This window comes from Lycium barbarum, chromosome 3 (genome assembly GCF_019175385.1).
Source record: "Lycium barbarum isolate Lr01 chromosome 3, ASM1917538v2, whole genome shotgun sequence".
NCBI lineage: Eukaryota > Viridiplantae > Streptophyta > Magnoliopsida > Solanales > Solanaceae > Lycium > Lycium barbarum.
In genome coordinates this window covers 863,210-1,007,388 of record NC_083339.1, presented here as the reverse complement: position 1 = coordinate 1,007,388, position 144,179 = coordinate 863,210, and the positions used below count along the sequence as shown (strand labels likewise).

General features: G+C 34.1%; 10 protein-coding genes, 1 long non-coding RNA gene and 1 pseudogene across 14 annotated transcripts; 10 read left to right on the top strand and 2 right to left on the bottom strand.

Annotated features, from left to right (window-relative positions):
- The first annotated feature begins 18,553 nt into the window (after window positions 1–18,553).
- On the top strand, window positions 18,554–19,159 carry LOC132633629 (uncharacterized). Its single transcript, XM_060350157.1, has 2 exons — window positions 18,554–18,778; window positions 18,917–19,159. The coding sequence occupies exons 1-2, from the start codon at window positions 18,590–18,592 to the stop codon at window positions 19,157–19,159; spliced, it is 432 nt and encodes a 143-aa protein (XP_060206140.1). The 5' UTR covers window positions 18,554–18,589.
- A 13,088-nt stretch (window positions 19,160–32,247) lies between these two features.
- On the top strand, window positions 32,248–38,005 carry LOC132629848 (uncharacterized). The gene is made up of 11 exons (XM_060345238.1): window positions 32,248–32,641; window positions 33,093–33,187; window positions 33,434–33,491; window positions 34,660–34,854; window positions 35,184–35,260; window positions 35,396–35,478; window positions 35,562–35,613; window positions 36,227–36,295; window positions 36,383–36,469; window positions 36,617–36,681; window positions 37,775–38,005. Exons 1-11 carry the CDS (start codon window positions 32,497–32,499, stop codon window positions 37,893–37,895), a joined length of 1,047 nt encoding a protein of 348 aa, XP_060201221.1. The 5' UTR covers window positions 32,248–32,496; the 3' UTR covers window positions 37,896–38,005.
- Window positions 38,006–41,970: 3,965 nt separating this feature from the next.
- LOC132629847 (transcription initiation factor TFIID subunit 12) lies at window positions 41,971–50,949 on the top strand. The gene is made up of 8 exons (XM_060345237.1): window positions 41,971–42,562; window positions 46,192–46,356; window positions 46,958–47,479; window positions 48,989–49,063; window positions 49,619–49,697; window positions 49,774–49,838; window positions 49,972–50,007; window positions 50,386–50,949. Exons 1-8 carry the CDS (start codon window positions 42,065–42,067, stop codon window positions 50,515–50,517), a joined length of 1,572 nt encoding a protein of 523 aa, XP_060201220.1. The 5' UTR covers window positions 41,971–42,064; the 3' UTR covers window positions 50,518–50,949.
- Window positions 50,950–55,071: 4,122 nt separating this feature from the next.
- On the top strand, window positions 55,072–61,763 carry LOC132629844 (probable uridine nucleosidase 1). Its single transcript, XM_060345235.1, has 9 exons — window positions 55,072–55,397; window positions 58,128–58,243; window positions 58,401–58,460; window positions 59,437–59,619; window positions 59,705–59,809; window positions 60,519–60,615; window positions 60,722–60,829; window positions 61,086–61,221; window positions 61,401–61,763. The coding sequence occupies exons 1-9, from the start codon at window positions 55,295–55,297 to the stop codon at window positions 61,507–61,509; spliced, it is 1,017 nt and encodes a 338-aa protein (XP_060201218.1). The 5' UTR covers window positions 55,072–55,294; the 3' UTR covers window positions 61,510–61,763.
- A 2,694-nt stretch (window positions 61,764–64,457) lies between these two features.
- LOC132629845 (uncharacterized) lies at window positions 64,458–65,413 on the top strand. Its single transcript, XM_060345236.1, has one exon. The coding sequence runs from the start codon at window positions 64,571–64,573 to the stop codon at window positions 64,943–64,945; it is 375 nt and encodes a 124-aa protein (XP_060201219.1). The 5' UTR covers window positions 64,458–64,570; the 3' UTR covers window positions 64,946–65,413.
- A 1,752-nt stretch (window positions 65,414–67,165) lies between these two features.
- On the top strand, window positions 67,166–78,476 carry LOC132629843 (GDSL esterase/lipase At5g03610-like). Its single transcript, XM_060345234.1, has 5 exons — window positions 67,166–67,321; window positions 67,919–68,194; window positions 71,832–72,103; window positions 76,743–77,046; window positions 78,044–78,476. The coding sequence occupies exons 1-5, from the start codon at window positions 67,276–67,278 to the stop codon at window positions 78,256–78,258; spliced, it is 1,113 nt and encodes a 370-aa protein (XP_060201217.1). The 5' UTR covers window positions 67,166–67,275; the 3' UTR covers window positions 78,259–78,476.
- A 22,852-nt stretch (window positions 78,477–101,328) lies between these two features.
- LOC132633628 (cytochrome P450 94C1-like) lies at window positions 101,329–103,358 on the top strand. The gene has a single exon (XM_060350156.1). It carries the CDS (start codon window positions 101,507–101,509, stop codon window positions 103,088–103,090), a length of 1,584 nt encoding a protein of 527 aa, XP_060206139.1. The 5' UTR covers window positions 101,329–101,506; the 3' UTR covers window positions 103,091–103,358.
- A 3,831-nt stretch (window positions 103,359–107,189) lies between these two features.
- On the top strand, window positions 107,190–120,924 carry LOC132629841 (uncharacterized). 4 transcript variants are annotated; one of them, XM_060345229.1, is made up of 15 exons: window positions 107,197–107,586; window positions 108,940–109,066; window positions 109,189–109,229; window positions 110,746–110,839; window positions 112,502–113,664; window positions 114,346–114,477; window positions 115,115–115,187; window positions 115,537–115,576; window positions 115,827–115,914; window positions 116,301–116,366; window positions 117,177–117,257; window positions 117,343–117,515; window positions 118,180–118,226; window positions 120,009–120,225; window positions 120,333–120,924. In XM_060345229.1, exons 1-15 carry the CDS (start codon window positions 107,327–107,329, stop codon window positions 120,620–120,622), a joined length of 2,892 nt encoding a protein of 963 aa, XP_060201212.1. In that variant the 5' UTR covers window positions 107,197–107,326; the 3' UTR covers window positions 120,623–120,924. The 4 variants fall into 4 exon arrangements, with proteins under 4 accessions (XP_060201215.1, XP_060201212.1, XP_060201213.1 ...); XM_060345230.1 differs by having other exon boundaries at window positions 107,198–107,586; window positions 115,842–115,914; XM_060345231.1 differs by lacking the exon at window positions 107,197–107,586 and adding an exon at window positions 108,807–108,833 and having other exon boundaries at window positions 110,746–110,834.
- Window positions 120,925–121,812: 888 nt separating this feature from the next.
- LOC132629842 (ubiquitin-conjugating enzyme E2 7-like) lies at window positions 121,813–122,632 on the top strand. The gene has a single exon (XM_060345233.1). The coding sequence runs from the start codon at window positions 121,869–121,871 to the stop codon at window positions 122,370–122,372; it is 504 nt and encodes a 167-aa protein (XP_060201216.1). The 5' UTR covers window positions 121,813–121,868; the 3' UTR covers window positions 122,373–122,632.
- A 1,485-nt stretch (window positions 122,633–124,117) lies between these two features.
- Window positions 124,118–126,347, bottom strand: LOC132633865 (photosystem I P700 chlorophyll a apoprotein A1-like; annotated as a pseudogene).
- Window positions 126,348–128,578: 2,231 nt separating this feature from the next.
- On the top strand, window positions 128,579–136,223 carry LOC132633627 (subtilisin-like protease SBT4.15). The gene is made up of 11 exons (XM_060350155.1): window positions 128,579–128,679; window positions 129,110–129,201; window positions 129,325–129,422; window positions 130,308–130,451; window positions 130,574–130,679; window positions 131,434–131,941; window positions 132,039–132,139; window positions 132,645–132,866; window positions 133,596–133,704; window positions 134,257–134,434; window positions 135,598–136,223. Exons 1-11 carry the CDS (start codon window positions 128,590–128,592, stop codon window positions 136,143–136,145), a joined length of 2,196 nt encoding a protein of 731 aa, XP_060206138.1. The 5' UTR covers window positions 128,579–128,589; the 3' UTR covers window positions 136,146–136,223.
- Window positions 136,224–137,314: 1,091 nt separating this feature from the next.
- LOC132633626 (uncharacterized) lies at window positions 137,315–138,126 on the bottom strand. The gene is made up of 2 exons (XR_009579715.1): window positions 137,934–138,126; window positions 137,315–137,594 (listed from the first exon to the last, which is right to left on the bottom strand). It is a non-coding gene; the product is annotated as an uncharacterized LOC132633626 (long non-coding RNA).
- Window positions 138,127–144,179: the final 6,053 nt, after the last annotated feature.

The following is a 144,179-nucleotide window of genomic DNA, read 5'->3' as shown; positions in this document are numbered from 1 at the left end:
GTGTTGATTGGTCCTGTTGAATTCATTATGGATTTTCAAGTACTGGATATTTCCACGACATACAACATGCTGTTAGGAAGACCGTGGATACATCTGGCTGGGGCTGTACCATCTACTTTGCACCAAACTGTCAAATTCGAGTGGGATCAGCAACAAATATGTATACATGGAGAAGGGGATACGTCTTTCTATCGAGAGCAATCCATCCCATTCATTGAGGCAGAAGGAGGGTTCGACGGAGCAGCTTACCACGCTTGGGAGGTTGTGAATGTCACTAAAGTGGGTGAAGTCTGTCAAACTCAAGAGTTTAAAAGGTCATGCGCCGCGATTATGGTTGCAAAAGAAATGCTGAGAAATGGGTACCAACCTGGATTTGGGCTAGGGAAGACATTAAATGGGCGGGTTGAGCCAGTCGTTCTCCCTACGCAACAGTTTACATTCGGTTTGGGATATGAGCCAACTGAGGAAGAAGTGAAGAAAGCACGAAAGAATAAAAAGAAAGAGGTTCCATTGCCAAAACCTATTCCTACCATTGATCAAACTTTCTCAAAACCTTCAGATCTAATTATTGAGGTTGCCTATGATGATATCGTGGAGGGAATCAAGAACCTGTTCGTGGAAGATGAAGATGATCATGCTGTGATAATCAAAGACTTTGCTGAAATATTGACTTTATAGGCTGTTGAGCCAGGACTTGAGTTGCAGAATTGAACTTCTATCTTAGCCCCAGCCCGCCGGGAGTTTCAGTAATTTAAGTTTAAATTTCCTTTGTAATAGGCCGGAGGCATCAACTAGAACATTTAGTTCCTTTTGTCATGTTGCCTCTATGTTTTGTTACGGCCTTTTTTTTTAAAATTAAGAGTCTGTCATTTTGTTTGTAACGAACTACGTTTGGCCTGACTTCCTGTTGGATACGTAGGCAGCCCGCATCGGGTTCGGCCACTCTTTTCAAATCATTTCAGTATCTTTGTTTGTGGTTGGAACTACGTTTGGCCTGACTTCCTGTTGGATACGTAGGCAGCCCACATCGGGTTCGGCCACTTTTTCAAAATATTTCAGTGTTTTGTTGTATGGGTGGAACTACGTGTGGCCTGATTTCCTTTTGGATACGTAGGCAACCCATATCGGGTTCGGCCCCCCCTTTATTAAAAAAAAAAATTTCAAAAGTCTTTATTTTTATCACGAACTACGTCTGGCCTGATTCCTTTGGGATACGTAGGCAACCCGAGGCGGGTTCGGCCCTTCTATTTTAAAGTTTTTCAGTTTGTCCAAACATTTTAATTCCTATAACATACATAAGGATTTTTTATATAAGATTTTGGTCTTCCCACCGTTTAAATTCATGTGTCTTAGTATCTTGAAACTGGGACAAATTTTTGAAATCGGCCAAATATTACAACTTTCTCACTTTTCGATTTGTTTAGAATCAAGTGCCTCCAGGACTGGAAACTGGGACAAAATCTTGAAGTCGGTCAAATCACTTTCAAAAGCTTTCATTATAAGTTCTTACTTTTCAATTGTCCAGAATCAAGCGTCTCCAGGACTTAAACTGGGACAAAATTTTAGAAATAGCATAAAAGTTGTCTTAAATATTTAACCGTTTTTTAATAAAAGTCCATCTATATTTCTAATAAATTCAAAAAAATCAAGTCTTCACAATCATTTTTTAGATATTGCCCCTCAGAGTCATACAAATCTCGTTACTCATGTTTTGCAAAATATGTTTTATAACTGAAACTCCCCGGCAAAGCAAGATATGTGGTGAGACATCGAAGAACGTGGACGCGACCGAGACAAAAATCAAGTCAAGGGCCAAGTTCCCCAACATGCACAAGTCAACCAATTTTCTTTTAAACTCACAATTTTTCTTTGATGAGACAGGTTCAACTAACATGAACGTGGTGCATATTTTAAATTATAGACATGATCCAAGAGTTAGCTTCCTTTAAAATGCAAATATTGTTCAACTTGGATGCAAAGGTAGCTTATGATGAACGGTGGACGTCGTACCACTCGTTATGAAATCCCGATCGCAGCAGTGGACACGAATTTATCTTCTCAACAAAGGGTTGTGAGTATAATTCTTTCAAACCCAGCTATTTACATATCCTTATCACTAACAGTTGCTTTAGCTCGTGGCATTTCTCGATGGATCAAATACACATAATCGTGGACTTAACTTTCTTCAAAAGGGACTGACTGTGGTCACCCGTTATTGGTTGTGGGTATAAGCGTGGATACCTTTCTACAATACCATTTTAAGTGGACGTGGATTTACATTTACATTGTGGATGTGAGCAAGGAGGCAGAAGTAGATTTATATTACAAAAGAAAATGCACATATAATTATAGAAAGTGGATACAGATTTATTTTTCGAAAGTAGAAGTGGATTTATTTGCACCGTATAATACGGATGTGGAAGTAGAAGTGGATTTATTCTTTACACCGTATAATACGGATGTGAAAGTAGAGGTGGATTTATTTCAAACAACCGTATAATACGGACGTGGAACTAGAAGTGGATTTATTCTTTACACCGTATAATACGGACGTGAAAGTAGAAGTGGATTTATTCTTTACACCGTATAATACGGACGTGAAAGTAGAAGTGGATTTATTTCAAACAACCGTATAATACGGACGTGGAAGTAGAAGTGGATTTATTCTTTACACCGTATAATACGGATGTGAAAATGAATGTTGGATTTATTTTTGTACCATGAAATGCGGACGTGGATTTATATTTTGCACCGTGGAAGTGAACATGGATTTAAAATTTCAGTTCAGGCGCCCACCTCCGAATGCGGGTATCTTATATTTAAGTTCAGGCACCCACCTCCGAATGCGGGTATTTTATATTCAAGTTCAGGCACCCACCTCCGAATGCGGGAATCTTATATTTCAAGTTCAGGCACCCACCTCCGAATGCGGGAATCTAATATTTAAGTTCAGGCACCCACCTCCGAATGCGGGTATTTTATATTCAAGTTCAGGCACCCACCTCCGAATGCGGGAATCTTATATTTCAGTTCAGGCACCCACCTCCGAATGCGGGAATTTTATATTTCAGTGCAGGCACCCACCTCCGAATGCGGGTATTTTATATTTCAGTTCAGGCACCCACCTCCGAATGCGGGTATTTTATATTCAAAGTTCAGGCACCCACCTCCGAATGCGGGAATCTTATATTTCAGTTCAGGCACCCACCTCCGAATGCGGGAATTTTATATTTCAGTGCAGGCACCCACCTCCGAATGCGGGTATTTTATATTTCAGTTCAGGCACCCACCTCCGAATGCGGGTATTTTATATTCAAGTCCAGGCACCCACCTCCGAATGCGGGAATTTTATATTTAAGTTCAGGCACCCACCTCCGAATGCGGGTATTTTATATTCAAGTTCAGGCGCCCACCTCCGAATGCGGGTATTTTATATTTCAGTTCAGGCACCCACCTCCGAATGCGGGTATTTTATATTTCAGTTCAGGCACCCACCTCCGAATGTGGATTCAACTTTCAAAACAGGGGTTGCAAGTGTAACTTCTCCAACCTCGTCTTATTTACACATATATTTCTTTATTGCTAACAATTGTTTTTAGCTGTTGGCTTTTTGGCAATATCGAAGTTGGCATCACACATCAACTCGTGGAACTATTTCTTCGGCAGCGAACTGGGGCAATTTGTCGGGAAGGATAATCAGACTTTCCGACACGGGTCAAAGATCTACCTCGAACACTCGTCTCTAATTACAAGTATTCTCTTGCATTCTATCAATTCAAATTTTTTAAGAATTCTCAAGTTTCTATCATAATACCCAGTGTTATCATAATTCAACACTGGGACAATATTTTGCAAGCTTCGCGCCAATCGGGGTTCAAGTGTCGTAAGTATCCCAGAACTACACTCGACCTGATTCTCGTACAGCCCGAGATATGTAGGCAACTCAGAGGCCGGAGTTCGGTCATAATCCTCTCAAGTTTCTTTTAGCCGGGACAAAATAGGCTACTGAGTCAACGTCTTTGCCCGACAACTCTTTCATCATTACCGGGCAAAGAGGGACAAGTTGTTGACACCCAATTTTGTCCCGCCTCTCTTCCAAAATACCTATTTACGCCTCTAATATTTTTAGAAAAATTAAAATATATATATAGTCATTTTTTACTAAATTATCAACTTCTCATCAATACCGGCACTTTATTATTCTGTTGCAGTTACTCTTATTATTATTATTATTATTATTATTATTATTATTATTATTATTATTACAGTTCACAATTTTTATCATTTCAGTACTTTACCAGCTTACGCACACGCATCACATTTATCTTTGCATAATTAAATAATAGTATTTATCTTACTGTGGATTTTTGAAATATTATTGCACGACTATTACGACGCCATTTTTTATCTGAGCATTAATGTTTGCATATTTCATGTTGAGCAATATTTTAACACAAGTTATTTAAATAGGTCTCTTATTCAAATTTAGAAGCCAAACTATTTCTTGCACTCGGTCCGTATTTTGACTTACCGGACCCCAAATCAAAGTCCGATTAATTCCTAATGTTTTTTTTAGACTAAACCATATTTCTTATCTCAATTTTTTGATCAATCCATGTTTAATTCACTAACCCATTCTTTTAATATCCGGTCTAAAAAATCAACCCAGTCCATTTATGGACTGGGTCCGACCCATTTTCAGACGAAATAAGGGAAACCCTAAAAGGGTTCCCCTTCATTTTTTTTCCTCCGCCGCTCCCTTCCTCTCTCTCTCTTCTCATTCATCATCTTCATCATCTTCATCATCTCCATCCCCCACCCCGCCGTTCCCTTTACCCCACCACCGCCGCTCCTTTTCATCACCTCGTCCCCACCTCGCCGACGACCCCCACACCGCTACCCCACCACGCTCCTCTTCCTTTTTCCCCCGCTCCTCTCCCCCTGTTTTTTCTTCAACACAAAAGAACCCCCCAAATCCCCATAAATAGCAGGGTTAGAATCGCAGAAAGGGGAAGAAAAAAGAAACCTCCCCCCTTCCCCGGAAATACGAAGTCTCTGGAACCTCAGAAAATTCTTTGAACAAGAGCCTGTTTAGCCGTGAAATTGCTAATCAAATAAGAGTTCCTCCCTAGCTTGACACCCCTGAAAAATAGAGCTCTCTGAGTCGTCCAAAATCCCCCCCTAAAAATAACAAGTTTGCAGTGGCTGTGACAATTCGAAATATCGAGTCAAAAATGTTAACACAATTGTTTGTCTGTTTATTCGTCTGTTCGTTGCTGTGAATCCGAGCCTGTCGAGCTCCGTTTTGCAATCGTCGAGGTAAATCTGAAAACCCCCGTACCCACTTCGCTGCACCCGAAGAAGGTAATTTTCCTATCGTCGGCGTTTTTCTATGTTCGTTCCAGTTCTACATTAATTTGGCATTGGCTGTTGTTCGTTTTTTCTTGTTTATATGATACATCATGTCTATAGGGACTGATTTCCTTGATTCCATTCAGCTTATGATGTTTAGATTATGGTGTTTGGTTTCCTGTTTTGTTAAGTTTATTATGTGCAAGTTATGGTAGTTACTTCCCTGTTTTGTTTCGATCTATTATGATAAGTTTCTGGTAGTTGCCTTCTTATTTGGCTTATTTTAACATGCTTTGGCTTGGTTGTACCATTCGTGGCTCAATAGACTTTAAGGGATTAGTTGATGTTAAGGTTTGACTGGTTGATGTTAAGGCTCGATTGGTTGGTGTTAATCTCTATGTCGGATCAAATATAAATGGCTATAAGGCTTGTTTTAAAAGTGGTGTCGTATATTGTTGATTAAGTAAACTCAAGGCCATCACCCGAGTTTGAACATCCTGAGATTATTATTTTAATCCCAATATGTGGAGTGGATTATTAATTTGCTAATAACTAGACTGGGATGGTTGATTATGCATCTAGGTCTATATAATTCCACTTAGACATACCCATAGGCTTGGTTGACTGCCTAAGTGACAGTACGCTTGGTTGCATGCTCTTGTGTTACCTTCTGCAGAATCTGAAGCTATTCTGCCTTCTTGCATATAGTCGTTACCCTTAAAAGTATCACATGAATGCGCTTAATGTATATTTTCCTCCAGATATCCTGTCTAATACTAAGCTTTGGTTCTGTTAGTCTATTATTAAAGTGGATATAATGCTGTGATTGGACTAATTGAAACCTAGAAGTTGATGTTTATTATGGTCTGATGTGTTCTTAACCCAAGATTATCCTTATGTTTTCGAATAAGTCTATTATCATCCAAATATATACTCGCATACTTCTCATCCCTCAAGTTCGCTAGAATTGAGCAGCTCTGCTCTATCCCTTTGTTTACAATGGTTTGTTCCCTTTGCTTACTCTGGTCAGTTTTAGCTATTCTGTGTTAAGGTCATTGTTTGGTTCGATTAACAGGGGTGTTGGCTTCTGTTTGAAATGATGCTAATATACAGTCGAATTTCCTTTTCCAGTATTAATCAAGTAAGGTATGTTTAGCATGTTCTTTTGGTTTTACCAACCACCACTGTGATGTTTACCAAGCAGACATTAGAGATCAGTCCCTATCCTAGGACAATCTCGATGCAAATATTAAACTCAGTCCTTGAAAATATTCTATTGTGACTAAAAGGTTTGAGGTTTCTTTAATGCCATGGATTAAAGGAACCCCTGCAGATTTCTCTTTGTTCTCTCTACAGTTTTGCTAAGTTCTTTTTTTCAAATGTGTTGCATCTGGCCGACTTAAGAGATTGTCTTTGTTTGTCTGTGCTATTGGTTAGCATGTTTGCCCTGTTGAATTACCTAGATCTCCTTGCAGCCCTTGAGTTTTGTCCCCATATCTCTGTGCAAATTTTGTGTCCTGTATGAACCTTTCCTTATCCCTAAATAATTTTGGCCTCTTGTGATACTTGCATGATTATTTTGAGACTGAGTTTTAAGTCCTAAAAGCATAAAAGAAGCATGAGTCAATATCTTAGAATAGGAACTGATTTCCATACCCCAGCATGCCTAAAATGAATTAAATGCAACATGCGTATGTTCAGTTTTGAGTGTTTTAAGCATTTTTATTTCAACTGTGGATGTTGCACTATCACTGTTTATATTTGGTTCGGTCCTCTTCTTGTTTTGTTGGTCTTGTTTCTAATTTCTGAATCCTTTATCTCGCTAGCATTAAATTTTAGATTTGTTCCTTCTATACATTCTTGTAAATATGTATACATGAAATATACCTAAATATACATAGTATATATATAACCTACAGAGTTGTTTTGAATTTGTATTTTATATGTGTTACCTTATTGATTATATACTAATCTCTTGTCCTTTCTTTTTTTTTTTTTTTTTTTTTTTTTTTTTTTTTTGCATGAACCTCGCGTACGAGTCCGAGGGACTCGTCTCCCTCCGCATTTGGTGTTGGGCTAAATCCCAACGAAATAATCTTCTCGAGTCATCCCTCATTCAATCCATCCGCGGCAAATAAAATTCCGGGCCGAGGTCCATATAGCAAAAACAGAACCACATTCCATTTGAGGCAGTGTTAAAAAAAATTCTGGGCCAAAGCCCAGAGACAGAAAAAGATTGCAGCAGTGGTCCAAACGAACCAGATCCATTTATTTGGCATCCATCCCTTCTATTTTTTTGTTAAGTATTTGATTTCCATTACGCATGACTGACACTTTCATTTTTAGTTTAGAAGAATACTAATGAATTAGTAGGTTAGTTTTAGTAATGGGTAGTTAATTTAAAGGGAGATCAACAATTAATTCCATAAATTCCATTTTTTCTTCTTTTTTATATTAAAGTTATTTCCATAATATTTACTTCTAGAATAGGTGATAGAATTTATTTTCAAAAAAAAAGGTGATAGTATAAAATTCATATTTTTTTTTTTGTTAAAGGAGTCATAATTTTATTATCTTAATTACAAAACATCATTAATATGCAACCATAAATTCAAACATATTTTAAATAACTCCTCAAGTTTGAATCAATCACGTCTATTTCTAGTCGAGTATAATTAAATAAATCAGTAAAAAGAGGAAGAGATTCATCGTCTTGTATTCTATTTTTAAAACAAATTTAAATTTCTTACACTATTATACTGATATAACATCATATTGGCTAGGTTTTCTCTTTAAAGCTTCTATTTCTATACAAATCATTATACTTTGTAGTCTCACTTTTATAACAAAATTATTATTTTTCGCTTAACAAACATTTATAAATTTTATTTTTTAAGTGGACTACTATGCATTTCTTCAAGTCAGTTTAAATAGCATCATTATGTTTTCCCTTAAAATCTCAATAATATTTATAACCTATTTTTTTTTAAGAATTAAGTATTATATTCAACCTTAATTAATTAACCTAAGTTTGGTCGGATAACCGTAAGTTAACGGATTCTAAAGGATGCCTAACCCCTTCCCTTTAGGATAATATAGAGCCCTTACCTAGAATCACATTGGTTAAGCAGACTATCAACGAAGGTTTAGTTTCAACTTTACCTTAGTTAGTATTTAGGTGTCCTAATTCACCGTTAAATTAATTAGGTGGCGACTCCTTAAAACAAAATAAACAGGAATCACCAATACGTCATACTCCTAATTTTGACTCCGGGTTAAAATGGGGGTGTGACAGCTCACAAGCATGTAGATGCTACTATAACACCTATATCCCTATGGTCGTCAGAGGTAACATGAACTCATTTACTTCTCCGTATTCAACTAAGCAAGGCTAAAGGGTATATTCCTATCCTCATTAGCAAAACGATTATATCGAACAAGCCCTATTTATTCTTATTGCGCATGCAAATTCCCTATCCCTAATTCAATTCACACGCCACATATAGTGTCTAACTATTGGCCAGATAATCAAACAATTAAGATCAAGAATAAATAAGCAACCCAAAACATGGAAAATCAATAGATAATAATTGTTATCAAACCAACTTTCAAGTCTTATGCCACAATCCTAGAATTAAGAGATTAGCTACTCATGATTCGATCATAGACAAAAGAATTCGTGATTAGCTTAGGGTTTATGAAGATAAAAGTAAAAACGGGGAAGGAGGGGTTAATGACGGCTGACAATTGTCTCAAAGTATCTCAGCATGCCGTTCTCAACACTTAAAATACATATTTATAGTCTAGGAATTTAATGACTCAAGAATAGACAAAATCCTAATTAAATTCGGACAAGTTGAGCCCATCCGTGTTGGCCCCGCGTCGCGGGTTCAGCACGGACCCTTCAATGATTTTCAGATTGTAAATGTGCCCAGTCCGCGACGTGCGTGCAGCGCTGGCCTTCACTTTCCCGCAGCTTGAACTTCACGTGCTGGACCCGTGCTACAGGTCTGGCACATATGCATCCTTCAGTTCAGTTTTTCACGTGCTGGACCTGTGCTACGGGTCTGCCACATATGCCTCCTTCAGTCCAGTTTTTCTTCTCTTTTAGTTTATCACTTGTGGTCTTCGCCTACTCACCTCGTATAATCATCATATGCTCCAAAATCAACCACTTTTAGACCGATTTTCCATCGCTTGTCTTCGTCGTGCCTATACACATGAAATATAACAACATAAGCCCTAAATACGACGATTTCATCATAGATTAAGCGATAAAATCATAAGAATAGGATGTAAAAATGACACGAAACATGATGTTTGTGCCAAATATCACTAGTCTGTATATATACTGAGAAATCCATTAAATATCTACATATAATAAGCTGCAAACCAATAGCATAAATGGATTAGGGGTTCGACGACAAATGAGGAGTCGCCAAAATTCACAAACTTCAAATTTTGGATATGCCTATGTCGAGCAAGATAATGGGCGACGACGGTGAGACTCTAGGATGTCCACTTGCTCGGAAAAGTGAGTAATCATCTCATCGAAATAGTAAAATTATTAGAAAGAACACACATTTAATTACTTAAATAATGTCTGCAAGGCGCCACTTCATATGCGAGCTTGATTCTTCGTAATACATCAAGATAATAGGTGACAGTGAGACTCAAATCTAGAACATTCGCGTGCTCCGATATAACTGCGTGTAATCATCTCATCTAAAAATTTAAACAATTAAAGATAACGCATATTTAATGAAATTGCACTCACTAGAGACAATAACTCAGATAGGCTCGTTTTAGACCCTATGCTAAAATCTAGAAAAGTGGTAGACGGTTGTATGTTGGCCTACTTGGACTCTATAAGCAATTAACGGTGTGAAAAAGAATTTAGTGCATTTATGGTTCGAATGGTCATTCAACTATTAAAGTTATGTAGTAAAATCATTTTCTTCTTCTTTTTGTTTGTCACGTAAGTTATTTTTATAGCTATTTACTCCAAAAATCATTCTGGCCGTTTTATGAATTTTTTGACACCTAACTTTTAATTTGACATTTATAGCTGTAGATAAATTCATATGGCAATTTAGATTTAAGCTCTGTGTGTTCATCATTTAATATTGAACTAAGTATATTTTTTAGGTTTTGGATTTATATCTTTCTTACAATTTTAATGAATTTTTACACATAAAATTTATACTCCGCACTAAAACAATTTGGTTCATATGATCCTGGTATATTGAGTTCATATGAACTGGTACCAAGACATAGTGAATTTCAAGACGCCGTAAATAATTGCAGAGACTAAAGAATTGTGAATAGTACGTCTACCTATGTATTACCCGTAAACAATTTTGGAAAGAAAATAAATGCTAGTAGAGAACTCTTCTAGGCAAATTAAATGAAACCAACCCTGTAGAAACCGTGACAATAAATTCAAAGGCAAATTTATGATTTAAAGTTTGTGAATTTTTACGGTAACTTTAAAATAATACTATAATTGTTTTCCTGTAAAAATTGATTTTAGGAATACTAGTTAAATTTGTTGTTTTGTAGTGTTTAAAGACAAGTGGGCTGTATTCGATCTAAAATTTCCAGGAATATAGAAATTCAGCAGTATAGGCTTACAGATCAAGAAAATTTGGATGTGAGCTATGTAAAATAATATAAACAAAGATTGAAAATTCTATTCAAGAGTTTTCTGAATACACAAGCTTGAGAGCATAAGTGGCTAGGGTTACAAGTCTCAAAGATGAAATGATCCTTCTTTCCCCCTATGTTATTCTTATACAAGCTAAAATTAGACTGTTCAACCCAGCCTAAAGTACAAGTGATGTGACGTTTTTATGGTGCCAATGTTCCCCTATGCTGCAGAACACAAATCGAAGCTGATAGACATGAGTTGGTCGGAATGGAAGCCAGTCGTAATGAGATACCCGGGTCCTCACGCGTCCTTCTGGGAGCCTCTACCCAGAGGCATAAATTCCCCAATACAATAATAATTGGATTATATATATATATATATATATATATATATATATATATATAAGCAAAATTACTGAGTTCACGTGAACTCATAATCAACCACCTAAATCTGCTACTGAATAAAGTTATTTCCTTAGAAAAGAAACTCCAAAATACCTATACCATTACTTAGTTGCTAGGTCTCGAAGCTAGAATGAACCCCTCTTTTTCTCCTCCATGGTTAAGACTTAAGACTACGTACAAAATTTGAACGATTCAAACTGAATAAAACTAGTTGGTTATAAAAAATAAAAAAAATTGCATTTAATGGACTGAAATTCGAGTAAATACTCAGACCACCGTTAGTTGAAAAAAACAAAATCAAACTCTGAATGCCTTTCTTAAAATGCGTACAAAGATCTTAAAGACAAATAAATTTGACTAGTAAACGAAAATTCTAAAAAAACTTGTAGTTTTGATATATTGGTTAAGGCACCCTTTTATCCGTATGTGCATAATACTGGCATGAGGCGAGTTTAAAAGGAATAACATAATGGGTGAGGACTTTTATAGCTTACCCCAACTTATTTAGAACTGAGACGTAATTATTGCTTTTTTATAAATGCGATGTAGATTTTTGAAGGTTAATTACAAAATTCTACCTTTTGTACAATCTCTATTCCCCAGCATAAATAGGCTGTGGGATATGATCTAATATTAGTCTTCTCCATTTATATTGGAGAAATTAAGTTCATTTTGATGGAGGAGCGTTTTACTTCCATAGTGAATTTATTTGACACTAGCGGCGGAACACAACCTTTGAAGAGAGTTCAAGTGAATCTTCTTCATTTGAAAAGCGTTTTTGGTAAATAGGGCAAAGATAATACTTTGCACATATACAAAAACATTTGAATCCCTCAACATAAGGAAGTTTTCATTGTAGTGGAAAAGGTAGTTTCAGAAATTGCTTTATGTCACATGTTCTAATTTTTTAGTACCTCCCTTGATAAAATTCACGGTTCTGCCATTGCTCAACGCGAATCCGAGTAATAGGATTAGAGAGTTGTTGGGATTCACTAAACAATATAAATTCATCGCTAATCTTATTTAATGACGAATTAGTGATGAATTATCATAGTCTTTTTAGCTACGAGCTATTTAACAATATATTAGTGATGAATTTCATAACCAATTCCTAGTTTTCTTATTGTAACTACCAAAGCACATTGTGAATCAAAAAAAAGTAGTAAATGCTTGTAGAGACCGAAGAAATTTGAATAGTAGGTCTACCTAATAAGGAATAGTCGTAAACAGTTTTGGAAAGAAAATAAATGCGAGTATAGAACTTTTGCGCACGCGTGAAAAGAAGGTTATTTAATTTTCTTCCAAAAACAAGTCTACTTAATGGACGAAAATCCGAATTATTTAGATTGATTCAGACTTTAAAATAAACAGAACCTAATCAGATCAGCAACCTTTTAGTAAGACGGAGATCTTGAGTTTTCAGAGATTTATACGTGTAGAAAATATATTAAAATTTTGATACTCTTTATTATCTGCATAATATTGGTATGAGACATAATATTGGTATGGAGTAACGTGATATGTGATGATTCATATATTTGACTCCAGTTTATTTGGATAAGAGGTATAGTTGTTTGTTTGTAATTCGACATAGATTCAAAGGCTAATTAAATGAAACAATCCGGAGTCACATCTTTTGGAGGGAGTTCAATTGAATCTCCTTCATTTGGAAAATTGTATTTTGTAATTAAGATTACAAAAAATCACACATATATAAACTTTTGAATCTCGTTAACATAAGAGAAGTTATCATAATAGTGGAAAATATAGTTTGAAAGTTGCTTTAGGTCGTACTTTTTAAATCCCCTTGATAAAATTCATGGCGAGTCAGAGAGCTTTTGGAGTCACATGTCATGTCATTCAAATTGTATTCAATACACAACTCTATACATGAATGAAATCTCTGAAATAATGGTTATTACCAAACAGGTAGTACAAACAAATATTAATTGTTTCAGTACTAAGAAAGTATCCTTCTCCCTTTTAGTGCATGGTCTTGTACACCAGGAATGTGGGTCTTTACAAAGTAATTTCTCCAATTAATTTTGGTCACGTCAATTTCAAAGCTTGTTGTCTCTTCTTCAGACATTTCTCCAATTAGTTCTCGTACGTTGCCATTGTGAAACCTCGCAAAAAAGAGTCATTTATAAGTACATATGTATAATGTTAAGAATATTGCCTACTCCTAAAGAATCAAACGACAAATTGATCAATTACATGTACTATGTGCTAAAGTTTTAGCAATTATTTCAGACCAGAAAAAAAAAAGTTTTAGCAATTATTTATAGATCTATTTATCATGTTTCAGTAATTACGTACACACTCCCTCCGTCTCAATTTATGTGACGTGATTGATTGGATGCAAAATTTTAAAAATTAAAAAAAGATTTTTGAAATATTTGGTATAAAATAAGTCATAGATATTTATATGGCTATATATCATTTCATTAAATTAAAGATAAAATGGAGAAAGTCTAAAGTAAAGTTATTTCTAAATATAAAAAAGTATCATTCTTTTCGGGATAGATTAAAAAAAAAACGAGCTATATAAAATTGGGCATAAAGTGCATATATATAGTTTCTAGTAGGAATAACTAATTCTAACTAAGTGAAATCCATAAAAATCTAAAACTCACTCGTTTTTTGCCTCTTATCTTTGTTTTCCTTTTTGGCGAATTATGTCTTTCCTACTAAGATTACGTCTTTTAAGGTTACGGAAATGCTTAAATAGAAAGTGATAATCTTTATCTATACTACAATTGAACACTAATGTTAGTCTAAACCTTTGATAACTACCATCCTCATTTTATTTTATGTTTCTAATTAGTTTAACTTGACACAAAGTTTGAGAATATAAGGGAGATTTTTGAATTTTTTGATTTTAAACTAATGATATATAATGTACCAAAATGTCTTTTATATTTTGTGGTCTTCAGCATGTCATGCGATGAGATGTTGAAATTAAAAATTACTAAATATATATATATATATATATATATATCTATCACACATACCAGCCTTTATAGAAAGTGTATGGTTCATAGAGCTTGCTGAAGTGCTTCAAATATTCAACCTTTCTTTTAAAACGTATTTGAATCTGTCTAAGTTCTTCTTCACTTAAATATTGTACTTCATGCTGCCTGAATATCACCTCCCAAATATAATTTGAAAAATCCGACATTTTGTCAAAATATTTCATCTTACTGACCTCAACTTTATCTCCTTTTGAATTAACAAAAGGAAATAAATGGAAGAAATCGTAAGAATAGTCGAAAATCTGAGATTATGATACAGGATTCAGAGATGTTGATGCCACATGATAGACATTAATTAGTTCTGGATTTTGCAAGTATCCATGCTTTGCAATAGCAGCCATTGTTGCATTTACAACCATATCAACGGGAACCTATATCAAGTGAAGAAGACAGAAAAAATGGCGCAAGTTGACTGGATACAAAATAAAAGTAAATGAAGATTTTTTAAATTTATGGTCTTAAATATGTCATGATTTTTGTGTGGACATAAAACTTGTCATTAAAAGTGAAATATAAAGTTTAAGTTAAAATCGTCAATGCCCAAGCCTATGACACATATTTTTCACTTTGGCCCAACCGGCCTCACGTATTTGTCTCTTGGGCTACATAATCATCGAGCCGAAAAGCATGTGTTCCATATGAATTTGTTGATATGTCTTATAAAACTCTTCATTTTCCTTTCCCATTCCGATGTAGGATTTGTCTGAGGTATCATGTGCCCCCGTTATAATGAGTGATAGTGATACTCAAACCCAAAATAAATACTCAAACCCAAAATATTTAGTTACTTTGGTACCATATTAAAGTATATTACCATCTCATCTAAAATCTTAAATTGTTAGATAGGGCAAATTTTTAATTATTTAATAGTATAATGTCTCAATACGCTTCCTAATTAAACCTTTTTGTTCTCTCTGTTTTTTCTTTTGGTGGAGTGATTGTTGTAGCGTGAGGCGATCTCGTTTAAAAGTTGAAACTATTAAGACGAACATTCCTTTATTTACTTAACAATATCTTCAACATGTTCTCAGGTGGGGGTTTGATTCTTTTTTATGGGTCAAGATAATATGTGACAATAAGACTCGAACCTAGGATGTTTGTCTGCGCATATATCATATCAAAGTATATAACACCATCTCATTTAAAAATTAAATTATTAAAGAGAGTACAATTTTAATGACTGAGTAGTGTCTTAAACACTACGCTCCTCGCGTTTATGGACCTCGAGAACTAAAATTTAATGTTCAAAGTCAAGGCTACTAGCAGAAAGATAATTTTTAGAAAATAACTTAGTTTGTTCCCTTTTATAAAGGAAAAAAACGATTTTCAAAGAGAAAAACCGACATTTTGGAATAAAGAGAAGAAGATAGGAGCCAAAATGGTCCTCTCCATTTATAGAGGGAGTTTAATGGAGAAGCACCCCTCTATTTATGTGGCAACATTATTAGTTAGGAAGTAAAAAACGTTCTTCTTTAATCACATTTCTCTCAAATATTTTTAAATATTTGAATATATAAATATCCTTTTCAGTGATTTCTATGAAAGAATCTTGAAAACGACGGATTCCGCGTGAAAAACTTTGAAAAAGTTTGATCAAGCATAAGAAATTTTTAATTGGAAACCTATTTGAATTGGATTCTTTCGAATTTTATATCCAAGATACATTTACAAAATTGTTTCAGTTTTTTTATTGATTGGAATTAACTCTAGCCCCTTGCATGTAGTATTTTACCTGTTTTATTTTACATGATGTTATTTAACTGGACATAGAATTTTTTATTTTTATTTTAAATTAACCTTACAATCTAAAGTAAGCCATAAATATTTTTCTCCCCATATTAAGAAAAAACTCTTGATATTAACCTTTATATTTGATATCAATATTCAGAAAGTGACTACACAAAAGGAGAAGGATATAAAATCAAACCTCCTCAGAGACTATATGTGAGTTGAATATGGCCAACTCAATATAATTTAATAGAAGTACATGCATGTCTCTTTTTTCCTTATGTCATTACGCATTTTATTACTTCAAAACAAACACTACAAGAGAGCATTGGGGCCGTATGTACAGAGGTGAATCAACTATTTCAAGAGGATGGGTTCACAATTGCTTTTAAGATAAGATATATAAAACGTTAAAGGCTGCTTAGAATTTTTTATTTATTTAAAAGGCGCAAAAGTGCATTTAGTTGGGTTCAATCCAGCAACCTTAAGGGTTAAAACCCAACACTTAATCAGTGGTCCACTCGGTCCAGTTTGATTATGTGTTCCTTTAGTTAATATTACATATATTTTAAGTATAATATACATAATATACCGAGTTTAGTCGGGTGACCATAGGTTCACGTGACCCATTTTTCATACATAGATTCTCCCCTACATATGTTGCATTCAATGTGGGGGTTCAATTGAAACCCTAACATTCGAGGCGGAGCATAAATTTATGTATAAAAATTTATTAAATTGCAATAAATAGTAGGCTTTCTATGGACACATTGGGTCTGTTTCGAGGGGTTATGATGATGTGCATGGCGGTTTTGGCTTCGGAGATAGGAACGGAGGAGGAGTCTCACTTCTGAATTTTGCTAAGGCTTTTGGTTTGGTGGTAGCCAACTCGAGTTTCCCTAAGAAGGAGGAGCACTTAGTAACATTCCGTAGCTCGGTGGCTGCAACGCAAATAAACCTTTTGCTCCTTAGAAAGGATGATAAATGTCTCTGTAAAGACTGCAACGTCATTCCGAGTGAGAACCTTACGACCCAACATAAGCTATTGGTGATGAATTTGAAGATTAAGAGGAAGAAGAAGAAGAAGAGGGTCGCCGATGACAGCCGAGGATCAAATGGGGGAGTTTGACTCTATCTAATGCCCAAGAAGTAGGGGAGAAGTTGATAGCTTTGGGGGCGTAGGAGAGTAAGGGAGATGCGAGCAGTATGTGGGATAAGACGGCTAGTTGCATTAGAGAAGCAGCTAGAAAAGTTCTGGGAGTCTTTAGAGGTCGCCGTGGTGGGAATCCAGGGGATTGGTGGTGGAACGGGGAAGTCCAAGGTAAAGTGGAAGCAAAGAAGCAGGCATATGCGAAGCTGGTAGACAGCAAGGATGACGAAGAGAGGCGGGCGAATCAGGAGAAGTATAAGATGGCGAGAAAGGAGGTGAAGTTGGCAGTGTCGGCAGTGAAAACGACAGCTTTTGAACGCGTTTATGTAGAACTAGAGGACAGAGGCGAGGATAAAAAATTGTTCAGGCTTACTAAGAAGAGAGAAAGGAAGGCACGCGACCTGGATCAAGTGAAGTGCATCAAGGACAAGGATGGCAAAGTGTTGGTAGAAGAATCTCTCATTGGACGGAGATGGCAGTCATACTTCCATAAACTCTTGAACGAAGAAGGGGACAGAGACATTGTGTTGGGAGATTTGGAATACTCTGAGAGGCATCCCGGTTGTGGTTATTGTAGAAATATAAAGGTCGATGAGGTTAATAGTGTTGTTCGTAGGATGTGCAGGGGAAGAGCGACGGACCTGACGAGATTCCTAGGGAATTTTGGAAGAGTGCAGGTAGGGCAGGCTTGGAGTGGTTGATTGGGTTGTTTAATGTCATTTTCAAGACGGCGAAGATGCCCGAAGAATGGAGGTGGAGTACAATAATTCCTTTGTATAAGAACAAGGGTGACATTCAAAGCTGCAACAACTATAGAGGTATCAAGCTGCTAAGGCACACTATGAAAGTGTGGGAAAGAGTGGTAGAGATAAGGGTGAGGAGAGGCGTGTCTATTTCAGAGAACCAGTTTAGATTCATACCGGGGCGTTCTACTACTGAAGCCATTCATATTGTTAGGAGATTGGTGGAGCAATATAGAGAGCGGAAAAGGGACTTGCACATGGTATTCATCGACCTAGAGAAAGCTTACGACAAAGTGCCAAGAGAGGTTCTGTGGAGATGCTTGGAGGCTAAAGGTGTACCTGTGGCGTACATTAGACCGATCAAGGACATGTATGATGGAGCCAAGACCAGGGTAAGGACTATAGGAGGAGACTCGGAGCACTTTCCAGTTCTAATAGGTTTGCATCAGGGATCAGCTCTTAGCCCATTTTTTGCCTTGGTGATGGATGGATTGACGCGACAAATTCAAGGTAAGGTGCCATGGTGTATGTTGTTCGCAGATGACATAGTCTTGATTGACGAGACTCGTAGCGGAGTTAACTCTAAGCTAGAGGATTGGAGACGGACGTTAGAGTCTAAAGGATTCAAGTTGAGTAGGACCAAGACAGAGTACTTGGAGTGCAGGTTCAGTGTCGTACCTCAGGAGGCCGACGTGGAAGTGAAGCTTGGTACCCAGGTCATCCAAAATAAAAGAAGTTTCATGTATCTTGGGTCTATTTTATAAGCAAATGGGGATATTGACGATGATGTCACACATCGTATTGGTGCAAGATGGTTGAAATGGAGGCTCGCTTCCATAGTGCTGTGTGACAAGAAAGTGCCACCAAAACTTAAGGGCAATTTCTATAAAGTGGTGGTTAGACCGACTCTATTGTATGGGGCAGAGTGTTGGCCAGTCAAGAACTCTCACGTGCAGAAGATGAAAGTCGCAGAAATGAGAATGCTGCAGTGGATGTGTGAGCACACTAGGAGAGATAAGATCAGGAATGAGGACATCCGGGACAAGGTGGGAGTGGCATCGGTGGAGGACAAGATGCGGGAAGCGAGGCTGAAATAGTTTGGGCACGTGAAGAGGAGAGACATAGATGCCCCAGTGCGGAGGTGTGAGAGGTTGGCTATGGACGGTTTTAGGAGAGGCAGAGGAAGGTCAAAGAAATATTGGGGAGAGGTGATTAGGCAGTACATGGTGTAGTTTCAGATTACCGAGGACATGACCTTAGATAGGAGGTTGTGGAGGACTCAGATTAAGATAGAAGGCTAGTAGGTAGTCTCAATTTTCTTTCGCACTAGTGGGCATAGTTTTGCTCTACTGTTTATTGCCCTTTGATTCATGCGTTTTTGTGTTGGGTCTTGTCGTTCCATGCTGTTTTATCATGACTTCTTTGCTCTTGTTATTTCTCATTTTCACATTGCTTTGATTTGCTTGTCTGTATCTGACTTTTTTTCCTTGTTTTCTTTTGAACCGAAGGTCTTTCGGAAACAACCTCCCTACCTTCCAAGGTGAGGGTAAGGTCTGCGTACACTTAACCCTCCCTAGACCCCACACTATGGGATTCAACTGGATATGTTGTTGTTGTTGTTGTTGCAATAAATAGTAGGCATGAACTCATAATTTTTAAAAAATGAGTTCAACTAAAAATCCTAAAAGGATTAAACCCATAAAGTTTATATCCTGAATCCGCCTCTGACGTGCCTCACATTATATTAAATCGTTCATTTATATACGTAGTGGCATTGAAGTCATATTTGTGGGGTTAGAGGGATACAAAACCTGATTGCCATTAATAGGTGGTGCCATATAACAAAACTGGAAGTAAAAGTACTACTCCCTCCATTTCAATTTATATGAACCCATTTGACTGGGCACAACATTTAAGAAAGAGGGAAGACTTTTGAAACTTGTAGTTCAAAATAAGCCTTGAAAATTTGTGTGGCTGTAAATCATTCATAAAGTGAATTTGTTTCCAAATTAGGAAAGAGGTCATTTATTTTGGCACGGACTAAAAAGGAAATAGGTTCAAACAAATTGAAACAGAGGGAGTATTAGTAGTATTGTTAACTAAAATCATCCCTTGTGCTTCATGCTTGCTTGTAGTTGCATGCAGTAGTCAAACGACGAGATGAAGAACCTTCGTGACCTCTGATTAACATCTCCTAGACCCAGCATGCACTCCATTAGCCTCACGGTAGATGTGTATAATGAGCAGGTGGTTCAGAGCCCTTAGTAGGAACCTGCAGTCATTTAGAAGATTCAGATAAACTTTGTTGGGGGGGAAAAAAAAAATGAAGAACCATTCATTTATTACTATCATGATCACTAGAAATAACAAAGTCATGTGCTAGCAATTAAAGTCATCACTATGCCACTGCCATCTGAGCCAAAGTGCAACCGACTATTATCACTAGAGATATGGTTCTGCAGTAGAGAGTTTTTTCAATTTTTCTTTTTATGTTGGAATATAATTTTATTTTGAATATATACATATCGGGAATATCTTTAATGTCATGTATTTGTGGATACTGTACATAGAGATTTGTTGTTGAAAGTGACTTAACTGTAGAAGTTGCTGAGGAGTCTTTGAAGTATATTTACTTTTATTTAAAGAATATGCCATTAACTCAAGACGTTAATATTATCAATAGTCACTCGATTTTTGCTTAATGCATCAAAATCGCTAAACGAATAATGGATGCTCGCAGGCGTAGGATTTACTTGTTCAAACAATCTAGAATCAATCGATATCAATAAGACAATAACTATCTTACTTAGATCGAACTATAGTCAATCTTTTATGATACTTATTAGAAATTCGAGATTTCTATGATCAGAGCTCGGTTATGAGGATGGTAACCTATTTCATATTGAGCTATATGTTAAGCCTTTTCACTGCCCGAACTACCAATTGCCCCACTATCTATTAATCTGGCTCAACTCAAACTTCTATCGTGTAAAAAATGCTCAATTGTTCAAACTTTTATAGATGTGTATTGCTAACTACACATGGGTGCTCAAACTTAGGTATTTATTCACCGTTGCTTAATCTTATATATCCTTATTTCATTCAAATAGAAGAATTTCCATGAGTTCCATACTAATTTCATCAATCTTAGTTCTCAAAATATTCAGTCGAACTCATTATCAACCAATTCAATCCATAATTTTGTTTACGCATATCAGGAAAATATCGAAACAAGTTTTGATATTTGAATTTACGTCTTGATACTAAAGACCTATAAAAGGAAAAAAAAAAACAATTGTTATGGTGGAGCAGTAAGTATATTTCTTTATTTTTAACCAGAGGTCTCGGGCTCTAGTTTGGATATGGAGTCGCCTTTTCTAAATGTGCAATTTTCTTGGCACGAATTTAAATTTAATTGGGTGCCAATTATGCCTGTCAACCGGTTCCAACCGGAACCGGACCGGTAACCGGTTAGGAAACCGGCCGGTTCCGGTTCCAAAACCGGAACCGCCTAACCGGTTCCGGTTAACCGGTTTGAAGGTCCAAACCGGAACCGGTCCGGTTTGGACTCGTTAAATTTTTTTTTTTTTTTTTTTTTTGTATTATATATATATATTATAGTATTTATTTGTATATTGTAGGTATATTTAAAATATACTAAGAATATACTATATATACTATATACTATATATACTTACTTATATACTATATATACTATTTTTTCTATATATACTTAAAATATACTAAGAATATACTATATATACTATATCTACTATTTTTTCTATATATACTTATATACTATATATACTATTTTTTCTGTATATACTATATATACTTATATATGTTTAAGTATACTATATAACTTAAGTATATTCTTAGTATATTTTAGGTATATTCCTAACTTAATAAAAGTAAAAATATAAACACAAATAAATAGAAGAAAGCTCAATGAGCCATATATTTTATTCATTCTTGGATAACATTTATTTGCAAGTTGTATTTTTTTTAACTTGCAAATAATACATGAGTTATACAAAAATAGTAGAATAATAAAATCACCAATTTTGAACCATTTCGTTAATTTCCCCCACATCATATTCGGTCATGGAAATATCTTCAAAGTCTTCCATTTGGTCCGGTCCACTAGCTATCAAATCTTCAATTTCTTCGTCTTCGCCTTGCTCCGCTTCTGAGTTTTGGTTGCGTCGCTCCGATCTAATCCAATCTCGAATGCACACTAGTACTTGCAAGCTAAAGCCGGATAATGAATGTCTATGGTCTCCAATTTGCTGTCTTCCTTGGCTAAATGCGCTCTCCGAAGCCACGGTTGATACTTGAACCGTAAGGATATCTCGAGCCATTCTTGAAAGTATCGGATAGCTTGCCTTGTACTTCTTCCACCATGCTAAGACGTCCACCTCATCCAGTTGGCTGATATCCACATTTGGCTGCATCAAATAAAAGTTAAATTCATCAAAGTTTGCAGTAGAAGAAGATATAGGCTGTGAATGTAAAACTTTTAAACCCGACAAGCCCTTTTTGCTACTATGAGAAGTAGTAGGGCGTGGAGCAACTGGTGTAGCACGTTCTTCCAAACTAGAATAATGAGTAAAAACTCTTCTAAACTCATCATCAATAGCGAGATCGGCTTCAGCTAAAGATGGTTGAACTCCCTCTTCAATTTCTAAAAATGTATAAATTTGACTAACCAAATTTTTAGTATAAGACACTTTTAAACAAGGATTTAAAAGAGAACCCAATATAAATAAAGTTGGGATGGGAAAAAAATACTTCTTAAATTTGATTATCATTTCAAAAATAGCCACTTGATAATCGGGTTTATATTTATACTCTTGTAAAACTCTAGCTATTTCCGCTAAGTAGGCTAAAATTCCGGTTACCGTGGGATAGAATTGTCTAGAAAAAGCAAGAGTTGCATTATAAAAATTTTCTAAGAGTTCAATACATTCTTTAACATCTTCCCAATGCCTATAAGTTAACCAATCCTCACTATCAATATTATATTTGTTGTGAACTTGTTGTATGGGAATCCTATACTCATATGCTTGTTGTAGCATAATGTAAGTGTAGTTCCACCTAGTCTCAATTTCTACTTGAATTTTCCTAGGTCTAAGGTTATTTTCCACACAAGCATTCTTAAAATCTCTAATTCTTCCCCTATTAGCATTACAAAAAAGAAACGCAACAGCATTTCTAACTTTTTGAACAGAATCATCAAAATGCATAAGACCATCTTTAACAATTAAATTTAAAATGTGACAACTACATCTTACATGAAAAATATTTCTTAGAGGAGGGTTTATTTCTCTTTTTAAAAGACCAATTGCCTTTGTATTATTAGAAGCATTATCTAAAGCAATACAAAGTGTTTTTCTATAAATGTTAAAAAATCTCATTATAGTAGACATTGAATCGGCTAAAAATTTTCCATCGTGACGACCTTTTCCTTCGTCGTATAAAAAAGCTATAATTCTTTTTTGCATAACCCAGTTGTCATCAACCCAATGACATGTAATAGCAAAGAAATCTAAATGGTTAATACTAAGACCCAAATCAGCGGTAAGACAAACATTACAATTTAAAGAATTAAATACATGACGCAAATAAAATCTATATTTTTTAAACAAATCTATAACATCGGCTCTACAAGTACTTCTAGGAATACCCTCAAATAACGGGTTATAACAACGTTGAATGTAAGTAACAAACCCTAAACCCGAGGGAAAGGAAAATGGTAAACAATCATAAGCTACCATTTTAGCTACTTCTACGCGTTCTTTTTTCTTGTCATACTTAAAATTTCTACCAGTTCGTGGGTCTATCGTCATTTGAATCCCCCCCACATTTGAACCCGTTTGCTCTCCCCAAACATCCATATGTTTGGTTCTCATATGAGCATTTAGTGTACCCGTTCCACCATCCTTACCAGTTCCTTGCTTAAAACTAAATACTTGTCCACATAGGGTACATGTAACTGATTGATTTTCCCTATCCTTAGTCATAAATTTCCAAACTTTAGCTGTTGGCCTACGAGTTCTAGGCGGTTTGTCTTGTGTATGTGATTGTGCAGGACCTGTATCTCCTATAGGATTTTCGGGGGGTTGTGTTTCATCATCATCATCATCATCTAAGTCTTCATTAAAAGTGTCGGTAAAATGTTGTTGCATTGCCTCATGACCTAAAAGTGGATTATTTCCACCAACATCAATACCTAAATTAGGTGTTTCTTCCACAAATGTTTCCTCATTAAGCGCACCCCTAACAGTACGACTACTACTACCGGCACCACGTCTTAATCTCTTTGACATTATTAAATAGAAATAATTTAAATCACAATAAAATAAATTACAACAAATTAAATTGCTAGAATTAAATTGCGTAAATTAAATTTCAAAAAATAAATTGCTAGAATTAAATTGCGTAAATTAAATTTCGAAAAATAAATTGCTAGAATTAAATTGCAAAAATTAAAGATAGAGTTGGAACGAAGGTACCAAATTGCCGGAATAATTTCCAACAAAGCGAAGGCGGCTAGAATTGCAAATCCACCAAAGCTACTTCGGATTGTTGCAAAATCACCAACTCCACCAACAATATTATAATTGCAAAATTAATAATTGAAAGTTCAAACTATAATAAGACTTTGTGGCTAATTATTGCAAAGTAACTATAATTGAGAGATTGAGATTTGAGAGAAAGATGAAGAAGAGTGAATTGAAATGAAAATGAAGAAGGGTTTATATAGGGGTGGGGGAGGGGTTAAAGTGTTAAAAAAAAAAATTTGGGGGCCAAAAATTAAGAAAATGACCGTTTGGCAACGGCCATTTTTGCAAATGGACCGTTGCCAACGGTCCATTACCGAGGCCCAAGTCCAACGGCTCTTTTTTTTTTTTTTTTAATTTTTTATTTTAACCGGTTTAACCGGTCCGGTTCCGGTTAAACCGGTTTAACCGGTTCCGGTTAAGAAAAATTTGGAACCGGACCGGTTAACTAATATCCGGTTAACCGGAACCGGTTAACCGGTTATACCGGTTCCGGTTCCGGTTCCGGTTCCGGTTTAACCGGTCCGGTTACCGGTTAAAACCGGTTACACGGAACCGGTTGACAGGCATAGTGCCAATGCATCTACAAGACTTAGTTGTCTTCTCCCCAAAGGTTTTTTGAAACTAATTAATGAAGAGAAATAGGATATCTGATGGTGGAACTCTCTTTCTCCTTTTTGTTTTGTTTGGTAGCTAAGTGGGCTATCTAATGGGCTAAAAGCCCTTTGGAGTTGGGTTATAAACATTGGGCCCTGATCAAAGTCTGCCGTGGATAAATTTTTTTTTGCGTGGATTGCCCTATATTTGGAGTGGTCTTTAATTTTTGTCCTTCAAATTGGTGGTCTTTAAATTTTATCTCTCGCCTAACACCCCAAGGTTGTGGGTTCGAACCCCAGCTCAGTTAAAAAAAAAAATCCGCAAGGCAGAATTTTGCAAATCTACCCAGCCAAAATCTGCCTTAAGGCAGAATTTGGGCTGCACAGACAAAATTTCTGCCCATGCAAATTCTGCCTGAAGGTAGAATTTATGCCTTAAGGCAGAATTTGCACGGGCAGAAATCCTGCCTGTGCAAGCCAAATTCTGCTTGTTTAAAGACCACCATTTTGAGGGGTAAAAATTAAAGACCACCCCCAGCGAAGGGCAATCCTGCAAATTGCCAATAATGGGAAATTTGCAGGATTGTCTTTTGCTGGAGATGGTCTTTAATCTTTATCTCACAAATTGGTGATCTTTAACTTTTAGGGAAAGTCACACAAATACAACTTTTTCAAATGGTAATTAAAAAGATTACAACTAATTTTAAAAAATTACATAAATACAACTTATTCAAAATTTTAACTTCTTAATTACAAAAATACAACTTTTTACATTCCTAAAATACTAATAATACTTAATTTTAGGAGTTACTACCATTAATGCATATCCACTTTTTGCTTTCGCTTTCTTTCAAATCATTAGAATGTAACTTTCCAAATAAACATAACAAATCAACTTCAAATTCCATATTCCATCTACCGTTTTAAAAAGTCTTTTTTTCTTTCATTTCCTCCTTTTTATTCTTCATTTTTTAATTTCACTTGATGATGATTCAATTATTTTTTTGTGACTAAAAGAAATTGTTTGAATATATTAATATTAAGAAAAGTACATGAAAAGATATGGTATAAGAAATGTACATGAAATTATAACTTAAAAAGTATATTTATATTCAAATTGGTATATTTTACTGAAAAGATAATAACAAAATATTTGTGAATATAATGGTAGAAATTAGTATATTTAAGTTTGTATATTATATATAGTATATAATATAATATTATTATTTGTGTATATAGTATATAATACTACGATATTCCTAATATATGGATATATTACTGTATGTGTCAACCAATTGTACTCTACAATAACATATAAAATATACAATATATAGAAAGAATAAAATAATTACTTATGGATTGCCACTAAAATAGGGTCTTAATTAATAATTGTTACCCCATCCCATAAAACTTGGCTTCCTTTCTGCCATCACATATTAATTATTCAATTTTTTTCTTTCTCTTCCATTAAAATAGGAAAATTAACTCAATTAAATTTATATTTGTATATATTTAATATAACAAACAATATGTGCTTAATATATACAATAATGTATGTGATATGTGTGTGTGTGTCTATATATATATATAAACTTTTTGTTTACTGTACATAAGAAATTATTTTATATATAGTATTTACTAGTTAATATATATATATATATATATATATATATATATATATATATATATATATATATATATATACTTTTTGTTTACTGTACATAAGAAATTATATTATATATAGTATTTACTAGTTAATATATATATATATATATATATATATATACTTTTTGTTTACTGTACATAAGAAATTATATTATATATAGTATTTACTAGTTAATATATATATATATATATATATATATATATATAAATAATATTATATAATAGTGAAATACACGTAATATATAAGTACAAGAATATATATACTTGTTCAAGGAATTGTATAATATATATCGTATAAACAGTAGTATACTATTTTATGGATTAAAATCCTAGCTGAGTATATTGAGATGTTTAGAAAAGTAATTAATGTGTTCTCATATGTATTTAATTTGGTTATCACTAATATATGAAACTTCTTATTATTAGTCTTTTATTCATAGCAACATAATTTTATTTATGGTATAAAATCATATGTATACCCTAACTATAGAGTATATATTGTAGATTATGTCATTTAGTTAATAATTGTAGATTACGAAATATTTTACTTATTTATTTGTATTTATGTAACTTCCCCTAACTTTTATCCTTAAGGCCCAAATTCTGCCTCTACCTATGCAAGGCAGAATTTGGGCCTTAAGGCAGAATTTGCATGGGCAGAATTCTGCCTTGTGATCTTTTTTTTTTTCCTGAACTGGGATTCAAACCCACAACCTCGGGTATTAGACGAAGGGAAAAACTTAAAGACCACCAATTTGAAGGACAAAAATTAAAGACCACCTCAAATGAAGGACAATCTGTGAAAAAATACTTTTTTTGTGCGGAGTGCCCTTCAAATGAATTGGTCTTTAAATTTTTGTCCCTCATTGTTGGTCTTTAATTTTGGCCATTCGCCTAAAATTTCTAGGTTCTGGGTTTGAACCCCCGCTCAATAAAAAAATTTAAAAAAATTCGCTAAGTAGAACTTGAATTCACAAGACAAAGTTTTGCCTGCGAAACTCTGCCTTAAAGCAGAATTTTGAGACAGAATTCTACCTGAAGGTAAAATTTTGCCTTAAGGCAGAGTTTCGCAGGCAAAGTTTTGCAAGGTACCTTAAGTAGAGTTTGCTAAGGAATAGTTTGACTGCAAAACTCTGTCTTAAGGTAGAATGTTGCAGGCAAACTATGCCCAATGGGGCAGAGTTTGTAGTTACCTCTGCCTAACGATTTTTTTTTTTTTTTGCCTGAGCAGGGGTTCGAACCTAGAACCTTGAGGTTTTAGGTGAAGGGTAAAAGTTAAACACTTTCATTTTGATGGCAAAAAATTTAAGACCACTCCAAAACAAGGGCATTACTGCGAATTGCCCGATAATAATTGCATGGTTTGTCCTTCAAATGGACTAGTCTTTAATTTTTGCCCTTCAAATGGGCTAGTATTTAATTTTGTCCTTCAAAATCGAACTTATGCCTAGCGGGACATAAGTTCTTTTAAAGACGTTGACATGATTTGTAAATATTATGATGCGTAACTTATGCCTCTCTAGGCATAAGTTCGATTTTGAAGTGCAAAAATTAAGGACCAACCCATTTGAAGGACAAAAATTAAAACCAACACAAGATAGGGACAAAAGGCAATTGACCCATCAATAAACTTGTGACAGATCTGAAAAGAAAAAGGTAAGAAAAGAAGAAACAAAAAACGGGAAAGTCACACAAATACAACTTTTGAAATAGTAATTAAAAAGATTACAATTACTTTCAAAAATTTACATAAATACAACTTATTCAAAATTTTAACTTTTTAATTACAAAAATACAACTTTTTACATCCCTAAAATATCAATAATACTTAATTTTAGGAGTTACTCACATTAATGCATCCACTTTTTACTGCCTCGCCCCCACCCCCACCCCACGCCCAACCAAAAATAAAATTATGAAAAGGACATAAGAGAGAATGTAATTTTCCAAATAAATAAAATCAACTTCAAATCCCATATTCCCTCCTCTTTATTTTTTTTATTTTTTTATTTTTATTTGATGACTGATGCAATTAAATTTTTGTGATTAAAAAATTATTTGAATATATTAATATTAAGAAAAGTACATGAAAAGATATGATGTATGGTATAAGAAAAGTACATGAAAATATACCTAAAAAATATATGGTATATTCAAATTGACAAATTTAACTGAAAAGATGATAACCAAATATTTTTGGATATAATAGTAGAAATTAGTATATTTAAGTTTGTATATTATATATATAGTATATAATATAATGATACCTTTTGTGTATATAGTATATAATATTACAATATACCTAATATATGAATATATTATTTTACGTGTCAACCAATTCTACTCTACAAGAACATATATAGTAAATAATATACAATCTACAATCTACAATATATAGATGGAATAATACAGTCAAACCTATCTATAGTGACAGCGTTTGTCCGGAAATTTCATGGCTACTATAATGAAGTGCTGTTATGCATGTATATTGACATTTGATATTTAGATCTCATTTAGCTGTTATAAATAAAAGTACGCAAACAATTAACTTTTTGTACTTTTTATGTTATAAACGAAAACAATATACTTGTAAATTTTAAAATCTCAATTGATTTTCATATCTCATAAATTAAAAATTGAAAAGACTAATAAATTACTACTAAATCCATAACTAGTTGTACCACACAGATAAAGAATTAAAATATATGGAACATATGCATTTTAAAATAATTGAGAGTTTAGATATTTCAAATTTGACATAAGAACTCTAAAATTATAGGCTGTTTCATAAATTCTAGTCTCTTAGTGATAATATAACGCTTGAACTGACGAAAAATTTGTCCAAACTTTCAGCAAAAGGAAATTGAATAGCTTTCCCTTGAAGGCTGTCTAAGTGCTTAACATTTGACTCTTCTATCTCCGAGTAGCAGTAGGTTGAGGCTCTTCATCGACACTTTTGTTGTCTCATAATATATTTCTTACAAAATATTATTACACGCTATTTGACTATGGCTGTTATAGAGAGGTAATTTTACAAAGAGTGTACTGCTATAATGGATGTCATTGTTGTTATAGGCAGAATGTTGTTATAGAGAAGTAAAATATAACATGAAAAATCGGTTCCGGAGAAAATCAGGTCGTTATAGTGAAATGTTGTTATAACGAATGGAAACTATAGAGAATTTTGACTGTATATATGTATGTGTGTGTGTGTGTATATACTTGTTCATGAATTAACCATTTTTTTGTTAGACTGACTATGTTGTATAGGACGGAATGCTGGCCAGTTAAGAAAGCTCACGTCCAGAAGATGAAGGTAGCTGAGATGCGGATGCTGAGATGGATGTGCGGGCATACCAAGAGAGATAGGATTCGGAATGAAGCGATTCGGGATAAGGTGGGTATGACCGCTATGGTGGATAAGATGCGGGAAGGGAGGTTGAGGTGGTTCGGCCATGTGCAGCGGAGATGCGCTGATGTGCCAGTGAGGAGGTGTGAGAGGATGGCAGTGGTGGGCCTGAAGAGAAGGAGGGATAGGCCAAATAAGTTCTGGGGAGAGGTGATTCGGCAGGACATGACGCTAATTCAGCTTACCGAGGACATGACCAGTGATAGGAGGGGGTGGAGGTTGAGTATCAGGGTGGAGGGCTAGTAGGGCGCCGCGAGGTTTCCTATCTCGTATTAGGAGTATTTTTACCCTGCTTCTATATATTGGGTCTTGTCTATTTTTGCTATTTTATCATGACTTCCTTGCTCTTGCTATTTCTCATTTTCGCATTGTTTTGATATGCTTGTCCGTATCTGACTCTTTTCCCTTGTTTTCCTTGTTTTTTTTTTGAGCCGAGGGTCTTTCGAAAATAGCCTCCCCACCTTTCAAGGTGGGAGTAAGGTCTGCGTACACTTTACCCTCTCCAAACCCCACATTGTGGGATTCAACCAGGTATGTTGTTGTTGTTGTTGTTAAAATTCATGAATTAGCTTGTAAATAGATTGTGCTGGAACTTTTTTAGGTAAGCAATTATTGTGTTTTTATATGCATTTAATTACGTTATCACTAATATAGGGTATCTCCTTATTTTTAGCTTTTGATTCATAACAATAATCTCCTTATTTTTAGCATTAAGTTGCATAATTTGTAATATCTAAATTAGTTGTATATTATATAATTAACTCTCACATATCATATATTTATGAAAGTTCCCCAAAAAGGAGGACAGATAGGCCATGAATACCCTAAAATTTAGTAATGTGTAGTCATATTCTTTTCAAAGTGCAAATTAGGTAATAAAAATGTTTTTTTTTTTGGCCTGAGCATTAATACAGATTGCTATATGAGTTAAATCTTCGGTAATTGTATACACCCGCGTGCTTACATAAATCTTGAACCCGACAATCTCACATAATTTTTTATATAAAAACGCATACTTAAATGCGCAAAACAAGTTGAAGAGGGATAAGCAATTAGCCTTGTTGATTAATTGATTTTTATCTTGTGTTTTGCTGATCGTAAGAAAAGGCAGCCCGGTACACAAAACATTTCTAGTTATCAGGGTTTGGAGAAAAGATGCACCCTATGGGGTGTGATGTAGACAATTTATTTTAATGCAAGCATTTAGTGACTGCTTTCACGACTCGAACCCCTAACCTGTATATATCACAGGGAGACTTTACCATTGCTCCAACCACTTTGACAATATAAAAATATACGGAGATAGTAAGACAGTAACTCTAACGCACACGAAAAGATCCAATTTATAAATATAGTAACTTTAAACCAATACATTCATCAACTTAGAGCCCGTTTGGATTGGCTTATAAGTTGGTCAAATCATCTTATAAGCCATTTTTAATTTATTTAGGTGTTTGGTAAAAATAGAAAACAACTTAAATTAAGTTAAAAAGTGCTTAAAATAAGCCAAAATTAAGAAGTTACTCAATCCCAACTTATCTTTTTTTGATTTAAAAGCTATTTTGATTTGACCAACAACTTTACTCTTCTATTTCTTATATTTTATATTAATTCCAATATTACATTTACTTCTAAAAACCCATTAAACACTTTTAACTAAATACGTAACTGCTTATTTATAAAATAACTTTCAGTACTTATCTTATCTAAGGCTCGAATTTTATCTTATCTAAGGCTCGAATCCGAGATAGATAAACATGCATGCAACCCGACATATGTAAGCACTGATAATTAGGAAAGTCTTTTTAACAATATGAACCTGCTCTGACCGTTAGGTAGAATGGTGGATAACTCCCGCCATTGGTATGCCATTTCTCTCTTTCTTTCTTATATAATAGTAATATCCACTTCTTAGTACTAACTCTGTTACTAATATTATTTTTATATATTTTATGAAATAGTATTATTTTCTGGTCAGTACCCACAAAAAGGAGACTTTTTTTTTTCTTCAAACATCAGCTGAGATCTGTGATAAGACAGTAACTCCGATAATATTATAGACTAAAAAAAGACTCCATTTTTACATCAAAGATCTTTCTTTAGTGCTTTTTTCATCTGTTTTATCCATTGTAGAAGTTCTTTTTAACTCTAGCTTCTATTAATTAATTTTTTTCTGTCAATTCTGGAAAGTTTACATTTTTATGGTAGTTTTAGCTATGGATAGCAGTAGCTGGTGGAGTAGTTATGAAAGCGTAGTGAAGACTTTTTACCCTTTGTTTTTGGGTCAAGTAGTGTCTTTTGTTATGGCCCTTATGAGTTTCACTTCTTCTCTAGTGGCAAATCTTGGTAAGTTTTAATTTTTTTGACTTGAAGGGGTTGTGGGAGGGGGGGGGGGGGGGAGGGGTTGTAATTTGCTTGTTTTCTGTTGGAGAATTTGAATTATTGTGATTGATTTTGTTAAGCTAAATGGGGTTTTGTTTATTAAAGAATCTTGATAGATTAGAACTTAGAAGCATTTTGATTGTTGGTTTGTATTGTGTAAGTGCATTTACTTGTTTTTGGTTGTAGGATTTGAATTGTTGTGGTTAAATGGGGTTTTCTTTTTTAAAGAATCTTGATAGATTAGAAGCAGTTTGGTTATTGGTTTGTACTGTGTAAGTGCATTTACTTGTTTTTGGTTGGAGGATTTGAATTGTTGTGATTTATGATGTTAGGCTAAATGGGGATTTGTTTATTAAAGAATCTTGATAGCTGAGAAACATTTTGATAATTGGTAGTTTTTTGTATGAACTTGTAGGTGCAAATACTCCACTTTCCCTGTCATTCTTATCTTACACAGCTATAGCTTTGGTGTATGGAGGCATCATGATTTACCGGAGGCAGAAATTACAGGTATTGTCTTACTATTCAAGAATCATTTTGACATAGCTACCTAACTAAGAAAACAAATTTGTGAACAACTCATTAAAATTTGTTCATTCTTATGCTTATAGTTATGGATTTTGTTGAATGTTGTTTTGAGTATTTCCTCAAACAATGTACCGATAACGAATAGTTTATGAGTATGATTTTGTTTAGGGAAATTGGTTTTAAATTTTACATTATGGTTACCAATTGAATGTTGTCTTGAGCTTGCAGGTTCCTTGGTATTGGTATGCCCTTTTAGGTTTAGCTGATGTCCAGGGAAATTTTCTTGGTAAGGCAGTTATCCACTCAATGAACATTTTCTCTGCTTTGCACATATTAATCTAAAGCTAGCCGTGCACTAAATGAACTCTTGAACCATTAGGGGATGTTTGGTTTCTGGTTAGAGTTATACAGGTATTAGAAATATAGGGATTAGTTTCATGTATTAGTTATTCCATCCTCTACCGTGCATAATTATACATGAACTGAATTTTATGTATAGCAACTAAAATGTTACCAAACTAGGTACTAGTTATGCTAGTCTAATACATGAATAATTCACTTCCTAAGTCCTAACCAACAAGCAAAACGACCCCTTAATCCCGTTTGCAACGTTGAAAATTTCCATAACCCGTTGGACGTTGAAGTGAAGTGCCATCTATTTATGCAATAGATATCCTCAAATTTCCTTTTGTTTATGAAATTTGAGGTTTGGAACTTAGTTTTGGAGAAACTTCAGCTTTTTCAGTGCATGTCAGCTAACTGATGCTAATACTCTACTTAACTGCAAATTAAGTGTTAGATCAAAGTTTTGTAGTAAGAACTTTGAGAATAGGCAAGTTCCAGCTTATTCAGGTGTTCCCTTTTATATATTTCCCAAAGCCTACCTTTTTTAATCCATTCGTAGATAATTTACCAGATACATTAGTTCGAAGTAATAGCATACTTGAGAACAGGACATCGTGTAAATAAAAAAAGACAAGAATTCATGATGCAAAGACATTTGGATGATTGGGGCTAAGAGGAGTTTTATGAGTAAATAACCTATTTTTACTTGGGAACTAAGAGGAGTTCTACGAGCTTTGGCCAGTTCGAATAGGAACTAGAAAATAAGAACAAAAAGAAAAAGAAAAAAGCGAAATAACAGTAGATCTAGTCACCCTCTTAAGCTAAGATCTAGCATCTGGAATTTCATATCTTTGGTGCAAAGTCCAACTGATACAGAAGTTTGACCTCTACCTATTACATTCATGTCTCTTAAAACGCTTGTCAAGATTTATAATACATGCCTCTTTGTTTTTCTCTTTCCCTCTCTAAAGAACCTTAATTTACGTAGTTTGCAATCTTCTGTTCAATATGTTTAATTTGTGTACATAATGAGAACTAGGACGTCTAGAACTTTAATGTAGTCATAATTATCCAGGATATGAAATTAACTTCCGTTGAATATATTGCAGTAAATAAAGCATATCAGTATTCATCGATCACCAGTGTCACCATACTGGATTGCTGGACAATAGCTTGGGTGATAATTTTGACGTGGCTATTTTTGGGCACACGATATTCTTCATGGCAATTCTTTGGTGCAGCAGTATGTTTAGGTGGTCTTGGACTTGTGCTTTTATCAGATGCTAAGGCGGGTGGTGGAAGCGGTACTTTCTGTTTCCTAAAACGGTTTATTTAAGTCCTAAATGAAAAAGGTTTCTCATCTTTGATAAATTTTTTCAACTTCCCATCTTTCCTTGAGTTCTCTAAAAGACTTCTATGTTGAGAGGAACAGAAAGGGTGGGAGGCAGAGAGAAGCTAATTGCCACTCCTAGGCAGGAAGCAAGCCTCCAGTCGGCCTGTGTCCAGCCCGATCCGGTTAATACCTGGCCCAAGGGGGGGTGGGTTGGGGGGAACAGGGAGGGGACTGGGCCGGACGAGGCCTAATTAAGGAAATTGCTTAGTTTCCTTATGTTTCGACCATTTTCAATTGCAGGTGGTTCCAAGCCTCTTCTTGGTGATATATTTGTCATAATAGGGACATTTTTCTTCTCAATGAGCAATGTTGGTGAGGTTGGTATTATATTGTTTCTTCATATTTTTCCAAATGTCTCCCTTCTATCGGGTAGCTACCCTAAATATAGCATGAGTATCTTTGGTTATAGATAAACTTATGATATGTTTTAACTTTGATTAGCTTTGGTGCAGGAGTTTTGTGTGAAAAAGAAAGATCGTATCGAAGTGGTTTCCATGATTGGTCTTTTCGGCTTGCTTGTTACTATAATTGAGATGTATCCTTTCTACCTAAAACTGTTTTTGTCATTTCCAACACAGAGGAATATTGACGTGGATTAACGACTTAACTTTCTCTCAGACCAATCTTGGAAAGGAAGAGTTTGGAATCAGTCGAGTGGTCTCCTGAGCTTGTAAGTGACTTAAGAGTCATTTTCTTATTTCGCTCCTCTAAAATAGTTTTTGGTCCCTTTTTATGTTTCTTCTATAGAAGAGTATCTTCATGAAGACCAGAGCTATTATTGTCAAGTTTATATCCTTTAACCTTTTAGTTAATTCTGTTCTTCTGTCCAAGCCTTTACCTACAGAAACATACGATAAGTGTTTTTCTAGTTTTCATATTCCTCCCACACATACTTCTCATGCTGTATTCGGTCTGAAATAGTGATTCAAGACTTAAACAATCAAAAAATGAAAATTAATTTATCAAAAAGACATACGTAAACAGAGTTATGCAGTTTTCATAAGTTTCAATCAACTCAATTTAGCTTGATAGTTTTCATAAGTTTACATTTTGTGCTACTTATTAAACATTAAGTGTGCACAATTTGCGAAGGCATAAGTGTTCATACATAACCAAATCCGGTAATAGGTAGAATGGGGAATACTGGAAATTATTTGGGTCATATTTCTTGATCTCCTTATCTATTAAGTTAAGCAGTGTAAAGAAATGCCTTAATTCTTCAACATAAAAGATAAAGAATCATATTAGTCAATCTGACATTGTTCCTTTTCTTTTTCTTTCAGATTTTAGCTTTCTGTGGCTATGCAGTGGCAAGCTTTATGTTCTACACCTTTGTTCCCTTTCTTCTCAAAGTAAAGCTTACTTTTCATAGCTCCATCAAATACTAATTCTATTGCAATAGATTTGATTACCATAACAGAAGGGTAATTCAAATGCAGATGAGCGGATCAACGTTGTTTAATCTATCTCTTCTCACATCTGATGTGTGGGCAGTTGTAATTAGAACCTTTTTCTACAAGCAAAAGGTACTTTTATCCATTTTTTTCCCTATTCAATGAATGTTGACGGCTTCCGCCATTCAAGAGCGTGTCTCTATTTTACTTGATCCATATTGTAGACGTGCCAATTTTCATCATGCATCCTGTGCTGATACTTATAATTGAAAATTGCAGGTTGAATGGCTGTACTTTGTAGCCTTTGCACTTGTGGTTACTGGGTTGATCATATACTCGAAAATGTAAGTCATTCTCTTTGAATCTGTTATCTCATGAATTACTATACACTCTGGTGCTATCATATTAAACAGGGATGATGTTAATGACACACTGATCGCAAAATTCATACGAAAGCGATTATACTCCAAGTTAACTTTTTGTAGAACACGTTTGCCCAATTCAGAATTAGAACATGGACAAAGAAGCCATCAAGTTCACTGATCAAACTAATTTTCATGAAGAACAAATTAGAACATCGCACCCAAGGGTGTGACCGAGCAATGAAACCTCAGAGATCAAGGTCCAGATCCCAAGAAAGACAAATATGCTAGTTGATTTTTTTCCATATATCTAAGCCTTGGTGGGTATAGTTACCTGCTGCCTTTCTGGCAGGAGGTAGCAAGTACCCGTGGAGTAGTCAAGGTGTGCGGAAACTAGTCTGACTACCATTGTTACCTTTAAAAAAAAAAAAAACAATTAGAGAATGTTAGTTTATTTAAGACAAAAGTAGTTTACGAGTTCTGGACTTTATCACAGTAGCCTTTACCTGCTATTGTTGGAGGCTGGAGAGTGCACGGAAACACGTCGTCCGATCATTCTACTGGCCAATCTAAACTATCTTTTGTAACTAAAAGAAATTATTGGGTTGCTATAAATGGCGGTACCAGAAATTTCACTAAGAGGATAAGTAAACATACGAAGAAGCCAAGCGAATTCGACGTATATATACACATAACAATAAATTTGACCTTCTATATATAGTGTAATTTTCTAGCGGATGGATATTTGGTAAATGCGCCCCCTAGCTCTGTCTTTGGTTGTTAGTCATTGTTGAAAAGTTTCATGAGTGCATCATAATTGGTCAAAAGCATTGGAGAAAGTGAAACATTGTACTCTAACAATCTATGTCTGCTCAGACTCGTCAAAAATGATGACGGGTGCATGTCGGATCCTCGGAAAAGTAGTGCATTTTTGGAAGATCCCAAACGGATGCAGCAAGATTTTTGGAGAGTTTGAGCAACTTATCTAACAATAGTAGCTTTGGATTTTTGATCTATTAATAGTTTTTTTATTTTATGAGTAGCTATACAATACTACTTGTTTGTTCATCAACAGGGAGAAAGAGCCTGTTAGTGCATCTGCTATTGAAGAAGCAAATGCTGATGATCAAAGATACAAACTTCTTAATGAAGATGAAGAGCAGGCTGATCATAGACATGATGTTACTGCTTCATGAGTAGTTGTATAAATCAAGATTCAGTTGTATTACATGTATCAACACATTATTTAACCATACAAGAGAAACTCTGGAATTATAGAACTTCTATACAATTGGAGCTTCTTTTTCCCCATATCTCCTTGAAACTCCAGAAAGACATTCACTTTATTTATATGAAGGGATTGATTGAGCCCATAATTTAAGAAATTAACGGACACTACTTTTGGCATGTAAGTAATATGCAAATTAAGTGCCAAAATAATTCCACCAAATGTTGTGGTGGGATGGATAGGACCATTCAATCCTTACGAGATTCTATTGTTTGGTACTAATTCAAATTGTGTCGCTCCGTCGTAAGAAAGATATATCAACTATCTCTCAAATTAAAATGTCGTTTCATTGAATTTTCATTCTATATGAATCAATCCTTTTTCAATATATATAGTGAAGCTCAACATATCTCGAAACACATTTTAATGATGATATTGGATCATTCATAGCATTCCTATATATTCTTTATTCATTATGAGTTGGTTATACCTTGTCAACTTTGATGTAGCTTAATGTTTTTGGAAATCTTTGGCCAAAGAATTGGTTATTTTGATCCCTTGGAACAATTATGAACTAGTGTGTCGTTTTAGGAGGTCCAAAAAAGTAAAAACCACTTGAATAAACTTATCTAATTCTATAGTACGATGTTGGTCGTTCATGGCATAGTTATACCCACCATCGTATTTTAGGATCAATGTCATATTGTTAGTAATGTAAAATATGTGAAGAAATAAAGTTTATTTTTTGGAGGTACAAAAAAATCCTAGATTTTTAGTAAAGGATCTAGAATAGTTTAGTATAATTATCTTAAAGAAAAATCTAAATATTCTAGAGTAGTGGTAGAAGATAAAGTTTACTAGATTTTTCTTGCAGATGTATCTAGAATAATTTCTAGAATCATCCCTACACAAGTATAAATAGGGGTGACCTTAGTCATTTATAATCAAGCCAAGTTAACCTAACACAACCCACTTCAAAGCAATTCAAGTAAACACTTCCTTTCCAAAGCTTCCTCTTCTTTAGTTGAATCTTCCGATCTTAGTTAACAATCTTGGGCTAGCAGAAGGTTTTCCTCATTTACTTTTCTTCTGCTATATTTCTCTACATGGTATCAGAGCCATATTCATATGTTGGCTTCTGGATTTTATTTTAAGATCGGGTTAGTGGTAGATTCAACTGGTTTCTCTAAATGGATTTGAGCGGCCTTATTAATGGACTGGGGATGGAGTTGTTGAATCAGTCCAATTACAAGGTATGGAAGACATGTATAGAGTCATACCTTGTGGGAGAGGATTTGTGGGATGTTGTTAATGGTAGTTACACAAGTCCTCCTATTGACGGACCGGAAAATAGCAGCGCATACAAGAAGTGGAAGCAAATTAATGCGAAGGCGGAGTTCATCCTGAAGAGGTCTATCTCTCATAACTTGTTTGATCATATTATAAGGTGCAAATCAACTCATGAAATTTGGAGGACCCTTGATCGTTTGTTCAATAAGAAGGATGAAGCGCGGCTACAGATTTTGGAGAATGAATTGGCTAACACTATTCAAGGTAATCTTTCTATTGCCGAGAACTTCTTAAAGATTAAAAACTTATGTTCTGAAATATCTCTATTAAATCTGGATGAGGCTATTTCTGAAGCACGAATGAGAAGAATTGTAATTTGTGGTTTGAAGTCAGAATATATTCCTTTTGTTACATCAATTCAAGGATGGGCTCAACAACCATCCTCGGAGGAATTTGAAAATTTGTTATCATCATAGGAGTTATTAGCCAAACAGTTGGCTGGTGCATCTGTCAAAGAAGGTGAAGGAAATGCTCTTGTAGCCGATAAGAGGAATTTTAAAGGAAAAGCAAGAGATAGGCTGCACTCTTGCTCCTCAGGTGGTTCAAGCTCACCAGGAAAGAAGAAATCACGGTAAGAAGCCTCCCAAATGCTATCGGTGCAGCAAAATAGGACACATAAAAAGCTATTGTCGAGCCAAAGAGAGCAACATGGCTCAAGTTGAGAAAGCTGCTGAAGAAGAAGAGGACTGGGGAGGGTGCTTCGTAGCTGAGGCTCGAGTAGTAAATGCCCTAGCTTCCTTTCAATTTCGGAAGAGACTGGATCATGGATTCCAGAGATAATACGGTCTATCACGTGGAGAAAGAAGGCATTGGTGTCATCAACAAAAAGCAAGAAGATTCCAAAGACGTTCAGACTAGTGACGTGGTAGCTGCTACCGAGGAAATCAACGAAGCAGAACCTGAAACTGGTAATAAAAGTATGGACGTCGAGGGTATTGAAGTAAAACCTAAGAATAAAGTGTCTGAAACTATATATGGCAACGGTGACCATTCCGGAGAAAGCATTGAGGGAGTTGTAGTGGAAGTTGAAGTCTCTGGTCAATTATCTGCCATATCAGAGTCAATCACTAACTCAGATCAAATACTGGAAGCAGATAGAGAAGCTGACAGTCAAATAAATGAAGAGGTTGACCTTGAAGGCTCAATTTCATATGGAGAGACAGATAATGTGGTTCTCGAATGCTCTGTAGCTGACAAACAGTTCATTGAGGAGCTGAAAAGGGAATCTGGTGGTGGATCCTACAGTAATGCTGAGTCTTCGCAGGAAATTAATGGTTAGATCATCACCGACTCAGGTGCTTCTCCAAATAATGCAATTGTCAAGGAGCTAAGAGAAAGGGGGAGTCTGGAAACTCAAGAATGTGAAACTCAACATGAAGATGATTCATGTGGTTCGCAAAGGCCAAAAAGAAATATTATCAAGTCTGGCCGTAACAGAGATGAAAATTTTATCAAGACGTATTCATGCTTCTTTGCAGGCCCAATTAATGGCGGAAAACCTTCGTCATTTGAAGAAGCAAGAGGAGACAGGAAAGTATGTCTGAGATCTTCACCAAGACACACCTAAAAGCTTCGTCTGAGTTCTTCTGCAATAAGCTCGGGGTAGTTTCCAAAAAATCACTTTAAGGGGGAGTATGAAGAAATAAAGTTGATTTTTTGGAGGTGCAAAAAATCCTAGATATTTAGTAAGAGATCTAGAATAGTCTAGTATAATTATCTTAAAGAAAAATCTAGATATTCTAGAGTAGTGGTAGAAGATAAAGTTTACTAGATTTTTCTTGTAGATGTATCTAGAATAATTTCTAGAACCATCCCTACACAAGTATAAATAGGGGTGGCCTTAGTCATTTGTAATCAAGCCGAGTTAACCCAACACAACCCACTTTAAAGCAATTCAAGGAAACACTTCCTTTCCAAAGCTTCCTCTTCTTTAGTTGAACCTTCCGATCTTAGTTAACGATCTTGGGCTAGCAGAAGGTTTCCCCGATTTACTTTTCTTCTGCTATATTGCTCTACAAAATATCAATGCTTGTACCGGTGAAAAAGAATAAGTAGTCAACGAAGTAATTGAGATTCTAATTATTCGGCAATTGTGCTGACAGGAGGTAGTAAGTATCGAGTAACGAACGAGTATTCAATAAAATAGTTGAGATACTTGTATTAGTCTGTGTACACTCTACTTTCTCTAGACTTCACTTGTGAAATTATACCGGATATGTTGGTGTTGTTGTAGTTGTATTGGTGAGAACATTAAAAAGCAAAAATAATGATAATTTTTTCTCATATGTAAATTTTGATGGACAAAATTACTCAAATATGTTCTAGTTGAAAATAACAAATAGGTGTACTAAGGACACGTTTGGCCATGAAGTTTTCTCACCTTTTTTCTTTTCGGAAATTATTTTACTTTATTTGAAAATCATCATTTGATCCTGAATTTGAATAACACTAAAAACTTATTTTCAATTTTTTCAATACATTCAAACAATCAAATATTCTTTGCAAAATCTATAACCACACACAACTCCATCGTCAACTCCAACTTTAAAATTTCAAAAAAAAAAAATTAAAATATTTAATTTTCAAAAAAAAAAAAAAAAAAAATTTAATTTTCATGGCCAAATGGGAGATACACAGAACGCAGATACCACGGTTAATAAAGCAAAACTTAATGACAAAGAGTGTATAATATCGCCCACCATATAGTATAAATCATTCCCCCAAAAACCTCTCAACTAATCAATCATAAGTATAGTAAATCTAGAAATCATTTTTATTCCAATTCCAATGGAGCAACAGAGTCAACCACCACCCACAAATTCAACACCATCCACTCCACAACCACCTGAACAACAACAACAACAACCTCAACCACCACCATCTTCTACAACAACCACTACATCATCACAACCAGTAACCCTAAACCCTACTAAACCCACTACTACAGCTCAACAACAAAACCCCACTTTACAAAACCCTCAACAAACAACAACAAGACAACCTCAAACATTTAATAACAACAACAGACCATGGCAACAACAACAACAACAGCAACAACAACAACAACCTTCACCATTTCAACACTTCTCTTTACCCCCACCCCCACCACCACCCCCACCTCACTCTTCATCATCATCTTCTTCTTCTTCTACCTCGGTTTCTGTGCAGAACCCTAGAGGTGGTGGTGGTATGGCTATGGGTGTGCCAGCTCATCATCCATCTAGTTCTTTTTCGTCGTTAACGCAGCCTTCTTTTGGGCAGCCCACCTCAACTACTACCTCGCAGGTATTAAAGCTTAAGCATTTTTTTCTTCAGTTTCTTGAATTTGGGTGTTTAGTTTAAAGCTGAGTTTATTTTAGTAAATTTAAACTACCTCACAGGTATTAAATGGCAATTTTCTGTGTTAATTCTTGCCTACTAGATTGTTTTTGGTTCTTGAACAGCAAAAAGTTTGCAATTTTAGCCTACTTTACAGTAAAAGATTAGAGGAGCACGCAGCGTAGTAGCCTAAAGGGTGTGTTTGGTTTTCTAGAAAATGTTTTCTTGGAAAACAAGTGGAATTTTTTAAACTTATTTTCTAGTGTTTGGCAAGTAAGCAAACGAATATTATCCCAGAAACATTTACTATAATGTAATCTAGCAAAACAATATGGAGGTGGGATGGGGTGGGGAGTGGGGGTACGGGGGTGGTGGGTGGGGGCATTGGGTGGGTTGTGCCATCACCGCCGCCGCCACGTCAGCTCAACAGCAAAATCCTTTAGGACTTCACAAAACCCTCAAACAACAAGACAACCCCAAACCTTTAATAATAACAGGCCATGGCAACAACCTTCACCATTTCAACACTTTTCCTTACCTCCTCCACCACCACCACCTCCCCCTCACTCATCTTCATCTTCTTCGTCGTCGTCTTCGATTTCGAGTTCTTCTACGGTTACTATGCAAAACCCTAGAGCTGGTATGGCTAAGTTACTTGGGTGCGGATCTAGGGGTCGGATCCTTCATGATCTAAGTTTTATGATTCGGGGATACGGATCCAGGTATGGATACGGGGGCTGGGATTCGGGTAAAAGTAATTCAAATATCTAAAAGTAGAGTTATAAAAATATGCCCAGAGTGGATTATTTATAAGGAAAAGAATGCACAAATTTTTTAGAGCAAGTTTGAACCTGTAATTATTTTTAAGTATAGATGCATCTACTTACTATTTTTTGGTGTAACATGGCTATTGAAAATGATATAGAGGTGTAACATGGCTATTGAAAATGATATAGAGGTGTAGCATGGCTATTGCAATAGCCCTAGCTTTGTTGTGATTTCAGAAATCATCGTCTGTCTCAAATTTCCCTATCAATTTTGGTCATAGTACCTAAAATCGTTTGACCAAATTGGGTACGGATCCCACACCCACACCCACGTCGTGTCGACACGGGTGCCCACCGAAACTGATGAGTGTGAATAGCTTAGTGGTATGGCCATGAGTGTGCCAGCTCATCACCCTAGTAGTTCATTTTCCTCATTGAAACTGCCTCCTTTTGGGCACCAATTTGGTGGGCCCAGTTCAACTATTTCACAGGTATAAAGTTACAATTTTCTGTGCCAATTCTTGCATGCTAGATTGTTTTTGGTTCTTGAACAAGTAAAAAGTTTGCAATTTTATCCTAATTTATAAACTAATCTGCTAGGGGTAGGTTTCTGAAGATCATTTAATATTTAAACTTGAAAGCTGAAGGCTGTAAATTTACTGAAAGAAGATTAGAGGAGCATCCAGGGTAGTATCCTAGCAGTAGATAAGCAGATATGAAGACCATGGAATGCTGTTCCGAATCCCCAGCAAAAGCAGAAAAGCTCTTAAATAGTTGAGGTGTGTGTCTCAGGTTCATGACAAAAGAAACAGCAGGTGATTTCGTCCCATCTATACTAGCCTAGGTGGACATAGTTACCTCATACTGTTGCCGATGTTGGTGGGAGGTGGCAGGTATCTGTTTACTGGAAATCGGTTTAGTTGAATTTGTGTTCGTGGTCAAGGACACGTGGACCAAAGTGACCAAAAAAAGCAATGTAATATGCAGTTAAGATTAATATAAACGGAAAAGAAAAGAGTTAAGAAGAGCCTGGGCCGTGTTTAAGATTTGAGCTGGTGTCTCCGGGCTGACTATGAGTTGCGGTGCCAATTCAGCCAGATGTAAATGAAAAGTAATAACAAAGTGATTATTGAGTATTTCAGCTGTATATATCTCTTGAATATCGTGTCCTTTAAAATGAAATGATAAGTCCTATTTATACTTTGGATAAGGGGTACACATTCCATGAATTGTGCCTGGTAATAATACGAATTAATGCCACCATAATGATAAATAATAAAGAGGACAATAAAGCTCATTAATGTCCCGTGGAAGGTGCAAGGTCTATTTTTAACCATTGACCGTTGCCTACCAACCGGTGTCAACTTATTTCAACGAGTATCCGGGTCCTTTAATGTCTTCGGATCTGTTAGGTCTCCTCCGGAGGCCTTGTATGCTGACCTGTGTCTGAGTCACACCTGCTGACACGTGTTACCACGGCATTCGTCTGTTGTTCTACGAATTTTACCCAATATAGTATCCCGTGGAATGAGTCCAAGTGCTCGCAAGCTGGTAAACACTACGGTTATAGGAGAAAAAAATAGTTGAGGTGCGTGCAAGCTTAGCTCGAATGTTGCTGTTAAAAAATAAGATAGATGAGTACCATGCGACGGCTAGAATTCAAACAATTTGCTTTCACCATATTATTAATATTTCCATATTATTGGGTAATAGAGAATCAATATCGAGTCTTTAACATGTGTAGGACGTAAGGGCGGATGTAGACCAATTAGTTCAAGGCAATGGATTGTGATTCTAGTATTCTACCGTTGAGGGTTCAATCTCTGTTGTTCACCTACTTTTAATTTCAGAAGCATAATACAAAGTACCGCAGTCAGTACCAGGGCAAAGAGCTTAACATAACTGCGATGGGGATAATTGCCATGATATTTGAAAATTATGTATATATATATTGAGTTGGGATTGAGGAATTTGTTTTTCACAGTCTGGTCCTTTCTATGTGTCACTTTAACCATCACTTTAGAAAATTAAGAAGGCATTACGGAGCTGTTTGGACATCACAATATTTGGAATATTTGAAAAAATATTTGCAGATACGTGTTTTTGGTTTACAAATTGTAATAGTTTCTCAACTTCAAGTTGAACTTGGCTATTTGAAGTCGAAAAAGTAAGCATTAACATTATTTGAGTAAAATCTTAACTGTTGGGGAACTCTCAAGGTTTCAAGCTTGGCCCAAAATGTTTTGTTTTCCCCCACATTCATTTCAAATGATATCTAAACACAAGTTCATCTTCAAATTAAACTCCACTCAAATCAATATTTGCAAGTAATGGCCAAACAGTACAATTTTTTTTTTCAATTCCACCCTTACTACTCAAAGGCATAGTCATATTCTTTTAATAAGTTCCAAGGCATATAGTCATCATTACTCATATAAGAAAGAAATAAATGTATTTTGGTCAAATATCCCTAATGATTGGTGCTATTAAATGATTTTCTTACTGGGTATGCCAAAACTTCAAACGACCGAAAATGACCTGAGGGAGTACTAAGTAGTAAGACCAGACATATAGTGATTCAAGTTGCTTCATTTAGTATTCATTATTGTATCTTATATAGAACACTGAGACGCAATTCACGAATGTTAGGCGATTTTGTATCTTTGTATTATGAACATGGTTCTTTGAGTTAGGAATTTCGGTACTTCGAATTTTTGTCTGCATTCACGCCCCTGGCTTCTTGATTTACATTTTGTATTGGATATTAACTGATTCAACTGGGTATGTTGTTGTTATTGTTGTATATTAACTGATTCTTGTTGTCTGTAGGTAAGACAACCTATACAAGGAATGCATGGGATGGGAATGATGGGATCGCTTGGTTCAACTTCACCAATGCGTGGACCCGCAGGGGTTCCTCCTCAGCACTTGAGGCCTGTTCCCTCTTCTCTTAGACCTCAGACGAGCATCAGTAGTCAGTCTGCTGCTACACAGGTTAGTAATTCTTTACGAGAGAGAATCATTTCTTTGTACTTCCTTTTTACGAGAAAATGACAAAATGGTCCCTTATCTTTGGTAGTAGGTTCAAAATAGTCCCTTGAGTATCAACTGAGCAGTTTTGGTCCTTTAAGTTTGACAAAAGTAAGCACTTTTGGTCTCAGTCAAATATTTATCAAACTCTAATTGTCAAAATTTAATGGAACTGTAAAAATAGAAAACATTTAACGGGAACTCACATTGAAGTACATATTTGTAGTTTATATTATAATTTTTGGTCTATTTCAAGAGTCTGGTGCAACTTTCCAGGGTGTAAGTTAATTTATATTCTATTTTTGAGTGGCAGGTGTAGTTTTTTTTTTTAATGTTGCGGTTTCTAAAATTTTGATGAAATTTCTGGTGTTTCTGGTTAATTGTTTTTTCCGTAGTTCCAGTTAAATTTAACAATCAGAGTTTTGTAAATATTTGGCAGAGACCAAAAGTGCTCATTTTTGGCAGACTTAAAGGACCAAACTGCTCACCTGATTTCTCTCCTTTTTACAATTTAAGTTCAGGTAGCTGTGAAATATTGAGGTTATTTGGTTGTTTACCATTGCAGAATTTTCAAGGCCATGGCATGTTGAGAGTTCAGTCAGTGGGTTTTCCTTCATCCCAATCACATACTACAACTACCTCTCAAAGTCCAAGGTCCCTGAATCAGCCATGGTTATCGTCAGGAGGACCGGGGAAGCCTCCTTTGCCGACGACGCCCTCATTGAGACCTCAAATTAGTCCTCAATCTTTGCATCAAAATAGGTCCCATATTCATTCGCCACATCAGCAGCATACTGTTACTACTACCACATCCTCTGCCCAACAGTCACAGCCTTCAACCTCAAGTCAGTCCCATGATCATTTGGGCCCACAGATGCCTCCGTCTAGGATTCAACAATCATTATCTAATCAAGCACTTGGCCGGGGCCCGGGATTAGGAATCCAGAGACCTTCGTCATCTCATGCATTGATGCAATCCACTGCGGTCCAGCCAGGACCTCCTAGTAAAGCTGCTACCACTTTAGAGGTGGGGGATCCTTGTAATAGGATTCTAAGCAAGAGAAGCATCCAGGAGATTGTGACCCAGGTTAGCGTGCACATGCTAAACTTGTCGTCACCGCATTTCTGAGAATATTTCATGATCTACCTGATTTAGATTGTCCTTTTTGCTTAGTTTAAAAAAAAAAAGGTCCTTTTTCTTAGTTTAAAAAAAAGTCCTTTTCTTGAACTTATTCCGAGAAAATGACAAAAATGGTCCCTTATGTTTGAGGGTAGGTTCAAAATAGTCCCTTAAGTATGCATTTAACAGTTTTGGCCCGTTAAGTTTGCCAAAAGTTAATGCTTTTGGTATCTGTCAAATATTTACCAAACTCTGTCCAGTAGATTTGACGAGAACTATGAAAGAAAAAAAAAAGTTAGTGGGAACACACAGTTAGAGGTACTACTTTTGTAGTTTTTGCTACTTTTGATTTATTTCTAGAGGTTGATGCAACCAACTTTTTGAGGCATAATTTCTGCTATTTTAATATTTTTTTAGTGTCTAGTGGTTTTGTGTTGCATATTTTAGGATTTGATGAGCCTTTCTTGATGTTTATTGGTAAATCTTTTTTTCCCTCACTGTTTCCATCAAATTTAACGAACATAAATTGTTAAATAGTTAACGAAGACTAGAAGTGTAACTTTTGGCGAACTTAAAGGACCAAAACTGTTAAATGCATACTTAAGGGACTATTTTGAACCTACTCTCAAACATAAGGAACCTTTTTTTTTGTCATTTTCTCCCATTTTTTTGTAAGTATTCAACTACTCCTGTATATATTGATGGAATTTAGAGAGAACATATGTTCAGGCTTACTGTCTTCACTATGTCGGCATGTAGCTCATAGCTGGTTCACTTCACAACGTTAATTTCCTGCATGGTATTTTTTGCTTGTCAAAGGATGAGGGCCGTCCAGGTTTCCACCATAAATTACGAATTTGCATATTTCTCGTTTGATTTTCTTATCAGCGTTTGGACTTGGGAATGAGGTGTAGTTGTTGTTGGTTTTCTTATCAGTACTACTATATGATTTAGAGCAAATATACCCTCCGGTAAAAAAGTGGCCTGTTTATACCCCCTGCTGTTACACAAATGGCTCATATATACCCTTTTTGGTTGACGGATGTGAAAAAATCGATTTTAAATTTATCATTAATGATTTTTTTTTATTAAAGTACAAGCAATGTGAATTTAATTAAAGGGAAAAGGGTCAGATTTGTTCCTCTGCTTTCAAAAATAGTTTATATTTAACTTATGTTTTACTATTTGAATAAAAATACCACTGGTTGATGTTTCGGTAAGAGTTTCTGTTTTGGCCCAAATAACTTCCTAATGTGGATAAGCCAGGAAAGAAAAGGAGGGCAATCATGTTTAATTCTGAGGTGTATAAATATAATAGTAGCAGCTTTGTCATTCATAGTCAACTTGGAAAGTAAGCGAAATATCTTTAGCATTTTGTCTTCTTTGTCTCTCCTGCTATTTGATTTTGGTATCAGGAATCTGTTTATTCTCTTTGCCTTGATGATCCATTTGCTTGACCTGCACTGTCCTTTACAGATTGATCCATCAGAGAAATTGGATGCTGAAGTTGAAGACATCCTCGTTGATATTGCAGAGGAATTTGTGGAATCTGTAAGTTCGTATTCTAGTTGTTTCACAGTGAAACATTACTTTCAATCTGAAATCTTACCCCACAATCTCATAGGTTGGGACTTGCTTTGATTCTCGGAAGTACTCTAGCGGGGTTGAAGTTTTGGCCTTGCTTTGATAGGATAAAGCTAGCTTGTTCGTTTTCATAGATAATTTTAGGGTTGGCAAAATTAGCCCATAGAGAACATGATCGGTCCAACCCGTTCAAGTTTGACCCGCCCATTTGTTAGCTCAGTCCATTTTAGCATAACCCATTTTAGCCCATCTAAATGTAGCCCAAATTCATCCATAGAGACCTTGCCAAAATATTATAAAAAGACATTTTTTTTAAATTTATATGTTATGTATACCTATAATAGAGAAAAAAAAAATAGTTGTATTAGGTACTTAGAAAATTATAAAAGAACAAACAAAGAAATTAATACTCTGTAAGAAGTGGGCGGGTTCGGTTATGACCTGCTTTTTAGCCCAGCCCAGCCATTTCAGCCCAAGTAATTTATGGATGGGTCCTTGACGACTGTGTTTGTGCTTGACCAGATTACCACATTTGGCTGTTCATTAGCCAAGCATCGAAAATCCAATACTTTAGAAGCAAAGGACATCCTTCTGCATCTTGGTAAGTTACACCTTCTATTCCTGACTGGTCCAACGATATATGCAGTACCTAAGTTAATTTAGTTTCCTTGATTCAGAAAGGAATTGGAACATGACCCTCCCAGGATTTGGTGGCGACGAGATTAGGACCTACAAGAAGCCGGTGAGTTCAACTATTCCTTTATCCTAAAAGCATCAATACATATTTAGATTTTATCGGGAAGTTACTTTCTTGTGATGTAATATTTATTCAAATCTCTTCTGGTTATCTGATTGTTTCAATTTTGGTTTCTCAGTTTACAAGTGACATCCACAAGGAGAGAATTGCAGCAGTAAGTTAAAACTTCTACTTTCCCGTCTTTGTTCGACAAAAGTTCCTATGTATGTTCATAGCCCAAAACGAAAGTGAGGTGTTTGATTTTGATTGGTTGTTTTTACATTTCCATTTCAAGTGTATATGTTACAACAACAACAACCCAGTGAAATCCCACAACGTGGGGATTTACATGTATATGTTAATTGTTAAATATTGTGGTTTCTGGCTATGTTTCTCGGACTCAACTAACATGCTGCCACACCCGCGTTGGATCTTCCAAGAAGGCACTACTTTTGGAGGATCAGACACGTAGCCAACGGCATTTTTGAAGAGTCCGAGCAATGTAGGTTTTTGGTTGCTATTATTTGCTGATCGGTCGTTGTTCTTTTGGCAGATAAAGAAATCGGCTCTAGCTGCCGAGATGACAAATGCAAAGGGCTCAGGACAAGCTGGTGGGAATATGAAAAGCCATTTGGCAAAGGGTGCTGCTAACATTTTGGGTTCCCCTCCTAATGCCAAGACATGAAAGCTGTGGTGAAAACAAAAAGCAGGAAATTGTGATCTAATGAATTTTTTACTTACTGCAGTACTGCACAGTGAAATTTGGATTAAATCTTTTTACTGCAATCTCAAATTCAACACCCTAACGAGTATTGAGAAAAGATTTGAAAATCTACTACCTATTTACTTTGAGCTTCAAATGGGGAAAATGTGGGATGATTTTGTAGATTGTCATGCCTTATGGTGATATTTCTCACATGTAAATATTTTAGACAAGATAATACACATCCATTTGTTCGATCCTGCTAAATATGTATTGACCTATGTGAGATTTTATCTTTCGATCTAGTAGATTAAACCGATCTAGTAGATTAAACGAAGGTAAACACTCATGTAATATTGACTCAATTGTCGATAAATCACTTGTATTTTAAAAATAACACTTATTATTCAGTTTTGTTTGGTGTTGAAAAGTCACTTGCATGTTGCATCATCCATGTGCATGAGAAATTATTGAATGGATTATTGACGGTAGTTTCATTTAATTTCCAGGTCAAATACATGTGATATAACGTGCAATAATTTAGGGCCAACAACTTTGTGATAGTAAAATAATTTCTTTAACTTATTCTCATTGTTAAGTCGATCAAATACCAACAACGATCACGTCCTGTCATTTGTTGCTTTGGGGTCTTACCTTCCTTTAAAGTTTTATTTGTTTATTGTGTGGACTGTAAGTTAGGACTTTGGAGAAGTTGACAATTATTGGTGGCGTGAACCTACGACTTTGATTGTCACTTACTTTTTGTAGAAGTTAGGACGTCATTCCTAGCAATAACCACTGAGATCTTATTATGCTCATAGTTTATTCAACTTGCAGTTAATTAGGTTATTTACTTTTGCTAGAGTATTTTCTTGCGGGCGACGTAAGTGGTGAAGGCTCTTTCCTTTGCACTTGATAAGCTTTCGTTGTAGCCAAACTTGTTGTTAGCCAATCAATTAGAGTCAAACTTTGACCACGATTTGTATATCGTCTATGTGATTACATCATTTATTGTGCTTGAATCTTTGTTCATAAACGTTGTGGGGAAAATAGTTTTCATGAAAAGAAAATCTTCGCTCCATTTAGCTTTATCTAGTCTTTAGGGGTAATTTAGTGGTAGGTTCTATAGGAAATGGATGATTCTATTTGGCCAAATACCTAATGATAAACTCCTATAATCTTTTCATTACGGTATTCTTGAATGTACTCTTGGATAAGAAGCCTAAAATTCCAAGAACATGTAAAAGATGTCAATTGGGTCCGAAATCATGTTTTTGGATCAACATATTTGTCAAAATCAAATTTAATATATTAAATTAAATCTAGAGATCTCTTGAGCCATATTTGAAAATAATTTGTTGGAAGTTATCAAACATTGATAGTTACTGGGTTAAAAAAAATATATATGTACCAAACCTAAAACAGAAAATTAAAAAGAAATCGCACTATGCATTGGTAGTAGTACCTTTTAAGCGGTTAACCAAAGAACATATACCATGGAATAAAATCTCGATGGAATAGAATATATGAGAAGTGAGGATCAAAAAAAGTATTATGAAAATTAAGCTGTATATAAAAATTAATTCAAAGTGGCTTAACATTACTGGCCTAGGTTAATTATACCTTTGAAAATACAAGTATTGGATAAAGTGATTAAGGATTAGATTAATACCATGCACCTCTCGAAATTATCACCAACTTTTCCCTAATTTGGATAACTTTGTTATATCTAAGATTTGATACTAAATTTTTTGAGATATCGAAGATGTTATATGAAGATCAAGAAAAAGTTGATAAAATCCTATCAGATTATGAATTTGTGTCCAATTTTTATATTTTATGTAAAACTTCATAGATTTTACACTTTAATTATAAAGAGTTACGAGTCTAACCATTTTAACAATGCCATACGGGCTTGCGAGGTCTTCTAGGCTATAAATATAACAAATTGGTGAATCGCGAGAACTTCCAACAACCAAATTATAATAATATTTTTTTAAATTGCTTAAACGTAAGTTATTTCAATAACACTAACAAAAGCATAAATTGCTAAGTACTATCTAAAGTATTTTAAAAAAAACTTTATTCGACAATTTTCTTTTTTTAATGAAACGTGTGCATACTCTCCACCTATGTTTTCAATTTTAATAGGATTTGGAAACGTGAAATTGAAATTGTGTTGGGTGATATTCAACTTATGCGTCCAATCAAAGCGACCATCAAAAGTTGCATTAGAGCAATAATTATTCATTCATCCTTAGCTAAAAGTTTCGAATTCGAGATCTGAGAATGAAATCATCTTTTAAGAAGCGTTTTATCATCAATGTGTGACTTACCAGATGATAGTATAAATTTATTGAATCCAAAATGGATACTAGACATCATATAAACTAAAAATAAAAAGAAGAACACAAAGTGAATCAAATTGGGATACCAATTTACCACTATGACTAAGCCACGTAATCTTACCTACTATTCTTTCCCAAACCCATATATATTCACACACATAACACACAAAAATTGACTTAAACCAAAACAAGAAAAGTAAGGTGAAGCATAGTTTTTAGAAAAATTCAGCTCATCATCAGAGCTGACTCCACAAACTCTATCCACATTTTTTTTTCTTATTCTATGATTTGATTGTTATTATATTTCACTTTTCATTGTCCAAAATAACTTTCTTATTCTATGATTTGATTTTGGCCAAAATAACTTCCTAAAGTGTATAAGCCAGGAAGGAAAAGGAAAGCAATCATGTTTAATTCTGAGGTGTATAAATATAATAGTAGTAGCCTTGTCATAAATTTTGTGGGGAAAATAATTTTCATGAAAAGAAAATATTCACTCCATTTAGCTTTATTTAGTCTTTATGGGTAATTTTGTGATAGGTTCTATAGGAAATGGATGATTCTATTTGGTCAAATACCTAATGATAAACTCTTATATTCTTTTCATTGCGGTATTCTTGAACGAACTCTTGGATAAGAAGCCTAAAATTCCAAGAACATGTAAAGATGTTAATTGGGTCCGAAATCATGTTTTTGGATCAACATATTTGTCAAAATCAAATTTAATATATTAAATTAAATCTAGAGATCTCTTGAGCCATATTTGAAAATAATTTGTTGGAAGTTATCAAACATTGATAGTTACTGGGTTAAAAAAAAAATATATGTACCAAACCTAAAACAGAAAATTAAAAAGAAATCGCACTATGCATTGGTAGTAGTACCTTTTAAGCGGTTAAACCAAAGAACATATACCATGGAATAAAATCTCGATGGAATAGAATATATGAGAAGTGAGGATCAAAAAAAGTATTATGAAAATTAAGCTGTATATAAAAATTAATTCAAAGTGGCTTAACATTACTGGCCTAGGTTAATTATACCTTTGAAAATACAAGTATTGGATAAAGTGATTAAGGATTAGATAAATACAATGCACCTCTCGAAATCATCACCAACTTTTCCCTAATTTGGATAACTTTGTTATAGCTAAGATTTGATACTTAGAGCTTGTTTGAATGGCTTAAAAAAAAGCAGCTTATAAGTTAAAAACAACTTATAAACTGCTTTAGATAAGCTAAGCCAAATGGGCTCAATTATTTTTTTAGGCTTATTTTAAGCACAAAATGACTTTAAGCTGGCCAGCCAAACACTAAAAAAAAAAACCAACTGAAAACAGCTTATAAGCTGTTTTCAGCAACTTATAAGTCAATCCAAACCGGCTCTTACTAATTTTTTTGAGATATCGAAGATGTTATATGAAGATCAAGAAAAAGTTGATCAAATCCCATTAGATTATGAATTTGTGTCCAATTTTTATATTTTATGTAAAACTCCAAAGATTTTACACTTTAATTACAAAGAATTACGAGTCTTACCATCTTAACTATGCTATACGGGCTTGCGAGGTCTCCTAGGCTATAAATATAACAAATTGGTGAATCGCGAGGACTTCCAACAACCAAATTATAAAAATATTTTCCGAAATTGCTTAAACGTAAGTTATTTCAATAACACTAATAAAAGGGCAAATTGCTAAGCACTATCTAAAGTATTTAAAAAAAAAAACTTTATTCGACAATTTTCTTTTTTTAATGAAACGTGTGCATACGCTCCCACCTATGTTTTAAATTTTAATAGGATTTGGAAATGTGAAATTTAAATTGTGTTGGGCGATAATCAAACTTATGCGTCCAATCAAAGCGACCATCAAAAGTTGAATTAGAGCGATAATTATTCATTCATCCTTAGCTAAAAGCTTCGAATTCGAAATCTCAAAACGAAATCATCTTTTGAGAAGAGTTTTTTCTTCAAAGTGTGACTTCCGGATGCTACTAATATAAATTTATCAAACCCAAAACAGATACTAGACATCATCATAGATTTAAAAAAAAAAAAAAACATAAAGTGAATCAAATTAGGAATACCAATTTACCACTAGGACTAAGCCACATAATCTTATCTACTATTCTTTCCCAAACTCCCATATATACATTCACACACATAACACACCTTATAAATACACAAAAATTGACTCAAACCAAAACAAGAAAAGAAAAGTATAGTTGAAGCATAGCTTTTAGAAAAAATTCAGCTCATTATCAAAGCTGACTCCACAAACTCTATCCACATTTTTTTCTTTCTTATTTTGGTTATTATATTACACTTTCATTGTCTATATTAGGTCCCAAAAATTCCCCATTTTTTTAATCCAAAAATTTCCCTTTTGAATTCTTGAAAACTTTACAAGAATGTCAAATTGTGATGGTGTTTTGGTTGATGGATTAGTGGCTAACAACAATTCTTTTTCTAAGCCACGTGAAAAAATCATCATTGACACTGACCCTGGCATTGGTAAAAAATTCTTCTACCCTTTAGTAATTTTTTTTTTTCAGTTTCTTGAATTTGGGTGTTGATTTTTTTGCATGATTTTTTTTTATAAATATTTTTAGTGATTTTTAGCTAATTTGTTTATCTGATGGTAATTAGGTTTTGATTTTCTTAGACAAACAAATGACTTTTTTGGTATAAACTCTTTACTTTTTTGTTTAAAGTTGGGCACTTTTGCAAAATTTCAGTTTCTTGAATTTGGGTGTTGTTTGGTTTTCATGAATGAGCTTAAAGTTCAGATTTTTAGTAACTTTGAGCTAAATTGTTTATTTGATTTTCTTAGACAAATAGATGAACCTTTTGTTTAAAGCTATGAACTTTAGCATTTTTATAAGAGTTTCTTGAATTTGGGTGTTGTTTGTTTTTTCATGAATGAGCTTAAAGTTGAGACTTTTAGTAATTTTTAGCTATAATGTTTATTATCTTGGAGTTGGGTTTTGATAATTGATAATTTTTTGTTAAAATATTCTACCCTTTTTGCTTAAAGTTGAGTTTTTAGTAATTGTCAAGCTAAATAGTTTCTTAGACAAAAAGATAGCTTTTTGGTAATATTCTTATACCCTTTTGTTTAAAGTTGGGAACTTTAGCAAGTTTCAGTATTTTTTTCAGTTTCTTGATTTTGGGTGTTGATTTTTTTTTTTTTTCATGAATGAGTTTAATGTTGGGACTTTAGTAATTTTTAAGCTAAATTGTTTATTATATTGGAGTTGGGTTTTGATTTTCTTAGACAAATGGATAATTTTTTGGTAAAATCTTCTACCCTTTTGTTTAAAGTTGAGATTTTTAGTAATTTTCAGATAAATTGTTTGTTTGAAGGTAATTGGTTTTGATTTTCTTAGACAAATAGATAACTTTTTGGTAAGATCAAAGTTGAGAACTTTAGCAATTTTCAGCATTTTTTTTTCTCTGTTTCTTAATTTTGGTTGTTGATTTTTTTTTTTTCATGAATGGGTTTAAAGTTGAGATTTTTAGTGATTTTTAGTGATTTTAAGCTAAATTGTTTATTTGATTGGAATTGGGTTTTGATTTTCTTAGACAAATTATATGTGTTTTTTTGGTAAAATTTGCTACCCTTTAGTGTAAAGTTGGTAACTTTAGCAAATTTCAGTTTTTTTTTTTCCAGTTTATTGATTTTGGGTACTGATCATTTTTAATGAATGAACTTAAAGATGAGATTTTTAGTAATTTTAAGCTGAATTGTTTGTTTGATTGGATTTGGCTATTGATTTTCTTGAACAAGTAGATGACTTTTTTGGGAAATTTTGTATGGTTTTGGGAGTTGTTATGTGAATGTGGTATCTTTTTCTGGTTTTCAACTTTGTGTATCTTAGTAGACTTAAAGATTCTTCTTTTTTGTTGTTAAAAGTGTTAAGAGAAGGGTAGATTCTGATATGGAAAAAGGGTCCAAGTTACTTTATTGTGTCCACTTTTATTTCCAACCTTTTGATTATAATAACCAGAGGGAAGATATTCTTTTTCTTTGTGGAATTTGTGAATTATGGGATTCTTTCAGTTTTATAGTGAAGAGATTCTTAGCGATAAAGCTGCTTTTTGTCATCCTAAATTAGTTTACTTTTATGAAAGTAGGCAATTAACTTTATCTATGATCTTTTCTAATCCTTCTTCATAAATTATGACACTATGTTTTGTTACTTTCATAAAGAAATAGGGAGATATTGCTATAGGCGTCTTAAGAAATTATATTACTGCTTTGACAAATTTCACAAGCTGTGTCTTTTATATTTTCTTTAATTCTTTGGAAACAACTATGGTAGAGTTTTAGTTCGGACTTTGCTTACTTTGTACAGCACTCTTGGCTTTTACCTCAGAAGTGCTATCATTAACAATAAGTAACATCACTCGTGAACGTTGAACTTCTATAATACGGAGGAAGCAAAAACAGCAAGTTCGTTGTGTATTATATAACAAAAGGACTAGATGGAATATCAATAAGAGTATGCTGTGAGCTCTATACTAGAGAGAGTAAGAAAAAAGTATCAAATAAATAAATATAATCTTTGAAACAAACTCCAAATCAAACTCAAGGCGAGACTCTCTTTGATCGGACAAAAAATGTCTTCGAGAGGAGAAAACTTAATGTAATAGCAGGACTTTTTCCCTTGAATGTTTGATTTCCTTCTTTTCTCTTCCTTTTCCCAGTGTGCCTGTTTTCTTTCATGTTGACCCAAAATCTCTTTAGTTGGCCAATTAATGCCTCTCAATTTTTTTTTAGGAAGCTTAGTATTTATCTTAGCTTGGAACGGTTTGCCCTTTCTGTTCTTAAAGAGTGAAATTTCTTTTTCCGGCAAAACACTTTTCTTAATGAAAGAAGAAATTTTCCGAGAGCATATCTTGGGGTGAGAATTTGTCATAGAAGTTGTGCTTCATTCAAGTAGAAACTAATGCACCCTTAGTAATAATGATACTTTGTGACTCATCAACGAAGAAAAAGATAAAAGTATAATACTTAGTGATGCCTGAAACTTTTTCAAAAAACTCTTTCATGTTCTATTCTCGCAAATATGGGTGATAAATCGTGCCGGTGAATGAAAGGAAAGACTTGTATCTCTCTCATAACAAGTTTTTAACAGGCTAAGTTGTGTTTATGTGTGTTTTGTTTCCAATGAGCTTCATGTTCCATGTGGGCCCCATTTGTCATGTTGGAGCTAATTATGTTTTCGTATTGATATTTAGATGACAGTATGACAATCCTAATGGCATTTCAGACACCAGAAGTTGAGATCATAGGCTTGACTACAATCTTTGGTAACGTTACTACAAAAGATGCCACTCGGAATGCATTACTTTTGGTATGTTTTTTTTTTTTGTTTGTATATTTATTTATCTAGTACCTTGTGATGAGCAGATTTTTTTTCTCTTTATTGTGTTTATGACTTCCGTCTAGTAGATGTTTGTGGATCAAGTTCTTGATTTATTACTTCTTTAACTTAATTTGCAAAATGATAGTGTGAAGCTGCAGGATATCCGGATGTTCCCGTGGCGGAGGGTAGCCCTGAACCTCTGAAGGTAATTTTGTTTTTACTTTTAACACATATTCCTTCTAGTAGTACAAATTTGTTCGCTTTGGAATCTCATATGCTATTCCAAAGAACAAGAAGTAAATGGAAAGGGACAAGTGATTGCAGCATTACTGTAAAGATAGCTAAATGGAACTAATTCCTAAAGACTTTTCTACTTTGTAGGCAGATATTATAGTAATAGATTGGAGAGAAAAGATGATGACTGCTTTTCTGTTTCATGTAATACATTGCGAAGTTCTCCATTCTTTTCTATTCCCTTTGATTGTATTTAGGTAGCTGGCTACTTTTGTATCTGGACTGCCCTTTCTATTGCCGTGATTAAGGAGCAGGGATGGGATTCTGTATTTTATTTGCACTGAAACTGTTAAAGATCTGATCCTATCAAATATACTAATCAACTGATGTACTAGAGTTGTCGATTGCTGATTGCAAAGTTATCTTGGATGACTAGAACGTCAGGACTTGGGAAAGTAAGCGACCACATTTGTATCAGGGACGAATGCAGCCTTTCGGCCATGGGTTCGGAAATTTTGCATACGAAGTATAGATATATTCCCTCCTTCCCAATTTATGTGACACTCTTTCTTTTTGGTCAGTCCCAAAAAGAATGACACCTCTATATATTTAGTAACAATTTAACTTTAAATTTTCTATTTTACCCTTTATGAGATGATTTGTAGCCACACAAATATCTATGGCTTATTTTAGACCACAAGATTCAAAAGCCGTCTTTTCATTCTTAAACTCCTACACCTTCATATAGACTAGGATGGAGGGAGTATGTAAAAATCTACTAACATCTCAACAAATATTAGACTGAACCTATAATTTTAATATTACACTGATTTCAGTGTTGAAAATCTTAGAAGTTGAACTAATTAAATTAAAATCCTGAATCCGCCTCTGATTTGTACGCTTCTCAACGTACTGTCACCTAACTTTCATATTATTTTTTGCTATAGAGAGGGGAACCACGTGTTGCAGACTTTGTTCATGGTTCAGATGGATTAGGCAACTTATATTTACCTTCTCCAAATTCTAAGAAAATTGACAAATCTGCATCTGAATTCTTGGTGGAAAAAGTTTCTGAATTTCCCGGTGAAGTGTCTATACTTGCACTGGGGCCATTGACAAACTTGGCTTTGGTACGTATCTCAAAACTTTTACAACTTTCAAGTTTCTGATTTTGCCTTGCATTTTACAAAATTTTCATCTTTATCTGTTGGCTAGGCTGTCAAGAGGGACTCTACCTTTGCAAGCAAGGTGAAGAGAGTTGTCGTACTTGGTGGTTCGTTCTTCGCTTTAGGAAATGTTAATCCTGCTGCAGAAGCAAATGTGGGTGAATTTTTTCCCATTAGTTTATATAAATTCTATCATATTCATATTGTTTTACAATATGGATCTGCTATGTTGGTTGGATCCTCCAAAACTATTGCCACACCCGTGTCTGATCATCTAAAAATGCATGTTGCAGGAGCATGCTTTAATGGTTTTTTGACCATTTAATGTCCATGCAATTACTTCTTACTTTGATATTCATCATGCAGAACAATTTGAAAAAATGTTTGGTTAGTTATTTGAACATTAATATCTTGTCATGAAAGACTTTTTTTTTAAGCTCACTGCTGTAAGCATAGTGTCATATACACTAAGTTCTTCTAGTTATTTGAGTATAATATGGGTCCCTGTGCTTGTGGGAGGTAGCAGGTATCCTGTCGAATTATTCAAGGTGCGTGCAAGTTGGCCCCGCACCAGTGTTATCAAGGGGGGGAAAAAAAAAAACTATAAATTCTTGTTGGACTGTCTGATCTCTTAAGATATATATAATATGTACAGTTGGTCCTTTCCTTTTAAGTGTATCATACATCATTTCATATATTGTCAACGTTTCTTCTTTCCCGACACTTTTGTCAAGCTTAAAAGATCATCCTTTTTTTGCATGTTCATGAATTCGTTATGGGAAGACGAAGAGTCATAGTCGTTGTAGTATTGAATCATCAATTTATTGCTGTCTTTTCACTTGCAATGTTTTCTGATGAAGCAGATATACGGGGACCCCGAGGCTGCTGATGTTGTATTTACTTCAGGGGCAAATATTGATATTGTAGGCATCAACATTACAACCCAAGTCAAATTGAAAGGTGAATGTTCACTGCTTAAATATGTCAGAAGTTTTCTATTTTTTTGCACCTTTAATTGTATAATATCGTTCACTTCTCAATAAATAGTATGCTTCCCTGGTTTTAGATGATGATCTTGAAGAACTAAAGCAATCTGAAGGAAAACACGCGAAATTATTGTGCGACATGTGCAAATTTTACCGTGATTGGCACGTGAAATCAGACGGTGTCTATGGTAACTTCCGTTCTTATATAGTTTTTGGATGATGTACACTACTTCTTAAGCCCTATGTAGCTCATACTCTCCAAAAGTATTGCTGCACCCCCGTCGGATCCTCCAAAATTGCACTACTTCGGATGATCCAACAAGCATCTGTCAGCATTTTTGAGGAGTCCGAGCAACATAACTTAAACCACTTTCTTGTATTTCTCTGGTGATCCTCTCTTATCAATTGGCACCATTTATAATTATTCGCCCGTCCTTTTTGCAGGAATTTTCCTACACGATCCTGTTAGTTTTGTGGCACTAGTTCGACCTGAACTCTTCACGTTCAAGAAAGGTGTCGTGAGGGTTGAGACACAAGGCATCTGCGTCGGGCACACCTTGATGGACCAAGGGCTAAAAAAGTAAGTATTTGCTATATTGCCCGGACTCTCTAAAATGTTGCCACGCCTGTGTCAAATTCTCCAAAAATGCACTACATTTTTTAAGAGTCCGAGTAACAGAGTATTTGAACTGATTTTGTTTCAAAATCTTTGCCTTGGGCTCCATCCGATGGATTAAAACTAATAAATTGTTATATTAGGTGGAATACGAGCAACCCTTGGACGGATTATTCCCCGGTTTCAGTTGCGTGGACAGTTGACGTGGACGAAGTTCTGAATTATATAAAGAAAACGTTAATGAAACCGTGAATACCATTGGATCTATCGGTCTCTGTCTCGTGTGAATCTTGCTCAGGGAGATCGAGGAACGCGTTATCTAACAACTTCCATTACAGCAATTGTTTTCACTCTTCTTTTCCTCCATTTTTTGCGAACTAAATAAACCCCAGTTCTGGGAAATGTGTAAAGGGCTTATAAAATGGAGGGCATTTTCATGATTCTTTTCATGTATGTATTCAAGTGGCAAACTGAAATAGGGTATCAATCAGTAATTCTTCTTTTCATTTGTTGTTGATTTCTTGGTTTTATATTTTCGTCCCGTCGTTTATTGATGCCATGTCTTAAATTTTTCCACCATTAACTAGAAGTTTCCAGTTCGAGTCTTGGAAATAGAGAAATTCTTGGTTGAGAGCATTTATCTCTTAAATGGACCTTGCACAATGTGAATCTTGATTAATCGAGTCAGTGGATTCTGGATAACAGATGATTAAACTAAAAAAACTATTTTATTCCGCCAGATAAAAGCCACCCCACCCACCCCCCACCCCCTTCTTTGAAAAATAGCCACTGTCATTGAGTTTTAATTCTACATATGAAATTCTATGACAATGTCTTGGAGTTCACATATGAAATTTGAAATTCTATAACAATAGGAATAATATTTTTCAATTACTAGGGCTAAAAAGTGGCTATTTGTGAAATTTACCTTTTTTTTTCCCTTCCTCTTTGTTGAAAGAAGGAAGTAGAACTTGGGATCATCTTTTCATAATTAGCAAAATGTTGTATTACTAGCATAGTAGCATTCACAAATAACATTTTGGTTCACTATGAAGTGCAAATATACTTAGACATATCCATAATAGTTATCATTAATAATAACATTTTATTATAAATAATAAGTCTTTCGAGAAATCGATCTTTCATGTTATTTTATATTTTATGTTCTCTATAATAATTTTTGCTAGAGTAAATAAAAAATATTCGGACAAACAACACGTTATAGAAAGGTTTAACTATATGTGGAAGTTTCTCGTCAAGAGACGAGTTTAAGTGAAAGTATAAAACTTTCATTTCATTGGAAGTACAATATTAAACAAAAGGGAAGACTCATTTGGTCTATATACACGTTAACCTTTTTTTTTTATTTTTCTATGTTCCACCTCCGTTGGAATTGGGATCATTTACGTGCAAACTTCGATTTTCTTATTTACGTGTAAACTTTGATTTTCTTTTCCATTTAATAAGCAAAGTTTCAGGATAAAGTAGCGTATTACTCTACCATTTTTCTCAGTAACTAAAACTTCCAAGCAACCCTAAATTATTCGTTTTCTTTTTCTTTTTTAACACCAAATAATAAAACATAGATAAAAATTGCTCGCATCGGGTTCAGACCAAACTAATGAACGCATAATATGTGTTTTATATACACATGTTTATTGACTTAACCATAGTTAAGTGATACATATTTTGACCACCAAGGATTATGTTGGGATAGATAGGATCCTTCCACCCTTGACCAGAGGTCTCGGGTTCGACTCCTAAGAATGAAAGAAATCCTGTTAGGGAGCGCGTTTTCCTTTAGTAGACCTTACACAACTCGAATCCGGACCGGACACCGGAAAAACAAAAAAGATAATGTATTTTCGCTTTAAGTTTTAAGATCTCAAATATTTTAAGTTGTGCCGTGGAAAAAATAATTTTTAACTGCTAATGATTTGATTAGAGGAGAAGTAAGAAAAAGTGACATGTTGAAGATGCAACTATTTTTTTTTTAATTACAAAAGAAGTTAAAATGTCGCTTTTGTTTTCTACAAATAGTAATCATAATTTACTAGCAGTAAAATATAAATTAGGTAAAGTCTTCCTCTGAAAGGAGTATTCAGCAGTTAATGTCAGTTAAGAGTACTCTATTCTTTAAACAAATTATTCTTCGTTCTAAATATAAGTTATTCTGACAAATTGGATTTGTTTCAAATTATTTGATATTTTAGACAATAACAAGTCATTATTATTTCTTTTTACATGATCCACGTTATTTCAACTAATCACATAGTTGAGTGTTGTGTTATAGTTGAGTGTTGATTAACACGTTTAAGTAGAGTAAGTGATAATTTAAACAAATATTCTTATGGTTAAGGCTATCAACACCTTTCTTAAGGGGAGAACAAAAAATTTGAAAGACAAATAATATGGACAAGAGAGCGTATTATGAATAATCTCGAATTTCACTAAAAAGATATAGGTTCACATAAATTAAAACAGAGGAAGTATAATCTTGTGTTACTGATCATGAGTATAAAAAGAAAGAAGATTTGAAACTCTTTTTTTTATACATTGAAAAAGATTTAAAAAGTAGATTACAGTCTTTGAAAAACAATGATGCTTAAGTCGGCCTAGAGAAGAAACTCCATATTCTTGAATATATTTCCCCAGATTATTAAATCTTCATCATGCTTGTGCCCTTCGTTTGTCAGAAAGTTGGCATATTGGGTTCCCTCTCTCCGTATGTGTTTAATATATAGACTTGAAACTTATAACATTAAAAGTGGAATTATATTTATATAGCAATAAGACTTTTGAAATTTGTAATCTTAATAAACATGTCATTACATTTATGGCTAAAAAACTATCATTAAGGGTAATGACAAGTATAAATTAAATTATTTTCAAATTTAGAAAGTAATCATTCTTTCTAGAACAAACTATATAGAAAATAGGGTCACACAAACGGAAACGGAGTGAATATTTAATAAAACAGAGAAAAAAAAAACCAAATCAAAGCAATAGTGTTTGTTTCTTAATTTGTTTTAACTTTTAATTTGTTTGGTTTGATATGGACTTAGAAAGTTTAGTAGCTTATATTGAAAAAAAGTTTAGTAGCTTATATTGAAAAAAGCAGTTCAACAAACTTTCACTCTCATCTAAATAATACATTTTCAATATCTTATTATGATAGTTACCTATCAACTCCCCCATGAAGAAAGTCAAGAAACCCTTTCAACTCCCCTTCTTTCACATAACTACTCCAACTAAAGCAACTTAATTACCCTCCTAATCCTCTTACTAATTTCTACAAATACCCTCAAAAAACATGTCTCCAAATAAAGAACCTCAAACAAACAATAACACTAATCTTGTAGCCATGTTTCGATATGAGTCATCGATAGCGTTAGCCGAGAAAATTTCATGGTACTGTTTCTTGTTCTTGTCAATAATGTTGGTTTTGAGCTTGCATGAATCAGGTGAGAGTGAATTGTTTATAGTTCAAATGCAGCAGCAGAAAATGGCTATGAATGAAAATAGGCCATGTGATGAGATTTATGTTGTAAGAGAAGGTGAAACTTTGCAAACAATTAGTGAAAAATGTGGAGATCCTTTTATTGTTGAAGAGAATCCTCATATTCATGATCCTGATGATGTTTTTCCTGGTCTTGTTATCAAGATTACTCCTTTCAAGAATAGGTAGAAAATTGTATAATTGTATTGCCATGTATACTTTTTTTATTATGTACCGGTCTGGTATTCGAAATCCAGACTAATTCAGATTCACAATGTATAGTACATAGTAAAGGGGAAAGCAATTCCTATATGGAATATCTTCATTCTTGGAACTTAAAACCGAGACACCTGTTGCTATATACTCTTTTTTGTGTTCTTCTCATCATTTACCTTCATAAGGTTGGGGTTACACACCACCATTCCCGGACCCTACTTGTGAGATTATGTTGCGTATGTTCTTTTATTTTATTTATTTGTTTACTCATTTGATAGTCAAAATTTACTGGTCTGACTAATCCAGATTCGCGTTGTATAGGAAATATATATCAAAGAAAATGGAAAGGGGAAACCGCTCCTTGTCAGGAATTTGTTCATTCCTAGAACTTGAAACCAAAATTTCTGTTGCTATATATTGAATTTTAATTCAATTTGCAAATGATCTTTTGCAATTCATTTTTTTGTTCATGAGTAACCAAGATATTTTACACAAATGGTTTCTATGTAAGAACCATCAATATGGACAAGCCTACACTTTTTCTTTTTCATCATGGATCTTGGTCTGATTTTACGAGATATTGAGCATCAAAGCTGAAAAGCAAGAAGGGGATTGCCATAATTAAAGCTACATAACTGGTTCGAGCGAGCTGTTACTTAAAATCTATATTTGTTATAGAAAAATTATTAGATATTTAATTGTGAATAATACTAAAACACGCTATGAATTTTTAACTGCATCCGATATTTAAAATAAACCAAGCAATGCAAGACATGCGTCTCAAATGATTAGAGGTGAATGTCGCATTTTAGCTAATGACATGTTCATTTGAACCCCGAACTTTCGACATTGAACATAAATATATGTAAAAACCTACTAAAATCTCAACAATTATTAGATCTAAATACATACTTTTAACAGTATAATGAATTCAGTAAAAAGTTAAATCCTTTAAATTTAAATCATGAATCCGCCTTCGTAAACGGTAGGGGTGATCTCACCAAAAATTGGATTCTCAATAGGAAATAGAACACCCGTACATCTTCATCAGACCGGGTCGGTTTATCATTTGGGCCTGAAGCACTTTAGCCCACTCCCATAACATTAAATCTCAAAATATTTGGCCCAGTCATTATCCATTGGGGCAATTAATTTCAGCCCATATTACCCAGTCATTTGTGATAGTACAATGATTTCTTTTAAGCAAAAGCTGTGTATTTCACATGTACTGAATGTATATGAAGACAAACACATTCAGATACAAGACATTCAGAACAAATACATATGACAAAATACACTCAGGCCAAATACGCTACAAATATGAGTCAAATACATATGGCGAAATACACTCAATACAAAGAGAAGAAACTAGGGAAAATATGTAAGAGAAGAAATGTTATTGGCCAGGTTCAAACCTGGGCCGGCAGGGTGAGAGCTCGCCCAATAACCACTTCAGGCACTCTAACTTTATGTATTTTGGTGTAGCTATGAATGATAATTTACAAAATTACTGTAGCTACTAAATATAAATAAATTAAAAGGTAGTTATTATCAATAATTACCTCCTAGAAGAAGCTACACCAAGTAAAAATTCTTTTTTTATATTATTAATGTAATTTAATCTATTATTTATCATTTATTATTTATTATCAATCAATGTTATCCAATAGATTTACCTGCACTTACTTTTAAAGTAATGTGATTGTATAAATATGTTATGTTTAGAACCCTTTAACTACCTCTGATCATGAAGATGAAATAAGATTTCTTGACCTCTTACAATTTGAATAGAAGAAAATATCTTTTTCAGATCTCTTATGTGTTATTTTCGGATCTCTTATATGTAAAAAATGAAGATATCTTGTAAAAAGATCATAGAACTAAAAATAAATAAATTATAAAGGATCAAAAATTCATTTCTTCCTGAGCAGTAACCTAAGTTGATATGAATACCACGATAATTTTTTTTTAAAAAGCAAGAAAAATATTCTCTAAATAATAACATTTTTAAAAAGGACTTGTAGAATAGTCAGCTTTTGCAATATAGTTAATTAATTTTACAAAAGAAACCACCAGTGTGAATATGAAATTGTGGCAGTGACCAAATGGCCTTTAGTTGATTTAGTAAAGATCCAAATAAACAGATCAAAATATACTCCACCAGTCAATGTTCCCCTCCTATTATTTTTTTTATTGTATTTATTTTTAATCATATCTATAAATAGCTTTATAATTATAAACAGAATCTCACTATTCTTCTTCCCCCATTTTCTCCTTCAAACAAACTCTTCTCTCCCACTTCCATGAAGCTCTCTAACTTCTTCCTTTTCTCTATTTTCTTCATCACAGGTATGTATATATCCATTTTATTTTTACTTCACATTTCTGCTGAAATTCTTTTACCTTCTTTCATTTATACACTTTTACTTATTATACTCTATACGAGTATATTTTTTTTATATCTACTCTCTTTAATATGTTTTTCCTTGTAAAGATCCTACTTTAACGTGAATTTAATGAGTCAATTTACTTACAAAGTCTTGTTTTAACTGTTATACCGGGAGTTACTCCACTTAAAACGAATAATGTTCTTATTTTATATCTTTTATTGAATCTTTTTCATGGTAAAATAGATGCTTTGGAGATTAGGAGTATTTTTCGTTTTTCTCTTGTCTATCAGGAGTTCAGTTCATCACCTCAAACTATTTTGTCGTGAATTTGTTTCCGTCTTTTGTTGAATCTTTTCCACTCGATAACGTTTTAGTTTATGAGTTTGCAATTAATATAATTCTTAATACAAAACTAACAATCTAAGCAAAAGCTACTGAGTTTGTCACATGATCCTAATATTGTAGTTCTGCCCCCATCTATCAGGAATTTAATTCAGCGTCATAAAATTTTTTGTTTTCATACCGAGGATTCTTAACAATATTTATGTTATTACAGGGTTTCTATGGAGTGTTCAAGTTGAAGGTTCACATCATCATCACCATCACCATCATGAACATAGCCATAACAAGAAAAGTTACAAAAAAGACCAAAAGAAGCGTCAAATTTATGGTTTTAAACCAACAAAGCTGTTTGTATTTGGGGATTCATATGCTGATACTGGTAATAACGGGAAATCAGTGGCTAATTCTTGGAAACAACCTTATGGTGTCACTTTTCCTGGCAAGCCCTCTGGCAGGTTTTCCGATGGCCGTGTCCTCACTGATTACCTAGGTACATGCCACTAATACTTTCTTACTCCCCGTTTCAATTTGTTTGTGTCTTTTTAATCTGTTTAAAAAGAACGTCTCTTTCCTTTTTTAAATAAATTAGTTCTAACTTTTCATATGACATATTTAAGAACAAAAGATTAAACAGTAAAGTACAATCTACATATATGTAGTTTAATACTTCCTCCGAATAAAAAAAGAGTCTACTTAGTCATTTACACACTTCTTAAAAAAATACTAATTCGTAGATAAAAATAGTTAATTTGATTAAATTATCCCTAATTAAATAAGCATTAGGATATCATATAATACTTAATAGAGGCAAATATGAAAAAATAAGATTAATTGTTTCTTGATTTGTTAAGTGAACTCTTTTTTTAATTTAAAAATAATAATTAAGTAGACTTTTTTTTTTTTTATTCGGAGGGAGTACCACAAGATTAAAAAATCTTTTTTACTTTCTAAAATTACGTGTCAAGTAAAAATTGGGAACAATTTTAGAGCCTGTTTGGATGGGCTTAAAATAAGTGGAGGTAGGCTAAACTAAAAAAAATAAGTTAAGGTAGACTATTTTTTTATTTTTTTTGACTTATAAGCTGTTTTCAGTTTATAAACTGCTTTAGATAAGTTAAGCCAAACAAACTCAATTAATTTTTTAGGCTTATTTTATACACAAAATGACTTTAAACGGATTAACTAAATACTCAAAAAAGTTAAGAATACCTTATAAGCAAATTATAAGGCAATCCAAACGGACTCTTTAGTAGACAGGCGATGTTTGATTGAATGGCGAATATAAATATTCAAAAGTTTTAGGTTTAGAAGTGTGCATTATTAAAGAAAGTTGCCCCACTCGTTTTAATTTGCGTGACTCGTTGTATTTTAGTCTGTCCTAGAGAAATGACATATTATCGAAAACTGTGCGCTTTAACTCAACTCATTATATAAAATACACTTTTCATTGTAGTTTGTCTACAAAATGATAGCGGTACTTATTTTTTAATATTTAAAAATATTTTAAACTTCAAGCTTCTCATTTTTTCTTAATAAAATAATTTATAATCACGCAATAATGAATTTCAAAAGTCTATAATTTTTCTTTTTAAATTCTGTATCCAATTGAATGGATTGCGTAAATCAAGACGGTGAGAGTATTTAATTGGAGCATCTCTTTTTACGGTTCGTAACAGAATTTATTGAGATTTTCATCACTATTCATTTAAAATTAAAAAAAATATGCATGTAAAATCCTGGTCATCACTCCTTAAAAAGGACATTTCTAATACTGTATACTCCCTCATATACTATCCTAATTTATATGCCACACTTCTTAACGTAACCTTAAAATTTCTCTTGTATCCCAATAAAATTATTTACAGCATACAAATATTTAAAATTTATTTTTGACCATAAATTTTAAAAAATTTCTTTCTTTTTTAAATTTTATATCAAATTAAATGGTGTCACATGAATTGAGACAGAAAGAGTATATTTTATCTTTCAAATTAAACGTTTTTCTATTTTTTTATTTTATATGAATTGGGATGAACAATGTAGGAGTACTCCCTCCGTCTCATATTACTTGTTCACTTTTCTTTTTACACATTCTTTAAGAAATCACAAATAAAAGTGTATTTTTACAACATTGTCCTTATATCTCTCCGATAAATTGTACTCTAATTAATATTGATTACTATCAGAAACAATTAATGTTAAGGTTAAAATAGAAAAAATGTAATTACTTCTATTTTAGTTTTGTAAACGAACAAATATTTTGAGACGAATATTTTAGTAATGTGAACAAGGACAGAAGGCGTAATATTTAAAGAATTTTCAAATTCCAAAGGCATTATAGAAAATTTGATGCAATATTTACTTTTTCTCCTGTGGGTTAATCTTAATCCCAGTCCCTCTCTTTTTGCTTCTACCCATGCTACTCTTTTCATCATTGCTTTATCTTTAATGATGTCTTTGAACTTTTGGTTTATACTCTTTTATTTATTCACTATTTTAAAAATAAATTTTCACTTTTAATATATTAAAATAAGATTTTTTTTTTTTGTTTTACTCATATTATTAAATACTAACTTTAGATTATTTTTCAAATTCAATAAAAATATGCATCAATTAATATGGATATATTGATAAATTATACACTTTATTTATTATTTTTTAAGGGTTGTACATAGTTAAAAGTGAACAAATAAAAGTGAACGATGAAAGTATAAACAACTCTTTTTTTTTTTTTTTTTTTTAATTTTTTTACAGTGGGTTGCTAGTGACTTATTTTTTTTTTTGCCCTTTTATGCTTTCTAGCTGGGGCTGGGCATGTTGCATTATTCAGACTTTTGTTACTTTTTTCTCTTTTTCTTCATCATCTTGTCAGAGCACCACACTCTTATCTTTATTTTTATTTCTAGATCCCATAATTACTTTCATTACTTTACTTCTATAAAATTGTACGTAGTTCTTATAAGTACTTTTATCTTCTTTTTTTAAAACTAATGAACGTGTGGCTTTTTATGTGAAAGTGTGACATTGTAAATGGTTCTGTAGTGCTAAACTGAGTTTGTTTTAGTTCTTTCGTTGTCATTATTATCTGTCAATTGTTCATTGAACTGTGCAGAGAAAAGGACATAAAAGATACCTCTAACGATGAGAGTAGGTTCAAATAGTCCCTTAATTATGCACTTAACGGTTTTGGTCCTTTAAGTTTGTCATAATTTAACAAAAATGATCCCCTAACTATGAGTGTTGGTTAAAAATAGTCCCATAAGTATGCACTTAACACTTTTAGTCTCCGATAAAATATTCATCAAACTTTGTTTGTTAGATTTGATAAGAATTATGAAAAAAAAAAAGGAAAAAATTAGCGAGAACTCACATTTAAAGGTACACATTACTAAAGAAAAGGCCAAATACCTTGGGACAAAACCGACGAACTTTAGTCGGTTATAGGGAAAAACCAACAGACTTGATAATGTCAGAAAATAGTATCTCGAAACACAAAGACCGATGGACTCTGTCGATTAAAACCGAGGGAGTCCATTGGCTAAGAAAAATACTCCTGACTTTAAAAATAAATTAGAAATAGCAGAAACTACAAAAATTGTCACTACTAAACACAAGCGAAAAAAACGATGGATGGAAACTGATGGATAAAATCGAGGGACATTATTTTTTTGATTTTTTTTAAATTATTATTATTTTTTAGGAAAACCAACAGACGTCCGTGGTTATTTTCGAGGAAAAATGTGCGCATGTAAATTTATTCAAATGAATCCTTTTCTCTCGGCATCTCAGAGTAGAATGGATTCCCTCACTTTCGGTCGCTCTTTTCCATTACTATCGAAGACTGAATTTGACTTAATATATAATCGTGGTGTTTAGGCCAACTCGAGCGTATTTAATTTGCTTAATTTCACGAGGTATCTGCTACCTTCTGCCCCAGAACAACTACCGCATAACTCTATCCATCAAAGTTTGTAGAAATGAAAAGAAAAAAAGTATTATGTATCTGTAATTATCTTTTTAAGTTGATTTTGTTACACTATCAAGTGTATAGAAATAACTAATCTTTTTAGCTTTTTTTTTTTTTTTTGCATTACTAATATACTGACTCTCACTGATGCACAAAACAGCTAAATTCTTGGGAGTGAAGTCACCAATACCTTATAGATGGATGAAATATGCAACAAACAGGCTAAGATATGGAGTAAATTTTGCTTATGGAGGAACTGGTGTTTTTAATACTTTAGCTCCAGAGCCAAACATGACAACTCAAATTGATTTTTTCCAAAAATTGATGGCTGATTCAGTCTACACAAAGGCAGATGTTCAGTCTTCATTGTTCTTGCTCTCTCTTGCTGGAAATGACTATGGTGCTTACCTTTCTAATGGTGGTACAGCTCAGGTACGTTGATATTATTTACTATACTTTCTTTTTATAATTATGATTCGGCTCAGCTTGTGCGCACTTCGATAAATTTTGCAAGGTATTCGCTACCTCCCACTATAGTATAGGTACTGAATAATTCTATTCGCCAAAACTTAGATATATAGATGGGAAGAAGTTACCTAGTATTTAATTCTCTATACTTTCTTAAGTTTCAATCATTCTTTAATGTGCATGTGTAGATTGTAGATATACCAATTAGTGTTATCCACTACTAGTAGAATGTAGATATACCAATTAGTGTTATCCACTACTAGTAGAACCTTTTTTTTTTAATTAATAATATAACGGTAGTGGTGTTTGGCCAACTTAAGCTTATTGTGGGCGGAGCTAGGGCATAACAGGTTTATCCAAACCCGTTTTACCAGGAAATTATCCTGCATATACTAGGTAAAATTATTGTATATGTATATATAGTGGATGTCGCATTTCCTTAATTGGCTTCTTATTTGTGTGTTTACTTCTTTATGTTCTGAATTAATTTCTTTAGTGAAATTCTGACTCCGCCACTAACATTTACCTCGATAATTCCACTTAGGCACTTGTTACCTTTCATTGGCACATGTATATCGGTGAACATGCCCACCAGATTTTAGGTAGATAGGAAAAATGAGTCAGTATTTTTGTTCTTGATGAAATTTAATCTTTGTTTTATGATTTTTCACTCACTTCACTAATCGTTAAGCTGCGTCATTCAGTGGAAAGATAATAACTTAAGAAGCTAGTAGAGTTTGTACTTGTAAGGTGTCAACTAAATCTTGAAGTAAAGATATAAGTATATAATTTCGATCACAAGAAACGAGTAACTTAGCATTTATTGTGTCGTCGTTCTCCAGTGTACAAAAGAGTACATTACTATTTACTACTACTAGTTTTATAGAAGAAGAGTATCCTAAGTTTTAGAGTATTGATGGTGAACACGTGTGTAGTATTGATGGTGAACACGTGTACTATTTAATCTGTTATAAATAATAAATGCATATTTTCTAGATTTTTGCTATATATGATATATAGCATGAACAAAACTTTAAAGTTTAGAAACACTCTATATATCTGCAGTTGTTTATGTGGTCGTCGTTTTATTTTATCATCTTAAAATGATATCATTAGTAATAATTTTGACTATGTGATTGATATATGTTTGGTTCTGAGCTTCTAAAGTCTCGCAACGAGATAAGATGCCAAACTTTTAGGACTGACACTGCACATCATATTTGATATACATTGTCAATTTTAAAAGCCCCTTAAACTTGACCCTTTTTTCTCATTTTGACACCTTATTGTTCCTATTGGACCCATGAACTCGTCCTTAAGTGTGTCTATCAAAATCCCTAAATCTGATTTTTCTTAGAAGCAAAAATTGAATTGGGGAAATACAGACAGAGTAATATTTTAGACATGTGGTAAGCTATTCTTTAGGTCCATGTATGTGTCGGTTCTGCTCTTCCAACGTCAGCTTAATTAAGAGATGCTCTCTAATCTTAGTTAAAAAATGACATAATTAAATTAGAATATATATTAACATGTTACTATATTGAACATGGAATACTATGTAAGTTGGATTGTGTTTGATAGACATACTTGAGGATGAGTTCAGGAGTTCAATAGGAACAACACTTAGTTGATGTACCAAAATGGAAAAAAAGGACAAATTAAGGGGGCCGCATATGCATTAAGCCTATTTTAAATATAATATATACTACTAGTATAAAGATTTAAAAAAAAAAATGTCAACGTCACCTAAAGGATATTTACAGGTAAAAAAATCTTTAAAATATGAGATTCATAATTTTGAGAACAAAGTTACCTGCTATAATAGATAAAGGTGACTTGGTATAATCTTAACTTTGTATATAACTTAAACTCATTTGATATTACCACCAAGGGTGCGACGGGGTAAAAATATGAAATGAATCCATTAACTCTTAATTAGAAGTCTCATTTGAATTTTAGGAACGGAAAAGTTCCCAGGACAAGAAACATTTGTCACTTTAATGAATTTTATGTGGCGTGTTAAATTTCGGATATTAGATTATTATTAAGAGAAAAAAAACGATGTACTATTTGCTGAGCTTTGGGATAGAAGGGCATCTTGTATATTAATGAGTGCTGACACCACTAGTACATGATATTAGATGTTGACCTCCCTACTTCTCTTTGGATTTTATGAACAATTTTTCATATGAAACAAACTGGGCCTTGCAGCTACTACACACTAAAATAGCTGAATTCATCTGCTATATTTGGTGGATAATTGCTAACCATAAAAATCCATTAGAAAAAAAAATGATTAATTTCTTGGCTCTCGTTATTAGATGACAAAAGAAATTATATTTAAAAGTTGTGGTTAAGTTGAGATTGTCATGATTCAAGTCCATGATACGTATTGTCACGCTTGATTCAATAACTTTTACTGATTTATTCCTTAATTAGGTGACACTATTATCAAGCCCAAAAACGTGCATACCATGTGAACTTGTGATATGACTGATGAAACACTTTATTTTCCTTTTCATTACAATGTGAAATTCGCCTAAGATATCATGTGCAACCCTTCTAAAAAACTTGCCAGTCTAGAAGTCTGCTAGTTCTTCTTTGTGACTTGAACTGTCCTCGTTAGTATGCCCTTCATCATGAGCGTCACAGAGATTGCAATTTTATATCTCCTTGATGAACCTTATTACTGTTAAACTGTGTGACAATATCATCTAAAACTTAAGCTGTTAGAGATGGTACATCTTCAATATACCTTTTTGTGATTAGAGCTTCTAAAACTTTTTTTTCTTGATTAGAGCGTACACAAGGAGTAATTCTTTTGACATTGGAATCCAACAATACCAAGTTACTATGTGGCCTTTTCAATCATCATTTAGATGTTACTCCCTTTGTTCACTTTTACTTGTCACGTTTGACTTTTCACGCTATTTAAGAAACAATAATTAAGATAGGTATTTTACCACAATACCCCTATTAAATGGTGTATAATTGTATTGGAGTTGAGAAAATGATTTGAAATGAGCAATAAATGCTAAGAGTAAAACAGTAATTTTTTTTGTCTTACCTTGATATGTGAAAATTGATAAGTAAAAATGAAAATCTATAAAGGGAATAGTGGACAAGTAAAAGTGAACGGAGGGAGTACTTTAACTTGTTAGTTTTTATCTAAAAATAGAGTTATAAAAAACTAGCCAATTTATATCTTGCTTTCCTAGGGTGATACTTAGTATGGGACAAATTTTTTTTGCTAAGGTGATACTTATATGGAACGGAGGGAATAGTAACATATTATGTTCTTAAATTAAGAAATCCAAGTTTGACCATGTGTTTACTAATTTTGAGTCGATAAACTCTTGAATAGAGATGAAATGTCAAAGTACTATAGTCTGACATGTACAGTGAGAAGTTGATATCTGTAATAGAATGGCCTCTTAATGGAGAAGAGTTCAGACGTTGACCAACCTACTTATCTTGGATTTTTATGTACAATTTCACTTGGAAACAAATTATATATTGGGCCTACACCTACTACACTATAAACTAGCTGAATTCATTTGTTGATTTTGATGAATCATTGCTAACCATAAATATTGTACTGACTTCTTCTATATCAATTTATTTGATATACTTTGACTTGACCTGAACTTTCTTTTTATTTTTATTTTTAAAAAAGACATTTAAAATTTATAATCTTAAACATGTTATAACATTTATGTAATTAACCTTTTACTAAACTTATAACTTACTTTGGTATGTTACTCTTGAACTTCTTCAAGATTATTCACAATGATTGATGACCCTTTGCTATGTTATCTTTTTTCCTATTGCATGGGAACAGAGGGTGGGAAATAGGGGAAAGAATAGGAAAGAAGAGAAGGGGGATAGTGACAACTAAACTCACCTATATGAACATTCGAGAACGTGGTTAGTCAATGAAGTGAGTGAAATCTTTAAAAATCGTGGTTCAAATTTCAGTAGAGACAAAAACCGGTAATAATTTCTTCTCATCGAAGAGGAGAGCACAAGATGACCAGACACTATCGTTCTGGATGGAAAAAAAACTGCACATATGTATTTCATGCGTAGAGAACTCCACTGATAACATTGAACTATAAACTCTATGGTGGTATGAAATTTCATTCTCTACGGGAATTAAGTGTGAACTTTATGCTATGTCGCATCCTCCAAAAAGGATAGGGTATTTTTGGAGGACCTGACACGAGTGCGACAACAGTTTTGAAAAATCCGAGCAATATAAATTTTCCCTACATGTGATGTTATAATATGCATTTATGCTATATGCTCGGACTCTTCAAAATTTCGGTCGTGTGCGTGACGAATCCTTCAAAAAGTAGTGCATTTTTTGAAGGATGTGACACGAGTATTACAATATTTTTTGAGAGTCCGAGCAACATAGATTTTCTGAACATGTGATGTTGTAATATGCATTTAAGCTTTGTTGTTCGGAATCTTCAAAAATGTCATCCTACGTGCGTGTGTCGGATCCTCCAAAAAGTAGTGCGCGACAACATTTTCAGAAAAGTTCGAGCAACATAAATTTTACATACATGTGATGTTATAATATCCAATTTTTTTGTAGGATCTTCCTGCCTTCATAACTAGAGTGGTAAATCAATTAGTTATAAACATGAGAAGAGTCAATGGATTGGGTGCAAAGAAGGTAGCAGTAACAACATTGGAGCCACTAGGATGCCTTCCACAAAGCACAGTTTTTAATTCATTCCAACAATGCAATGCTACTGAGAATATTGCTGTGGATTTTCACAATTCACTTTTACAACAAGCTGTGGCAAAATTGAACAATGAGACAATGGGTTCTAGCTTTATGATTCTTGATCTTTTTAGCTCTTTCACCACTGTCCTGGATCGCAAAGGAGTGCCAGGTAAGAACCATTTTTCTTTATTTACTGTTTCTCTTCTTAAGGAAATTTTCAAATTGGAAAGTCTTTTTTTTCGGTTTCTCATAGCCGGGAGAATGAGAGCATTAGTGGGAAGAACCTTTGTTTGATCTGCCTTGAGTTGGGCGATGAAAAAGTCTAGTTCATCCTTCCAAATAAAACACATCTTATGAAAGATACGGGCCGGGTGAGTTCAAGGTCCAACAAGTGGATCGATAATGAGTCATTTCCTAGCCTGATTTTGTGGTTTTGAGTGGTTCAAACTAAATGAAAGAAAGGTTGTGCCTCTGATACTCATATTAAGACTCCGACTAATTTAAATCGCACATCCTAAGTCCCATTAAGAGGGAAAACCCCCGATTAGATTTTTTTTTTTAAAATCGTAAAGTCGCTCATAATCCCATAGCATATGGACATTAGCCCCCCAAAAGCTTCCTTTTTGTGTGTGTTTGCTTTGGAGGGGTTCTAAATGAAAATTCCTAGGTACTAACAAAAGTGAAAAGCATTACTCTTAAGGGTGTAGTGAGAGATTGGTGTGATGGTTAAGATTCTTACATTCTTAAGTAAAGGTTTCGGGCTTGAGTTCGCGGAAAAACTACTTGATAAGGAACATTCTACCTTATTTAGTGAGTCTATCCTGTGCGAATCTGAATTAGATGAGTAAAAGTGAATAACTTTTTGATTCTTAAATAAGGTTGAGTGAATTTTTGGTTATAAAAATATTTCAGTGACTAATGCAATATCGTGAAAATTGAGTTATTTCCGTAAAGTAAAGTTAAGCCCCCTCATTACCCCTAACCTTTATCTTTATTTAATTATTTTAATTCGATAGGAGTGAAAGTCAGAAGCTCTGCAATTGCATACACTGTCATACTGATAAACAACAATAACTGCCCTTTAATCTCAAATAAGTTGGGATCGGTTATCTGACTCCTCATAGACCATGTTTCTTTATTTAAGCTCGGTAATTTTGTTAAAGCAGGAAGTACAAGTTTCGAGACGCCACTGAAGCCATGTTGCATGGGAATAAGTAATCGATATTCATGTGGAGGTATGAATGAGAAAGGTGAAAAGATGTACACAGTGTGCAATGATCCAAAATCTGCATTTTTCTGGGACAGAGTTCACCCTACAGAAGCTGGATGGCATGCTGTTTATACAGCTTTGAAATCAAATCTCACTCAAAAAATCTTTTAACTTTTTACTGGGTTGTGTTAATTCGTATGGTCTAGCATTTTTTATTTGTCTAAATGTAATTCCTAGGTTTAAAAGTTTGTTTTGTTATGTTTCATTAGGCCTAGAGTTTTTGTACTTGGGGAGTCTAAAAAAATAAAGGCTTCTATTGCATTGTAGTTCCAAGTTTTCGTGCTCCTTATTTAGGGTGATTTGCAGAAATAAGGTTTTTTTCAGTGTCATCTTGTTTTAAAAAAATTACAAATATAGATTCGCGGCCAGAAATTGGCCATAAACTTGGTAATGGATCCTCATGAAGAATAGCATAAAATTCGTTGTGTTGTATTGTCACAAATTCATATAAACGGATTAAAAAGATAGAATATCACAATAGACTTTTTTTCTTATATTTAAGGGATTCAACCGCTTATATATAATCGAAACATCGTTTTTGCCCTATTTACACATTATAATTGTTTAGGGAAGGGGATTTAATTCGCCATTGGTTGTGATCGGATTGATTGGAGTACAAGATAATAAAAAGAACAGAGTTTAGAATGAAGAATTTATTGCTTAAACGGTCACTAAATCATTGGACAAGCTGAAACATAAAAGTACATAACGCTTCTATTGAACTTTTTTTTTAAAGATTACCTTATTCAGTCATTTGTTTCTTTTTCAAGAATGTCACTTTCTCTCATTTTTGATAAGCATATACCACGTAGTAGTTCGAGAATTAAGACTTGTTAATTTATCAATACTAGCGGTGATTTTTTATTAAAACTGGACCAGCTTATTCATATACTTTTATTATAATATGAACTTATATGGAAGGGACTTGCAATATGCCTAATACTTTCATCATTCCATCATGATTTATTTTCCCTCTCTCTGTTAGTTGGGTGTGAACTGTATCTTCTTTCTGTTTGTTTTTCCTAAGAAAGGATGGTTTAAATTAAATTGATGAATCATAAGAAATTAGTAGGAAAAAGTCATATAATAAAGTTTTTAGTGGAAACTTTACTTTTTTTCCTTTTTGATTTTCCCAAGGATGGTGTAAGTTGATGAATATAATGCTAAGAAATTGGTATTAAATCAAATTTTAATCAGGAAAATGGACTGTAGTTGGGTAGTGGATATGCTGGTCATAGTGCTGTTAAGACACTTAAATCCATGATTTTGTGTCAATTTTCATCGGTTTTCTCTTTTTGAGACTGATGATGTTTAAGAAAATGGTCATCATCTAAAAATCCTTTTAAAAAAACTAAAAATCTTATGAGTCAACGTTAGATTACAGTCTACTTAATATTTTATAATTTATTAAAAGCGTTAGATGGCAATCATATTTTGTCTGTAAGGTTGAGCAATATATAAACAAACATTAGAATCGAGTTTAATGTTGTCTTTCAAGGGTTATATTCGCATAACTTTTAAAAATAGAGACAAAATTTAAATGGTGACCTAAAAAAAAAGGCATTTGCATGAAACAGCCATTAGCTTTTATAATATAGCAGACCAATTGTGGTCAAGCATTTGGGAATTAGGCAAATTTTGTACTGAATCACGTCTTATAAGAAAATTAATAGGAAAAAAAGATTTGAAGCCATGCAATGGGCACCTTTGATAGTGGCCAACATGTTAATTTGGCGGTGCAATGGCCAATGGACACCACTTGCATCCTTTTATGTTTCGACTTTTTAGATAATTGACATAACTAAAATTCCCTGTTAAGGCACATTCAATGATACTTTGACTATAGATTTTGTGTACGTTGTTGAAGCCATAGTAAAGTTGTCAATATAACTTATAGATTATATAGGGGTGTGAGCTGTAGAATTAGCTGTTAATGTTTATGTCGGGGAAAGCTGCGGCCTACATCATACCCCTTGAGATACGTTCATTCTGCGAATCATGTGTGACGCGGAATATTTCATGCACTGAGCGATCTATTATTTTGTCTCATCTATCTGTATTGTTGGAAATTGTGTTATGTTTTCCTTCATATTGTTGTCCAATCTTGACTACTTCGTAAAACAAAGTGAGACAATCCCTTTTGAAGAGAAAACTCCAATGAACTATCAATATATATGTGTTGGGTGTGCGAATAAAGTACCATATTGATAGCCGGAAAAAAAGGTACTTATAAGGTGTTGGATACTCTTAAAGATGCGAGGCCTTTTGAGCAAAACCGTGCGGGCTTAGTCCAAAACGGACAATATCACATCATGTTAAGAGTATCTTTGGATGACCTTAGTTTGAGGGGAAGATTGTACATCTACTTATAAGGCGTTGGATACTCTTAATGATGTGAGACCTTTTGGAGAAAACTGTGCGGGCTTGGCCCAAAGCGGACAATATCACATTATGTTAAGAGTATCTTTGGGCCTTTTTAGCCTAACAATATGAAGATCACAGTTCTTGCTTTATGAGAATGAGAAGCATAATATACTATTTATGTTGTTCGGACTCTTCAAAGAAGAGACACACTCATGATCGGATCCTTCAGAAATATGCTAATTTTGAAAGATTAGACACACGCTTGTGTTGGAATACAGGCATACGCAGCGGATGCAAATAGCTAGGATCGAACTTGCATGTAATATAGACAACACATAATCAAGATATTAATCAAACATAAAATTGATACTTATCTCTTAAAGCGTGACCGCGACCAAGAATCGAATCTTCAACCACGAGCACACACCATCCAGTTGATCACCATCCTTCAGTTCCACAGTCTTCTGCTGTGTAATCCGAATAATACCAGAATTTGTGAAATTCGTGTGGGTGAATTTCTATGGAAAAAGAGTAGAAACTTGTAAAATCCTTAGCCTTCTCATGGAATAAGACCCTTGTTTTATAACTACAGGTTTAGGGTTTCCCCTTTTCCAAAACCTATTGGGTCTTTTTTTTCCACCAAGAAATAATATTCCATATAATTCTTTATTATTCGGGCACAGCAGGGACCGCATAATTTAATTAACGAGGCTTCCTATTATGGAATTAATTCAAGAAATCTGAATTAATCCTACCATAATAAATTACGAATTATTCCACTAAAAAATCGTAACTGCACTCCTCAGTTCAATTTTGAAATCATACACTAAAACTTATTTAACTCCCCATGTTAAGATTACAGATACCAATCAATTAAATTAAATTACTGACAATTTAATTCATTGACTAATTGAATCCTTTATATTTCTGCTTAACTTACATCATGTGACGGATACAAAATCCACCTGCAGGGTTTTCACATGAGACTTATAAGCATCCATAAAGGGGTATCATCAATCTCAAAGTCAAGACATGGATTCTATCAACTAATTATTATTTCACAAATGTAATTTGCCATTATCCAATTCACCATGAATACATAGACCCGCAATTGAGTCGTACCTTTTAATAAATCAAAATAATGAACAAATCACATTGATCATAATAATTATATCAAGATTAAGAGTATAAGTACATTTAATGAACTAGAGAATTTGTTTTATATATTCAGTACAAAAACACTTATCTCTACTTGGTCCGTTCAATACATACAAAATGTACTAGCACAAGAAGACGAAACTATACCGTTCCCATAATGAAGATACATTATATTAATCTTGGGCTACAATCATACCGATGACTTTGTCCAATTTCCATTTTAGATTGTGAACATAAATTTTATACTTATAAGAACCGACAATTTAATCTTCCGTGTATAAGCTAAACTCTATACACTAAATCATCTACTATATAAGTAAAGGACACACATACTGGTACATGATCTATTTAATTCTTTATTAAACAATGAATAAATAATTATTTTATAATAAATACTATATCCAAACACATGGTTAATAGTATATATCCCAACAGCTTGTCAATTTTTTTTTTTTAAGAGTTCGAACAACATGATATGCAACACAAAAGAAAGCACTTGCAATTGGCTAATGGATTTGCTTACACATCAATTGAAATACCATTTTATTCCTCTTTTGTAGTCCATAGGTGCAATTTGGGCGGGTTCTGCTGATATTATTAATGGACTCATTGCTTTCAGCTAGAAATATACAAAATGCAATTCTCTGTGCACCTATAGTTTGATCATATTCAGCGTGAACTTACTGATCTGTATTTCTTTTCATGTTTGTAATAATTGAAGCACATAAGAGTTGATAAGTATATGAACTGTGGCAAATCGTGTGTTGTGTTTTAATTTTGATCTAATTTACTAAGTCGCTTAGTGTGTTCATTCCCTCATGTGGCAAGCTAAGAACTGTTGCTATTTTTTTATTTTTTTTTATAACGGTTTTATTTAGCTTAACTTGAAAGTACTTCGATTATATAACCAAATACATGTTATCTCCCATAATGTACCAAAGTTTAGGCAAACGGGAAGACATTGCATAACTTTTTTTTTTTTTTTTTTTTTGATTTGAACTATAATCTTCCATAATTTTTAATCTTAGTTTATTCACCACTAGGTGACACCCGGTGTTTATTAATAATAACACTAGCCTATAATTAGTGCGTGTTGAGTTTGTCAAACAAAAGAGCAGAAGCTCTGTAAATTAAGGTTGATTCCCTATAAGTTATTTTTTTTAGTGTTTATAATATAATAATGAGATAAGATAGACATGGACATTATTCTAAATTCAATTAATTAACTTTTGCTCCTTCTTCTCTAATTTACTCTTAAAGCATGCCCTGCACAAATGAGATTAGGATAAAATATTACTCCTTGCAACTTCATAAAGCATTTATTAAGTTTTAAGAACAGTTTGATTTTTGTGGTGAAAGAGATTAATTCCGTCATTATTCTCATTGATTGAGTTGGTAAATATACCATAGTTACAATGTCCTATTAGGATACAAATTATACTAACCTAAAATAGAAGATTTACAAAATATTCTTTTACTACATATTTATACTATTTATCACACCCCGCAGTCGAAACGGGAGGTTTACGAACGCTGAGACTGTCCCGAAAATCTTCAAATAAGACCTGTGGCAGTCCTTTAGTGAAAATATCGGCGAGCTGATATCGGGACGGAACATGAAGGACACGGACGTGGCCGCGCGCCACCTTTTCACGAACAAAATGTATATCCATCTCAATGTGCTTGGTGCGCTGATGTTGGACTGGATTTCCTGACAGGTAAATGGCACTGACATTATCACAATAAACTAAAGTAGCCTTAGGGATCGGACAATGTAGTTCCAAGAGGAGGTTACATATCTAGCATGATTCAGAGACAACATTAGCAACCCCCGTATATTTTGCTTCCGCACTAGAGCGGGAAAGAGTAGGTTGGCGCTTAGATGACCAGGATATCAAATTATCTCCCAAAAACACGCAATAACCCGACGTCGAGCGTCTGGTGTCTGGACATCCCCCCCAATCAGCATCAGTGTATGAAACCAAATCAGTAACTGAAGATGAGTAGAGATGCAAACCATGATCAAGAGTGCCCTGAATATACCGAATAATCCGCTTAAGAGCAAGCATATGCGTATGTCGTGGAGCATGCATATGAAGACAAATTTGCTGTACGGCATAAGAAATATCCGGTCTGGTGAAGGTAAGATACTGAAGAGCACCTGCAAGGCTCCGGAAATGAGTGGGATCGTCACACAGATCGCCAGAAGAGGCACCGACCTTCGGTTTAGTGTCAACCTGAGTGGAAGAAGACTTACACGAGGACATTCCTGCATGTTCAATAATGTCCGTAGCATAACTTCGTTGTGATAGAAACATACCACCCTTGTGACGGGTCACCGCAATGCCAAGAAAATAGTTCAAAGGACCTAAGTCCTTCATAGCAAATTCTGAGCCAAGAAGGCCCATAATAGAACAGCGGAGAGCATCTGAAGAAGCAGTAAGAATAATATCATCCACATATAGTAAAATGTAAGCCAAGTGGTGCCCTTTGCGATAGATGAACAAGGAGTGGTCAGACCTGCTATTAGCAAAACCAATGGAAGAAACAAAGTCAGCAAATCTTTTATACCAAGCTCTCGGTGCCTGTTTAAGCCCATATAAGGACTTGCGCAACAAACACACATAATCGGGACGAGATGGGTCTCTAAAACCCATAGGCTGATGCATATAAACCGTCTCCTTGAGCTCGCCATGAAGAAATGCATTTTTGACATCCAACTGATGAATGGGCCAATGTTTAGATAGAGCTAGACTTAAGACAGTGCGGATCGTTGCTGGCTTCGCGACCGAACTGAAAGTCTCACCACAATCAATGCCAACCTGCTGTGTTTTTCCATCACCTACAAGACGGGCTTTATGCCTCTCAAAATCACCATTAGACTTTTCTTTATGAGTAAAAATCCACATAGACCGAATAACATTCACATTAGGTGGACGGGGTACCAACTCCCACGTCTTATTTTTAATAAGAGCATCATATTCATCATCCATGGCCAATTTCCAATTCGGGTCACGTAGCGCATCCAACGGTTTACGAGGTATGGGGGACTTGGTAACCGCCGCATGTAGATTAAATGGGTGCTTGGGTTTGAAAATCCCGCGCTGACTACGAGTGACCATGCGTGTGTGGGTATTGGGCTGGACATGTGGAGAAATGGTCGAGTTTTGCGGGGTGGTGGGAAGCTGGTGGGGGAGAGGGGCGGACTGGTCCTGCGTAGAGGACGATGGAGGCTGCTGCCCAGGTGGGGAGGGGTCGGCGTGGTCCTGAGTCACGGGCAGTGACGGAGGGGGACAGGGCAGCGGTGGAGGGCTGGCGGCTATATGATGGATCAAGTAAGGAGAGAGGCCATCATCAAGGAAGTCATAAGAGGTGGGAGCCGGAGTATGGATTTTGGAAAACGGAAATTGAGTCTCATCAAATAAAACGTGACGACAAATAATGATTTTATTTGAGGATAAATCAAAACATTTGTAGCCACGATGGTTTGGTGGATATCCCAAAAAGACGCATGGAGTTGACCGAGGGTGCAACTTGTGAATAATAGTAGACGGAAAAAGGGGATAACATAAACACCCAAAGACTCGGAGATGAGAATAAGATGGTTTCCGTTGGTAAAGGACCTCTAAAGGTGATTTGTGACCCAATAGCTTACTTGGTAAAATATGAATGAGATACGTCGCCATTTACAATGCATGATGCCAAAAAGACGGAGGAATGGAGGCATGAGCAAGAAGAGTCTGGATGATATTATTTAGTGAACGAATTTTTCTTTCTGCTTTCCCATTTTGAGAGGATGTATGAGGACACGAAAGACGGAAAGACATCCCATTGGATGCACAAAATTTTCCAAATTGACTATTAGTATATTCCCTCCCATTATCACATTGGACATTCTTGATAGGACGTTCAAATTGAGTAAGAATATGGGTCTTAAAATCCATGAATTTTGAGTAAACATGAGATTTTCTAGCCAAAGGAAAAGTCCACAAATAGTTGGTAAAATCATCCAAAAACATAACATAATAACGATGGCCCATAGAACTCAAAATTGGAGAAGTCCACAAATCACTATGAATAATGTCAAATGGAAACAAAGTTTCGGAAATAGAACTAGCAAATGGCAACTTAACATGTTTACCAAGAACGCAAGAATGACAAATACTAGATGAACTAGAACTATTACATTCAATGCTTTTATTACGCCTAAGAAAATCCAAAATAGAAGCTCCCGGGTGGCCCAAACGATCATGCTAACGGGTAGAAGACAAGGCAGCAAAAGTCGACGGTGAATTGGTGAAAAATTTGAAGGTGGACAATGGATAGAGAGCACCCCTACTATTACATCTCATGAGAGCCATCCCCGTCCAGAAATCCTTCACAGAAAACCCATAAGGATCAAATTCAACACTCACATAGTTATCAGTAGTAAATTTACGAACCGATATCAAATTCTTTATGAGTTTTGGCGCATGAAGGACATTGTTTAACAATAAAGGAGGGTTCGGGGGAGGCAATTTAGCATGACCACAACCTCGAATTGGAATTGAATTACCATTACCAACAACAATGCCAGTATTACGATTGCTCAAATTAAAATAAGACGAGAGAGTACCTTTTGTGGATGTCATATGGGACGTGGCGCCGGTATCCATATACCAATTCGAATCGGGTTGGTTTAACGTCATCGTGTGCATGGCCGATTCAATATCCGTCGGAGTCCATTGCGTCGGGGGGCCCGTGGCTGCATATGCCTGCTGCTGTGGTCGCGAGCCCAAAATGCCAGGCTGGGCCAGCGACCTCGGGCTAGACGAAGAAGATGGCGGCTGCCACTGCTGCTGTGGCCGAGCCCACTGCGTGGTAGGATATGGGCAAGGGGAACCCACTGAGGCATCCAACCCTACTGCCACGGTGAGGAGGGCTGTTGCCACTGCTGCTGGTCACCTGAGGGGCGTCCTTCACGGCGTCGGCTGCCACTGCCGCCGCCCGAACCACGGCCACCGCCGTTATTATTCCCGCCGCTAGAGCCGCGGTTTTTGTTGTTATTTTTTCCCCGATGATGGTGAGAACGACCAGAATTTTCCAGATGAGAAGAGTCATCAAAATCACGTTTGGAATTAGCCACCATAGCCGCGAGCGAGTCATCGTGCATTTCAGCCAACGCCTTTTCCTCAAGGCACAAACTTGACCGAGCTTCGGAGAATGGCGGAAGAGGCTTACTTTGGCTGATGTAGGTACCCAAATTCTTGTATGCCTCTGGGAGTCCAGCCACCAGTTGGAGAACGAGGCGGTTGTCGGTCACCGGAGCCCCCACACTCTTAAGTTGATCGGCCAAGGTCTTGAGACGTTGGCAATACGCCGAAGCGTTTGGAAAATCCCGCATCTTGACATGAGACAAATCATGTTCCAAAGCAACGGCACGGGAGTTTTTGTTGTCTTGAAAAAGATTACGGAGGCGATCCCAGGCCTCCTTTGCCGATAGGTCTTCTTCGATGATTGTATGCAATAAGTCCGTGGAGATGGTTGCATATACCCATTGAAGTACCGTGGCATCCAAAGTGGACCACAACTCCTTTTCGTCGTTGGTGGTAGGAGCCTTCTCCTTTCCGGTTGGCAGAATGTGGGAAAGGACACGGTGAGACCGGGCATGAAGTTTGAATAATTCGGCCCAAGCCGAATAATGATCCGTTTCCATCTCAAGAATGATTGGGATGTGATTCTTGATGTTGGAGACAGCCAAAGCAGGATGGAACTTGGTGTCTGCCATTGATGGAAGGGAAGAAAAATGGACGGAAATCGAAGAAGAAGAAGAAGAAGAAGAAGAAGAAGACGTCGGAAAAGTGGGTAGAGGACGTCGGAGAATTAGGGCAGCGGAAGAGAAGGAAAAGAAACCCTAGTATCTGATACCATGAAAGAGATTAATTCCGTCATTATTCTCATTGATTGAGTTGGTAAATATACCATAGTTACAATGTCCTATTAGGATACAAACTATACTAACCTAAAATAGAAGATTCACAAAATATTCTTTTACTACATATTTACACTATTTATCATGTGGATTCAATTTATTATTCTCTCTTGTATTTTCGAGAAGCTCTAGATTTTTTTCGTCTCATGTTCGGTGTATTTGATGCCTGCTTTGAGATTTTGATTAATTTAGATTCGCATTGTGTAAGGCCCATTAGAAAGAAAGCGCTCTCTATCAAAATTTATACCATGCACTCTCTACCAAAATGTATACCATTCTCAAAGCCATATCTCCGGTTAAGAATGGACCACAAAGCTGAAAGCTCTAATTAGCGTTGATTAAAGTATTTGTATCTATTCGTCAAGTTCATTCATGACATACGCCCCGATAGTGTTTTTGGAGAAAATTCATTTGAATCCTTCCAAAAGCATCTCTTATTTTTTTTTTCTTAGAAAAGTCCAACTTCACTAAATTCTGTGGGGAGCCACCATTAGTCATGATTGTATATAAATTCAGAAAAGCAGAATCTAACATTTTTGCAATTTGAGTTTGATTACTATAGAAATAGCAATCATATATAGCTTTTCCTTATTTTTAATTTAATTTATGTAACAAAAGTGTTTTTCTTCTCTGGTGTGTGTGCGCGTTTCTTTTTAAATTCACTAGACATGCTGAAATAATGGTTTATCATGTGGATTTTGGATTCATCTGGCCTATTTCTAAGGGTTAGGTATTTTATTTTTTTATTTGTTACAGCTTTTTGTTACACTTTTCGTTTCTTAAAGAGTTTTTATGTGTTTCCACAACCCTTTAGGACCAGACAAATTCTTCACTTTTAAAAATGACAATGATAACTAGGAGTGTCAATGGTACGGTAAGAACAGTTATTTTATAAAATTTATATCGTATCAATTTTTAGGTTATTTCATATTGTAGAACCAAAAATAGACTTTTCGAAACCATCCCATCATGCCGGTTTTCTCTTAGGTATCGGTACGGTTCGGTTTGTGTTTTTTTTTTTTAATAAAAAAGGAACATCATGTTATAGTCACTAATAAAAGTTAAAACACAATATCATACATATTTCTATAGGACTTTGACAAAAACTCTCTAGATATTTTTCCTGATTAAAAGGTGATCGAATCAAGAAAACATAAAGACGACAAGAACAAATATTGATCCCACTATTTTTACGGTAGTGTAAAATAATGTTAAGCAAAAACTAAAAATATATTTTAGATCGCACGAGGGGGGACAAATCAATCAAGATGAGACTCAAGAAAATACCTTGTAGCTTACTAGTTACTACTAGGGCTGTTCACAGTTTTGGTTAAAACCAAAACCAAACCGAAAATTTAACCAAACCGAATAAAATAACCTGACATTTGATTTAGTTTGGTTTGGTTTGGTTTTAAATTTGAAAAACCGATAATATTTGGTTTGGTTATGGTTATAGTAAAAAATAACCGAATAAATAACCGAACCAAACCGATAATTATATACATAAAATTTATAATTATTTATATGTATAATATTAGCTTTTCATAAATAATTAAAGATATTTTATATCTTTTAATTATTAATTTAATTTTGGTCTACTTATTTTTAAGGCCCATGTCTTAAAAGAATATGTCCAACAATCCAAGCCCAACTCTAATAAGTCGTAAGCATAAGAGTTGTTTGTATTTTGAAACCTCTGTTTGACTTGTTCTTTTGAATCTAAACTGCGTTGCAAGTTTGGTCCACCTGATTTGTCAACAGCGTGTCTTTCCCTCAATATGCAGCAAAGTTCACCCTTGTGGGCCATGAGGAAAAAAAAGCTTCATAAGAAATTTGAAGAATGTAGAGAGAGAATATTTGAATTGTCACGGCTAGTCATAAACCGAAAAACCGAACCAAACCGAACCGAACCGACAATAACCAAACCGGTGGTTATTATTTTACTTGGTTTGGTTATGGTTTTAGACATTTAAAAACCGACTAAATTGGTTTGGTTATGGTTTTAACCAATAACCGACCCAAACCGAACCATGAACACCCCTAGTTACTACTTGAGATGCTAGAACTAATTTAATTTCAATAGGAGTAATATAATAGGTTTCAGAATTGGAATTTCAGGTGTTAATTATGCTGTCGGCTTGTAGTCATTTTCATCATCCCAAATCCAAGGCGAAATTTTTAAAATTTAATATATAAAATATATTTTACATATATAAACTTATTCGGTTCGGTTTGGTATTTTTTCGGTTTATTTTTATAAAATTAGAAACCTACCTAATTATTCGGTATGATTATAAATTTACATAAAAACCGTAGATTTTATTAAAAGAAATCTAAAAATCAGTTCGATACGATACGATACCGATTTTTTTAAAACCATTGACACCCCTAGATAATCCCATCAATTATAACTACTACTTCAACTATAAATTTCATAATACATTTATGAATCGTGTGGCGGTGCTCTCATCATTATCTCCCTATTGTATAGGATAAGTTTGCTATTAGTGCAACCTAATTAAAGCAAGTTATAATTACTTTATTTTTCAGGTGATCAGTATAGGTTTGTTATGAAAAATTATTCGTTGCAGCAGGTAATATTGTTTAGCTTTGGTCCAACAGATTTCCTTGAGCTATGTCGTTATCGACTCCAAAATTTGTGTACCATGTGTACTTGTACGACATACCTTATAAAATATTTTACTTTCCTCTTGCACTCGAATGTGGGATTCGCCTAAGATATCATATGCGTCTCTCCTTCAAAAACTTGTCAACCTAGAAATATGTCATTCCTTCCTATGACCTGCCTTCGACGCCCAACCCTCTCTATACATCCCTCTTAAATTCAACGTTCTCGCTAAGGTTTTCCCACTATCATTATATTAAAATAGGATACATCCACCAACTTCAATTTATGTTTAGGTGAAGAAAAATAATTGCTGGACACATTGATATTACCCTTTTTCTAAGGCTCAACTCACGTTCTTTAGAAATATATAAATAGTTTTTCTTTTAACTAAATCAATCATTTGGCGACAACACACCTCCTGAATTCTAATGAAACTTACATACTTTAATCTGAATATGATAATTAAAGCTCTCTAACTCAACAATATTTTAAGAGAAAGTTAAAATTATGTCCTTATTTTGTTATTATACATAATGATATGCATTACAATATGCTTTAAACAAACAAATAGCTTGAGTTGGTAGCACAAGTAGGCATTAATTCATTCATTTTACTTAATATAGATTAAAGAGTAAAGACAAGTTGGGTTGTTTTTTTAATAGCACATTTGATCCCTTAATTATTGATAAAATTTAATTTTAGTCCTTTGTGATATCTGGCGAATTACATTTAACCTTCAATTACTTAACTGTGCACTTTTGGTCCCTTCATTTATGAATACTCACAAATTTTCAGAACTATTAACTGTTACATCGTTCAGTTACTCATGTGTTATGTTAAACTGTATTGTTATTTCATGTTGAGGGTAATATACTTCTAAAAGTAGTCTAAATATAACATATTTTCCGCGTAAAGGGACCAAAAGCACGCATTTTAATTAATTGAAGGTTAAACGTGTTAAACTATATATATTACAAGTACCAAAACAAGAATTTACCAGTAACTGAGGGACCAAAAGTGCTATTTAACCCTGTTTCAAATATGCAACACAAAGTTCCAAGTTCTGTTTTTTAATTGATGTTCAAATTGAAGATATTATATTACGATTTGTTAAAAGAAAAAATATACAGCAGTAAAATAAAATAAAATAACAGCATTGATTGGAAAGTTTTCTTATTTTATATTAATAAATGTTGGTTGATTTTAAGTCGAAGGATTTCATTAAATTGGGAGACTTCAAATGTGGCTAATGGTCTGTTAGTTCATGATTGCCTTTATGAAAACACATGAATAAAATCAATTATTCACGTTTTAATCAATTATTCAATGTATGAACTCAAAATTTAAATATCAAATCTTTAATAATTTCACATGCAATACTCAGAACTAAAGTCAACTTGATGAATCATTTAATTGCACACTAACATTTGATTTTTTTTTAAAGAGAAAAAAAGCATTTTCAGAGTTTTGTGGTCCAACAGAGAAGGTTGAATAGCTAAAAGATTGCCATCTGTTTTTTTTTTTTTTTTGGCTGTGTAGGTGGCTTTCATATATATAAATATCGGGTCCGTGGCATTTTGCACCCTTAATGTGTGCTCTTGTTTTCAACTTGCACCCTATTCTATTTTTTTTTATGATTTAAACCCCAATCTCTTTATTTCCTTGCAAAACAATAAATTCACCCTTTTTATAAATTTACCATGAGGGCAAAATAGGAATACAAATAATATATCTTTTTTTCCTTCAATTTATTTATTTTATTAGAACTGCAACAATAATAAATTTTATTTTCAAAGCTCTTTTTTATTTTTTTATTTTAAGTGATATTTCTCTATCAATTGTTGCTAAACATTTGGAGTTCTTATTGTTACAAGTTTGTCGCTTTTCCTTTATAATTTAATTACTACTAATTTATAAAGGAAAAACGACAAACTTGTAACAATAAGAACTTCAAATGTTTAGCAACTATTGATAGAGAAATATCACTTAAAATAAAAAAATAAAAAAAAAAGAGCTTTGAAAATAAAATTTATTGTTGTTGCAGTTCTAATAAAATAAATAAATTGAAGGAAAAAAAGATATATTATTTGTATTCCTATTTTGCCCTCATGAAAAATTTATAAAAAGGGTGAATTTATTGTTTTGCAAGGAAATAAAGAGATTGGGGTTTAAATCATAAAAAAAAATAGAATAGGGTGCAAGTTGAAAAAAAGAGCACACATTAAGGGTGCAAAATGCCACGGACTCATAAATATCTAATTCCCTCTGTCTTTTTCCTAATTATTTATGCTTCTGATTACACATCAATGACTCAGTTGACATCCTTTACCATGTCATGAATTAACGAGAGTTCGAGCAAGTTTAACGTAGAAATCGCTCGACGTAGAAATTCTACGTTACTTACTATTTACTATTTATTGTAAGTAATTTATAAATACTTATCAAATATAATTATATATACCTTCCAAAATGACTTGATTGCATAAATATTATGTATATCTTCCGTACAAGAACGAATTTAAACTCTTACCATGTCTTTGCCTCGATGGTTTTTTTTTTGGATGGAAGGGTAAGGGGTGATTTTCGTTTGAGGTGTACTTGTCATTCCAAATTAAATTAAGTAACTTGTTATTGAATTGATTTCAAACCTTTTTGGTTCCTTTGTTACTTAAAATTTAATGTCCCAACTAATTAGTATTACCATTGTAGAGCACTAGAGCCCACGGAAGGGAAGTTTCTCTATGTTTAATTGCTCGAACTCAAAATATATACTTTATGTGTCACAATTTATGTGGCGCGCTTTCTTTTTTAATCTGTCAAAGAAAGAATATCACCTTTCCATGTTTAAAAATAATTTAATTTTATGAGATGATTTACAGCCATACAAATATCTAAAACTTATTTTGGACCGCATATTTTAAAAGTCTCGCTTTCTTTCTTAATTTTGTGCCTAGTCAAATGGTGCCACATAAATTGGGACGGATGAAGTATATCTGATGATTACTGGCTATTGAATTGCTTTAAAAACTTGTATTATATTTTTCTTTTTGCTTCTAATTTTCGAGTGGCAGAAACTATGCAATAAAAAATGTAAAGATCATCATGAGCTACTAATAATTTTTACCAAACAACATTATTCGACCTTCTAACTGGCAGATAGGCAAGCTGTTTCACCCAACAAGAAAACATGCTTTCAAATGTGTTCTTCAATCCCTTTCCTAAAAAGAATCATCATCTATATACAGCCACAAGCAGGGGTGTTAAAATTGCATTTAATATATACATTAATACAAGTAATCTATCTAAAAAGTAAACAAAATTATAGTTCAGAACCCGTAAATAAAAATTTCTCGTTTCGCATCAGGCCACAACCAGAGGCGTATGTAGCCTATAAGGTTGGGGTTCAACTGAACCCCAAACTTTGGACGCAGAGCCTAAATTTATGTGTAAAAAATTATTAAAATTGCAACAAATAGTAGATATGAATCCCTAACTTTAAAAATATAATGGGTTCAATGCTAAAAATCTATAGATTGAACCCATAAAATTTAAATCCTGGATCCGCCTCTGGCCACAACTATATATATTATCTATCTATTTACCATGATATTAAGTATTAGAAGTGTACATCAACCTATCTCTTTCTCTACCCTAATCAGCATAAATGTTAGTCCTGTGTATCATACATGTGTACATTATTATGGTTGTGTTTAGTATGACATAAATTATTTTCCGGAAAATATTCTCTAGGACTGCACGTCTCGACATGTTCTAAATTTTTAAAACTATTGAAAGGCAAGAACACAAGAGTAGAAGTAGTAGTTATGCTCAATTAAAAGTTAGTTAGATGGAGAGAAAGTTAGTTAGTTAGCTAAAGAGGAAGTAGAGGTTCGGGTATGAGCTGTGCTCAGCTGTACACAGTTGTACACACTTGAATGGAACTAGTATGATTGTATATAAGGATCTACTTGATCACATGTTTTGTATGAAAAAATAATAACTCCTCCACCATTTCTTCGACTCAGTCATTGTTCCTCTCCATTGATTTACATGAGTTCATCATGATGTAACATATGTAAAGCTGCATCGATCACAAGTATTAGTGTACCTAATCCACTACTTTTCATGGTATCAGAGCAGCGAGATTGGGACGATTAGCATTGAAGATTCCGCCATTATCATGCTAGTCGAAGAAACTGAAAATCACCATTAACAGGTGAAATTGAAGAATCCAAAGTTTTTAAAATAGGTAGATCAAGGTAAACTGTAAATTCAATTGCGCAATGGCACCGCAAACAGTTGAAGATACACCAGAAGTGATTACAAAAACAGCACCAAAAACAGTTGCTGAACTCGAACACAATCATCCTCTATATATGCAAGCCTCGGATACACCAGGTGTGGCATTGATAGGATTTAAACTCACAGGACCAGAGAATTATGCACTCTGGAGTAGGTCAATGAAGCTAGCCTTGTTGGTGAAAAATAAACTTGGCTTTGTAGATGGAACATGTGTAAAAAGTGCTTACAAAGGTGAATTAGCAGACCAATGGGAGAGATGCAATGCTGTAGTATTGTCATGGATAAGCAGCACTGTTGATCCACGATTGGTAACAACCATTGTCTATGCATCAAATGCCAAACGTGTTTGGGAAAATTTCAAGGAGAGGTTTGATAAGTCTAACCTTACTAGGATATATCAATTGTGGACAGAAGTGGCCACTCTTAGATAAGGAACAGATTCAGTGACAGATTATTTTTCAAAGATGTGTGATCTATGGGACGAGTTACATGTCTTAGTGCCCTCACTGCTATATGAGTGTGAGGAATCTAAAGCCTATGTGGAGCACCTACAACAGTAGAGATTACTGATGTTCTTAATGGGGTTGAATGAGACTTTTGCTCATGTGAGAAGTGACATCTTACTTAAAACATATGCACCAACTGTGAATCAAGCATACTCTATAGTAGTCCAAGAGGAAAGTCAAAGGAAATTGAGAGTAATTGATTTGAACAATGAGGGATTGACCTTGTTAGCAAGTAGAGGACAACAATACAAAGGAGGACAAAACTTTAAAGGAAGGAAAGGAGCACAGCCTAACCAAACACGTCCACTTTGTGAGGAGTGTGGTTGCAAGGGACATCTGACAAAAGACTACTACAGGCTCATTAGTAAAAGGAAGACAAGCCAGACAGGATCAAACATGTACAATCAGGGAGGAGGAAACAGTTTCAAACCATACTTTAATAATCAGAACCATCACTCAGGAGGAGGAAGCAGCTTCAGGTCATATGCTAATATAATGCAGCTGCAGGTGGTCATGGACAAAGAAACTACCTTACAGATGAGGAACATGCTCAGGTGAAACAACTGCTGCACAACTCAAAGGGAGGAAATGAGTGCATGGCAAACCTAGCAGGTAGCATGTCATTACTATCTAAAGCTGATGATTATGAGTGGATAGTAGACTCAGGAGCTACACATCATATAACCTCTTGCAAGGAGTTATTGCATGACCTGAAAAGTTTAAAGAATCAAATTAACAACACGGTACAATTGCCAACTGGAAAAAGAACACATATAGCAAATACAGGAAACTGTTTGCTAATGGGAACTCATCAAGTGACAAATGTACTTCATGTACCTGATTTCAAATTTAACTTGCTATCAGTATACAAGCTAACCAGGGAACTATTGTGCAACATTAGTTTTTCCCATGATTTCTTTGTACTGCAGGGTCTTTACAATGGCAAGGTGATGGGAATTGGTAGAGCAGCCAATGACCTATACCTGTTGAAGGATGCAGTTCAAGCAACTGTTGGTGCAGCCATAAAGGATGTAGGTTTTGTTGATCTGTGGCATCTAAGACTTGGTCATCCATCAGAGAGGGCAATGTAACATATTCACTCTCTAAAGAATCATGTAAATTTTGGTACTCCACATTACTGTCAAATATGTCCTTTAGCTAAGCAGACTAGACTGCAGTTTCTCAGTAGCATAACTACATTAGATCATGCTTTCCAATTGCTTCATTTAGATGTTTGGGGTCCATATAGGACACAGACTTATGATAAGAAACAGTATTTTGTTACAATTGTGGATGACTATAGCAGGTACACTTGGGTCTGTTTGATTCAATATAAAACAGAAGTGTTGGTTGTGCTGAAAAATTTCCTTGTTATGATTCACACACAATTTGATGCCAAAGTTCAAACCATGAGAACTGATAATGGAACAAAATTCCTTAACTCTCAATGCAAGGAATTGTTCACTTCTCTTGGTATCATTCATCAGAGAAGTTGTGCATACACACCCCAACAGAATGGGGTGGTAGAAAGGAAACATAGACATATTCTAGAGGTAGCTAGGGCCTTGAGGTTTCAAGCATCCATACCTATTAGATTTTGGGGAGAGTGTGTCAGGACTGCTGTTTATCTCATAAACAAACTACCAACTGCTGTATTGAAAGGTAAATCACCATATGAACTACTCGATAACAAGGTAGCAAAGATAGATCATTTAAGAGTTTTTGGGTGCTTGGTATTTGCCTCAGAGTTGCCTGGATCAGACAAATTTACCCCAAGAGTCAAGCAAGCTGTATTAATGGGATATTCAGAAACACAAAAGGGTTATAGGTTATTTGACCTTCACACCAAGTCCTTTTTTATCAGCAGAGATGTTACATTTAGAGAATCTGAGTTTCCTTTCAACACTGACCCTATGGAAACTGATGATATGTTTCTTCCTATCATACCTGTGACTCCTGTCCTCAATCCCTCACCAGCACATGTCCACCTTGACCCTTCTACTCCTGAGCATTCTACTGCTGCTGACTTACCTAATGTTGCAGACTCATCTCCTACTCCTTCTCCCTCAGATGACTTAGATCAAGAGATTGACCTGCCTAATCCTATACCAGCAGAGATTGAGGACAATCACATCCTTCCTATCCTAGAACCACCACCTGCTGCCACTGAACCACCTCAACCAATCCTTCAACAGCCTTTGTCAAATCTTAGAAAGACATCCAGAGTCATCAAACCTCCAGTCTGGCATAGTGACTATATAACTCCCACAACCCAAAAGTGTTCATACCCTATGGCACATAGTCTATCATATGCAGGTCTGTCCCATGCTTGCCAAGCTTACTTGAGTGTTGTTTCCTCAACCATAGAACCAACAAGTTATAAGGAAACTTCTCAACATCAACATTGGATTGATGCCATGAAGGCTGAAGTAGCTGCCTTAGAACAGAATCACACTTGGGAGGTAGTGCCTCTACCACCTGATAAGAAGGCAATAGGCTCTAAATGGATATATAGGATTAAATACAAGGCCAATGGTAATGTTGAGAGATATAAGGCAAGATTGGTTGCCAAAGGATACAATTAACAAGAAGAGCTTGACTACATGATACCTTTTCCCCAGTGGCCAAGATGGTCATTGTGAGGACTGTTATTGCTGTGGCTGCTTCTCATTCTTGGCCCTTGTATCAGATGGATGTCAATAATGCCTTTCTCTAAGGTGATTTGGAAGAAGAGGTTTATATGGAATTGCTTCAGGGTTTCCAGAGGCAGAGGGAATATGTATGCAAGCTGACCAAGTCCCTCTATGGTTTGAAACAAGCATCAAGGCAATGGAACCTTAAACTCACTGAGGCACTACTTCATGCTGACTATTCTCAGAGTGCTTATGACCATTCCTTATTTACCAAGAAGGAAGGGGCAGAGATTGCAACCATCCTAGTGTATGTGGATGATTTACTCATAAATGGGAATAGCAACAGACTACTAATGGAGGCAAAGGCATCATTGAACCAAAACTTTAAAATAAAGGATCTTGGAGACCTCAAGTATTTTCTTGGAATTGAGGTGCTCAGGTCCAACCAAGGGATCCTACTAAATCAGAGGAAGTATGCACTTGAACTAATTTCAGATACTGGACTAAGTGGTTCTAAACCATTCAACACCCCTCTAGAAGTTAATGTGAAGCTGACAATAGTTACATATGATGAACATGAAGGTAAGACTAATGACCCTTTGTACCCAGACACTACTGCATATCAAAGGCTTATTGGGAGATTATTATATCTGACCATTACAAGGCCTGACATTAGCTTTGCAGTACAGGTGTTGAGCCAATTCATGAAACAACCAAAGTTGTCACATTGGGAAGCTTCCTTGAGGCTGGTCAGATACATCAAAGGGTCATCAGGACTGGGAATTCTATTGTCAAGCAATTCAACCACACAACTTACAGCTTACTGTGACTCAGATTGGGCATCCTGTCCTAACACAAGAAGATCAGTCAGAGGATATGTGATCAAGCTAGGAGATTTATTAATCTTTTGGAAATCCAAGAAACAACAAACAATCAGCAGAAGTTCAGCAGAAGCTGAATATAGAAGCATGGCTGGGGCAGTTTCAGAAGTTATTTGGATCATAGGAGTGTTGAGGGAATTGAATGAGGCAGTGGTGACACCTGTGACACTGCACTGTGATAGCAAAACAACAATTCAAATTGCTGCTAATCCCATATTTCATGAGAGGACCAAGCATATAGACATAGACTGTCATTTTGTCAGGGAAAAAAATCAAGAGTGGTCTCATTCAGCCTACCTATGTCAACACCAAAGTTCAACTTGCTGACTTACTTACAAAAGGGATTGGAACTACTTAACACTACCTTCTCCTGTCCAAGCTAGGTGTGTTAGATGTCTTCTCACCATCCAGCTTGAGGGGGAGTATTGAAAGGCAACAACACAAGAGTAGAAGTAGTAGTTAGGCTCAATTAAAAGTTAGTTAGATGGAGGGAAAGTTAGTTAGTTAGCTAAAGAGGAAGTAGAGGTTCGGGTATGAGCTGTGCCCAGCTGTGCACAGCTGTACACACTTGAGTGGAACTAGTATGATTGTATATAAGGATCTACTTGATCACATGCTTTGTATGAAAAAATAATAACTCCTCCACCATTTCTTCGACTCAGTCATTGTTCCTCTCCATTGATTAACTCATGTTCATCATGATGTAACATATGTAAAGCTGCATCGATCACAAGTATTAGTGTACCTAATCCACTACTTTTCAAAAACTATTTCAATGGAATAGAGAAATAAAATTGTACGCAAAGAAAATCGTTTTCCCCTTTTGAACGGAATTAAAGGATTTAAGGAAAATGTTTTTGGTGTTTGATTTGATTGGTGGAAAATGACTAATTACTTTCTTCGTACCAAAAATACCTTATGAGATCCCCCATTATCTTTTGATTTTTATATTTAGTGATCACATGTCGTTTTAATTTAAATCATCTTCTTTTGATTTAAAAATTACACGGTTTACCATATATCCAGCTAATATTAAACTTAGCTTGTAAAAAAATATTACTTAGAGCACACATTTACATTTTATTATAGATGTTTTGGCAGTGACCTTAAATAGTACCCTATAAAGTGTAATTGTCTTTTGCTAAACTTCTTATTGTCCTCAAATATTTCCAACACGTGAAAGAATGAAAAGATCAATTGTTGTACCCCTTGGAATAACTAATATTTGTACGAATAAAAGAATTCTATTATAATCATTTTTATACACTCAAATGTACTGTAATAGCTAAAAGATTTGCATGAAATTCTGTACCAATTGGAACATCAACTTCCTCATGTCGATTGTTTCGTTTTCGATCAACTGGAGAACGTCATTTTCGTTATGACAAGTTGGTCGTGTGAAATGTTGGACCCAATATCATTATATAAAGTTAGTTATACCTACTGGCTAGGTCTCAGTCAGTGACAAATCAAGTACACTATCTATAATTGAATACTTCCGTGTAGCTAAGAAATTACTAGTAATCCAAAATAAGCTCTATTTTTTTTTTTTATCTCTGTGTTTGGGGCTTGCATGATTCGACTAATTTGGATTCAGACAAAGTGAACGGATACTGTCATTGAACTTGTACCCGCTTTCTAGAATTTTTTGCAAGTCTACATACTTCAAACAACTTCAGCATATAGTGTCTGAAGTTCATGCATATATATGACCGAAGTTCAGTCGTTTTTTTCCTGATCTTCAGCTATATATGACTAACGTTTAATCACTTTTGTCTGACTTAAGCCATTTCTGTTCGAAGTTCATGCACAAATGATTGGAGTTCAAGTAAAAATCACTGAAGTTAGGCAAAAATGACTAAACTTCAATAATATATATGCCTGAAGTTCAGACAAAAATGACTTAAGTCAAACCATTTTTGCTTGAAGTACAGGCAGAAAGGCATAAACTTCACTCTTATATAACTTAATTAAGAGATTGTGTCTGAATTTTTGTTTTGCCAAGTCTAACTTCAGTCACCAAATGTCCGAATTGGTATATATGCAAAATGACTGTGTCAAAACAGGCAGCCCCATGAAATTTTTACTCCAAATTCGCGTTTTATAAGACCTATAAATAAAAAAAGGCTCTTATCAGTATTTCTTTTATACCCAAAGCTCGATACGAGACCTCTAATAAAGAGTGATCAACGGATTATATCCATTACACCGCCACCACCGTCTGTGGTGGTCCAAAATAAGTTAATTATATTACCTTATAGGATGCGACAAAGGACTAGCTAGTTCTTCTAGTAGAGTACCTAAAATAACTAGAAAAAATGAAGCATATCTAGCTTGGAAAAGTATAAACAATAGTACTTTGCTCAACTTTTTTTAGGTTATATTATTGACTTTAAAGGAACATGACAATATGCCACCATGAATAAACAGCACTTGCTGAGTGTACTGCCTGATATTTTTCTAATAAAACCTTATGGTACAATCCACTTAATGAAGAATAATAGCACGTGCTTCCATTAGTAGTTTATTAAAAAAAAAAGAGGCATTAATCGTGCTTTAATAGTGAGTGAATTTAACTCATATACACTAATAGTGAATGAATTTTACACTATCAACGTATTTCGATATTTGTGCCTTGTTTTTCTTGGTACTGGTGATTTCTATTATCATAATGAATTACTTAATTATGCGATGGGATATACAATGTCGACAAAGTTAAACTCTATTGATTTTTATTTCTTCTTTTGGTGGGAGGGATGCTATTTTTTTCCTTCTTCTTGTTATTTTACTATTATACGTTTAGTCTTTTAATTTATAGAATAGTAGGTGGAGACTCTTGAGTAGACCTGTTACTATATGATAATATGATGTTGCATCATATATACTAGTCCTGTAAGTATGATTTATAATTGAAAATGTATTCTTATTACAACATTGAAGATCAAGTTGATCACTACATATATCTCCCTTTCTTCTCCAATTGGTTTTCTATTATTCTTCTATTTTCATCATCCATGGCCTCTACAACTAATTTCCTTATCTTGTTTCTGTTCATCATCTCTTTTCTCTTCTTCTTATTTCTCCTTTGCTATTTTGTGAGACTAAAGCTTTTATGCAAATGTGAAATTTGTCAATCTTACATTACATCTAGTTGGTACCCTCAATTCACCAATTTGTGTGATTGGTATACTCATCTTCTAAAAAATTCCCCTACTAGAACAATTCACATACATGCTCTTGGCAACACCATCACCGCGAACCCTGAAAACGTCAAATACATGCTCAAAACAAGATTTGAAAATTTCCCAAAAGGGAAATTTTTCTCAACAATCTTGGGTGATTTTCTTGGTAGAGGCATCTTCAACGTGGACGGGGATTTATGGCAATTTCAGAGGAAAATGGCTAGTCTTGAACTCGGACGAATTTCCATAAGATCATATGCATTTGAAGTAATCAACAATGAAATCCAAAAAAGACTACTCCCATTATTAGCTTGTGTAGCTAATAAAGATGAGATTTTGGATTTACAAGATATTTTTAGGAGATTTTCTTTTGATAGTATTTGTAGATTTTCCTTTGGATTGGATCCAAAGAGTTTGGAATTAACACTTCCAATTTCACAATTTGCTATCTCTTTTGACTTAGCATCACAATTATCAGCTGAAAGAGCCATGAACTTGTCTCCAGTAGTATGGAAGATCAAGAGATTTTTCAACGTAGGGAGTGAAAAGAAGTTAAAAAAAGCCATCCAATTGATCAACATACTAGCACAGGAAGTTATAAGGCAACGTCGAAAATTAGGGTTTTCGAATCACAGGGATCTTCTATCAAGATTCATGCAGGGGGATATTGTCAACGAGACTTACTTAAGAGATATCGTGATTAGCTTCCTTTTAGCTGGACGAGACACGGTTGCATCTGCATCAACAAGCTTCTTCTACCTAATCGCAAAAAATCCGCGAGTAGCTGAAAAAATTCGAGAAGAAGCAAATGAAGTTCTTGGATCAAATCAAGAACTCACAAGTTGTGAACAATTGAAAGAGCTTCATTATTTGCAAGCAAGTATTTATGAGAGTATGAGACTTTACCCTCCAATCCAATTTGATTCAAAGTTTTGTTTGGAGGATGATTTTTTACCTGATGGGACTTTTGTTAAAAAAGGAACTAGGGTTACTTATCATCCTTATGCTATGGGACGAATGGAGGAATTATGGGGTGTTGATTTTATAGAATTCAAGCCAGAAAGATGGATTAATAAAGATGGTGTTTTTTCCCAAGAAAACCCTTTTAAGTATCCAGTTTTTCAAGCTGGGGTTAGGGTCTGTTTGGGGAAAGAAATGGCTCTTGTTGAGCTTAAAAGTGTGGCTCTTTCATTCCTCCGGCGATTTAACATCGAAATAGTTCATCCATCACACCACATCCCTATATTCTCTCCTGGTCTGACTGCGTCCTTTCGTGGTGGTTTGCCAGTATTTGTGAGGGAAATTAAGCAAAATTGAACTTGAAAACTTGCTCTTGCTTGTTGACAAATGTAAGTTTTTTTTTTTTAAACCTTTTTTCTTGGTCAAATTGTACCATTTATCAGTGAACAATATTTTCCTCCTTTTTGGCCAGGATTAATTGGCTTTTTATGGGATGGCATATATGATCAATTTCTATTTGATGTGGTTCTACCTTTTTTTTCTTCTACTGATATGTTTTATTTTATGTACAAAATTTCTAGTTACGAAGAAGAATTTGGTTATTTTGGTCCTTCTATATTTGCAGTCTTTTGTTAATGCATGGACTGATCAGTTTAGCACAGAAGTTAAATAATTGTATAATTCTGTCTCTGAAAGATTCAATCTTAAAAAGAACAATTTTTCGTAAGATTCAATCTTGCTATTATTCATACCACATGTTAGATTATATTTATCTGTATTCGTACATTGTTGAAGAATGAAAAAAAAGTCCCTCATCGGTGGTTAATGAGATGGGTGGTCTCCTTATATGGACTTGACAATCCTCCCCTCATAAGCTAGTTTTTGAGGTTGAGTTAGGCCCATGATCCATTTCTTTACATGGTACCCATCTCACCCGATGTTAGGCCCCCAAATTAAATTGCCCACGCTCCAGATGTCCAGCCCTGGGCGTGAGGTGGGGTGTTGAAGAATGAAAAAAAGTCCCTCATCGGTGGTTAATGAGATGGGTGGTCTCCTTATATGGACTTGGGCAATCCTCCCCTCACAAGCTAGCTTTTGAGGTTGAGTTAGGTCCATGATCCATTTCTTTACATACATCGATATTATTTATGTATTTGTAATTTAACATGGGATACTGTGAAGTATTTTCTTAGTCAACTAGAAATTCTCAATGCAACATGCAAGTATTAGTTCAGAATATCATTCACTCAAAATGGGTTTTAGTGCACAACACTTAGGATCTTGCATCTCAGTCTTATAGAACAATCTCACTTATGTAGTGGTACAGTTTGTGGATCGATGGGCTGAATTAAAAGAGAAGAAGTTCACAGCAGCTCGATGGAATGAATTAAGAGAAAAACTAAAGTATTATAAGTAATATATATGAGGGACAAGTATTTCTCTAACAGAAGATACCTACATCAAGACATCTTAATTTTTTTAAGGATGATATTAACTAGTCTTTCCAGTTTCCACAATTCATGACCACTTGGACTGATAAAATCATAAAATTGGGTTTTCACTAATCACTAAAGCCAAGATGACATATATAGTCATTGGATTTTTTTTTTTGAATAGTCAGAATGGACTAGACACTTCGTATCTTGCAAAGATAATAATAATCTCTTTAATAATGACTAATTGGCCCATTTGTCTTTGCTTTTATATATGTCATGGAAACTTAGTCATTCGAGAATGGACTAGAGATTTCTTATACAAAGATAATAATCTCTTTAATAATGACTAATTGGCCAATCTGTCTTTGCTTTTATATATGTCGTGGACATTTTCAATGAAAGAGAAACCATCTTATCTAATTTTTTCAATACATAGTCTTGTACGTTGTGAATTGTGATCAAAGCGTGGATCAGTTCCATATAGCTATCAAATATTTGAGGAGATGTATTAATATTCTAAGCATATGTATGTGGCTAAACAATATGCTACAATCATCTTTTCGAAACAGTCGAATTGTGCAACCATTTCATTCCAGAGTTTCATTAAGATAATATAGAAATTAGGGGTGCATGTACATGGATCGGGTTGGTTTGATTTTTTTAAATACCAAACCAAATTAATGGCGTTGGATTTTTAAATCTATAAATCAAACCAATTAAAGTAGGGTTTTTCAATCTCGATTTTTTTCGGTTTTTTTGGGAGAGGTCTTCATACAAAACATAGTAACTTTTACTTCAAATATTTCTTTAGTCCTAGTAAGATACAAGTAGATAATTAAGGTGTTTATTAAGAAAATAATACAAAATGTGAGATGGGTGATGACATTGTATTAAAATATTCAACAACTAAAATAATAAGCCGGTTAAAATAAATATTGCTCATTAATAAGCCATAAAGAAAATGATCATAATCTAAAAATACTAAGTCGTGCTAAAATAAGTACGGCTAATAAGTATTAATTACATGATAAAGTAAAAAATAAAATTAAGTCATGTATTTTCACTCTCTAAACCAATGATGCAAAACTAAATAATAGATATCCAAAATTATTGTTACACCTACCGTTAGAATTGAATTTCTTTTGTTAGCATTAGTGTTGAGTTGATTTTGATTTGGACATTATTTGATTTACTAACATCTATGGCTATAAAACTAATTGACATTCAAAATTCTAAGTCCAAACTTGAAATAATATGTTAAAAGACAAAAACTATGAAAACATTTAAGAAATATTTATGAATTACATTACAAATAAATAGTTTTATGTATAAAATATTTTTAAAAATTGAATACATGTAATGTCGGATTGATTTAGTTCGGTTTGACTTTTTTTTAGCTAAAATCAAACCAATTATGATCGATTTTTTTTTTGCAATATCAAACCAAGACAAACCAAATCACTAGTTGAGTTTTTTTTCTCGGTCTGACTCGAATTATTAGTTTGATGCGGTTTGTCGGTTTTCTTTATACACCCCTAAAGAAATCTTTTTTTTGCGCGGATTGCCCTTTATTTGGGGTGGTCTTTAATTTTTGCCCTTCAAATTGGTGGTCTTTAAATTTTACTCCTCGCCTAGCATCCCAAGGTTGTGGGTTCGAACCCCAACTTAGTTAAAAAAAAAAAAAAAATCGCAAGGCAGACTTTGCAAAATTTTGCAAATCCCTTCAGGCAGAATTTGGGCTGCACAGACAGAATTTCTGCCCCTACAAATTCTGCCTGAAGGGTCAAATTTAAAGACCACCATTTTGAGGGATAAAAATTAAAGATCACCCCCTCCCAGCGAAGGGCAATCCTGCAAATTGCCCTAAAGAAATCATGCTTCCACTATTTAATTGTCTCTCCAACATACTCCCTTATGTACGGACTTGATACTATTTATGAACCAAACACATAAAATAAGATTCCAATTATTTGAGATAGTGAGACCCGAGTGCAGAATATCTACATGCCCTAACACCAGGCGTAGGTCATGTACTCGAAAGTAATTATTGTATTTTTTATTTCAAATTTACAAACATGTAATGATAAGGTAGTCTGTACAGTGTGAAACCTATTCGGGCTCGTTTGTTAGGATGGATAGAGAAAAATAGTCCTGGGATAAAATTAGTACCGCCTTATCCCACGTTTGGTTGGAAAAAAAACTCGGGATGGATTAGTTATCCCGGGATTAGAGTGTCTTTTTATCCCACCTTGAGGGTGGAATAACTAATCCCGGGATTAGTTATCCCAGGATAAGCTGTTTCCAACCAAATGACCCCGAATTCATGTTATGTATATATTAATATATACTCTATATTCACTATAATAGTATAAAATTATTCCGGACAAACAATGCCATTATAGAGAGGTGTATAAATTATAACGGGGTAGAAACCGGCTACGGAATGCAATTCGCACGTCGGAGATGGCAATGGCCCAATACATCCTGAAGGCCCAACATAGATATTGGCCCATTATGCAATAGCTATTGGGTTATTCACACAAATGTCCCTCTTTCGGGATGGTCTTTAACTTTTGTCCCTGAAATTTGCGGTCTTTAATTTTTGTCCTTCAGCAAGTTTGGCGCGGCATAAATTAAATTTCGGCCAGCATAGTTGGCCTTTAGCTTCGGCATATGTATCATAACATCCCACAAGTTATGCCAAAAAAAGATAAAACTTTCAGCATTCAACATAATATAAAAAAACGCATCGATTTAGATTTCGCTCTTCAACATATTTATCATCACATCCACACAAATTATATCGAAAAAATCAAAACTTTCAACACTCAAAACAATCTCAAAAATACTACACAACTTATGATACATATAACTTAATTCCTGAGAACTTATGTCGAGTGAAAACATGTCTGGATATATATATATATATAGTATATTTTTTTTTTTTTTAAAAAGACCAGGGATATGAGGAGTGACAAAAGTTAAAAAATACCAGTGCCTTTGAAGGACAATTCCTGCAAAAACTTGTCACAAAGTATCGCTCTCGTCATCTTCTAATATATCAACAAAACGAGGGTTCGATCCCCAGCAGCAGCAGTTCCCAAAAATCCCAAAAAAATCCCACGCCCAATTTCTCGCGCGCTTTTAACAAGAAGTAATGCAAATCGCCGAGAAATTGAAACCTAAGAAGCGAAAATCACAAAACAATGCTACTGACGAATCTCCGGCACCGTCCATGCCGGAAAAAGTTTCCGGCGGAGAATCTCCGGCGGGAATCTCGGTCTCATTGTTCGATTATTCAGTTGAGAATCACTTTAAAGCAGTTGATACTATTTCTAAACTCACCGGCGTACCGGAAATTGATGATACTGATAAAGATGAACTTAATCGCTTAGCTTCCTCCATCACATTCTTAACGTAAGTGAAAACAATTACTTTTGAAGTGAAAATTTGTTAATTTCATGTAATTTTGTGAAATAATTGTTAATTTCATGTAATTTTTTAAAGCTGAGATTAATCACTTAGCTTTCTCCATCACATTGCTAACGTAAGTAAAAAACAATTACTTTTGAAGTATTTGTGATGTGAATTTCATGTAATTTTGTCAAAGTTTGTTACTTTCATGTAATTTTTGTGAAAAGTTTGTTTATTTCATGTGATTTTTAAAGCTTTGCTTCCTCCGTTACATTCTTAACGTAAATCGAAACAAATTACTTTTGAAGTATTTGTGATGTGAAAAAATTGTTAATTTCATGTAATTTTGTGGAAAAAATTGTTAATTTCATGTAAATTTTTTAAAGCTGAGATTAACTGCTTAGTTTCCTCCATCAGATTCTTAAAGTAAGTCGTAAAATTACTTTTTATTGCTCAAATACGATGAATTTTGAGCTTTTGTGATGTAAAATGTGTTAATTTGATGTAATTTTTTAAAGCTGAGATTGATTGCTTAGATTCCTCCGGCACATTCTTATTGTAAGTCAAAAAAAATAGTTTTTCTTCCCGAATACGATGAATTTTGAAAATTTCTGATGTAGAAATTTGTCGTTTTTACGAATTATGAGCTTTTGTGATGTAGAAGTTTGTTAATTTCATGTAATTTACTTTTGAAGTATTTGTGATGTGAAAATATGTTAATCTCATGTAATTTACTTTTGAAGTATTTGTGATGTGAAAATATGTTAATCTCATGTAATTTACTTTTGAAGTATTTGTGATATGAAAACTTGTTAATTTCATGTAATTTTGTAAAGCTGAGAGTAATTGCTTAGCTTCCTCCATCACATTCTTAACGTAAGTCGATAAATTACTTTCTCTGCTCAAATATGATGAATTTTGAACAATTTATTCATTTTTGTATTTTTTAAAATTTTTTGTAACATCCAGAGAATGGCGATTATCTCAATTACGAAAGAAGAGAAGTATTTGTGATGTGAAAATTTGTTAATTCATGTAATTTTTTAACTTTAGAAGTATTTGTGAGGTAAAAATTTGTTAATTTCATGTAATTTCTGAAAGCTGAGAATAATCGCGTAGCTTCCTTCATCACATTCTTAACTTAAGTCAAAAAATTAGCTTTGAAGTAGTTGTGATGTGAAAATTTGTTAATTCCATGTAATTATTTAAAGCTGAGATTAATTCTTAGCTTCCTCCATCACATTCTTAACGTAAGTTGAAAATTTTACCTTTTGTGCTCAAATACAATGAATTTTTAACTTGTGTGATGTAAAAATTATCGTTTTTATAATATTTTGCTTATCTCGTGACATGCAGAGAATGGCGATATCTCAATTACGAAAGCAGAGAAGTTAAATTTGCTTGTGAGAATGAGAATTCTAAAGGAAAAGATGTGGTTGGTGAAATAAGTTTGCCTCAATTCTCTTCGGCGGAGGTTCCGAAGGTACATTTATTTGATATTTTGCTGAAATTTCAATGCTTAATTGTTTCTTCCTGGACTTAGTTTTGATGAAATAAGTTTAGTTTATGTATTAAGCAAAGTAAAACTTTTTTTTTTTTTTGCAGAAGCAGTTGGTGAATGAGCAGCCAGTTCCGAAGGAATCGAGGTAGGCCGAGTTATTACTTTATTTTGTATAGTGTAACGTGGTTAGTGATGATTCATATAGCCGATCCCAACTTGCTAGATCCGATCCCAACTTGCTAGATGCTGAGGCTTAGTTGTTGTTGCATATGTCCTGGCTTTGTATCTTTCTGGAGCTATTTATGTTTTTCATCCTGTTTGCATGTTATTAAGCTATAAATGGTGAAACTTACATATGGATATTAAGTTGGTGGGAGAGCAAGTTATGTACGAGAATTGACTTGGATGTATATGTTTCACCATTCGGAATGCGGAGCCACTATGTACATTGTCATTCCATCAGTCAATAAAAAGTTATGATCTTGTTCTCTGATGTACTTTTTATGTACCTTCTCTGTACTTTTCAGTAGAATCTTTACTTTTTCCTATCAAAAAAGCAAAAAAGTTATGACCTTGGTAAGTATTTATGTAGCTTCCACCTAATGGAAGGTAGGCTTATGCATCCAGCCCCTCTATAGGTTTCTTTCTTTTCTATGTTTCACAATCCGTCCCTTTTCCCGGTGACCATCAACAGCACTATCGGTGGTGCCATGTGTTCCGGTGACAATTTTGGCAGCAAAGCAATTGTTCCTGTAACTTTTCAATCAAAACAATCCCTTCTTTTGACCACCAAATTTGCAGTTACTGTATTAGAAGTCCTTTTTAATAAAGTAAGGTGATTTTATTAATGAAGAGTCCTAAGAAGGTACTGCTTAAGTACAAAAGATCCAAAACCAGAAAATCTCCACAGTTTATGGCATCAAGGTTTCCAAAAATTCCAAAAGAAAAGCTGGATTTTCCAGCACATTGCGCCTACACCACACGTATAAGTTCTGTATCTATAATTCACAAAAGAAATTTTTGTTTTCCCCCTCAAAACAGCTACTGTTCGTTTTTGCTTTCTGGTTAACTCCCTGATTTAGAATTGAAGTTTTTGTTCTCAGGAGTTAACCATGATTCTTTTGTGTATGTAACATGCATCTACTTGATGCCTTCCTAATACAACATCTTATTTCATCCCCAAAAAAAAAAAAAAAAAAAAAAACTACTGTTTGTTTCCAACCAAATAGTCGACATGATGCACAGCAGAATGGTCCTTCAAGTTGGCTTCAAGCTCTTCTCTATCTTCTGAATTTTTCCAGCTACTTGCTTCACATAAAGGCAATGCGTCATCAGCATATAGTATGTGCGAGATAGACAACTTCTTAATGCAGAATCCCTTAATCCATCCATTATCTGTTTCAGAAGTCTTCTTCTCTCCTTGTTGTTTCATAGTACTGGAGTTGGTTATTGAATCTATTTTCTGAACATTGACTTTTTGTAACTGCTTTTTTCTTTCATGCTTCCATTTTCTCATGATTTGTCTGTTACAGATTGTGCTTGTGATCTCTTGAATATTTTGGACAAGACTTCATTGTGTTTTTGGTTACACGCTGTTCAATTTATTTATAGATTGGTTTGCAAAATATTTTAGACTGGTGTCTACATTGTATCTTTTGCAGCAAAGACTTTGTAATGTATGTTGGAGGTCTGGTGTGGGGGATGGACTGGTGTCCCCAAGCTTATGAAAATAGGGATGCTCATATCAAAAGTGAGGTACCTCTCTTATAATTCTACTTTTTGATCGTTTATTTATCGTTCTCAAAATAATAAAAAATCAGAGATGTCAAATGGCAAGTCTGTTTCATCTCCAATTCTTTTTCTGGTATCTTCTCTTTTGTTCTAAAGAGAGTACTAATTGCTTCTACTCATACATGAATTCCATGTCCAGTACTGAACTGTATAATGAAAGTTTTGAAAAAATAATAATAAAAGATCTATCACTAACACTTGACTATTCTAAGCAGACATTCCACATTCATTATTGTTTATTTGAGACACTTGGTTACTACAGAAAATGAAAGCTAATCTTGATTTGTCCAGAAACATGTTAAGGTAACAATGTAAGAGAAAATCTGGTGAAAGAGTAGGGAGCAATGAATTGATAGATCCTATCTTCAAGTTACAGTAGCACAGGGAATTTTTCGGTTTAGTTATGGCATTTTCCAGGAACTATTTGATTCTTCCTCTCAGGGAGGACAACTCATGGAATTTGCACCTAAGGAGACACCTAAATGACTGGGAAATAGAGGACATGATAGCATTGATTGGGTGTCTACAGAACAGCCCAGTTCTCACTCAGAAAAATGATAGGCTTAAGTGGGGCAGTAACAAGGACGGTTCTTATTCTGTCAAAGAAGGCTACCTGCTTCTGACCTCCAACAAGGACCTGATTGATCAATGGCCTTGGAAGCTGATTTGGAAAATCAACTTACCGCCTAAAGTCTCTTGTTTCTGCTGGGTCGCTCTAAAAAGGGCTTGTTTAACTCTGGACAACCTCATGAAAAGGAAATTTCATCTTGCTAATAGATGTTACATGTGCCATTGCACCTCTGAAACCATTAACCACCTATTCTTACACTGTCCAGTTGCTACAGATGTGTGGAATATGTTCCTCACTTTGTTTGGTTTGCAATGGGTTATACCGCACACTGTCAGGGAAGTTTTTGTCTGTTGGAGTTCTTGGAAAGTTGGGAAGGTCATCAGAAGAATCTGGTCTATGGTCCCTGCTTGCATTTTGGGTGCTTATGGTTGGAAAGGAACCAAAGATGTTTTCATGGTATTGTAACTGCCAGCTCAAATCTCAAGGCCAGATGCCTGACTACTCTTTTTAGCTGGATTAATTTTACCCCTGCTTACAACCCAGACTCTTTTTTGGATTTTATTAGCTCCTTAGTCTTATGATAGATTCTTGGATTTGCCAGCTCTCTAGACTTACAATAGGTTTTTTGTTATCTTTGTATGAGCTGATATTTCCTCCTCTTTTGTAACTATGCATCCCCTTGATGCCTTTGTGATTATAAAACACTTACATCATCAAAAAAAAAAACTGTTTTAAAAAGCTTTATGGAAATGCAGCTGTTTTCGGGTGTGTCATTTAGTATGACGGCTTACACATCAAAAGTTATTATGTCTGGAGCAGTCTTAGCGCTCCAAGGGAGTATCATAGAGAGGGGGAAGGAAATGGAATCAACTTAATCAGTGAAATGTAATTAATTTGGCGTTTATAATTTTTACTTACTCACTCTGTTACTGAGTGTCTCATGTTGATTTACTTTATCAAGAAAGGTCATCTTTTATCTGCTCTTTTTCAACTATATCAAGGACGCTTACTCAGATATCCATACTGATTTCTTGCTTTTTCAATTAATTCTGTAGTTTGTTGCAATTGCTCCTTATCCTCCTGATTCATCACATCACAAGATTGGTGCCCCACTTACAGGCAGAGGTGTGATTCAGATATGGTGTCTGTTAGATCTCATTCAAACAGATTCTTTTGTGAAAGAAGATTATTTAGCTCAGGTTAACAAAAAGACAAATCAAGATCCGACAAAACGTGAAGCAGCTAAGGGAGAAACATCTGGACCTCAAAAACCTAAAGGAAGACCGAGAAAGAACCCTGATGAAGCAGTTAAGGGGGAATCATCTGGACCTAAAAAACCTAGAGGAAGACCGAGAAAGAACCCTGATGAAGCAGTTAAGGAAGAAGCATCCGGACCTCGAAAACCACGAGGCAGACCTAGAAAGAAACCTGTAACTGAATCTTTAGGTGATAGAGATTGTGACGACCTCAATTTACAACCTCTTGCCATAGAGTACCCGCAGCAATCAACTGAACTTCCTGTAGATTTGTCTTGCGGAAATATGATTAAAGCCCAAGTTGATTTTGGGCAAAATCAAGAAAGATCTGTTAATGCGGCATCTCTAGATTCTCAGCTTATTGCTTCAAAGAGGAGAGGGGTGAGAAATAAGGCAAGATTGAAAGGTCAAACTGAGAATTCTGGTGTGACTTCGTTAACACAAGATGTTGCTGAAGAGTCTCCAGTTGTGGGAGGGGTGAGAAATAAGGCAAGATTGAAAGGTCAAACTGAGAATTCTGGTGTGACTTCGTTAACACAAGATGTTGCTGAAGGGTCTCCAGTTGTGAGTTCCCAGACATATGCTAGCAATGGTCTTGTTTCAGCAGGGTCCAATGAGAGTGGTGCCTCTGCAAAGAGAAGAAAAAAAGGAAAACAAAGAATGGAAAACCAAACCCATGATTCTACCTTGCCCTTGCTAATGCAAGATGTGGATGAAGAATCTCCCAACATGTCCCAAATACCTGAGAGCCCTGGCATTGTTTCCTCACGGTTTGATGAGAATGGTTCTCATATAATGCAGCACATACCAACGGATGTTTCTCTACCTAGAATGGTATTATGTTTAGCTCACAATGGAAAAATAGCAAGGGATGTTAAATGGAGGCCTTTAAATCATCGTGATGTCTCCAGACATAGAATGGGTTATCTTGCTGTGATACTGGGAAATGGAGCTTTAGAAGTGTAAGTTCTCCCTTTAAACATTTTGCTCTTATGTTAAAAATTTAAAAATTCATGGAAAATCTTTATTTTGTTCTGGATTCCTGGTGGGATTTAGAACAGAATGAATCCACTTGATGAAATTAGTTTGTTTGGAACACCTTAATTTTGAAATTGGAAAGGAATAGGGCCACCAATTTTATAACCTATTAGAAGCTTCAATGATGAGAGTGCGGCGCAATGGAACTGTGAACATGAATTAAACTAAACCCATTTCCAAGTCCCATTTTTTAATCCTTTCCTTGGTGTCTCTATCCTCACCTTCTAAAAGATAACGAGGATGCCTTTCCTTTGTTACATAAGTTATGGAAACTGGCGAAGACGTAACACATGAGAGTTTTCCTTTCCTTCACTCCACAAGGCCCATAGATGGAGCACTGCCGAATATCTTAGACATGAGAAAGCAACAAAGCTTTCTAGATGGACTTCAAAAGAAAAATCTGCAAAGGATGTATAGTCAGTCATGATTGTTTTCATAGCTTGTATAGTCAGTCATGATTTTTTTCCTACCCTGTTCTTCCTCATTTTTAAGTACTTCTTTTAGTTTTGTAGAGCTGCTTGCATTCCGTCTTTCTCCCACCATAAATGCCCTGTCTTCTATGTTGTACGGTTATGCAATCTCATATTCCTCATTATCTAATGCAGGTGGGAGGTTCCTTTTCCTCATACAATTAAAGCTGTCTATCCTTCACTTCAAAAGAAGGGTACTGACCCTCGTTTCCTGAAATTGCAACCTGTACTCAGATGTTCAATGCTGACGTGCTCTGATGGGCAAAGGTAGTTTAGTGCTTAGAGTTCGATTGCTCTTTCTTTCTGTTTGATGATTCAAAATGACTTTGCTGTGGCGTATTTATTATGATTTGTACATATGATTTCTTAAGAAGTTTTACTTCTGCATGCATTTGCATCCTTTCTTTATGACTTGGAGTGTAGTTAACATTCTTTGTCTTGATGAAGCTGGGATTATGTGTCACGTGCTGAACTAAGATCAGGAAAATTCTTGAACAGTACCATTCGAATAGATTTCATGATTCAGCATAGTGTGAATGGATATGGGGTTGTAGACTTCAAAGTTGGCACTTAGATAAGTGTTCCAACTTCACAGTAGATGAGCAGCATCTCTCTGTATTGGTTGAGCTTTCTGCATTATTAACTTTGTCACCTTGTATGATATGTGCATAACCATATCTGCTAGTAGTCTTCCATTCCCCCACAACATTCATCTTATAAAGCCCCGTATTGGGTATTGTGTATGAAAGCTTCGTAACTTTTAAATTGTCTGTATTACAAGTTTAACATTGTCCTTAGTGTGCAACTTGTTTATTACTGTAAAGCTTATAGCATTTTCTCTTTCTACATGGTCTTTCAATCTCTCTTATATTAACCTCTCTCGTTGTTTCCATCTCTCTTGTAGCATTCCGTTAACAGTGGAGTGGTCTGCTTCACCTCCGCATGATATGATTCTCGTTGGATATCATGATGGAGTGGTACTGGTTCTGATATTTTCTTTTTGTTTTCCTTTGCTTTTTCAAAATATTTCTATAGGCAACGGTATATCCTGTTGCATCCCTGAACCCTAGTACCTGTTTCAAATCTTAAATGTTGGAGTCAGTTTGTCCAATATTCTTGCACTTATTTCATACACTTGAAGACATGCTGCTGCAAAGTATAATAATGTCATTATTTCTAATCAATAATCTGTTCATGTTAAATGCATTTTGAGCACTCACAAAAGGTCGAGAGTTAGGGACAAGTCCACTGGACTCTTTTTTTTTTATAATAGGGACTGGACTTCTATTATTTATTATTGTGAAACTGATAGATGCTTTTGGATAGGTTGCCTTGTGGAAGTTTTCAGCCAATAATTCATCTAAAGGTATCAATTAACTTCTCTATTGCGCTTTTTTTGTTTGTTTCAGAAGATTCAACTAAATGAGGCTATTTTGTAAGCTTATTCCTCTTTTTTCTTGTTCTAGTTTAGGTCATGTGTGCAGCATGACTTGAATGCTGTTTTGTGTTTAAAGTTTGAGTCACATTCTTCCTTCTCAAAAGACTTTTCTCAAGTCATATCATCACTATGCCTCCTCGGTTAGTGCTTTTTGTACAATTGTAATTTCATGTTACAGTCTTTTTGCCTGCAGACACGAGGCCTTTGCTTTGCTTCAGTGCAGATACAGGTCCTATTCGGGCGCTTTCCTGGGCACCGTTTGAAAGGTTTGTGGTGCTAAACTTGTTCGATGCTATGATTTCTCTTTGTCATCTCCAACAGCAATCTATATGGAACTTCTCTAAAATAAAGGCCATGTTGCTTTGGGTCCATCATGTGAATTAACCATGTCTTGTGCAGTCTACCTACACTTGCCTTTAATTTTTTGTAAATAGGCATTAATTGCATTATCCTGTAACTGGTAAAGTTGGTGGCTACTTAGTTATTTTGTGGCTTGAAAATTGTAGGGTGAATCAGCGTGAATGGGTTTGTTGTGATGTGTATATGTCAATGCCAACTGTTTTCTTATTGGTACAAGAATTTGACTGTCTAAGCTTCTCTTGTATTTTGTCTGGTTTGTTGATTGGTTTACTTGATATAATGTTGTATGCAGTGATTCCGGGAGTGCAAACATTATCATCACAGCTGGTCACAAGGGGCTGAAATTTTGGGACTTAAGGTATGCTTGTTTCTATATGCTTTATGTCCTCTGATAGTCTCTATCATTGTGATTTTTTCCCTTGGTAATTATGCCCTTTTATTTTCGTCCTGCTGAAAGAATAGCAAGAAGCAGAAGAGATACATAATGAATCAAAGTAATCCATACACATTTTTCTGTATTTCTTTCCACTCTCAGTCCTCTTAGTCTTTTGAATATCAATGCTTTTTAAATAAAAGAGTTGCAATTTTTCCTTTTCTGTGATTAAATGTGTCTTTTTTTCCTTGAAAAGACACATTTTTAAAAAACATATATTTTTGCTTTGATTAGTGTGTGTATATATTTAAGCTTTATCTTGCATTATATGTTGTTTGTTTAGTCCCAGGGCTCGTCATACTTTTGTGAACTATACATAGTATAGGCTGAAGCAGTATTCAGTAATGGGATATAACCTGTTTTATATTGCTTTGCTGTAATTTCTAATGTAAAACCTTTATTTGGTTCTCCGCTCCTGCGCTGATAGTGATAATGGACCGCCGGTTTTTTTGAAAATTGTTTATCCTCAGATTGTGAGGGTACTTTCTCATTCTTTTGCTAAACAGTATCATAAGGCAACATGGTTAGAACACAGTGGTCAACCATGCTACATGATATCTACAGTTGCCAGTTCGATTGATTTTTTTTTGGGGACTTTCAGCATTATTTAGGTTGCAAAGCCCATATCAGTTACTTGTTGTATTTGCCTTTTAACATAACACACACACACACACATACATACATATCTTTTTTTTCTTTTTCTTTTTCTTATATCCTACTTTGTATTTCTTACAGGGATCCCTTCCGTCCTTTGCGGGATTATAACGTGGGCCAGGGAGTGAATATAAGCGGTGTGGATTGGTTGCCAGAGCCAAGGTATGAGCATATGCCGCTAACGAATTTGATTTAGATATCTACTTTTGACATCTTTCTCTCAAATTGCATTTGTTAATGTTCATAGATTTATCGTAATATCATGTGATGATGGGACACTAAAGATCCTGAGCTTGCCGAAGGCTGCATATGATGTACCTGTCACAGGAAACCTTTTAGTTGGGACGAAACAACAGGGATTCCATAATTTCACTCGGTCTCTACTTGCGATATGGAGTGTGCAAGCTTCTCCAGTAACAGGTTTCAACTTTTCAAATATCTGTACAGCTTACATAGATTTAAGTAGTGTCAAAATGAGATATTTGTGAGTGATCAAACAAGTAATTGCATTATGACACTGAATTTTTTTTTTTTTTGGGGGGGGGGGGGGGGGGGCGGGGTGGAGGGGGGAGGAGGAGTTGAGTTGTATACTGTTTCATGAGGCTTCTGTTTACAACTTGCACCTTTTGTTTTCGCTAAGGGGGACTTAGGAGGGGGTAGAAGAGAAGGGAGTGCGGTCTTAACTCTATTTAAAAAAAAAAAAAAAAAAGAATTATGCCCAATTGGGCAGTCTTAACTCTATGCATAGACAAGTGAGGGATGGCTCAGTGGTTAAGCACCTCCACCCACGACCAGTAGGTCCTGGGTTCGAGTCACACTGGAGGGGAAGTGTGGAAACACTATAAATCCTCCTAAAATGGGAGGGGAAAAAAAAAAAAAAAACTCTATGCATAGTGGCACAGCTTGGATGAAGACGAAGGAAGCTTAATTCTAACGCCTAGGATGTTGGGGTTGGGACCGTTGTGCTTCTGAAAAGCGTATTTTATATCAATAGATAAAGTTACATTTTCCTTGAATTCTAACTTATTTTGTAATCCAGTCTGATACATTTTCCTCAATTTTTTTTTTTTTTTGCGAGCTCTAGGCATGGTTGCATATTGTGGGGCAGATGGTACAGCTGCTCGGTTTCAGGTGTGTATTGGTTAAGATGATTTTTTGTTAGACCTGTTCTTTTATGGTTTTTCCGGCTATATTCTTCTTTATATCGAATATTCGGAAGGGTTGGGTCGGCATCGTTACTGTAGTCGTATAAGTCTGGAAAAGGGATAGAAAAGTTATACTACAGGAGTTTATGTTAAAACATACAATGAAACCTATACAGTTTACCCGAGGAGGATATTTCAAAATATAAATTGTCCATTGACACTGACATCTGTGCTTTCCTTAAACTTGCCTGGAACTACAATATTTCCTAATTTAGTACTATAATCTGTCTTTTTTTTTTAATAACCGTGGTGTTCGGGTCAGCTTGCGCGCCCCTCGACTAATTCCACAATAGACCTGCCACCTCCCACCAGCAATAGGTACCAGGTAACTCTATCTATCAAGGCTAAAACACATGGGAAGAAATCACCTAGTGTCTTTGTCTCTGTTGGAATTGAACCTGAGACCTCATGGTGCTCAACCCGCTTCATTAACCACTAGGCCACACCCTTGGGTGCACCGCAATCTGTTTATTTCCTTCCATTTAGTTATATTTTACCCCTAAATTCCAGTCATGAATCATTGTTCTCATTGATATGAGAGCAAAGTAACTAATATGATTTATGTTGCTGTAAAAGGTCTGTTGAAGACTCCGTTTCAATGGCCATGCCGCCTTAGTTCTAGCACAAGATGCAGACTTCGTATCAGTATAACCATGTTCAGCTTATTTTTTTCCCTTTGGGTCAATATAATGGCACTTTTCTTTCTTTTCTTTTTCCCAGCAGATTTTTAGATTAAAGATGTGGCTTCTAATGTTTTGATTTCCCACTGTATACGTCAATAAATGCGAAAATGGTCTCTTAAAATTTGATTCTACAGCATACATTTTATGCATCCTCTCTTGAATGACGAATTGTCTCCTCTGAAACTGTGGATCACTCGTCCAATTCTCTCTGTATCAGCCACCTGATAAGTTACAAATCCTTTCAACATCTTCACAACATGCCTTTCCTCTGTTTATTCTATCTATCTCACTTCGATTATTTTCCTTAATGCACTCATATTCTTTGACTGCACAACCTTTTGGCATCTTTAGTGACCCTAATGGCTTTTAACTCTTCCAACTTTCGAACCCTTGATTTATCACTTCCCAATATCTTCGAAGTTGCGGTTTCAAGTTTCTATGTTCTTGAAATTAAAGAAGAGAATTCCTAAATGAGAGTGTGTCAATAAAGCAGTTGACGGGTCTGAATATGCATGATTTATGGTGTACGCCCAACATTAGGCTCAGGTTTTGTGTGGAATATCCAAATGCTTCACTGTCTCTGAATTTAACTCCCGATACAATCTGCTAGCTTTACAGTGGCAGTAACGTTTCTCATTCGGCAATCTGGTCTCTCTGAGTATTCAATGTTAGCTCGTTCATTCAATAGCACTTTTCTTGAATCATGATGATGCTTGGCGTCCTCTCTTAGTATTGAGCCGAGGGTCTTTCGGAAACAGTCGTCCTACCTTGGTAGGAGTAAGGTCTGCGTACACTCTACCCTCCCCAGACCCCACGTTGTGGGATTTCACTGGGTTGTTGTTGTTGTTGTTGTATGATGATGCTTGGCGTGATTGCTTTTGAACATATTTTGTGTTTGACGAGCTTCAGTCTCTCTGTATATTAGCACGTAAAGAAATACTTACAAATATGTAATATTTCTTGAGAGGTAAATTATATGTTTGTTCGATTGGAGGCCTTATTTATATTACCATTATTATACTCAGATGACTAGCAGAATGGTGAGTGATGCTATGAGGAATCGTACCCCACATTTTCTGTGTGGATCATTTTCCGAGGCTGAATCAGGTATCACTGTCGTTACTCCAGTGCCAAATATTCCCTTTCGAATGATCTACTCAGGGAAACAGTGGCGTGATGCCACCCCGAGATCTCCACATGGTGTCAACCGAGCGATAGAGCAATCAGATCAACAGCCGCTGGGTAATATTTTGAACTGCTCTACTGATTTTCGTTTACCCATGTTTTGCTACCTCAATTATAACTCCGCGATACCTATACTGAACATGGTTCATCTTGTCCTCTTGCAGCTCTATGTTATGGCAATGATCCGAACGTTGACGGAGGATCAGATGACGAGTTAGTGGCTCAGAAAAGTAATCAAACGTCCAACACAAAAACAAAAACCACGAGCAAGAGTACGGAAGCTGTTGAAGAAGAGCGAAAAAGATTGAAGGAGAAATTCGAAGTGTTGCCTCCCAAAAATTTGTCGATCAATCGAGTAAGATGGAATATCAACAAAGGTAGTGAGAGATGGCTATGCTACGGAGGAACTGCCGGGCTGGTACGCTGTCTAAAGATTGATTTATATACTGTTTGAGTAACTAACTACGAGAGGAGGATGTAGATTGTAAGCTTGTATTAGTATTAAATTAGCAATGTATACACTATCTATAAGTTATCCCCTTAGAATTAGTCTATGTTGTTGTATGTATATTAGCAATTTCAAGAGAAGTATTGGGGTTCATTGAGCATTGTTCATTAACCCCTCCTTGAGAACTTTAGGCTATGTTTGTAATTGTAAACACTCGGTACGAGTAAGTCTTAACCTAGTATAGTGCTTAGTTTTTAATGAATAATATCTTTACTTTACCAGAAAAATAAAACGAGCATAAATGTTTCTCTTTGTTTGCGACTTATTCAGAATAAGTTATAATTGGATCCTTAAGTTGGTGGATTTGTCTGTATTAAGGTTGACATCAAGTTTAATTTATGGAGGTACACAATTCGATTTTACTTTATATAATACTCCTATTATTATTACTCTTTGCGGAGCTTCTTTTTGGTTTCTCATTTGATGTTCTATTACTCTAAAGATTTGACCCTCGTACCTAGGAGTTAAGATCCTTCTGTTTTCATTTTCAACAAAAGAATTGGAACATCGTGATTCAGTTGTAATTACAAAAGTAAATACTTACCTGCTCAGGATATTTACACCAAATTAATACTTAATGTCGGGAATGTGTACAACTCCAATAAATTTTTCCAAATTACAATATTACATTCCATCTATTATAATTTATGTGACATTATTTTCTTGTATCTATTCCAATAAAAGATATTTTTATATTTAAAAATAATTTAACTTTAAACTATTTATTTTTTCAATAATCAGAAACTTATATATACAACACAAATGACATGTTCGCAAGTGACAAGTTCTATTTTTTTTTTTTAATTTCTTGAACTTGGTGTCAAACAAATTACCTAACCTATCTAGGAACAGAGACTATAAAATTACTTTTTAGGAATAACGTGCACCCACCATCAAACTTGATACATAAGTCCAACACAAATTTGGAAAACCGAAAAGGTAACAATCAATTCAATGGCATTTAACACAAACTAGGAAAAAATAACACAAACCAATAATTTCTCCTATTTTTCAACCTTTCGTCTCCCCTTTATTCACGGACTCACTCTCACTTTAAAAAAACACACACACAAAAAAATAAAATCCCTATATATATACCCCAATACAAGCAAACACAAAATTCTCCCAATAGAAGAACTCTTTTCTCTCTTTTCTTCTCTTTTTGTTGTACAACACAGCAAAGAAAAAAATAATGGCTTCATCACAAGCCGCACTTCTTCTCCAAAAACAACTCAAAGACCTAAACCGTCATCCTGTTGACGGTTTCTCAGCCGGTTTAATCGACGAAAACAACGTTTTTGAATGGAGTATAACAATCATCGGTCCACCAGAAACACTCTTTGATGGCGGTTTCTTTAACGCCACCATGTCATTCCCTCAAGACTACCCTAACAACCCTCCAACCGTTAAATTCACAACAGAGATATGGCACCCTAATGTTTATGAGGATGGTAGGGTTTGCATATCGATTCTTCATCCACCGGGTGATGATCCAAATTTTTATGAACTTGCTAGTGAGAGATGGACACCGGTACATACGGTGGAGAGTATTATGTTGAGTATAATATCGATGCTTACGAGTCCGAATGATGAATCACCGGCGAATGTTGATGCAGCAAAGGAATGGAGGGATAATAGGGCTGAGTTTGTGAAGAAGGTGAAACGTTGTGTGAGGAGGTCACAAGAGATGTTGTGAGGAAAAAACCCTACTTGCCTTGCATGCAAAAGGAAAATAGAAAAAGATAAATATTTATTTACTTTTTGTTTTTCGGTTTTTAGAAGTATTATGATTTTTTGGTATTAAAACTTTTGATAAGTTGATGATTAAAAGCTTAGAGTTTTGACAAGTTGATAAATTGGATGCATTATGGTTTGGTTAATTTCCAATTTTTATTATTGCCTGTTGCTTTCCTTTGTTTTGTTCATCTTGCTATTTTGCTGTCCATTATTTTCTTTCCAATTGAGCCGAGTGTCTATCGGAAACAATTTTGTACTTCAGAAAAGTATGTTACATCTTACGTACCCTCCCTAGACATCACTTATGCGATTACATTGGGTATGTTATTGCTGTTGTTGTTATTGTTGTTGTTGTATGGTTTGGTTAATTTATTAGATTGTTTAAATATTGTTGAAGTAAATTTATATTATTCTGCGGTTTAATGGTTATCTTTTAGTTTTGCTAGGTCTTATTGTCATCTTATTCTATGAGTATCCGAGTGCAAGATTGCAATAAATATAGGTTTGAACCCATAGTTTGTGAAGAAGGTGTCTTACGAGGTCACAAGGGATAATAGGATTATTGTTGTTTGTTTTTGGTTTTCTGAAGTATTATAGTATGTTTTTTTGGTATTAAAATTAAGGGAACTATCAAAACTTTTGATAAGGTGATGCTGATTAAGTTTAGAGTTTTGACAAATTGGATGCATTATGGGTTAGTTAATTTCCAAATTTTACAATTACATGTTGTTTCTTTTATTTTGTTTATCTTGCTATTTTGCTGTCTATCGAGCCGAGTGTTTATAACAACCTCTATACCTCACAAAGGTGGAGATACGTTGTTGTATGGTTTGGTTAATTAATTAGATTGTTTAAATATTGTTGAGGCAAATTTATATTTTTCTCCAGCTTAATGGTTATCTTTTCGTTTTACTAGGTCTTAAAGTCATCTTGTTCTATTCGTATCAGAGTGCAAAATTGCAACATATAGTAGGTTTGAACCCATAAGTTTATACTCTAGCAGTCGGTCTATTTATTAGCACCACCTGGTCGATAGGACCGAGAAGTTTGGGATACATTTGATGTATATTTCATCAATCATCTGAGTCTACGTCTTATATCAGCATAATCATGGTTTCAAGGGTCATTCATTACGAAGATCTTCCTCTGAGTGGATATGTGGCAATATTCTGTGATGATAGTAGAAATGTGTGGTTTCTGAAACCATTCATGAGATGACTCAAGAATGTCACTAGCTATTTTGATTTTGCTTGTCATAAAGCTTAAACTTTAGATCCACCCATTAATATTATTAGTATATGGTTAAGATAAATATTATTAGTATATGGTTAAGATATAACAGGTCAAATGCCATTATTGTTTTTGTTATAGCCATCTGGTATCTGAAACTCATTAGCCCGACTAATTAAGATTCGTGTTGAGAGGCCATAAAGGGGGAAGCGCTCTACTATGAAAGAATTTCTTTATTTTCAGAGCTTAAATTCTGGACTCCGGGAGTTTTGGTTAAAAGGGCGAGGATTTCATTCATCCAGCCGCATCTTTTGGTGATGTGTTGCAGCCTTGAATGTTTGGTGTGCTTAACATTAGTTTTCATAAAAGTTTGTCCCTTGCGACACAAGCAATTACTTGTATGGCAGCATCGATCATGTAGGTGTCATATGCAAGATGGACCATTAAGAGATCAATAATCTTATATTTCACGGGTCATAATATAAATGGACCTTTATGAGCTTCTAAAATATCTTTTAGTCCATGACCAATACCCCAGTTGGTCCTATACATGTGACCCGCTATCAGGAAAAGAATTGCAATAGCTAAATGGTGATGGGCAATATCAGTCAGCCACAGACCCCCAGTTACTGGATCTAATCCTCCACGAAAAGTAAGAAAGTCCGCATATTTTGACCAATTCAAGGTGAAAAATGGGGTTGCTCCCTTGGTAAAACTAGGATAAATTAAGTTGAGCCAAAAGATCTCGATTCAAGACAAATTCATGAGGAAGTGGTATCTCTTTAGGATCTACTCCAGTGTTTAAGAATTGGTTAATCGGTAAAGATACATGTACTTGATGCCCCGCCCAAGAGAGAGACCCAAGTCCTAGTAGCCCTGCTAAATGGTGATTCAGCATAGATTCTACATCTTGAAACCAAGCCAATTTTGGCGCCGCTTTATGATAATGAAACCAACCAGCAAAAAGCATTAATGTTGCAAAGACCAATGCCCCAATTGCTGTACAATAGAGTTGTAATTCACTAGTTATTCCAGATGCTCGGCAAATCTGAAAAACACCAGAGGTTATTTGTATGTGAAACTTACATAAATAGCTACCTTTTATTGACTTCTAACTAGATATAACTATAAAATGCAAAATTACCAAGTGTAGCTACTTTTATTTAAAAACGCGTGTATTTCTGCTTTTTTTTGAAATATAGAGAAATACAGTGAACAGTAAACACGCTCCAATGAAATCAGGAGCTATTTATGGAACATATTTTTTGAAATACAGTGAAATACACAAAAATACAAAATCGGGTTGAGTAAAAATAGGCTATATTTTTTTAACAGATTCTTCTTTTTCTTTTTAAATGGTAAGTTAAATTAAATCAATCATAGTTCACGCATAATAGCTCACGAATCTCTCTCAACTTTTATCACAATCAAAACTTTTTGAATTCAAAAACCACTAAAGATCTGAAAACTTCCAAATATAGAAAAATATACGCTGGAATACAATGAAATATGGTTGATTGTTTAAGAAATATAAAGTTGTAGTATGCGTATATACAATGGAATACAATGAAATATATCAGAAACTATTTCATAAATTAGAAATACAAAATGCAAAAATACATTGAAATACAAAAATCGTGAAAACAAAGTGGAGTAAAAATAGGCTCTACACCAAAAAAAAAAAAGATAAATACATTTAAATACAGCGAAATAATACACTGAAATATACTGGAAAATTAGATATATTGTTTGTTGATACACAGAAATACACTGAAATATACTGAAACATGTTATCAAACACTTGGTGGGCATGAAGCTCCATAACTCTCATCAATGGTGTTTCTACAACAACAACCTATTCTCTTGCTCCTAGATGATGCTACAATGCCATATTGCTATAATCAATACTATTCTTCATCACTCATAAGATAAACAACACCACATGATTAGCAAACATAAGAAGGATTTTCCTCTTATTTCGGCCTATCCATGGAGATTTAGCAAACGAATTGTTATGGCTGAGCTTCGGCCATTGGCTGGAGATCCTCCACTGCTTTTCTTGTTGTCACTGGTGTATTTTTGCTTGGAGTATCAATATCCGCCATTAAAATGGAGAGTTAGAGCTTGTTGAAGATACTCTAACAATGGCTAAAAATATAGAAAAAAAAATTGAATGAAAAGTCAAGGTAAAGACGATGAAATTTATGAACAATTGAAGAGAAATACAACAAATAACATAACAAAAATTAGTTACCTGTAGAGATTGAGTAACTGATAAGGAAGAAGAAGAAATCGTGCTAATTATGGTGAAGAATAATGACAGTAAAATACGGTTGTGAATTGAAGATGTGAGAGAAATTTATTTGAAAAAAAAAAAAAAGATTGTGGGTAAGTGGGAGAGAGGTACCTTATTTTTAGGGAAATACACTGCAGTTACAAAAACAAGTTATAGATGGTAATTTGATAAATAATTAAGCTACCAAAAATAATTTAAAAAAAGGTAGCTGTTAGTAATAAATAAGTCTTAGAGGTAGTTATAGTCTGTAAATTTTCCTATTTGTATTCCTCGGAAACCCCCGCCTACGTCACCATTTAATATTTCTTGGCCCACTATTGGCCAAACCACCTGGGCACTCGGCCCAATGTTAGTTGGATCACTTAGCCACGCTTCATAATTAGAAAAACGAGCACCGTGGAAATACATGTCGCACAGCCAAAGCAAGATGATGGAGAGTTGACCGAAATGTGCACTAAATACTTTTCGAGAGATCATTAATGGCATAAATATATAATTCTAGTATTAAATTAATCCAACTTCTAAGTGATATTGTCGTAAAAGTACATTCAATGGAAATGATTAAGCCCTTCTTATACATAGTTTACTTATTATTGTGGGGAAGAGTTTGTTTTGTGTGTGTGTGTCCATGTGTGTTGTTTTTTTTCATTTTTTAATTATACATTTTCTTTCGTTTTCTAATATTTCCTGCGATAGGGTGACATATATATATATATATATATATATATATATATATATATATATATATATATATATATATATATATATATATATGTGGGATGGAACATAAGTAACTCAGAGCAAGATAGTAATAACTCAAATAATTAGTTAATCGATTAGCAAAATATGTGGAGACAAATGTCTTTCGCCTAAAAACTCATGGGTTTCGGGTTCGAACCCCCGCTCAATCAAATATTTTTTTGAAAAAAAATCGCAAAGCAGAAGTTTGTAGCAAAGTTAGGTCTATTCAGGCAGAGGTTTGCCTTAAGGCCTAATTTTGGGTAAAAGGTTGCTTTAAGGCAAACCTCTGCCTGAATAGGCCTAATTTTGCTGCAAATCTCTGTCTTGCGATTTTTTTTTTTTTGACTGAGCCGAGGTTCGAATCTAGAACCTTAGAGTATTAGGCGAAGGGCAAAAATTAAAGACCAACAATTTGAGGGGCAAAAATTAAAGACCAGTGCCTTTAATTTGAAGGGCAATCGTGCAAATGACCCAATAAAAACATAGGTATTACTCAATGTCGTGATTTCTGTACTGATCATATATATTTAATAAATTTTTTGACCTTTATTTTTATGTAGAGGGTTCAATCTTCCTTCATTAGAGTAAGATAGGTTCGCAAGTATCTATGACTTCCTTAGATCTATATAAATGTAATGACGTCTAATCCACATAAGACAAAGAGTTCAGTTTGGTTCGACCATTCATTTTCTAGTTGAGTTTATTTTATTGTGTCAGACAAGATAATATGTATCTACAGATACATGCTATAGAGAATAAGAAATGTAACAACGATACTAATCTCTTAACTGTCTTTTTCTAAATCCAATTAATAATATTAATAAACACCATTGATAAGAGAGTAATACGCATTTGATGAGCTTAGCCAATCACTCTAATCTCTCCAATTCACACGTGTTTGGTTTGATTATTCGTTTTCTAGTTGAGTTTTTTTTTTTATTGTGTCAGATGAGATAATATGTATCTACATATACATACTATAGAGAATGAGAAATGTAACAATGATACTAATTTCTTAAGTATCTTTTTCTAAATTCATTTAACAATATTGATTAACACCATTGATAAGAGAGTAATACACATTTGATGAGCTTAGCCTTTCACACTAATCTCCTAGAAAAGCATAATGCTAAGTTAACAGGAATAAATTCACACGCTTAATATCATAAAACAAAATGTAGGTATTATTCAATGTCATGATTTCTTTAGTGACTTTATACCGTGAATCAATTATATATATTTGACAATCTGACTTTTGGGTTTTCTTGATTTTTATTTTAGTTTTTGTTAATCTGAAATCAAACAAAAACTGATATTCTTGGATCCCTTGTCCGAAAATAAAACCCAAAACTAAAAAATCAAACCAAATAACAATTTTTTTTTGTTGGTGTGGTTTGATTTTTTCGGGTTTAATCCGAAAAAGTAGACTTTTTAAATTGTAGTATCTAATTTTGGGTTTCTCATTAACCTAATTATACTCACGTAAAATTTAACATCTTCCAGATATCAATTTAGATTATAGGATGTAATTTTCTCAATAACGTAAATATATTCTCATAAATTAAATAACATCTTAGGATATCAATGTATAAAACTTTGCAAATATGCCTAATTAAGAAATCGAGTACCTAGCTATCTTAATTAGGAGCTTCCAATAAACGAAAAATATGATTTTCTCAGTATAATATTTTAATTAATCAACCAATCTTTAATATGACCAAAAAAATTCTTTTATACGTTTTCTTAAAGTAACTTTTTCCTTGCGTGGTTTAATTTACTTCTTTTACCTTTCGGTATGAATATAATTTATTAGGCAAGTACTTAATTATGCAATTTCACCTACTATATATACTTCTCCTCACTTACACATCTCTCATATTTTATCATAGTAGAGAAAACTAAAGATCAAATGAAGGTATTAAACTGCATTTCTTTTCTTGTATTCAATTTGTGTTTGCTCATCGCACTAAGCAATGGATCAAATGCAGATGAAAGAAAGGTACATATTCCCTTGTTTTTATCCAATTTAATTTCTATTTCTCGGAGACTAACAATTAATCTTCATGATTTTCTACTTCCGTTCGGAGAATAATAAAATTCTTGTGAGTTTCTACTCTGGTTTGTTACTCGCTTTGAAGAGATAAAAGCTTCGTCGTTTTCAAATCTGATTAAGCAAACAATCTCTCTGCCTCCTGAGGTAGGGGTAAGGTCTGTATACACTCACTATGATTTATGATTAACTTAACCATAATAGATTAGTATGATTTGGTGTCAACATCCGATATATGTATGTTTTTCATCGCATTTTTACACCATAATTATGGTAAACCCATTATTGACCAATAAAGGTACGTTATAATTTTTTTCTATGGCATTGTTAAGGACTAACTTAACATTTCTTTTTCGTCTTATTGTGTTTATTATAACAGCCATACATAGTTTATATGGGCGGTTTGCCAGAAGACACAAACTTCTTGTTGGATGATCATCATCACAGCTTGCTTTCAGAGGCTATTGGAGAGTAATAATAATAATAATAATTAAAAAGCCTTCTCTTATATTATATCCAAATATATTTCATTTTCCTTAACAATGGAATGAATTTCTAATTGTTATATTTTTACGCATGATTCTTGAATTTCAGTGAGGCAATAGCAAAAGAATCAAAGATACATAGCTATACAAGGAGCTTTAATGCATTTGCTGCGAGACTATTGCCTGATGAAGCAGAGAGATTATCACGTACGTAATAATATACTCTTTTCATTCCTGTTTATGTAGCACCTTTTTCTTGTTATTCATTACTATAAATAAATTGTAATATTTTTTATATTGGGAAACAGTTTAACTTTAAAACTTCCATGTCACACTTTAACAAAAAGCTTTCATAGTCAGATAGATATTATGACATGTAAAAAAGACGGCAAATTTAAGGCATCGTTTGATTTTTTTATTTTTTATTTTTGGTAACTAAGTAACTTGCATTAATCACCAAGTAGTCCATTACAAAACCATAGCTGAAGAACACCAACAGCTATCTCAAATCTGAAAAGACAACACCTATACTACTTCCTACTAGACTAAGTACAGGATTTGAAGACATGTTATGGAGAGATTATTTTTTGTATAATTTTGGAAATAATTACCAAACATTTGATAATATATATGAAGGGGGGTTATGCATAATATTAAACTAATGAAAAGAAAATAGATTTTAGTCTGAAGTGTTCAAGGAAATTTTATCATTCTGTTACTTTAATCTTCATATTACAAATATTTGTTTTGTTATCCCACATTATATCTCCCGTACATAGATTCACGTATAACTTATGCCAGATTATTTATACAAGGAAAGGAAAACTGCAAGCACATAATGTATTTTTTATATTGAAACTTATACTATAATTGTACGTTATGCAACCAAACAAAATGTTATGTATGCAGAAACTTATACCAGGATTATTTTGCTTTATAGATTAAAGCAAATGGCCACTAAAAGTCCTTTTTATTTCTTAAATTTCACATCGAATCAAACTACGTCACATAATTGAAAAAGTGGAGTGTAGTATTTCAATTTTCACTTAATTGTTTTTTAACTAATTGATTATTTTTCCATATATTCTACAGAAAAAGAAGGGATTATTTCTGTATTTCCAAATACAGTGAGAAAACTTCGAACAACAAGATCTTGGGATTTTATTGGAATGCCTGAGACTGTACAAAGAAATCACCAAGTTGAGAGTAATACAATCGTTGCAGTCTTAGATACAGGTTAAACATTTTTTTAAGGAAAAATAATTAAGAAAATATATTAATCCTTGCTTATTTTGATGAATATACCAACCATATTTTGTCCAATTTGATTTTAATTAGTAAGTTGCAATTTTCTTTAGGTATATGGATGGGATCACAAAGTTTCAATGACACGGGCTTTGGACCTCCCCCTGCTAAATGGAAGGGCAAATGTGACAAGGGTGTCAAATTTACTGGCTGCAACAAGTAAATATTTTGGATTTTACCTTTATATATATTAAAGTGTAAATTTTTTTGTGCAGTATATTTTAACTAGAGGTGGCATGATTCTGTTCGAGTTGATATTTCACTAAAAAGAAACTAATTAAGTTTTTTTTTTTCTTTCAAATATTAAAACCAAATTAAGTCAGTTTTTCATCAACTAGGTTCTTGCCGATTTTTTGTCGGTTTCTTTTTCCGATTTGAATTGGTTTTGATTTGATTTGATTTTTTGATTTTCCATTAACATCCCTAACTTTAACATGTTACAATAGTTTGTGTTTTAAAAAAAAAAGTTTATCATATTTGACTGCTTAGAGAACGCCATTTTGAAAAGCTTCTACTTGATTGGTAATTCATTACGTGTGGCGGAGCTACCTTTCATATACGAGATGTGTTGAAATATTATGGAGTATATATTTTCTGTATACAAATAGGTAAATGTAAATTCTTGAATACTTTGATATAAAGAGAAGCTTCTAGTGTAACACACGTTAAAGATGGTTCATAAATTGCTTTACGTTGCAAGTTCAAATCATAAATGTGACAATATTCTTATAGTATTTATTTAAATTTCGTTGTTCGAATTTCTCGCTTGGCACTGACATTCATCATTTCCTTCGAAAAATATATTTATTTAAACAGCAAATTAGCTTCATGTGTAATGTTAAAGATTTTGTCTCGATCTTAAACAAGTGAGATCTACTAATTTTAACAATTTGTCTCAAACTTTGGATTACAGCAAGGTGATCGGAGCCCAATTTTTCAATCTAGACAAATCAGCAACCCCTGATGAAATTAGTCCAGCAGATTTTGAAGGCCATGGCACACACACATCTTCCACTGCTGCTGGAATCCAAGTACGGGGTGCCAACCTAGACGGATTCGCCCGCGGTACGGCCCGTGGGGCCATACCATTGGCCCGGATAGCAGCATACAAAGTATGCTGGCGTTTGGGCTGTTCGGACATAAATCTCCTAGCAGCATTCGATGCTGCAATCCACGATAACGTGGACATTGTATCGGTGTCAATTGGCGCCTCATCAAGGAGTTATTTCAAAGATTCAATGGCTATTGGATCATTTCATGCAATGAAAAAGGGGATTTTGACATCTTGTTCAGCAGGAAATGATGGGCCTGATTTGTCACAAGTTGAAAATGTAGCACCTTGGATTATGACTGTGGCTGCTACTAGTATTGATAGGCAATTTGAGACTACTGCTGAATTGGGTAATGGCAAAAAGTTTACGGTAAGTTCTTATTTTTTCTATATTATCATCGTCGATTTTATACTGACAGTACATAGAAGTTAAATTCGGTTTCTTCGTCCTCGGTGTATTCGGTTAGGGAATTTCTCTCAACCTCTTTGATACGAAAGGAAAAATGTCACCTTTGACAAGTGGAATCTTGGCCAAAAATGGTAGCGCAGGAAGTGATGTAGATCCCAGGTACTCCTTCGGATCTTTGACACATTTAAAACTCACATATAATGATGAGAAACTTTATAACCACGTATGCCACACAGATATTATGGAGAAAATTTCATGAGTGATCGTCCAAGTATTAGTCTATTGCTGGAAAGTCACTATTCTTTATTTCTTTGTTTGGCACGTAAAAGTCACTCTTATTCACCAATCCATGAAATTTCCGGACTTCTACTTTTAAATGGATATGTGAATAATTTTATGTGACAAAACAAAGAATAGTGACTTTCCAATAATAGACTAATATTTGAATAATCACCCACGAAGTTTTCTTAGATATTATACAAGACAAAAGCTTACATTCACACAAATGTCATGACATTTTTAAGACTATTTTCAAATTAAAAGCATTTATTTCTTTTTAAACTCCAAATAACTAATATATTAAAAAACCTACTTTATAATTTGATCAAGCTAGAGCCTTGTAGTGGAATTTCAAAATTAATGTTGTTCTTAAATCAATATGCAGTTTTTGTGATGATGGTAGTTTAGATGGGAGAAAGGTGAAAGGGAAAATAGTATTTTGCCTTGAAAACTTAAATCAAGATGACACCATACGAAAATATGGAGGTGTTGGAGCTATTATGTCAACTGATGATTTTTCAGACACAGCAATGTCCACTGTTATACCAGCAACATATGTTCATATAGCTGATGGTCACAAGATTAATCAGTACATCAACACCACTAAGTATGTTTTCTTCTACTAATTTCCTTAACTATTTGGAGTGTAATTATACAATACCTTGCAATTCCAAAAAAAGAAAGTATTGACGATTTATCTTATATATACTGATAGCGTAAGGATTTTTTTACAGCACTCTCAATATATATTAATATGTTTTCTTTCAAGTTACTATTGAGCCGTTTGGACGATTAGTTGCTCGGACTCTCCAAAAGTGATGCCGCACCGTGTCTGATTCTAAAAAAAATGCACTACTTTTGGAGGATCCGACATGCACCCGTCGATATATTTGAAGAGTCCGAGCAACATATTTGACATGAATCTTATTCCATTTCTTCAAAAAATGTTATCAAAATTATTGGTTCTATATATGTTGGAATGATTCTTTTTATTTCTAAAAATGAGTGAACAAAGCTAGTTTTCACTGATTTTTTCTAGTACTCACAAAACTTCTAACTCTTTTTCAAGTTAAAAACAGGTCCAAACGCAACTTCAATTTCAAATCTCTTTTTTTCAAGTTTTAATAAAATCTATGTCCAAACGCCTTCTAATATGCATATTTTATGAATGAGTTTGAGTCTTGTACATTGACGGTGCAAAAAGTATTTACACGGTCAGCTAACTTCTTAGGTAATTACACATACTTCTTATAATAAGCATCTATAGATAATCTTGTAAAAATGATTACTAACCTCGAATTACTGGTTAACTACTGATCATATATAATTTTTGTAGGTCTCCTACAGCAACAATATTTAGATCAAGAACTATTAACATCACTGCACCATTTATACCTTCTTTTTCAAGTAGAGGACCCCAAACCATCAGTCTCAACATACTCAAGGTTCGTTTCTAATTACCTTTATCTTGTCATAATTGTACCTCTTTTTATATTCTCAAAGTTTTTGGCGGAACCAGGAATTTATATAAGATGATCAAAAGAAGCAATTTTGAACTGTGCACTTCACTGCTTTTCTCTTCTATCAAGGAGATTCAACGACTTATATATAACAAAAAACTAATAATCGTATTTTCTCTAATTGAATTCCTTTCCATCAACCTAGTTCAGCCACATTATGCAATATATTGCACTTAAGCTGATGACAACTTGTGCACGGGGTGGAGAGCGCAAGGGGTTCACCGAATCCCCTTCGTTTGAAAATTATGGTCAAAACTATCTCTTATATATATAAAGTACATATTGAATTTCCTTGACTTCTTCGTGTATTTATTTCTTTATATTTTGAATTTCTTAAGTGAAATCCCGTCTTCGCTGCTGCTTGTACATATTCGATGACAAATCTAATTCATCAATTCTATGAATTAGAATTTTGAAAGTTCTTATTCTACTTTATAATTCTATAATTTTTTCCATGTTTTTTTTAATTCGGTCTAGCCTGACCTAGCTGCTCCAGGGTTAAGTATATTGGCAGCATTTTCAGAAAAAACAAAATATAATTTGGAATGGGGAACATCAATGTCTTGTCCTCATGCTGCTGGTGCTGCTGCCTATGTTAAGACTTTTCATCCTCATTGGTCACCTGCTGCTATTAAATCTGCTTTAATGACTACTGGTGAGATTATCTTCCTCCTTAATTATCCATTCATTTCAATTCATTACTACTCTGCCCTAATATATGTTGCACACTTTTCTTTTTTGTCTATCTTAAAAAAATCTCATATTTCTATATTTTTTTTTTAATTTGTGAATTTACAACTATACAAATATATAAGATTTGTTTTGGACTACACATTTCAAAAGTCTTTCTTTATTTTTTAAATTTGGTACCCAGTCAAATGACACCACATCAATTGGGAGGGAGGGAGTACTTTATTTCTAATTAGCTTTTTGAAGCTTGCTCTTATTTTACTAGACTGGTCGTCTGTTTCAATTTAAAATCGTAGTGGGATACAGATTTTTTTTTTTAAAAAAAATAATAATTCAAACTTGTGATTTTAAATATGTCAATACATTCCTAGTGACTATAAGACTTACAAAACTTATGGTCTTAATCAGCATAACATTAGTGTTACTATAAAGTTTTAAAGGTAAAATGGAAAGTCCAAGTTGAATTATTTTCACATTTATAAATGTGCCATTCTTTTGCAATGGACTAATAAACGGTGTCATTTTTTCAACAAAAAACGGTGGGAGTATCTTATAGTACCGCACATCCAGTGGCTACGACACCACTTTAGGAAAAGGTTGTTCTTATAAATGTGAGAGTATATTTTCTCTAGAGAAAATTAGATACACACATACACACACACAGAAAATAGGTCGACACCATTTGAAAATAATACAAAGTAATAATCAACTTGAAACCGAAATAAAAACCTTAAAATGAACATATTCCTAGACTGAAATTCACTTACTAGACGAGTTATATAATAATAAAGCTGGCACCAATCGCGTAAACTCCTACGTACGTTATATACACGCACCATAATAGGCTAGCTCATAGTATTTCACTAAACAAAACAAAAAAGGAATTAGCCACGAAATTCGTCTTTAATTAATCTATCGCTAAATGCCTCGTAGGTAACATGATTTTTTTATATAATCAATCGCTAATTCGTCGTTAAGTGGGATTAGCGGCGATCGTAGACGTTGTTAGCTCCTCGTTTTTTTGGTAGTATTTCAAGTTTCAATAATGGTCATGTAATGCATATTACTATTGTTCATCAATGTAACACATTTAAGTAACTCATTTGTATTTTTTTAATTTTGTTTTAGCCAAACCTATGGAGATCCAACCAGCGGAAAGAGAATTAGCCTCAGGCTCAGGACAAATAAATCCAACAGGTGCATTAAACCCTGGTCTAATTTATGACATTGACATAAACTCCTACATAAGTTTCCTTTGCAAAGAAGGCTACAACACTTCAAACATAGCACAATTAGCAGGAAATGGCACTTACAATTGCAAAAAGTTCCCATTAGCCAAGGGAACAGATGGTCTCAATTACCCCTCCATGCACCTCCAACTACCTAAACATTCAACCAATTTTTCCGTGACCTTTTTTCGTACTGTCACGAACGTTGGACCTGGAAAAGCTGTTTATAAATCGACCATCGAGTCGCCCCGGGGAGTCTCAATCGTCGTGAAACCGAGCACGTTGTCGTTCAATGGGCAAAATGAGAAACAATCTTTTCAAGTTTCTTTGAGTGGGATATTTGTAGATCCAAAAGCTTATTACATTAGTGGTTCACTTGTGTGGAGTGACTCTACACATGTTGTGAAGAGTCCTATTCTAGTATACAGGCCATTGTCTAGGAGTTGAGATTAATTATTGTGATTTTTATGGTTGAAATATAAAAAGTAAATTTACTTAATTGGATATGGTTATGTAAACTTTATAAGTATTTTCTTAGAGTATTGTTGATGGTATACATTTCTTGTTTGTGTTCTTATAATAATATTCACTATTTATTTTGGTGACATTATTATTATTATTATTTTTTGTGTTTTTGTGTTTTCATCACAAAAGAAGTTCATATAAGATTAAGGGTGTAGAAATCCTATCTATCGCTAGCTCTACATCTTGCGGCAACAACTTCATGCTTTTCATGCTTAAACTAACTTAACGACTTGTGTGTTTAATTTTCGTGAAAAATTAAAATCCCTTTAACATCATAAGATGCTGAGTAGGCTCCTGAAAGATCATTCAAACTGACTCAAGTATGTGTCAGAGGTGCCATTCAAGGGCGGAGCTAGAGCAGGGGCAAATTTGTGTACTAATTTTGGGCACGTGTACTCGGTCTCTCCGTAAAATTAAATATTTTATGTATATTTAGAATTGCTATAATATTATCTGTTAGTACACATGCTATAAAAAGACTAAATGTGGTGCACTTGGTTAAAGGTTGAGCTAATTACCTAGAGGACAGGGATCAATCCCCACTAAATATATATTCTCCTTCTTCTTTTTTAGTGGTGAACCAATGTTCTAAAAATCCTAGATTCGCCTCTAAGCTCGCCGGAAAAATGAACCGCAAATGTTATTAGAGAAAGAAATATCTTATATGGTCATCCAAGTATAACAAATTATCCAGCAAAGTCACTTATATTTAGATCATTTTATCTACAAAGTCATTGTAACTAGAAGTCTAAAAGAATAATTTCATAAAGCTCGCTCAAATTTGGTTTTGTGACACTAAATTTTCTTGTAGTTTATAATACTCATGATAATTACCTTCCTTATTTCAATTTTTTTTGTAACACTTCTTTTTCAATTGATTATTATTATTAATATATTAATAAGTTTTATCTTCTTCTAACAGATTAGTGTTCTACTAAGTACCAATAATCTTTATTTCTATACTCCCCTGATGGAGATTCTGCCACCATTACTGGAGCCGTTGTGATTTTAAGACTCAAATAGTTCACAATTTGATGCATTTAAAAAAGAAATTTATAGCAACCTGATTAGAAGTACTCTAATAAACCAACTAAACACAATGATCAAATTCATAAATATTGCAAGATGTATATATTACTCAAGATATCAGAGTCCACATATCAATTTTAGTACTACAATTCAATAAAATACATCAATTTTTGGGATTTATCACTCCCTGTGTAGTAACCACTTCCATCTTTTTCTTGGCCCAACAAATGCATCTATGAGCAATACAAACAGGTGCCAGAGATTTAGGACAATGTGGTTCACAATCCTGTGGATTATCACATTCATGAATTGCTTCAACCTTAAAGGATGGAATATCTGCAACTATATAAAGAAAAAATAATTAAAAACACTTCATTATTAACTTCACAAAAAGGGAAGCGCGGGTGTATGAAGCATTCTACGTCACACTGGTTTGGGCATGAGAGGCATGTGCCGGATTCCAAATTTAAGTTATATCGGTTTAACCGTTAAGGTCCTTAGCATTGAACCTTTGTGTGCATGCTCCCATTGAGGGAGTGTACCCAAGTATTAATGATTGATTTCACAGATGAAACTTGTGACTTATATAAATCACACGGGAATAACTTTACTGTTACTCCATTAATAAACAAAAAAAAAAATAGCATATGAAGAGAGGGTTAATAAGAATTGAGAACAAACCCATGGTGACCAGCAACAAAGCAACAAAGAAAGCAGACTTCATCAGAATTTTGACCATATTTTTTTTTTTTTACTACTGCTCTTTCTAGAAGAATATAATATTATAAACTTTGGAATGGTTTGGAGAAAGGTCTTGATGAGGATTATATAGTGGTAGAGCAATAGAAGCAAAGCATACATGAGATTAACATAATCCAATTAAAATAAGATTAAGTGATTGTAACCGTATTTCAAGATCAAATTATCTCATTTTATGGGACCACATTTGGTCAACAACTGTTATTTTTGGATTACTGATTTGAATACATTTTGCTAAAAAAGTAATTAGTTAATGATATTAATTAGAACTCAATGCAAATGTAATAAACAATTAAATATTAATCATTCTTCACATGAGAAACAATACAATATGGGTCATTTAGATGTTGTGGTCAATTCTTAATAGAATTTTAATTTAAGATATATATGTCGTTAATTTAAATATTTTTTGATACTATCAGATCATTCAACAATATATATAACTTAAACTCCAAACTCCAATTGCGTTTTTGACCGAGGTGATATGCATATCTTTATTTACCTTTTTCCAGATGTGTATAATATTCGTCTAGGTTGCAAAAGCATATGCATATATGAAATACACAAAGGCCCAACTAGAGTTTACAAATTGCATCATAGTCCTTGTCTTTATCACATTGGTGCATAGAAACTGAGCAACCACCTTGAACTTGAAAAATGGAGTATTTGCAACTGCATATATGAAAGAATAATAAAAATTCATCATTTCACGTACGTATACTAAAATGAATAAATTATCAATGACGTTGATTTTGTAAACGACCTCATCTGAAAGCTTAAGTAATTTGAAAAGGGGTAATATTTTTTTAAATAAGTTTGCCAGTTCTAATACTATCAATGTTATCTCCTAAAGTTTATACTTAAATATTTGTTTATTTAAGTAGGTCTATACAAATCATACTAAAGAATCTGAATATCTAATTCAAAACCTCTCGTCAGCTAGATGAATATCTTTAGGTCATTATATACCTAGTATGGGTATAACTCAAAACTCTCTCGCATGTATAACTTGATTTTCGAGCTCATATGCGTAAACTTGAACATGGACTTATAAGTCCAAACTAAACGTATATTATTATATATTAACTTGAAGCTGCTATAAGAATTTATAAATTTTAAATTCTGGATTCGCCTCTAATTATGAACCTATTTAATTTACTAGAACATGACAAAAACGTAGACAAGAGTCCAACAACTTGTTTTTAATGTTCACATTCCAAGACCACTGGAACATATCAAGCTACTTTTTTGTCAGCATAACCAAACTAATCTGAAGACTTCTCCAAATGAAAGATAGCCATTGATATTTGTTCATTTATTTGAAAGGCTAAATATTGATCTTGTTTTATCATAAACCATATTTTTTAGCTGCAATGTTTGACTGATGCGACTTCTCAAACAATCAACACAATCTACCTCTATGTTGCTTGGAGTTTTTGGGTGTGTATCGGATCTTTCGAAAGTAATGCACTTTTACAGGAAACAACACGGGTGTGGTGGCATTTTTGAAGAATCCGAGCACTCTAGATCTACCTCCATGAAACTTTTGGTTCAACAATCCTGTATTCGGTCCCCATTGGCCCAAGTAATCGACATTCACGAAATCGCGTAGAGGCTAGAGCTCATTAAAGGAAAGCACTCCCTAGTAAAAAGAAATTCCATTCACACGGCCCGAACCCACACTTATCACTACAACAAATATGATATTTAGCTACGAAAATACTAGCTACGGCACAAAATTCGTCACTAATTATTCACTTTTCGTGACAAAAGTTACATTTCGTCCTTAAATACATGAGGCACATATTTTTAGTGACGAAACACAAAATTTCGTAGCAAAGTTTTGTCCCCTAAAGTTTCCCTCCAACAAATGAGTTGGCGCCATTTATTGAGTACTATTAGCCACGAATTTATAGCTATCAGTGACACATTATTTAGTCATTAATGATGTACCCAATTTATGACAAACTGATTTTAGTCCTAAAATTAGTTAAATTTTGGAGACGAAAAACTTTTGTTGCAAAAACTGTGTTGATACATTAGCGACAAATTAGAATTTGTACTTAATCATTGTAAGTTTTAGCTACAAAATTTTATGTTTAATTGTGACCTTAGTTTTTGTCACTAATAACATAAACAATTAGTGACAGACAATTTATTGTCTCTAATCAACATGCGACTTAGTGACAACAAATTTTTGTCACAAAATATGTAATGTTTTAAATAGTGACGATTTAAAAGTTGTAGTTGAATGATTTAACTATTGGCGACGAAAAAATTTGTAGCTAAAATCAATGATCTTTGTTTACGATTGTTTATGGTGACAAGTTATCGATGTTCGAATGTGTCCTGATAGCAAACATTTTCAGAAAATTTAGGATATTTATGAAAAAAGCAAAGCGGGGCGAAGAAAGGAGGAATGAGATGATGTTTCAAGTTGGAAAATCAGCGAAATTCAGGCGTCACTGCAATAAATATGATATTTAACTACGAAATTCCTAGCTACAACATAAATTCGTCACCAATTGTTCACTTTTTGTGACAAAGACTAAATTTAGTCTTTAAATACATGAGCCACATATTTTCAGTGATGAAAAACAAAATTCGTAGCAAATTTTTTGTCCACTAAAACTTCCCACCAAAAAATGAGTTGGCAACAATAGCCACAAGTTTAAGTTATCAGCGACACATTATTTTGTCACTAATAATGTATCCAATTTGTGACAAATAATTATTTGTCTTTAAATTAGTTACATTTTAAACACGAAAAAAGTATCGTCACAAAAAGTATGTTCTTACAATAGCAACAAATTAGAGTTTGTAGTTAAATGTTGTAAGCTTTAGCCATGAAATTTTATATTTAATGATGACCTTAATTTTTGTCACTAATACTATAAGCAATTAGTGACGAGCAATTTATTGTCTCTAATCAACATGTGACTTAGTGATAAAAAACAATTTGTCACAACATATGTAATGTTTTAAATAGCGACGATTTAAAATTTGTAGTTGAGTAAATCAACTAGTTGCGATGAAAATATTCATATCTAAATATAAAGGATTTTTGTCTACGATAATTTATGATGCCAAGTGACAACTAACTAATATTTTTTCAAGTGCTCTTAATAGGTATAAAAAATACTAAATCATAGAATAATGTGGTAGCGCCCAACTACATCTTATGAGAATTAAAGGCAAGTATCAATGCAAACATAAAACGTAATGTGAGTTGGGGTCGTGATTCCACATAGACCAATTATACGAAGATAACGTCAACTTGCAAGTCTAGACTTTGTAAAAGGTATTGGATGTTTTGTGGATCTTTGATTAAACATTTACCACTAATGTGAAAATTAAAAAGTTAACCAACTAGGATTTCAAATAATTATGATAAAGGCACTGTAGTGTTCAAAAAATAAACATGTGCAGAGCATTCGTGGAAATATAATTATTAAAATAGCTACAAAAAAACTAGGATTTCAAATAATTATGATAAAGGCACTGTAGTGTTCAAAAAATAAACATGTGCAGAGCATTCGTGGAAATATAATTATTAAAATAGCTACAAAAAAAAATTCTTATTTATAATTGTAGTTTACTTTTGAATAATTATATTTTAATATATTTACTTATTGATATACCTCATAGGGTGGGAGTGTAGAATTTCTATAGTATATGGCTATGGGGATTAAGTGTTTAGAGAAGCGTATCAAAAAGTGAGTCATATAATAGGAAAGTTATTATTAATATTGAATATATCTTATTAAGTAATTAATTTCTATTCATTTGCTTTTATAAATATTATACATGTTTCAAAAATTTCTATTTTTAAATTAAAAGTGAGAATAAAGATATCCAACAAAAATGTTTATCTTCTTTATTAAATTTATAATATATATATATATATATATATATATATATATATATATAAATTCTTATTTATACTTTAATTGTTTTTGAATAATTATATTGTTATATATTTAGTTATTGATATATCTCATTGGGGTATAAGTACATGATCTATATAGTATAGGGGGTATAAGTGTTTAAAAAAGTTTGGGAGTGTATTCAAAACTTAGTCATATTATAAGTTACAACTCATAGTTGGCATATCTTATTAAGTAATTAACTTGGAATATTTCTTATTTATAATAAAGATACATGTTTCAAAAAACTCATTGTTTTAATCAAATATTTGAATAATGATATCCAACAAAAATATTTATCTTCTTTAATAAATTTCAGAAAAATAAATACATAAAAAATTCCTTATTTATAACTTTAGTTTACTTTGAATAATTATATTTTAATATATTTACTTATTGATATACATCATAAGGGGTGTGAATGTAAAATTTCTATAGTAAATGGGAGTGTTTAAATTTTAAAATTTAGGGAGCTTATCAGAACCTGAGTCATATTATAGGAAAGTTATTACTAATTTTCGGTATATCTTATTAAGTACTCAATTTGTGTCATTTCTTATTTATAAGGAGACATGTTTAGAAATTTTTGTTGTTTTAATCAAACGTGTGAATAGAGATATCCCACAAAAATGTTTATCTTCTTTATTTCATAAAAATAAATATATAAAAACTTCTTATTTATAATTTTAATTTACTTTTGAATAATCATATTATGATATATTTAGTTATTGATATATCTCATAAGGGGTGTTAGTGCATGATTTCTATAGTATAAGGATATGAGATTTTAAATTTTAAAATAGAGAGCGTATCTGAAACTGAGCCATATTATAGAATAGTTATTACTAATAGTCAGTATATCTTATTACGTAATTAGTTTGTGTTCATGTCTTATTGATAAAGATACATGTTTCAAACAATTCGTTGTTAATCAAATGCGTGAATAAAGATATCCAACAAATGTGTTTGTCTTCTTTATTAAATTTCATAAAAATAAATACATAAAAATTTCATTTTCATAATTTTAATTTGCTTTTGAATAATTATATTTTAATAAATATAGTTATTGATATACCTTGTAGAGGATGTGAGTATAGAATTTCTATAGTACAGGGAGATAAAGTGTTTAAATTTTAATATTGAGTCATATTATAGGAAAGTATAGAATTTCTAAATATTGAGTCATATTTAGGGGTGTATCAGAAATTGAGTCATATTATAGGAAAGTTATTACTAATAGTCGGTATAAAGATACATGTTGCAAAGAATTCTCAGTTTTAATCAAATGCAGGAATAAAGATATCCAACAAAAATATTTATCTTCTTTATTAAATTTCATAAAAATAAACATATTAGACGTTTCTTATTTATAATTTTAATTTGATTTTAAATAATTATATTTTAATATATTTAGTTACGATATACATCATAGGGTGTAAGTGTAGAATTTCTATAGTATAGGGGTTATAAGTGTTTAAATTTTAAAATTTAGGGAGTGTGTTCGAAACTGAGTCATATTATAGAAAAGTTATTACTAATAGTCAGTGTATCTTATTAAGTAATTAATTTGTGTTTATTTATTATTTATAAAGATACATGTTTCAGACAATTCTTTGTTTGAATCAAATGCGTGAATAAAGATAGCCAACAAAAATGTTTATTTTCTTTATTAAATTTCATAAAAATAAAGAAATAAAAAGCTTCTTATTTGTAATTTTTGTTTTCTTTTGAATAGTTATATTTTAATATATTTAGTTATGGATATACCTCATCGTGGGTATAAATGTAGGATTTTGTATAGTATTTGGGATATAAGTGTTTAAATTCTAAATTTAGGGAGTGTATCCGAAATTGTCATATTATAGGAATGTTACTACTAATGGTCTATTTATCTTATTAAGTAATTAATTTGAATTCATTTCTTATTTATTAAAATAATGTTTCGAAGAATTCTCTGTTTTAATCAATTACATAAATACAGATATTCAACAAAAATCTTTATTTTCTTTATTAAATTTCACAAAATAAATACATACAAATTTCTTATTTATAATTTTAGTTTTCTTTTGACTAACTAATTTTAATATATTTAGTTACGGATACGCCTCATAGGGAGGTGTAAGTGTGTGAATTTTATAGTATGGGGTGGGGAGGAAGTGTTATAAGTGTTTAAATTTCAAAATTTAGGGAGCTTATCTGAAACTAAGTCATATTAGAAAAATTATTATTAATAGTCGATATA

Coding starts and splice junctions, on each gene's coding strand:
- LOC132629847 (XM_060345237.1), top strand. CDS start 42,065: ATGGAGCAACAGAGTCAACCACCACCCACAAATTCAACACCATCCACT. Junction 46,357..46,957: donor GTCAGTCTGCTGCTACACAG/GTTAGTAATTCT, acceptor TTACCATTGCAG/AATTTTCAAGGCCATGGCAT. Junction 49,698..49,773: donor GGACATCCTTCTGCATCTTG/GTAAGTTACACC, acceptor TCCTTGATTCAG/AAAGGAATTGGAACATGACC.
- LOC132629844 (XM_060345235.1), top strand. CDS start 55,295: ATGTCAAATTGTGATGGTGTTTTGGTTGATGGATTAGTGGCTAACAAC. Junction 55,398..58,127: donor TGACACTGACCCTGGCATTG/GTAAAAAATTCT, acceptor ATTGATATTTAG/ATGACAGTATGACAATCCTA. Junction 60,830..61,085: donor GAAATCAGACGGTGTCTATG/GTAACTTCCGTT, acceptor TCCTTTTTGCAG/GAATTTTCCTACACGATCCT.
- LOC132629841 (XM_060345229.1), top strand. CDS start 107,327: ATGCAAATCGCCGAGAAATTGAAACCTAAGAAGCGAAAATCACAAAAC. Junction 113,665..114,345: donor GGAAATGGAGCTTTAGAAGT/GTAAGTTCTCCC, acceptor TATCTAATGCAG/GTGGGAGGTTCCTTTTCCTC. Junction 116,367..117,176: donor CTGAAATTTTGGGACTTAAG/GTATGCTTGTTT, acceptor TATTTCTTACAG/GGATCCCTTCCGTCCTTTGC.
- LOC132633627 (XM_060350155.1), top strand. CDS start 128,590: ATGAAGGTATTAAACTGCATTTCTTTTCTTGTATTCAATTTGTGTTTG. Junction 130,452..130,573: donor CGTTGCAGTCTTAGATACAG/GTTAAACATTTT, acceptor AATTTTCTTTAG/GTATATGGATGGGATCACAA. Junction 132,867..133,595: donor CAGTACATCAACACCACTAA/GTATGTTTTCTT, acceptor TAATTTTTGTAG/GTCTCCTACAGCAACAATAT.
- LOC132633629 (XM_060350157.1), top strand. CDS start 18,590: ATGTTGTTCGCAGATGACATAGTCTTGATTGACGAGACTCGTAGCGGA. Junction 18,779..18,916: donor AAGTGAAGCTTGGTACCCAG/GTCATCCAAAAT, acceptor CTGTGTGACAAG/AAAGTGCCACCAAAACTTAA.
- LOC132629842 (XM_060345233.1), top strand. CDS start 121,869: ATGGCTTCATCACAAGCCGCACTTCTTCTCCAAAAACAACTCAAAGAC.
- LOC132629848 (XM_060345238.1), top strand. CDS start 32,497: ATGGTAGTTTTAGCTATGGATAGCAGTAGCTGGTGGAGTAGTTATGAA. Junction 35,261..35,395: donor CAATGAGCAATGTTGGTGAG/GTTGGTATTATA, acceptor GCTTTGGTGCAG/GAGTTTTGTGTGAAAAAGAA. Junction 35,614..36,226: donor TCGAGTGGTCTCCTGAGCTT/GTAAGTGACTTA, acceptor TTTTTCTTTCAG/ATTTTAGCTTTCTGTGGCTA.
- LOC132633628 (XM_060350156.1), top strand. CDS start 101,507: ATGTATTCTTATTACAACATTGAAGATCAAGTTGATCACTACATATAT.
- LOC132629845 (XM_060345236.1), top strand. CDS start 64,571: ATGTCTCCAAATAAAGAACCTCAAACAAACAATAACACTAATCTTGTA.
- LOC132629843 (XM_060345234.1), top strand. CDS start 67,276: ATGAAGCTCTCTAACTTCTTCCTTTTCTCTATTTTCTTCATCACAG. Junction 68,195..71,831: donor TGTCCTCACTGATTACCTAG/GTACATGCCACT, acceptor TGCACAAAACAG/CTAAATTCTTGGGAGTGAAG. Junction 77,047..78,043: donor GGATCGCAAAGGAGTGCCAG/GTAAGAACCATT, acceptor TTGTTAAAGCAG/GAAGTACAAGTTTCGAGACG.